This window comes from Trichomycterus rosablanca, chromosome 15 (assembly GCF_030014385.1).
Source record: "Trichomycterus rosablanca isolate fTriRos1 chromosome 15, fTriRos1.hap1, whole genome shotgun sequence".
Classification (NCBI taxonomy): Eukaryota; Metazoa; Chordata; class Actinopteri; order Siluriformes; family Trichomycteridae; genus Trichomycterus; species Trichomycterus rosablanca.
The window spans coordinates 4,829,836-4,950,563 of NC_086002.1; the positions used below are offsets into that span (position 1 = coordinate 4,829,836).

Here is a 120,728-nt window from a genome sequence, read left to right on the forward strand (position 1 = left end):
AAATATAATACACAGAGCAGTATTTTAGCAGTATTTTATAAAGATATCCAGCTAGAATGTTACCGCTAATCTTACTCCTGTAAAAATCTATGTATACCAAAAAATACATGTACTGTACAAGAATTGGCAGCAATATTAGAGAAAAATATTTATATAGAAATAAAATAACACAGTTTTAGATAACACTTTTTAGATTCTTGAAAATATAGTATGTACTATTTATGCATAAAACACTTCCAGACATGTGCTTGTCTTACTGCAAATAAACATACTAAAGTATTGATATTTAAATACCATTATACAGATCAACATTATAATTAATTTACTGTTAACATAATGATTGATTGCAGTACATTTTATTTAATCTTATCCTTCAGTAAGCTGACATTAACATTAATACTTAACTTGCACTTAATATCTTAGTATCAAACGTATTAAAGTAGGCAATCCTGTATTGATTATTACTAAAGATAACTATAATGTTGTGGGTTTTTTATTTCACTGAAATGTCACAATATCTATTGTCTTGTAGGCAACATAAACACAATAGCTTCAAGCTAGCTGACTGGTTACTTAGCGCCTAACTGGCTTAGCTTACACTTGGTATAAGTTAAAAAAGTTAGTCATTATTTAAATAAATCAAGTCTGAGTGATTGGAGTAGCCAATAGTAGCTAAATATTCCTAAATACTCCCTAATATCTCCAGTTTTATGTCAGTAACACTAGCACACAGCTTTTCTGGGGACGGTTGCCAGAAATTGCCATTAACAATAAGCTCTTTGGACTTGTTAGAACATGTTAAGTTCTAATATGAGTCTCTTTTAATATTAATTATTAATTAATTATTAATGTATTAATCTATTTAATAAATACAGCAAAATATTTCTAAAATCTAAACATAGCAAGATTAGCACATATCTAACAGGATAGCTGATGAGGTTTCAAAGTATCTTGATATTATATATATAAAACTGATTAGTCCACAATCCTGGATCCTATTTAGTTTCATTGGCCCTAAAAATGACATTGTACACTTTCCTGATGCGTTTCTGTCGGGGGTATTTTGTGAGTTTTTAATGTTCTTAACAATCCAAGAGGTTTTACTCATATAAAAGTTGAGTTCAGTGGTACATTAAAATCTTTACAATAAATATCATTAAAATGATTTCAAACTTCATATGCCAAATATACAGTTTATAGACAGAAACATTGGTTTATACAAGCTATACATCCTCACTAAGCGCTTTATTAGGTACACGTACCTGCTTGGTAGCTTCACTAATTATTTTATAAGCTACATCAACCATACACATTAACTTTGTGGGTGTACAATTACTGACTGTTGTCCATTTATTGCTGTGTACACTCTGTCACCCCTCTGGTGTCATTTATGTACTTTTTAAATGTACTGACATATTTTTATTGGGAACACACCCTGTTAAAACTCATTTCATATGTAGTTTTTAGACTATTTTTATGCACAATGTGGGTCAATCTTTCTCTAGTCATTAAACAAGTCTGATCACAGGACAAGTGTCAGGACACTTAACATTGCAAAAAAAAAAATCCCAACAACACTGTTGCAACTAATCCATTCATTCCAGCACAACACACACTGCCACGTCATTTCTATGTTAGTGTCACTGCAGTGCTGAGAAAGGTCCACCACTCAGATAACATCTGGTCAATGGGGGTCTTATGGGGGTCCATTTTGATTGATTAATGAGGTGCTGGTGGTGAGAAAAGTGTACATAAACAACAGTTGGGCTACAGTGGGCCACAGTAAGTGTATACCCAGAAAGTTCATCAATTTGGTGATGTAGTTTAATAAATAATCACGTTTTATGTACCTAATAAAGTCTTGGTAATTGTATTTGTACCTACCAGCATATATTTGATTAATAAGCTCACTCCATTTCATTTCATTGACTGATACTACAACAATACAATAAGTTCAGCAACAATGAGTTACTGCATCTGCATTTAAGCATCAACTGTTAACAGTGTATTAAAGTGGAAACTCGAATTTACAGAGAGACAAAGTATTTATATACAAGTCCACATTTAAGATAAGATGATCCGTCCTGGAGTACTCTTAACACCCAAGTGTGTTAGACCAGGACAAATAAAATCACTTTATGCAGTAAAATCCCAAAACCTAAACATAAGACTCCTCAGCAAAGAGCATTTTCTCGAAGTCCTCCAGCTGTGTGTCGCTGCATCTTCTTATCCACTGCCGCTTTCCATGGACAAGAGCCGCAGTTACCTCCTGGCTCTTCTTTAGATTACTCTGGGTATCTCCATCTCCATGCAAGAAGAAGTACTCCCTCACAGCGTTCGTGGCAGACGGGGATATGCAAAACTGGGGTTCATTAGCCTTGTCTTGCTGCTTCACATCAGGGACTTTGTGTACATGAGTGTGGGAGGAAGAATATCGTTCTTGTCGTCTTATGGCCTGTCTGTGGATACGCTCCAGTCTTTCTGTTGACTCTTTGTCCAGCCTGAGACAAGTCTGTCCAGGTTCAGATGCTCTGCGTTCAAAGGTTGGACATTCGTAGGTATTTTCATGAGGGATTAAAGAATCTGTTTTTTCCCTGTACAAGCCCAAGCCTTTAACACCCTGGCCGTAAAATAAAGAATTAGGCAAACTGTTGTTACCTTTTAAAGTGCCGTGTGTGTCTCCTGAAGTTGCGTCACATGCTTGGTTGTGAAGCGCTCTCAGTTCTTTCACTGTTAATGGCTTTTCCAAGCCAAAAGAATATGTTGACCAGCAGTTCTGTGTTTCAAGCAAGGGTTCCTCCAAGCAGATCGGACTGGTAGACGTTTTCCTAGAAGTTGGAATACCAGATTCCTGAGCTCTCCTGTCCTTGTGGCCTGTCTGGGAGGAGACCTCAGGATGGACAAGTGGATTAACAGGTTCCTTTTCATTCACACATTCTTTGTCCCTAGAAAGGGAGAGTCTGTGCTCTTTCTTAAGCCAGGTGTTTGGATGGAGCCCATGAGTGCTTTTCAGGTGGCACCAGTCAAATTTCTCTTTAGAGTAAGACTCCCTGGGAGAAGGAATGGTTGGACCAGGAGACGTTGCAGACACATAGCCCGGGGATCGAGGAGAAGATTTTACTGATGACTTAAAGCTGCCTACAGGATGTGAGCAGGGTTTGGCAAAGTCGACAGAATGCTGAGAGAAAACGCTGTCCAGAGAACTTACTGATGAGCCTACTGGTGAAGCTGGAGGAGAGCAGAAGCTCGTGAAGCTGGTGCCTAGATTCAGAGGTGGAGGTTTGAGGTGCTCCTTCCACTGTCTGAAGACATTCCTCTCACTCTGATTCTTTTTACAAGGACTTCCCTGCTTCTCAAACCTCAGGGTGTTCAAATGCTTAACAAACATCTCATCATCATCGCTTCTGCCCTGGTGAGTCACACAATCATAACTGCCCTGCCGCTTTCCCCTGCGCTCCAGGAATTTGCCTAAGGATGAGGTTGTGTTCCAAATGGCGGGCTCAGAGGAGCGCCTCAGCTGGCAAACACCCTTGGGAAGAGGAGTCGCTGCATGAGGGGAATCTGGGCGAGGAGATGGTGGACTTAACGCTGGGCGAGTTTTTACAGGGTGGGCTAACTGTGGGGGTAAGTGGTGCGTGTTTTGGGTGTTCTCCGGGTCAGTGTCAGTTTGATCCAGATCACAGTCACTTAGGGTCAGAACTGAGTCACAACTGCGACTGTCTGGCTTCCCTCGGGACCTCTGTATCGGCTGGAATGGCGACCCAGACTCATCATGTAGCTCGTTCTCAAGGCTATCATAGGATGAGTCGGTCATTTGATAAGAAGACACATCTAAAAGTAAAAAGAAATAGAGGTAAAAGGGTTTATGCAAGTAAAAGTATCAATGATAATACAGAGGAACCTTGATTTAATGGACCTTCATTTAACAGATTTTGGATTTAACAGACAAAATCTGGAAAAACAAATGTCTGGTCTGAAGCGTACCAAGACCTGCAGTTCAGTAATTGTCCACTAGCCGGCGCACGTCTCTCTGTTTACATGAGTGATGCGCTTTATTTTGTCTGAAGGCTCGTTTTGTTCTCGCCTTTTTCTTAGTGTTTTATGCTTCATTTCTGCAAGTCCTAGTGCTGAGTTCTGCACCAGCAGTGCTTCAGACTCAGAATAATAGGGACTCTGAGACCCCACTATACGATCACGGCAAAAAACATCTCCTCCACCACACAGGGTAAATGAAATTTCTCCCCAGTAGTACAGAACACCAATTTTAATATTTATTTACATGTTATTTACAGGTTAACATTACATATTTACATAACTATGCATGTTATGCACTTTAGTGGACCTTAGTTCTTTGCTTTTGTATTTTCGCACCCCCTGGATAAAATCTTGCTATTTCGGACAATGGCATTTTACTGACCAGTTCCACCACCACACACACACATTTAGTCCGTTAAACCGAGGTTCCACTGTATTTCTACTGGTATCTTGCAATAAGTCATGTTATACTATGAAGATCATTTCATAATCATGTGTAAATTCTACAGGAAGGTTTGTTTACCTGATCCATGATTGTCGGTGCTACATCTTTGAGGAAAACCATCAAATAAAGCGGTCACATCTTCTCCTATAACTGCCACGCAATTTTTAATCATTATGTGTACCAACTTACAGACCTAAGAACAGAGCAATAAAGAATGTAAAAAACCTGATCAGCCTTATTATTTTCATGATACATTACAGGTTTGATGTTACTGTTAGATTAAGATATAATTACACATAATAATACAACTTAAAATAAAATAATATGAATCACAATAGTGTAACGTGGTGGAGGCTGTCTATGAGCTGCTTCACGTTCACGAGTCGTGTTCCTGTGTGTGGCAGAGGTACAGAAGCATGTTGATTTGTCAACCTCTCTTAGTTGACAATCACCTCTGCCTTCTATTCCTCTGCAGTGTCTAGTTTGGACAGCGGATGGGGTGTGGAGGCTTAATTGCATGTGATCTGTCGATCTGTCAGTAATTTCCCTTAGCATAAATAAAGTCTCTATCTATCTATCTATCTATCTATCTATCTATCTATCTATCTATCTATCTATCTATCTATCTATCTATCTATCTATCTATCTATCCATCCATCCATCCATCCATCCATCCATCCATCCATCCATCCATCCATCCATCCATCCATCCATCCATCCATCCATCCATCCATCCATCCATCCATCCATCCATCCATCCATCCATCTAGACCATGGTGCCAGACCGCTCAGTCCAGTCCAGTTTTCTGCCAATAAGTTTGATCAACATTCATTTCTTTTCTGAAACTTCCCAAGGTGTCTCGGCGTGTTTGAAAGAACAGATTGCCCCAGAGGCAGAATGATGTCCCTTTTCCAGTGTTGGATACAGTCATAAATTTACTGGTATGCACAGAGGAGCACTAAGTGGTGTGTTAGGGGTTGCGCTCAAGCACAGTCACTGATGGCTGGAGTAGCCTTTCATATCATGATGATTTGTTCTTATTTTATTTCTGCACTATCCCCTTTCTATCCACTCTCTCTGTTGTGGGTTGCGGATGTTTTCATGTCTTTCATTTGATACTTTGTTTCTAATAATTTTGCCACTTATTAATGTGCAACTGTCCGCTTTTTTGTTGGTGGCATTTTTGATCCACCCTGCAAATAATTTCTATTTCAATTCTTGCAGATATAGCAATGTGTGTTCCAGCCCCTGATACAAATGTGATGTTGGGCTTGTTTTCTTAGTTTTGGGGAAAATAAATCTTAGAGCTACAAACGCTATTCAAAACAAAAGTAAGCTTTTAACTAGGTGGGTGGCAACAGTTTGGGAAAGGCCCTTTTACTATTTCAGCTTGAAACTGGCCCACGCACAAAGTGAGTATTTATAAATAAATACTTTGTGTTCCAGTGATGTTTCAAAATCTAGAAATCTAGTGGGAAATTAGATGTTTAAAAAGCAAACACGGTTGTGACATTATAGCATCCACATACATTTCGTATTCGATTTCTTTTCCCTGACATGTAAATTCTTTAAAATAGACAGCTGTGAAATTAAAACAGAATAATAACACACATCTGTTACACATGTTACAAACAGAAAACCAATCCAAGCAGCCGCTCTGCTGATCCCACAAAATGTGTCTTTAATTTTTGTTTTAATCAAGTGGAATCGGTAAACAAGCACCATGCAAACAAAACTCGCTAACAGAACTTCCCTGCATTTCTACCAAAGACTTTTCTATCCTTTTCAAAACGTTTCTTGCCTGGAGTCACGTGAGCTCTCATGATATAAACATGATGCTAGTGTCAAGTGAGATGCATAATGTAATCACCAACCTTTTTGGTGCCTTTTCCCTCAATCTCGGGGCTGCTGGAGGAGGGAGGAGAGAGCATGCTGGGAGCAATACATACAGCCAGGTTGAAGGCATTCATCTGGTTGTCTTGGGCTCGGAGCTGGATGTTGTAAAGCACTGCCAAAACATGCTTTAGGAGCAGGAGGTTCTCAGGGGGAAGAGAGGCTAACAATCTAAAATGCAAAACATCAGCGAGTCAACATCAGCGCCTCTGTCGTATTAGGTCTGGATTTCTGATCTGAGATGTTAGATTTGTAATAAAGTGTTAAGGTACCCCTGAATGGCCTTCAACTGGTCATCATTTGCTTTGCTGGACCATTCCTCCTCATCTGCTTCGTTGGACAAATCCATGACGGCCATCCACTTCTCGTAGAGATCTGACGACAGCAGGCCGCCGGGAATGCTGCGCAGGAAGTCCTGCATATTGAACACACAGATACACAATGATTCACAGTGCTGGTAGAGTTACAGTTTCATAAACTGGGTTCTACAACAGCAGACGCTTTCTTCCCTTAGTAGCCCTCACTGCTGTGTATGTTCAGTATATGGTCAAAAGTATATGGACACACTGGCAGTTCCTGACGCAGAAAAAATTGGCCATTAGTCTGCTGGATGGAACTAAAACTGGACTAAAAGGGGGGTGGGGTCTTCAACGCACACACACACACACACACATTCACACTTAGGGCAATTTTAAAAGCTCCACTTGGCCTGGCTACATGTGTTTGGACTTGGGGCAGAAAACCGGAGCACCTGGAGGCAATCCACGAAGGCACAGGAAGAACATGCAAACTCCACACAGAGAATCAAATCCATGTTCTTCTTGCTGTGACTTTTTGCACCGTGCTGCCATCTACATCAGTGGTTCCCACCCACTGGGCTGCAGACCGGTACCGGTCCGTGGGTCATTTATTACCGGGCCGCATAGAAAGAATAAATAATTAGAGACGCTACATCAGCAAAGTAAACACTACTTTTATACAGGTGTTATTGTTTCTAATCACCCCTAGGTGGGAGCAGCATCTCGTTGCAGCTAAAAAAGTCTGGTCCGTGAAATTATATCTTATATGAAACCGGTCCGTGGTGCAAAAAGGGTTGGGGGCCGCTGATCTACATGATACAGGCATGATAACCTGACTAAATGAAAGCATTTGCAATTGTAGTTTTATTTCTAGTTTGCTTTATTCACTGTCTATGGAAAAAGAATACGAGGGATCTTCAAAAAGTTTCCGCACTTTTTAAAACTCTATTACGAATTTCAAACAACAATACATTATTCTACATGTTCACCTTTGGATGCATCATACCAACTAATGCCATCAGCAAAAAAATTTTTTAGTTGAGCGCGTAGCCACTGATGCAGCGCTGCTTTCACATCATCATCACATAAAAATCTTCTTCCCCTTAAAGCTTCTTTGAGCGTCCAAAAAGGTGGAAATCAGATAGAGCTAAATCCCGACTATAAGCGTCTCTCAGACACAACCGATTACGACTCCTCCCACCCTCACCGCTTCCAACCAAAATATAACAGTGTGGAAACTTTTTGAAGATCCCTCGTAATAGATTTATTGTTTAACCAAAACATAAATTACATCCTTAAATCCTTTAAATGAAACATTTAAATCAGTTCTGCAAGAGTTTTGTCTTTAAATCCACTGCCAACACAGATATTTAAACAGAACAGGATGAAGAAATCTGCTTTTAATCAGCCATTGGTTTGAAATTTCACAGTCAATTGGACTCAAGCACTCAGCATGTGGAGCGCACCTGATCTGCTCTGCGTCAGACAAGAAACACGAACGGTCTGATTCAAAGACAAAAAATCTTACAGATAAACAATGATTAGCAACAAGCATATACAGATGCTACGTACAAGTATTCAAAAGAGCAAGATTAGCAGCCGCTATTCCAAACAACGTTCGGATTATCTATGTGTTTTGATCATTTTTTGTTTGAAGTTTGGTTCTGTCACGGCACAACACTCACCTTGAACACAGCAGCAATCACAAAGATGGATTGGCGGGTTATTGGAACGACCTGGATTCCCGAGTCGAGTTTGTCTCTCAGTTCTCTGCAGGCCTTGGCCCCAGCTGAGCGACGGAAAATTCCCCTCGTGAACGGCCCTTCTTGGAACAGAAACACCAGCATGTCCTGTACAGAGGAAAATACAGGCAGACACACGTTACAGATGACACTGTTTAATGATCAATCAAAGAAAATCAAAGAAAATCAAAGAAAATCAAAGAAAATCAAAGAAAATCAAAGAAACGTAACTAACAGCTTTTAATCAGGACCGAGAACTGCCGTTCTGTTCTGCCAACTGTAAATCAGATGCTCACATTCACGTTTTCCATAGAGGAACTTAAGATTCAAACACTAAATATAATCAATCATTCAAATCATTCAGGCTGGAAACATAAGTGAATCATTCCATCATTCCAAGAGCTAATTAAGTTCCTATAAATAAGTTGAGTTTGTATGTGTGGGGTGCAGAGATGCACGGTGCCACAGAAACAGCTCAATGTCTGACGTCTCTCTTCTCATGGAAGATGTTCATGTGACCCATGCTATGATCTAATCAGACGTCTGTGTCTGTAGTTAAGACTTTCTTTGTCGAGTCCTAGACAAGTCCAAAACCACAACTGGGCAAGTCTTAGCGGAGACAGTTTTTTTTTTTTACTTTTTTCCCCCAATTTTCTCCCCTAATCTAGTCGTGTCCAATTACCCTTGATTGCATCCTCCACTGATTCAACCCTCCACTGCTGACTGAGGATGCTTCTCAACTGACACACGTCCCCTCCGACACGTGCTCAGTACAGACTGCATTTTTCACCTGCACGAGTCGAGTTCATGTATACCGATCAGCACTGTGCACGGAGAGCCACACCCTGATCAGCATTATTTGTCAGCCCTGTGCAGGCGCCACCAATCAGCCAGCAGGGGTCGTAATTGCACCAGTTATGAGGACCCATGATCCGACTTGCCCCTAACCCTATGAACAACAGGCCGATCGTTGTTCATGCAGCTGCCCAGCCCAGTCGGGTGGCAGAGCTGAGCTTCGATACAATGTATTCGAAAGCCCAGCTCAGGTGTGCTAGTGTATTTTACCGCTGCGCCACCTGAGCGGCTGGATGTACAAACTTAATCTAAAAAACTGGCACAATAGATAAATGAAAATTAAAACTAAAACTACAAAGAAAAGGCACTTAATATTTAGCCATATCATCTATAGTTTTGTTTGTTTATTAGGATTTTACTGTCATGTTTTACACTTTTGGTTACATTCATGACAGGAACGGTAGTTACTCATTACACAAGATTCATCAGTTCACAAGATTATATCGAACACAGTCATGGACAATTTTGTATCTCCAAGTCACCTCACTTGCATGTCTTTGGACTGTGGGAGGAAACCGAAGCTCCCGGAGGATACCCACGCAGACACGGGGAGAACATGCAAACTCCACACAGAAAGGACTTGGACCTTCTTGCTGTGAGGCGACAGTGCTCCCACTTAGCCACTGTGCCGCCCCATATCAGCTATAGATTTTTGTAATTTCATGCCTGCGACACCTTCCCAAAAGGTTGGGACAGTGTCAAATTAAGACCAAGAAGAGCATGAGCATCTTAAATATGATTCCCACACTTACCATAATGGGCTTGGGAAGGCTGTTCTCCATGCACACCAAGCTAAGTGGCAAGCCAAACAGCCTATCAGCTGCCGGTGATGAAGGCTCATCAAGTTGATTGGATGAGCCACGCCAAAAAGCCCAATTAATGAGCGATCGCCGTCTCTTGAATGGCTTCTGGTCTGGATCAACTTAGGATTACAGAAGAAAAAAAAAGACATTTAGTGCCGAGTATGATCTAAACATAGAGATCATAAAAATTTTAAGATGATGATTACCCACAAAGGAGTGGCCCATGGCCACCCGACTGGGCCTCAGAATAAACTGGCACTGACTGTCAGACTGCAACTGTTCGAGGATCAGCTCCATCTGTCTTTCAGGAGCTGTAACTTCAACATTTTTGGTGCCAGTTTCATCCAGTGGATCTCTTATATGGCTCATCTGTATGCTAAAAGGAAACTCATGACCTGTGCAGAGCCAAAATAAAACAAGTTAGTGGATGGTTAAGAAAAGCTATGGCGTCTCATACAGACCAATAAAAAGGGCTACTGTGGCTCAAACTGAAGATATTTCTAATACTGGTAATGAGGACAAAGGGTCACAACAGAGTGCATAAGACCCCTCTTGTGTAGGACAATCTGCCCTGCAATGTACAAAGGTTAAAGATGCTGGTAATGTCCTGGTACCAGATCCAAAAAGACTTCATAAATGTTTAGTTTGCTTCCACATGTATCTAATCATAAAAAGCTCAACTAATTGCAATACATTATTATTTATGAATAAAGTTATTGCTACAGGATTATCTTTGTGTCCACAATAATGTTAAGTTTAAAATAGTTAGGCATTTTGGCCAACTCACCAATCAGAGGGTAGGGAGCATTGTCTTTTCTGGAACTCACCCACAGCTGGAAGTCCTTCGCCGAACCCTGTAAACACATTCCCGGAAATGTTGTGCACCAGGATAAACAACTGACAGCTATGTTAAGAGCTGTATGAGGGCACGGCTTATCCGTGGACAGGTGTTTGGGGTTTGACTATAAATACAAAGTAAAGTAGAGTGTATTGGAATTTAGTCTATCAATAGGGGTGTCCTGCTTTAATCACATTTCTGGGCAGTATCAGATTTGATTGTGGGTTTCATGAAAATATGACAAAATCTGCTAATGCTAATGATCTTTGTTAGTGATCTTGCTAATTGTATATTTTCAACCAAGCAGATTTTGCCATATAATTCAAAAACTTGCAATTAACTCATGAAATGTATTTGAAAATCTGTAGACTTTCAGGAACAACCCTGCATCAATGATCCTAAATGACATAATAATTCTGAACAGGCTTATAATGCAAAGAATCTCACCATAATGCCGAACTGCTGCAGTGCCAGACGAATAACCTCATTGGCGCTGTCAGAATTACTCACAGCAATCGTTTTCTGAACCAACAGAGAGGCAATAAATCAGACGTCCATATTTTAAATCATAAAAGAAAATCGAGTATTGGCTTGAATATTAAGAGCACTTACATATAGCAAGTGCCCCATGTCCTTCGCATGCACTTTGAGGGGGATTGTTTTTGGATTATCTTTCTCCTTCTCCTCTTTTATTTCACTGAAGATTTAGGACACAAATAAAATAAAATTAACACAGAATTGCAACCTCAACCTTACAAAGCATATCATGATAATGAGAAATTCAGCATTGTTGTCTGTTTTTCAGGCAGTTATGTTGACGATACATGACATGATTTAGAACTTTAGAAATTCAGTGTGGTGTTTTTATAAGATCATTTTCTAAGGTACCTTTTTATAAGCGTCAGCCATTTCTCCTTCACTTCAGCTGAGCTGCAGATAAGATCATGAAACATTTTTATCAGTAAAACCATCATGTGAGCTGAACCAATTGCTAAAGTGGCAACATGTGGTTCAGAATGTATCATTTTCATACTAACCACAGTTGGTTATTATTTTAAATAAGTAATTATGTAAGAATAGTAAGTCACAAACCATTTGGAAAAAAAATGTAGCTTAATCTTAGTTATATAAATATACTGTAAATTCAAAAGTAAAAACAATGGATTCATCTTTTAAATGGGTTAAAAACATGATCATTACTGTTTTTTTTTTTAGTTTTGCTTAATAAATATGCAATAATTTCTTTTCAGATACATCAATGTAAATAAGTTCATTCATTAAGAGCACTTGGTTGACACAGCAGTCTGACGATCTCAAGCTCTCAGGTTTGAATCCCAGGTGGTGCTATAGACCTGGCCAGGCAACTGGGTTTTATTGCATCTGTACATTTGCGCCTTTTGCAGTCTGGTCAAGCGATGAATGATTTGCTAAGCATTTGGCGTGGCTCTCTGTACGCGATACAGCTCTCTGTGAAACTCCACCACCGGCGGGTGAAAAGAAGTGGTCGGCTAACGTGTATGCGTGTCATTTGCCTGCAGGAGATGATGCCAAAGGCCAACAATGTAGAGGTCTTTACTGTATCTAATTATGGTTTATCTGAATGTATCTTACACATTATTATTACAGGATCTGTTTAGCTACTTACCCTGTAACATTTTTTACATACGTGGCCGTCTTGCTGACTTAACCACAGTGGTAAGTATGTGAAGCTACTGCAGAGGAGGTTTGCTACTTGCACACATAGAGGAACTATCATTTCTTCACACACATTCTGCAAATTATATCAGCAAACTAAGCCTGTCAGCACAGAAAGACCTGCACACTGACTGGTTACTAATGAAATAATCATTTAGGGCAGTTGTAGCCTCAGAGTTAAGGTACTGGACTAGTTGCCAGGTTGCCACTGTTGGGCCCTTGGGTCCCTAACTTTAAATTGCTTAGACAATATACTGTCACAGCACTGTAAGTCGATTTGGATAAAAGCGTCTGCTAAATGCCGAAAACATACATGTATTATCAAAATGACTTTATGGAAATGATTGAATCTATCATTACAACCAAACAGAAGGTGGAGCACATACTGTACCTGAATGTGGCTACACAGTTACAGGTTGGCCAGCCCATGACAAAGCTTCTGTCGAGACTCGTACTTCCCTCACACACTTCTTCCATACAGTTTGCTGTCCACATTTCACAAACCCGGACCAGAGCCTTCAGCTTAAAGTTTGTTGAAGATCTGTTCACAAAACATATTCATACATACATAACATTCATACAGAGAAGAAAAGGTATTAAAATTGTTATCTAATTTACGTTCAGTTTTTCTGGTTTTATTTTAAAAGATAATGTCACTGGCTGGGAAGGATTTATAAGAAAGAACAACATGAGCACAGGGCAGCAGTCAAAGTCCTGGATTATTAATCAGAAGTTCACTGGTTCAAGCCTTAAGGTTTGTGTTTGTTTGTTTATTATTAGGATTTTAACGTCATGTTTTACACTTTGGTTACATTCGTGACAGGAACAGTAGTTACTCATTACACAAGGTTCATCAGTTCACAAGGTTATATCGAACACAGTCATGGACAATTTGTATGAATCCAGGACCTTCTTGCTGTGAGGCGACAGTGCTACCCACTTAGCCACCGTGCCACCCCCCTAAGGTTTAAGCCCCTGAGCAAGATCTTCAACCCTCAAATGAATGCCCTGTATTCAGTCACAACTGTAAGTCACTTTGACTACAAGCATCTGTTAAATACCCTAAATGTGACGTTCATGTTCACAACTGAGTATGAAGCGACGTGTATAATAATATAGAACTGCTAACATACAATTATCTGACTTGAATCACACATAAAATTGCAAGTATATCAATGGAGCTCTAATAACCTTGAGGCACTGAAGAAAGTTTGCCAAGAGGAAAAGGCCAATGTTTACCCATAATTAGGGCCCAACTAAATTCACGGGAAAATGTGCTTAATTTCACAGACCTTGGATGTTTTTCCAAAATCACAGATTTTACAGATTTTTTTTTTAAAAAAAAGCCACATTTCACGGCAGTCATTAAATTTCACTCATAAATTAAACGACAGAATAAATGGAAGCTACAATACAGCACAGCTACCTTAATAGTGAATGTAAACCTGAAGCACCCCCTCGCTATCCTCAGAATTGGTTGAAAGTTTTCCAAACTCGGTTACCTGAGTCGTGTCATTAGCTGCTTTACACTTTAACATGTCTGACATTTTGACTAAGCGATTGCTAACTGGATTGCTGTAGGATTGCTAGGACGTCTCATAGTGCAGATTAACCAGTAACCAAGAGGCACTTGATTGGGCCTTACTTATTAGAGATGGACCCGATCCGATCCCGGATCTGTATCGGGTCCGATATTGCCGTCATACACAGATCGGATATCTGACGGACGGGTCGGATATCTACTTACCGATCCAAATTCCAGTCCGCATCTTGTGCTGGACTATAAACCCGCCGTAACTTAACATAATGTAACATGAGGCACGTCACCGATCCAAGTTCCATTACACATCTAACCATGAACCCGTGACAACTTCAGTCAGTAACGGGGAAAAAATAACATTAGCTGCTTATTTTACTAAAATGTCCTTTGTATAGAAATATTTTAGTCTGGAAATGCAGAAACGCAAAACAGCTACTTGCAATGTGTGCAAAGCTAGCGTGTCAAGGGGTGGAAGTAAGATTTCGTCGTATAACACAACTGATTTAATCAAGCACCTGCAGAAGTTTAAATTCAATGCATTTGTGTATATTTACTACTACTACTACTAATAATGATAATAATAATAAACAAAATAATAATAATAATTATTATTATTTTTATTTATAGAGCGCTTTTCTAGATACGCCAAAAATGCTTTTGTTGCTCTTTTAATATGATGTTCTGTGTGGTTTCAGCCTCATAATGTAACCCTTCACACAATATCAATCATGATAATATTAAAGTATTGGTATCGGCAGTTGTGTATCGGAATCGGATCGGAATTGAAAAAATGTGGATCGGCCCATCACTATTACTTATAATCCTACAAAAAGCTTTTTACCCTATTGCTTTTTAGCATAAGTTTTTTTAAACTTAGCTTTGTTCGTGCTCATGTATGCATACCTATTGTTCTTATTTATTAGTAATAGTCCATGAGTTGACATGACTTATAAATAAGTGTGCTAAATACTAAAGCAGAAATGCTTGAATACTTCCTTTACTTCACTGTATCAAGACATCTGCACATACTGTATCTAATGCAGGGTAAACAAAACCCACAAGTGCGTTGTTTGGCTGTGGGGACAAACCTTACAGTCACCACAATTTAGCAATGATTGACACCCTGCAGCACATGCACACTCAAGATGCACTTTTAGTTTCCATCAACACTTGATGTTCTCACCCAGTCATTTTAATCTTTATACATGAATCTTAATTCCTCATGCTAACCTTTAGCATTTATCAGTATGAGTTGATTCTTTTAAATTCTTATGAATTTGCAGTTATGAAACAATTTGGGCATGATAGAACATAAGAACAAGAGACATTTAGTGAAAAGCAGAAACAAATACACCAATCAGCCATAACATTAAAACCACCTCCTTGTTTCTACACTCACTGTCCATTTTGTGAGTGTAGTCCATCTGTTTCTCTACATACTGTTTTAACCTGCTTTCACCCTGTTCTTCAATGGTCAGAACCCCCACATGACCACCACAGAGCAGGTATTATTTAGGTGTTGGATCATTCTCTGCACTGCAGTGACACTGACATGGTGGTGGTGTGTTAGTGTGTGTTGTGCTGGTATGAGTGGATCAGACACAGCAGCGTTGCTGGAGTTTTTAAATATCGTGTCCACTCACTGTCCACTCTATTAGACACTACTACCTAGTTGGCCACCTTGAAGATGTAAAGTCAGAGACGATCGCTCATCTATTGCTGTTGTTTGAGTCGGTCATCTTCTAGACCTTCATCAGTGGTCACAGAACGCTGCCCACTGTTGGCTGGATATATTTTGGTTGGTGGACTATTCTCAGTCCAGCAGTAACAGTGAGGTGTTTAAAAACTGATCCACTCATACCAGCACAACAAACACTAACACACCAATACCATGTCAGTGTCACTGCAGTGCTGATTAAATGTTTTGAATATTCTAATTCTAATCACCGTGCTAATATGGTTTTCAGCACAAATTGTACAGGGTCCATAGCGTTCAATACGTCAACAGCTTTACCAAATCTCATCAGACTCTCTATGAGCGCCCCTTTCTTACAACAGCATGTGAAAATGAGACTAAATTATAATCCTACTAAAAACCAAATGCAGGTCAACATCAGCACTGATTTCAGCCCCACCAGACTAATCTGACGAGCATCAACACTGAGAGAATCACTGCCGTCCCTGCGGACTTCACGGTGGCTGCAGAGGCTTTGATCCCAGATGTGGCCTCAGATCAAGTTAATTGTTGTTTTGGGTGGTAATTACTGAGAGGAACATTCTGGTTATGCAAGGCACCCAAGGAACAGCAAGGAGGATGTGGGCCACACCATAATATGGGACTAAATAAAACTAAGTGTGGAGGCAACATCTTTCCCAGGATTAGCACTCATGCGTAGCTCTCAGAGATTTAGCATTTTTCAGCTAATACATTTGTCTTAGTGGTGGGTTTACAAATACACTACATGGTTAAAAGTATGTGGCACCCCTACTAGCCACACCAATTAATAACAAATATATAACATTAATTATATCAAATCAATGCTCTTTTATGTTTTTAATATTGTGGCAACCGTAGGGGGGCTTTTCCACTTCCAGTATGACTCAATAAATATATAGTTTGATAAGTCTGGAGGGGAGTAACTCCAGTAGTCTGCACAGAGCCCTGACCCTAACCCCACTGAACACCTCTGGAATGAAATAAAAGGTCCACTGCAAGCCAGACCTTATCATCCAACATGAGTGTTTGACCTTACAAAAGCTTTTTTTAGCTAGAATTTGATGCCTGCAACACATTAAAAAATAAAACGATAAACCACTGGTCATAGTCTTACTTGGCCTTGCTGATGAGCAGAATGTCGGTAAACAGGAACAGGTGCCTCTCCTGGGTCTGCAGACCCGTCTTCAGCTGGGCATATGCATGAGAAATAAACATCCTCGAGGGATTGAGGTACGACTGCACCAGTAGGCATGTTTCTGGGCTCACTGGTGATGGGCAACTATCCCTGAAAAACAAGAAGAAATAAAAAAAAATCACATTTAAGATTGATTTAAAAAACAATTTAAATCCACAATAATTATGAGATGTTATAATTATAAACAATTTCTGTCTAAACTAGTAAGGAACCTGAACCCATTTGTACATCATTTACAGTAAAGTATGTACACCAAGACATGAAAGTACAGTTAAAGTAAAACATACCACTTAGACCAGTGTAAAGCTCACTTGACTGGGGGCAGTAATACATCTGCTTTTAATTCAAGGCAGATCTGTTTTGATGGTGGTTACAGCAGTATGTGTTAATGTCATTGTATGTGTTAATGAAGTTGTAGAACGAACTGATGTGAAGAACAGATATTAAGATCCTCTCATAGAAAAAGCTTGTGATGTTCCATCAAATAAATACATAGGCAGTCGATTAGGAGTTGGGAGGAGTTTTGTCTGTGTTCTTCTGTTCTCTCAAACTTGAGTTCTTCCACACCTCCATGTGTGACTTGTGTTTATTAATGACAGCTTTATTTCAGTAGTGTTGCTACTTTCCTAGGACAACATCTTGCAACAAGCACAAACAATTTGGACACACCCGATGTCTCCATGCATTTTGTCAACATTTGCTGGCTGCATAACATCCATGCTGGGCATGGTGAGTCAACAGTCTAGCACACGACTCCTTCAGCAGGTGTAAAGCAGCTAGCTGTATCTTTACACCAGCCAGCGGTGGATTCTTACAGAGAACCACAGCATGTAAGAAGGAACACGGTTCTCCCACTGTAATGTATTGAAACTGTCTCTGTTGCAGCTGGAATATGGTGATAATAAATTCAACCTTCAGACTCAGCCAACTGTGTCAGCCAAAATGCACAAATGAATCAACAAACAACTGGTATAAAAAGCACAAAATGTGTCCTTGAGAATGGCAAGTCAAGAACCTAACCCAATAAAGATGCTGTATGTCATACGATATGAACAAACTTCTACCAGTTTGGAAAATAGGCAGCACGGTGGCTCGGTGGGTAGCACTGTCACCTCACAGCAAGCAGGTCCTGGGTTCGGTCCCCAGGCGGGGTGGTCCGGGTCCTTTCTGTGCGGAGTTTGCATGTTCTCCCCGTGTCTGCGTGGGTTTCCTCCGGGAGCTCTGGTTTCCTCCCACAGTCCAAAAACATGCAGTCAGGTTAATCGGAGACAGTGCATTGCCCTATAGATGAATGGGTGTGTGTATGTGTGCGTGTGCGTGTGTGTGTCTGCCCTGCGATGGACAGGCGCCCCGTCCAGGGTATTACTGTGTGCCTTGTGCCCATTGAAAAGCTGGGATAGGCTCCAGCACAAACCCGTGACCCTAACTGGATAAGCGATTAAGAAAGTGAGTGAGTGAGATTGAAAAATATTAAACTTGGCAATACTATTTTCAAAAAAAGCTGTAAATTTGAAAAAGATTGTTTAATAAAGCAAAAAAAAAAAAAAAATACAACTGTATGTTTTTAGTTCAGGCAGAATGTGTTTCCTATCAGTACTAATTAGCTAAAGAACCAGCAACAGTTTATAATTAATGCAGAAATTACATTCAGGTGTAAGATTTAAAAATCAAACAAAACGTTCCTAATAAACGCTCCCAGGAATTGTAAGAGCATGCAGGCTTCAATGAAAAGCATATTTTAAATCACAACAAGCAAGGAAATGTAAATAGGGGCTTTGAAAAAACACGTGGATGCAATCTGCAACTGGTAAACATGATTACAAACCCACAATACAGTCCTGGTTCATTTAGCATTTAGCGTGGCACCTGGGTCATTCTGTCACCAACCTTTGATATGAAAATCTTTCCTGATCTCTAATTCACCACACCTGATCCGGGTTAACTGCCATTACAACATCATTATTAAATGTACTGCATTATGGTTCAATTTAAACAATATCAAAAACAGATCTGGAGTGAGATAGCTAAACTAAAGAATTAATATTAATAAATTCCTTGGAGCAGCACGAGTGCTGATAGTGGCTTATCCAACAATGTTATCCAACTAAATTCCTTTAATCCAATCTCACAAACTGACCTAACTTCACTGATTAAATCATCAAAGTCAACGTCATGTATACTTGACCCTGTTCCAACACGCTTACTTAAAGGTTTACTCCCTGCCATTATAGAGTCCTTGCTTACCATAATAAATACCTCCCTTAGCTTTGGTTATGTACCCAAATCTTTTAAATGTGCTGTTATTACACCCCTGATTCGAAACCTACTCTTGATCCACATGTGCTGTCTAATTATAGGCTGATTTCAAACCTTTTCTGTTGCCAAGATTCTAGAAAAATCCATTTCTCTGCAGTTCTTATTTGAAACGATTTTCTGTGCATATGAAACGTTTTAATCAGGATTGAGACCTGACTGCATTAATCAAGATAATTTATTAATGATTTATTAATTATTAGGGCTTTTGGAATCGCAAGCTATTCTCAGCACAATTGACTCGTTAACTACTATAAATAACTGTTTTCATATTACATTATAAGTACATTAATGTTTTTTGTTCTGACAGGAACCTTTTACCCACCTGAGGCTGAAACCTGCAGGTTTGAAGCTGCCATGCCAACAATGCCACTCCGGTTAGATTTGATGGGAATCTGCCGTGTCTACACTCACAAGAAAATGTATACAACCACGGACTGAACTGATACATGATAAACTCAAAATCCGTTATGCTATTCACGTGTTCTAACTTTTATTAGAAATAATTTGATTTTGGTCTCTCGATCCGAGCTGTTTGGCGACTGAGGAAATATATCTAGCATGTCAAATATCTGGATACGAGTTAGCCGACTGGCAATAGGTGCTATGACGAACAGCCAATGAGAACGCAAGATACGGTGTGAGGGCAAACGCAGGGGAGGAGTGTAAAAAGGTGGGACATGGGCATAATATAGTTTATATCAGAATACATCAGCACATACACAAGTTTTACAGTATTTCTGACCTGATCATTCTCTACAAAACAAAACACCCACGCTGCATTGCAAAAAATATTTATTGACCTCCAACTCACTATAGAAGAATCCCTGCTGTTCGCGTAGCCAAATCCACTCAGATTCATTTATTTTTTCTCCTTGACTTTACGCTGCACATCAGCGCACAAACTTTGATCGCTCGCTACTTGTTGACATGCATTTTTGGACGTGGTATCATTAAACCCCTCGTCACTTCTCACATTTGTTTTCGTGACAAAACCTAGTTTGGGAGACCAGAGAAGCTCGCCTGCGATTCCAGTTGGTGATAGATGGTGTTGTGTGAAACCTCATATCGCCGATCAATCGTGTAGCGCGATTACAAGAGATCCAGTTGTGTAGTGTGAACTGTACAACAACCTGACGACTTGGAAAGTCGTGTAGTGTGAACTTGGCATTAGTGATTAAAATATTGGACTAGTAAGCAGTAAGATGCTGGTTTAAGCCCCCCCACCACCACGTTTCCAACGTTGAGCACCAGAGCAAAGCCCTTAACCCTCATTTGCTGCTAGATGCTGTAAATGTTCCTTTTGTAATATTTGGGGAGTTTTTTTCTTGTCACCGTCGCCCTCGTTTGCTCAACAAGGAGTTTTTGGTCCTGGATTCTGTAAAGTTGATGTCCACTGTAAAAAACTCTATACAAATACTTTTGACTTGACTAGACTAGAATATGTGCATAATAAAGTTTAGACTGATTTATCATATTCCTACTTAAATTATATAAAAAAGAAAAAAATACCCGAATGTAAAGACTTAACAAAGGAACTAATACATCACAAACACTAGCATTAGCAGGTGCTTATGAGTCAACGGGTACATAAGAAACGTAGCCAAACTTCCAGTGCAGCTTTAACAAGGTTATTCCCCCCCAGTGTGTCACGGGCCACAGGACTATATTTAGCCCATATATCCGCCACCATTATCCTTCTGAGAAGCTTAGCTACTGCTGGACATGCTGATTCAGTTCTTCGAGCTCTCTGCAGAACTGGTTCAAGTTCATTGTCAGGATAGAAAAACTTTCATTTTATATAACATATACTGTATAGCATTTATTCTCTTTTAAAACACTGTATACATTTATTATACACTATATGGCCAAAAGTTGTGCACACCCCATCCTAGTTACTGAGTTTTGGTGCTTCAGTCAAACCCATTGACCGTCTGTGGACTATTTCCTGTCCCAGAACAACTGAGCACGAATCAAGGTCCATAAAGACCCAACTACACTGCACTACTGACCTCAATCCCAATGAACACTATTGAAATTAAATAAAACATTGATTGAAACCTGATCCTCCCAACCAAAATCAGTGTCTGACCTCACAAATGACTTGTGAAAAGCTATTCCAGAAGAGTGAAGGCTGTTATAGCTGCAAAAAAGGAGGGGCAGCTCTGAATAATATATATATATATACAGTATATATCCGCTTTATCCAATTAGGGTCACGGGGTGCTGGAGCCTATCCCTGCTTTTCAATGGGCGCAAGGCACACAGTAACACCCTGGATAGGACGCCAGTCCATTGCAGGGCAGACACACACACACACACACACACACAAACACACACACACAAACACACACGTTCACCTATAGGGCAATTCAGCGTCTCCAATTAACCTGACTGCATGTCTTTGGGCTGTGGGAGGAAACCGGAGCTCCCGGAGGAAACTCACGCAGACACGGGGAGAACATGCAAACTCCACACAGAAAGGACCCGGACCGCCCCGCCTGGGGATCAAACCCAGGACCTTCTTGCTGTGAGGCGACAGTGCTACCCACTGAGCCACCGTGCCGCCCATAATAATTTATCATTATAAATAATAATAATAAAATCTAAATAATTCCCATGGCTGGAATTCGATCTCAAGTGACCACATACTTTTATATAAAATTAGACAATTATATTACATTATCCACTAATAAAGAAAACTTGGAACAGTGGGGATCCTTCCAAAGAGGTGGCTATCCAACCAAAGTTCCACCAAGAATGTATCAGTGACTCATCAAGGAGTCCAAAAAAGAACTCAGATGAACATCTGAGGAACTGCAGGCATCACTTACGTCATTACATAACATACATGGTTTCAGAATAAGAACGACACATTGACAACACATAAGCACAGACCTATATGACTCCTGAGGTCAAAGTCGTGCTGTAGAATTTAATAACATCCGTTTGGCCAGAATGTGCTGCTCAGCAAAGATATTTCTGTTATCTCCTCATGGCTTCCTCTGAGAAATCACCATCAAACATCCCAGTGTCTGAAAGACTTCAGTTCGAGTGCCTTAAGGCAAAGGGCAGTGCCACATGCTATCCTGTCTACCACGAATAAACACAACTCACGCTGCATGAAGCAAAAATCTAATTTCATAGAATTTATTCTTATATTAAGTACCAGTGGAGTCAAAGAAGTGATTTCACAACTCATTTATGCTTATTCTTGATCTATAGATTGGTTCTTGGGTCATATATGCTTCACCTAGGGATCAAACCAAGGACCTTCTTGCTGTGAGGCAACAGTGCGAGCCACCGTGCCGCCACTACAATATTGTATGATTTTTTTTCTTTGACTTTTTTTTTTTAATATATAATCTTGTATATAATCTAATATAAATACCCCAGAGAGGAAAAAAGCCATTTTTGTGCAAGAAATTGACTTGACAAAACCTGACTACAGAAGATCAGAGTGCCAGGAATCAGGAAGCTGCCTCTATTTACTGAATCATACTTGTTTGATTTGGTAAACATGGGACTTTAAATAAAAGTATAAAGACTGAGCATAGAATAATGTAGATTAGTGATTCCACGACTTAGTGGTGTCAGGATAAGGAATCAAATAAGGTCTATTGATTGTTCTATAGTTGTACACAAGTATAGAAAGTATATGTTAATGTGAGTTGATTGTATACCTGGATATTGTTCTTGATCGGGTCAGTGCTTTGCTGATGACCAGGGAAGGAGCCGACTGTCTGCGACAGGACAGAGCCTTCGTCCTCTGGAATAACAAATGAAATAAAAGAGAAATAAACAGTTACTCACAATCTCACCCCCAACTAAAATCAATTATGAAATAAAAAATTATATTTAAAAATGAATCTTGACCAGACTGCTGAAAAGCATTCACACAAAAGTAAGCCTTCACCACTATATATAGTATCTGGGCTTCTGTAACCTGTGTAATGTTCCTTCTTTTATCTGATTTATGCCACACGAACCAACTGGAATTCAAACCAAATGTCCCACCTTAGTCTAAACAAACCACAAGACTTTCTGACACATGACTGATGAGTCTTCCATGTTACATTTTGCGAATTCTTTAGTAAAGGCTCCTGTTCAGCTCCTCCATAAAGACAGTGTTGTGTATGTAACCTTGGATTTGGTTGATTCAACAACACAGCCTTCAGTCACAGCCACTGATTTTTGCAACTCAGAGTGACAAATGGTGACATGCATAAATCAGTGCATTGTAGTGCCGGTCCCAAGCCCGGATAAATAGGGAGGGTCGTGTCAGGAAGAGCATCCGACATAGAAACTGTGCCAAATCAATAATGCGGATCACAATCTGCCAGCGACCCCTAACGGGAGCAGCCGAGGACATAGAAAGAGTGACAAATGGTGGCACAGTAGTTGTTCTAAACTGCCCTTTTTGACTCAGTATGTATAGGTTAGAGAGGTGGCTTGACCTAAGTTATGTGGTTTCAATTCATTATAAATGAGCTGAACTGATCTCTAAGGTGTGATCAGTACCTTTGGGATGGTCTTTTATTCTCTACAGACCAGTGATTCTCTATAATTAAACCCTTGATTTGTTTTGAATACTTGTTTATCTATGTAAAGTAATTAAAAATAAAACATCTGACCCAGCAATTTATCACACAGGTTTGGACTACTGACAAATTAAGTGAGCTGGCAATTTGTTGCATGAGATTAAAGTTATTAAAGAGATTAAAGGCACTGTAGGTGCATTGGGTAGAGCTCTTGCCACACAGCAAGAAGGGCCTGGGTTTGATTTCCCAGGGTCCTTTCTGTGTAAACATTGGCAGTGCTTTTATCCAAAGCGACTTACAATTGAAAGTATACAGTACATTGCAAGCAATTGAGGGTTAAGGGCCTTGCTCAAGGGCCCAACAGTGGCAAGCTGGCAGATGTGGGGCTTGAACCAGTGATCTTCTGATTACTAGCCCAGTACCTTAACCACTGAGCTACCCCTGCCCTATGGAGTTTTGTATGTTCTCCCCATGTTTGTATGAGTTTCTTCTGGGTGCTCTTGTTTCCTCCTAAAGTCCAAAGACATGCAGTCGTGCCAAATGTAACTACTAGAAATTGCCCTGCGATGGACTGGCAACCCGTCTGTGGTGTTTCTTGCCTTTCATTCAATAAATCAGACCCTTTGCAACCCTGACCAGAATTAAGTGGTGGTGAAACAGACAGTAAATGAATAAATAAATGAAGGAATGTTCACATCCCACTTTGGGTACAATATCATATCAGATATCGGAGCTCTGAGTATCAACTGATATCTGATAATATCCAACCATCACTCCCCACATCACAGACATTTATGGTGTTGAATTAACAGCCTCATATTTGCTGTAAAGTCTATATAATGGATTTTGCCTTGAATTCAGGCAAACAATCATAAATAAGATTAAACACAGAGGCCGTGCCTGCAGCTGCTGTGATAAGTCATTTCAAGGTTGCTGGATGAGGTTGAGGTCAGGGCTCAGTGCAGGTCAGTTAAATTCTTCCACACCAAACTTAGTAAACTGTTTCTTTACAGACCTGCACATTGTGCCCGGCAGCACTTCTATAGCAAGAGACATTGTTCAGAGTTTCGCCATAAAGAAGAAAGCATCAATTTCCCTAGATTAAAGACCCTTCTTACTGTAATGCTATCGTGTAACAATGGAGTAATAGAATATTTATCACTAATACAGTTATATTCATTTATCACCTTTAAATCAACCATAACACCGACCAGGCATAACATTATGACCACTGACAGGTGGCACTGACACAGTGAATAACACTAATTATCTCTTCATCACGGCACCTGTTAGTGGGGGGGATATATTAGGCAGCAAGTGAACATTTTATCCTCAAAGATGATGTTAGAAGCAGGAAAAATTATCAGGCGTGAGGATTTGCGCAAGTTGGACAAGGGCCAAACTGTGATGTCTAGACGACTAGGTCAGAGCATCTCCAAAACTGCAGCTCTTGTGGGGTGTTCCCGGTCTGCAGTGCTCTAGGAAGGAACAGTGGTAAACTGGTGACAGGGTCATGGGCGGCCAAGGCTCATCGATGCTTGTGTGGTCCGATCCAACAGACGAGCTACTGTAGCTCAGATTGCTGAAGAAGTTAATGCTGGTTCTGATCGAAAGGTTTCAGACTCCATGCCTTGACAGGTCAGGGCTGGCAGCAGAAAATGGACCAACACAATATTAGGAAGGTGGTCATAATGTTATGCCTGATCAGTGTACATAACTTACTAAACTAACTGCAGTGACTAATCCCTAATACACAATCAGACACTAACAGACAATAAATAGTTAATAAATAAAAGACAAATATGGTTACATAAGGGTAAATATAGTTAACTAATAGTGTATACATGAACTAAAAATACCAAAATATTATTTGATGTTAAAATAAAATAAAAACAAGAATAATTTGCCCTGAAAATAATACTAATAAATACTAACAACACAAAACTAAAACACTTTTTCTATTGCAAAATTCATAAATAAAAAATAATAGTTAATATAAAACTGTTACATAAAAACAAACCATGATTCACATCACTCCAGCTGATGGTCACCATTCTACACAATAATAACTTGTATTATTTTGGCTTTATATAAGAATTTAATTAATAAAGCTCCTGACGAGCAGTTGTTGTGCTGACGGTGCTTTTCAGGGGCAGTTTGGAACTTGAAAGGCATTTTTCTTTGCATTAAGCTTCACTCAGTGGTTACATTTGCAAGCTCGCGTGGCCTTTATTTGTTCTGTTGTTCATCCTAGGAGTTTCCGCTGCCCAATAATAGCACTTACAGCTGGGCAGAAATGTATTAAACTGTCTGGTTCAAAAGACAAAGACACACTGTCACTGAGATTTTCAGTATGACCCAATTCTCTGACAATGTTTGTCTATGAGGACCTCCTGACGGTATAATTTTAGCAATTAGTGTGGCTAAAATAACTGAACCCTGTAGTTAGAGATCCGACCAGGCCAGGAAAACTGATTACAGTCTTCATTTTGATTTAAGTGGAAGTGTATAAACGGAGCAGCAATGTGACTCTGTTTACTTTGCAATATTCTGCACACACCTCTTATTGGGTACAAATTTCTGAAACAACCCTTAGTGGTGTCATAAAAAAAGGAACATTTAATGGTTCGACGTACTGGTGAGAAATAGTGTGTTCCTGATTATGAGATGAGAAAACAGCAGCATATGGTAACAGTGGACATTTAATCAGCTTAAGCAATCAAGATAGAGAGCACAGCCTGGCAACCACAACAAAAAAAAGCCAGGATGCAAACGCATGGTAAAAATTTGCTGACTGCAAGACAAATAAGTCATTCACTTCCCTGTTTCAGTTTTGTTGGGTTTAGTTACTGTGTTTATTGTGTAATACAAAGTGAAATTAAACTATATTTAAAAACAGTGAGATTTAAAAAGTATTTATAGTCTTTTATTGCAAGACTAATTTAAATCGTAGGCAACACATCCAGCTCACCCTACTGACTTACTCAGTTTGTCAAGAGTGAACATAAAAAAATGTACAAATGTAAACGCTCTGTCTCATTGTAAGGTAAAGTGGTATGGAAGAGACAGTCCACAAAAATACATAAAATGAAATTAAACAGGGGCGCCCAGGTGGCGCAGCGGGATATTCCGCTAGCACACCAGCGCCAAGATTCTGAACCCCTCAGTTTGTCACCGGTCGGCTGGGCGCCATCTACCGGGCATAATTGGCAGTGCCTGCAGCAGACACGGTTCTGCTAGGTGTGGCAGATAGAGAGGTGCCTGTGCAGAATGCATGGGTGAAAAAGGGTTCCGCAAAGGGCTGTGCGCAGGTCAGAGGAGGCGTGAGCAGCAATATACCCACCTCAACTGCAATCAGGGATCCCCCAACAGCGGAGGACAAACTGACTAGGATAAATTGGGAGAAAATGGGAGAAAATGCATAAATAAAATAGAAAATAAATAAATTAATAAATTAAACAAGTTAAAGATCAAATAAAAACAAAAATAATTAAACATGGACAAGCTGCAGGGCTGAAAAATATAACAGCTTATCCAATCAGGGGTGCTGGAGCCTATCCCAGCGTTTCAATGGGAGCAAGTATTTAAATGGATGAGACTCTGAAACTCTTAAATACACTTAAATTCTTAGGTGTGGTATGTGTGATTTGAATATTGTCTAATCAGCCAGGTAACACCATGCTTACTATATATTATAGTTATATTATTTATAAGAATGGGTTTCAACAGCAGGGACCAAAAATCTGTTAAGAATTGTTTAAGAAAAAGCAAAAAAATTTGCTAATACCAATATTTGACCTGCGTCTTTGTGCCTCTTAAGCAGCAATTTTGCTACAACCATGAAGATGTACGTGAAGAAAAAAGTAGCAGTATTTCATAAACAGAACATTCTGCCAGCTGTTGGGTATGGGGGTAAATCTATTATGATTTGGGGTTGTGTGGCAGCCAGTGGTACAGGACATTTCGCATGTGTAGATAAATAATAGGGCGGCACAGTGGCTCAGTGGGTAGCACTGTCGCCTTACAGCAAGAAGGTCCTGGGTTCGATCTCTAGGCAGGGCGGTCCGGGTTCTTTCTGTGTGGAGTTTGCATGTTCTCCCCGTGTCTGCGTGGGTTTCCTCCGGGAGCTCCGGTTCCCTCCCACAGTCCAAAAACATGCAGTCAGGTTAATTGGAGACAATGAATTGCCCTATGGGTGAATGGGTGTGTGTATGTGTGTGTATATGTGTGTCTGCCCTGCGATGGACTGGCGCTCTGTCCAGGGTGTTACTGTGTGCCTTGCGCCCATTGAAAAGCTGGGATAGGCTCCAGCACCCCCTTGCGACCCTGATTGGATAAGCGGTTAGGACAGTGAGTGAGTGAGTAAGATAAATAATAAATTCTACTAATTATTAGCTAATTCTGGAAGCAAATGATTATAATAAGAAAAAAAAACCTAAGCTCAAAAAAAGCTTCTACAACATGACATGATGATGCTCCATGTACATTTGCAGCACTTATCTAACGCTTTTATCCAAAGCAAATTACAATTTTGTCTAAATACAATTCTAGCAGTTGAGGGTTAAGGACAGGGAACATATTAAAACACCCCTCCAAATCCACCATAAAAAATTAAATAAAAACTGTCTCCTGGAATGTGTGTGTAGATCTCATCTATACTGTGCTTTTATAATAACCTGAAATATTTTAAAGCAATACGCTCTCTACAAGTCAGAAAACAAAACAAAATTCCTAAGACATGAGTAGAAAGACTCCGCTGACTACAAAGAGTGTGTTCAAGCTTTCATAGCAGCCAAAGTTCTTTACTAAGAACTCAGTAGTAGGGTATCTAAACTTTTGCACACGCACGGTTACTATTTATTTTCTTCCATCCCCAGATATTCCCGAGCCAGCTGTGAATTATACCCTGGGTCAGTGGTGCGGTAGGTAGTGTTCCACAAAATATTCTGGCTTCCTGCCACCAACTCGAAACATGCAAAGGCAAACTGGCACTAAATTGCCCCTGAATGTGAATGTGAGCTTACAGTGTTTAATTCTCATGATAGATTGCACCAAGTGTTTCAGGCTGGTTTAAGACGCCACAGAAGTAATCAGGTTTTAAACATAAATGAATAAATGAATTGTTTTAGCTGTTGCTTATAGATGCACCAACACTTAATTAGGTACATATGGCAAATACATTCAGCAGTTATGTAATAAGCTGCACCTACTATACAGATGAACTTTGTGGGTATACAATAACTCCCACCATCACCCCACTTATCAATCAATAAAGACCCCCATGGTGGGTGATGGACCATTCACAGCACTGCAGTGACACTAACATGGTAATGACATGGTAGTGTGTGTCGTTCTGGTATGAGTGAAGCAGGTGCAGCAGTGTTGTTGGGGTTTTTAAATACTTTTGAACATATTCTAGCCTATTTATTAGGAACAGACACCCTGGTAGCACTCATGTACACTCACTCACTCACTTTCTTAACCGCTTATCCTATCAGGGTCGCAAGGGGGTGCTGGAGCCTATCCCAGCTTTTCAATGGGCGTAAGGCACGCAGTGACACCCTGGACGGAGCGCCAGTCCATCGCAGGGCAGACACACACACACACACACACACACACACACACACATTCTCCTATAGGGCAATTCAGTTTCTCCAATTAACCTGACTGCATGTCTTTGGACTGTGGGAGGAAACCGGAGCTCCCGGAGGAAACCCACGCAGACATGGGGAGAACATGCACACTCCACACAGGAAGGACCAGGACCGCCTCACCTGGGGATCGAACCCAGGACCTTCTTGCTGTGAGGCTACAACGCACCTTAAACTTTTCTCACTGGACGCTGTTGGCTTTATATTTTTGGTAGAAGTACTAATCTCCTCTCAGCCCTGACAATGAGGTGTTTAGAAATTATATTAATATTGCTGCTAAATGACATCAATGTAAAAGCTGCACCTGATACACTTGTACCAGTACAACACACTTCATCACCATGTTGGTGTCAGCAGTGCTGAAAATGTCCCACCACCCAAATAACATCCAATCAGTGGGGGTCCTATGGGAGACCCTTTTGATTGATAAATGTAGTACAGCTTGGGGGTTACAAAGTGTACAGCAACAGTTGAGCAGTCAGTAATTGTATACCCATTAGTTAATGTGTATGATAAGTGTACCTGAATGCCATCTAACAGCTCGATTGGGCTACATTTACCTTATATCAGGTCTGACCAACCAATTTAGGAGCTGTGTGGTGTATGTAGAGCTCTGTAGTTTTCTCATGCTGGACAATTTTACTTATTTAAAGACTATTTAAAAAGGACTAATAAGAGATTGAAAGTCCATAGAATTAGTCAGTACAGGTTTTACTGGCTGATTTTGAGAAACAAATCATTTTCAGTTTCCACAGGGAACATGCAGCAGTCAGCGTTTGGATAAGACTCGTGTTACTGTACTTATTAAATGCACTTTTTCAGAAAATGCTGTTATCAAAGGGACGTGCAAGAGACAGCATGCAACTCATGCATCAAGCTGTTAAATAATCTGAGTTATAGAAGTGCTGCAAGACTGTTTACAGCTAACGCCTAAAAACAAATGTGCACTGGTTTTATTCACTGAGTCACTACATGCACTGTCACCCAGACAGAACTACAATTACAGTCTGACAAAGTGGTCATAAAGCAGTCAAATGTAGCAGGATTCAGTCCTGCACACTGAGTAACTTTATGTATGAAAGACACCATGCATCAAGTCTAAAGTCAACATTGAGCACTGGACGTGAACGTGAAGAAAAAGAGGAACAGGTACTACTTCAGACAGACGAACTGAGCCAGCGATCCTGCCTGACCGAGCTGAAAAGCCGCCTTTCTGTGCTGAAACGCATAAACACACATACAGGCTGTACAGACGTGAGCCGTCTCACACAGGGAAATCCAAACACTCAAAACCAGGGATGACAAACATGATGGTCTAACCACTGGCATTCTAGGCCTGAGAAGAATCCCTAAAATAACTCCACATAAACATGGAATTACCACCGAATTCAGCGACGTTCAGACGCCAGCTTTCTGACCAAGGAATGAGACTTTTCCACCTCTGTGTTTGACATTTTAAAACAAGTAAACATAACACTCATATCCAAAATGTTCAGTATTATTATTATTGGAATTTAAAATTTTCTGAAATAACAGTTCCTCACAAGCCAGGTGCTTTATACTGATCTATGATCTAATCTGTGTTACTCATGCATTTATTAATTCATAGAAAAGTGATTTCCTGAAAGAGTCATATCCCTTATGCCAGCCTTAAATATAATTGACCTCTTTGTCCTGGTCAGGGTCGCGGTTGGTCTGATTCATTGAACAAAAAGCAGGAAACATCTTGGACAGGTTGGCAGTCCATCACAGGGCACACACACACACACACACAAACCCGGGGTAGGAAATCAAACTCATGCCCTTCTTGCTTGCAGATGACAGCGCTACCCACTGCCCCACCATGCCACCTGTTTTATCGTTTTACCCATTAGAAATCTATAATTAAAAAACATTAGAAAAAAAGTGTACACAAACAAGGTACCATTTGAAAGCTTTTCAACAATGTAAATAAATGTAGCTTATTTTATTTACAAGTTACTATAAAAACAATAAAAAATATATATATAAAGAGTTTAAAATGTGAAGTATATATATATATATATATATATATATATATATATATATATATATATATATATATACACCGATCATCCATATAATTAAAACCACCTCCTTGTTTCTAATCTCACTGTCCATTTTATCAGCTCCACTTACCATATAGAAGCACTTTGAAGTTCTACAAATACTGACTGTAGTCCATCTGTTTCTCTACATAACTTTTTAGCCTGCTTTCACCCTGTTCTTCAATGGTCAGGACCCCCACAGGACCACCACAGAGCATTGCTCCATCAGCATTGCTGTGTCTGATCCACTCATACCAGCACAACACACACTAACACACCACCACCATGTCAGTGTCACTGCAGTGTTGAGAATGATCCACCACCTAAATAATACCTGCTCTGTGGTGGTCCTGGGAGAGTCCTGACCATTGAAGAACAGCATAAAAGGGGGCTAACAATCTATATGATAAGTAGAGTTGATAAAATGGACAGTGAGTGTCGAAACAAGGAGGTGGTTTTAATGTTATGGCTGATATACAACTACTAATAATCATACACATAGAATCATATATATATATATAAATATAATATTATAAATATAGCTTATACAGTACCTATACAATTCTGCTTTGTTAAAAATAGGAAATTATTTTTATATGTTTATATGTAAACAAAACAGTTTATATTTGGACATAATAAATTAAACCGCGTACATAAGCAAAACAAAATAATAAAACACTAAATAATAATAAAATCAGGCTTCCATACCCGCTTGGTGTCCAGTTGCGCGCACATTTTGGACTCCTTGGTGACTGGTTGGCTCTGGCTGATGTTTATTTGCTGCTGAGGTGACATAGTTTCCATTCAGCCTGTTACAGGTGGTTGGACCGATCCAAACCAAACGAACCCCCCGTGCGCGCAACCTCCAATTTATCCAAACACAAAAGACGCATTCATGTTAATACACCAGCCAAATCTAGAACAGATCTCGGCTTATTTAAAGCAACAAAACTTGAGAGAATAACTGAAATGTGCTGTGATTATATTCCAGATCAGTAAGACACACCGAGACTGAGCATATCATCGCGCTGAGCCGCATCAGTCTGGCTAAAGAGAGAACTTTTATTTGGTTCCTCAAGGCGCATCGGGTCTGTGCAGTTCAACTGCGCCTCTGGGTCCTAAAGACTCAGACTGCCACTGACCTTCAGACTGACATGTACTGCATCACACCATGGCAGATTTACAGGGGTTGGACAAAATAACTGAAACACCTGGTTTTAGACCACAATAATTTATTAGTATGGTGTAGGGCCTCCTTTTGCGGCCAATACAGCGTCAATTCGTCTTGGAAATGACATATACAAGTCCTGCACAGTGGTCAGAGGGATTTTAAGCCATTCTTCTTGCAGGATAGTGGCCAGGTCACTACGTGATGCTGGTGGAGGAAAACGTTTCCTGACTCGCTTCTCCAAAACACCCCAAAGTGGCTCAATAATATTTAGATCTGGTGACTGTGCAGGCCATGGGAGATGTTCAACTTCACTTTCATGTTCATCAAACCAATCTTTCACCAGTCTTGCTGTGTGTATTGGTGCATTGTCATCCTGATACACGGCACCGCCACTGGATGCACATGGTCCTCCAGAATGGTTCGGTAGTCCTTGGCAGTGACGCGCCCATCTAGCACAAGTATTGGGCCAAGGGAATGCCATGATATGGCAGCCCAAACCATCACTGATCCACCCCCATGCTTCACTCTGGGCATGCAACAGTCTGGGTGGTACGCTTCTTTGGGGCTTCTCCACACTGTAACTCTCCTGGATGTGGGGAAAACAGTAAAGGTGGACTCATCAGAGAACAATACATGTTTCACATTGTCCACAGCTCAAGATTTGCGCTCCTTGCACCATTGAAACCGACGTTTGGCATTTAAACGAGTGACCAAAGGTTTGGCTATAGCAGCCCGGCCGTGTATATTGACCCTGTGGAGCTCCCGACGGACAGTTCTGGTGGAAACAGGAGAGTTGAGGTGCACATTTAATTCTGCCGTGATTTGGGCAGCCGTGGTTTTATGTTTTTTGGATACAATCCGGGTTAGCACCCGAACATCCCTTTCAGACAGCTTCCTCTTGCGTCCACAGTTAATCCTGTTGGATGTGGTTTGTCCTTTTTGGTGGTATGCTGACATTACCCTGGATACCGTGGCTCTTGATACATCACAAAGACTTGCTGTTTTGGTCACAGATGTGCCAGCAAGACGTGCACCAACAATTTGTCCTCTTTTGAACTCTGGTATGTCACCCATAATGTTGTGTGCATTGCAATATTTTGAGCAAAACTGTGCTCTTACCCTGCTAATTGAACCTTCACACTCTGCTCTTACTGGTGCAATGTGCAATTAATGAAGATTGGCCACCAGACTGGTCCAATTTAGCCATGAAACCTCCCACACTAAAATGACAGGTGTTTCAGTTATTTTGTCCAACCCCTGTAGAGTAGCCTACCACTGTGGTACATCCCCTTTCCTATCGATCACATTTTTTAATTGTTTAGCAACTAAGGACACTAATCTGTGCAGTTTTGCAGGTGTTTTTTAGCCCATTCGTACCTGATAGAGTGGGGAGCACTGTCGCCTCACAGCAAGAAGGTCCTGTGTTCGATCCCCAGGTGGAGCGGTCCGGGTCCTTTCTGTGTGGAGTTTGCATGTTCTCCCCGTGTCTTTGTGGGTTTCCTCCGTGTGCTCCGGTTTCCTCCAACAGTCCAAAGACGTGCAAGTGAGGTCAATTGGAGATACAGAATTGTCCATGATCGTTTTCCTGATACTATGCTACAGCTACTCATCAGTCCGTGGTTACCATTGACTGACCCTCCTTTTCATGATGTGCCATATATTTTCAAAAGGTGACGGATCTGGACTGCAGGCAGGCCAGTCAAGCACAATCACTCTCTGTGGGTCTGTGGCTGTTGTAGCGCATACAGATAGGGCTTAGTTTTGTCTTGCTGAAAAGGACACCACCTTAAAAGTGTCTTTCTAAAGTCCCAATATACTTTTCCACATCACTGGTACCCTCACGCATATGTAAGTCACTCATGCCATTATAGATGTTCCCTTTTGCACCTTTTGAAGTAAGGCCTGGCTGGACCTTTAGGTCCTTGTCACAAAGAACTTGATGTCTGTTTTTCCTGAACACTTGGACTTCTCTGAAGGGAGAGTGCACATTTCCACTGTCTTTTAGCCTACCAGAAATGAGCAGAGCAAGATAACGCTGCATTTTTGCATAGTATTGATGGCTTTCTGGTTACATTATAGAGTTTTAGCTTTCATTTCTTGATGCAGTGGTGGACTGTGTTAAGCAACAACGTTTTTCCCAATCCCATGTGGTTATATTTATCACAGTAACATGAAGGTTTTACAAGTAATGTCATCTGAGGGCTCAAATGTCACACACATACATACAACATGGTAGGTTATTAAATTATTTGCTATTTTACACTGATAATATTTTTTGAATGTTCTTTTGTACTGATTGACAAATCTCTCACAAAGTTTGTCACAAAGTGGTGAGCTTTCACATGCTTATTAAAGAATGTTTTAAAACGGTGTACGTTTTCACTTTTACTTGCTGCTGCCCAACTTTCCAGGCATTAAAGTTTATATTAACAAATTACTATCTAGTTGATCAGCCATTTACAAATTTTAATTTGCATTTAACAAACCATGGAAAGATGAGCATCAGACAATGAATTATACTGTCCTGATACTTTGGTAACTAACATCCTGTCCAGTGTCTCTCACACCCAGTATTGTTAGAATACACTCAGGACCCATTCTGACCTTGGCTAGGTTCAATCCTAAATTTATAACAGCAAACGTACCATTTAAAAATGTTTTATTGCTGAAAATTAGAGTCATTAAACTGTTTGGATGAAAAGGGGCTACTGAGCGTAAGTGGGATACATGTGGATTTTATTAAAGAAGGGGGAAAGTAGGGCATGAACTGTGCTAAAGCAGTCGGTACTCTCAAAACCTCAAATTAGGAAGATAAAGATAAACTCATGAAACAATTAAGGAAAGATTGTTAAGATGGCAACCGAGTGCCCGGGGCAACAACAACAAGACCATTCTTATTAGTTTAAAAGTAAATGAGAACTAAAAAAAAGTTTGTTCTTCTTCCTTTGGGAGGTCTTAATTATGGAATATCTCTTGAGGATGTACTGACCCATCACTTTTAGATCATAATGAGTAGTAAAACCAGCATGAATATAATCAGTTAATACACCACATGGCTAAAAGTTTGCAGACAGAATGTGAATGTCCTCAGTACTTGGGTTCAATCAACACCCGCCTCTGGTCATTTCAAATACATGTGATTTTTCTTTTTTGAGGGCACTCTGGTTTTGTCCCACCACCCAAAACATGCAGAGGGTGGATTGGTTACTCTAAGTGAGTGAATGGGTGACTCTGTCATGCCCCTTGATATTGGCATCCTATCCATGTTGTTTCTCCCTTCACGTAGTTATTCTGGGTGATGCCAGACCCAACATAAACCAAAATAGTGAAACTGGAGCACCACACCTGACTTTTCAAAGGCATTAGCTTAGAGGCTCAAGCTGTTTTGTCATCCTAAACTATAAATTGAAAATCATTAGAATATATTTTTCTATAACTGTGATAATGCTCTGTAGCCCTGTGGTCACTGTCTGTGTGAAGTTTGGCATGTTACCTCAATGTTTGTGTAGGTTTTCCTCCAGTATTTCACATTCTTCAGGTCCTTCCCGCCTCCGACAACACGTCAGTTCTCAGCCTGTCAACTAAATCGCCATGAAGTGTCAGTAAGTGGATTGGTTTGTTTGTAATGCTGTAGTGTGTGTGTGTGTGTGTGTGTGTGTGTGTGTGTGTGTGTTTCAACCTCACGCTCAGGGTTTAAATGATTTGGTTGGTTTCCACAGCAACCCAGATGAAGCTGTTACTGAAAATTAATGAATGAATTATGCAGGTCAAATCCTGTTAAAAAATAAAGACATTTTATAAGCAGATGCAGATAGAATTCTTGCATAGATCAAAATACACAATACACACAAATATAAATGTTTGGGCATCTGACCATGAGCTTGTCGGACATCACAAATTGTATTAAAATAGAGTGACGTCTGTAATCTTTTCAGTTAGAACAACAGCCGCTCTTTTGGAAAGGCTTCTCACAAGACCTTGAAATATGTCTAGAAATTTGTGCCCTTTTGTTTGTTTTTTTAGGACTTTAATGTCATGTTTCACACTTTGGTTACATTCATAACAGAAGCGGCGGTTATTCGCCACACCAGTTCACAAGTTTAATGTCAAACACAGTCATGGACAATTTTGTATCTCCAATTCACCTCACTTGCATGTTTTTGGACTGTGGGAGGAAACCGGAGATCCCAGAGGAAACCCATGCAGACAGGACCCAGACCGCCCCACTTGGGGATTGAATCCAGGACTTTCTTGCTATGAGGCGACAATGCTACCCACTGAGCCACCCCTCGTGCCCTTTAGTGCAATTGTGTGGTTGGGCACTGATGTTAGTCTAGAAAGCCTCAGTTGATGTTCTGGTTCATTCCAGAGAGTGAGGCTGATGTCAGGGCTCTGTGCAGGACACTGGAGTTTCTTTCACTTTAAACTGAGCTTTTCTTCATGTCTTTATAGAGCACAGTCATGCTGAAACAAAAAAGGGCCTTCCATAAACTGTTGGTGTAAAGTTTAATTTCCTCTATATAACTGTTTAATTATACCTGTTAGCAATGGTTGTGGCTAAAACACATGAATTCAAGCTTTTGTCCAAATAGTGGTCAAAGAGATCAAACTAACCAACATAACAGTAAAATAATGAACACCTTTTTAAACCAAAGGAAAAAGTTGTCAAACTTAGTTGGTTTGGTTTAAGTGAGACTAGATGAGATGGTCTTTTTGCAAAAAATATATTAAAATACACTGATCAGTCATAACATTAAAACCACCTCCTTGTTTCTACACACACTGCCCATTTCATCAGCTCCACGTACCATATAGAAGCACTTTGAAGTTCTACAATTACTGACTGTAGTCCATCTGTTTATCTGCATGCCACATGACCAACACAGAGCAGGTATTATTTAGGTGGTGGATTATTCTCAGCACTGCTGTGACACTGACATGGTGGTGGTGTGTTCGTGTGTGTTGTGCTGGTATGAGTGGATCAGACACAGCAGCGCTGCTGGAGTTTTTAAACACCTCACTGTCACTGCTGGACTGAGAATAGTCTACCAACCAAAAATATCCAGCCAACAGCGCCCAGTGGGCAGTGTCCTGTGACCACTGATGAAGATCTAGAAGATGAGCAACTCAAACAGCAGCAATAGATGAGCGATCGTCTCTGACTTTACATCTACAAGGTGGACCAACTAGGTAGGAGTGTCTAATAGAGTGGACAGTGAGTGGACACGGTATTTAAAAACTTCAGCAGCGCTGCTGTGTCTGATCCACTCATACCAGCACAACACACACTAACACACCACCACCATGTCAGTGTCACTGCAGTGCTGAGAATGATTCAACACCCAAATAATACCTGCTCTGTGGTGGTCCTTTGGAGGTCCTGACCATTGCGGAACAGGGTGAAAGCAGGCTAAAAAAGTATGTAAAGAAACAGATGGACTACAGTCAGTAATTGTAGAACTCCAAACTGCTTCTATATGGTAAGTGGAGCTGATAAAATGGACAGTGAGTGTAGAAACAAGGAGGTGGTTTTAATGTTATGGCTGGTCAGTGTAAATCAAATAGTGTTAAATTATTCCTAAGAACAAACCTTCATCACTGCTTCACCCAAAATATTTTCTCCCTAGAAAAGCCAGTGAGGTTAATAAAAAGAAAAAAAAGGAGAAAAAGTTTCAGGAGCGTGCGAGTCGACCCCGCCCTTTACAACACGCTGGCAGAGTACAGAAATAGACAGAGACAGAGTTGTAACCAGCAGTCTCCGCTTCCCACCACGCGCTCCCCTCTGTAATTTACTGGATTGGTTAATGGAATGGAGCAGAGATTTGGGTTTAGTGGTCAGGGTGCGCTTTGTTTTTGTCCATTTCAGATTTCTCTGTCATTACAGTTTTTCTAGTAAGACCAGCAGACGGGGAAATGTCCTGCCCACATGGGGTTTCACAGCACGACCAATTTATCTCAGGGCCAGATCGAAAACTGGTGATGCTATTTTGGCCAAAAGTTTGGCCACAGCAGCCAATTTAGAACGCACCAGTATGTACTGGTAGAACACTGCACCAGTTTATTCTGGGCACAGATAAAGGCCGGTTTTGAATTACATTGTAGTGTAATGCAGGGAAATAATGCTAACCATGTTCCTGTCTCAACTCTTTCTTTTACTGTTGTTTGTTTATTAGGATTTTAACATCATGTTTTACACTTTGGTTACATTCATGACAGGAACGGTAATTACTCAATACACAAGATTATATCAAGCACAGTCATGGACAATTTAGTATCTCCAATTCACTTCACTTGCACGTCTTTGGACTGTGGAAGAAAACCCACATGGAAACAGGGAGAACATGCAAACCACACAGAAAGGACCCAGTCCGCCCCACCTGGGGATCGAACCCAGGACCTTCTTGCTGTGAGGCGACAGAGCTGCCCACTAAGCCACTGTGCCACCCTATTTTACTGTTGTTAGCACCAAATTTTGGAGGTTAAGTGTTGAATATAGTCTTTGGTCCCATTTTAATTTGAAAGTAAAAACAAATACATATCACTACTTTCTGTTTTATGAACATTTTAAATTCAGTTAGTCTATAATTATATAAATTGTTATGTATTTGAAGCACACATACAAGTACTACAAGTATGATAGGCAACAGAAATTAAACTAAAATGTGAATAAAATGATATAAAATTTAAGACATTATGCTGTTCATTTAGTAGGAATTAAAGTAACTATTTAAAACAAACTATAGGACTTTTAAGACTGATGCTCTGAGTGGGTTCAGCATTTGGATAGCTGAAACGTTTGCATTTTCTCTTTCTCCCAATCTAATTGTATCCAAATACCCTGATTATATCCCTCCTCAACTGCTGCAGACCCCGACCTTAATTGAGGAGGACTGTACCTAATACACGCTCTCTCTGACATGTGTACAGTTGCCAACTTCCACTTCCTTTCATCTGCCCGAGGCAGGATCAAATAGGCATCAGTATATCCAATGGAGAGTCATGCACTGATCTCCATTAACCCCTTCTCGGTACAGCCACCATCGACCATCCAGCAGAGGCTGTAGTTGCATCCATTCAGCGGTGAAGCACACTAGTGCTTTTGGCCAAAATAGCATCACCAGTTTTCAAACTGGCCCAGAGATAAATTGGTCGTGCTGTGAAACCCCATGTGGGCAGCACATTTCCCCGCCTGCTGGATCTACTAGAAAAACTGTAATGACAGAGAAATCTGGGATGGACAAAAACATGGACAGTTGTAGCCTAGTGGTTAAAATACTGGACTAGTAGGCAAAAGGTTGCCAGTTCAAGACCCACCACTGCCACTGTTGGGCCCTTGAGCAAAGCCCTTAACAGTATGTTGCTTGGGCAACATACTGTCAAAGAACTTTGGATAAAAGCGTCTGCTAAATGCTGAAAATGTAAATGTAGTTCACCAGTCCTGACAACTCAAGGTTACACGTTCAAATCTCAGCTCTGCTAATGGCCGGTGGGGCACCTATACGGACAATGATTGGCTCGTCTGATAGCGCCTGCACAGTGACTGAGGATAGTAGAGATCCGAGCATCTCTGTAGCTCAAGTACAAGACATGTGATGCTAATGAAGTGATCAGTTAGTGTAAAGGATACTGAACTGTAAATGATTTATATATGTTAAATACCAACCTATAATCTGAGAGAATGAAAAGGCCACTGTTGTCTGTGGACACTGTTGAAAGGTTAGCCTGGCTGTTGTTAATGTTGCATGACATTCTTTTATACTCCATTTGTCTTCAATAAAAAAGTAACATTTATGAGGGCTGTAAGCCATTTACATTCCATTTGTACAAGCTTTTATGATAATATTCCAGTGCGAGGCAGTGAAGTTTGACAGCTCCTTATATTATTATCCAACAGTCTTGTTCTACATGTATAAGTCAGTGGCTTTGTGTTTCAAATAAAAATATAAAATTATTCACAAAATTTAACACATTAATTTACTATAATGATGATGAAAGATCAGCACAGTGAAACAGCAGTGAATCAGAGTTAATGTCACCTCTGGTTACATTTGTGTGGGGTTTACTATGACTTTCCTGTGGCCATACCTAATAGTTAAGATTAATGAAAGATGAATCTTGTAATGGAAATGTGCAGCATAATGGCACTGCAGGTAGTGCACCATGGTGCTAGTGTCCTGGGTTGAATCCCCACTTCTAGTCACTGCCTGTTAGGAATTTTGGCTTGAAGATATTAATACAGAAAAAGAGAATGAATGGCCCCAGCTAAAAAAGAAGTAAGAACTAATGCTCCACCACCAACCCCACTTATTTCTTCAGGTTTTTCCCTTTATTGGTCTGTTGCTTTAAATGTGGCTGAAGGAGCTTTTATCAGTGCAGCATATTTTCACTGACAAAAGCCATTTGTTGTCATTTTGGCATGTTCTCCCCATGTATTTCATTTTTTTTTTTTAAACTAACCAGTATATGGATTGGCTTCCCTAAGGTGTGCATTAATAAGTGAATGTCCGATGCGTTTGACCAGGGTGTGTTCCTGCCCTGTTAACGAGTTGGGCAAAACCCAGTTACTGTGGGCACCGCACAGCTCTTTGGCTCTGGGTTCTGTGGAGTTTATCCTCTATCCCCTGACAAACCCCCAAATTCCAGTAGGTGGACTTCCAGTAGGCTAGTCCAATTTGCTTCTAGATGTGTGTAGATAAATAAACGTATATGTTACCAATTAGTGTGCTCACTGGTTTCAAAATAGAGTTCATCAGGATTAAATAACTAATTTCAGTTTGTTTTGTTTATAAGGATTTTAACGTCATGTTTTACACTTTGGTTACATTCATGACAGGAATGGTAGTTACTCATTACACAAGTTATATCAAGCAGTCATGGACAACTTACTATCTCCAATTCACCTCACTTGCACGTCTTTGGACTGTGGTAGGAAACCGGAGCACCGGGAGGAAACACCACGCTGACACTGGGAGAACATGCAAACTCCACACAGAAAGGACCCGGACCGCTCCACCTGGGGATCAAACTCAAGACCTTCTTGCTGTGAGGCGACCCCACTGACTTCAGAAACAAAGTCCTGCTGTTATCTGTCTCTTAAGAAAGGAAACAATATTTCTTCACCGATGACATTCTGTGTTTGTTGACGTTCTCAAAAACATTTTAACCCACTTTTTTATTTCCACGGTTTCCTGCAGTCCTACTGATGCTATTTTTTATTAACAATAAAGACAAACTTGTGATGCTGCCTGAAGCGTGTTAAAACTGTTCTTGATGACCGACTTTCTCTATTTGCTCCAAGTTCAATAATAAGGGGAAAAGGGAAAAAGTAGGGCAGAATATTATTAGTATGCAATAAAGTTATTTGTAGTTCAGTTTTCTCCCTCACGCTGACCTAAATTCCTCTCAGAATAATGAAGGATTTGACCAAAAAACACAAATAATAAAGTTTGTATTATAAGTTTGTAATGCTGTTCTGAATAAACAACTTTCACTGTAGTTTTCCACCAAAGCTGCAGCTGTGAACTGAACATTAGGGCCGACCAAACTTAACAATTTGTAGTGACCTGTCTTTGTGGGGTAAAACTTCTTAACTGGTGGTTTGTGGGATACATGAATGTGTGATTCATACTTTCATAATGCAGGTTTAACTCAAATTATTATAATTTATTTTGTAAATGCATTTTCTCCCTTTTTCTTCCGATTTTTAGCATGTCCAATTTTTACCCGATTGCGTTATGCTTCCTCTCTAATGGTGCTGACCCCGTCCCAATTAAGGAGAGCGAACTGACGCACGCCCCCTCCGACACATGCGCAGTAGCCGATTGCATCTTTTCACCTGCACGGGGCGAGTTTATGTGCAGATCAGCTTTGTGCACGAAGAGCCACACCTTGATCAACATTATTCCCTGACTCTGTGAAGACGTCATCAACCAGCCAGCAGAGGTTGTAATTGCATCAGTTATGAGGTCCCTATCCGGCTCCCTCCCTGGATGAACAACAGTCAAACGTTGTTAATATAGCCGCCCAGCCCAGCCGGATGGCAGAGTTGAGATTCGATACGATGTATTCCAAATTCCAGCTCTGGTGTGTTATCATATTGTACCGCTGCGCCACCTGAGCAGCATTTATCTCAAATTATTCATGCTTATGTGTGTCCAGCAACTTACTGTACTGTGCACTGTTGCAGACCAGCTGAAAGAAAAAGGTGAGAACTAGTGATCCACCACCACCCGCCCTCCCCATCTGACAGCACCAGCACACACTGGCCACTCATTTTTTTAGATTTTTATCTTTAATTGGTCTGTTGCTTTAAATGTGTCTGAAGGAGCTTTTATCAGTGCAGCTTGGTTTCAAGAACAGGGCGTTCGTTCTCTTATTCTCTTCTCTATAAATATCTAAAGTGCAGTGGATTTTTCAAATATGAACAGTGTGTCACTTGTGTGTATTTCACCGACACGGAGGCAGTTATAGAGATAAATTTTTCTGTAATTGAAGTGGTGTGTGTGTTACTCATGCATTCCAGCCGGAAAAGGTGGAATTCCAGGAATGTTTGCATATGATAGAAGTAAGTCTGGTTACGTAACAAATAAATGAACCTGAGTTCTTGTGACATTAAAAAGGAAAGAAAGAAAAAAAACAGACTGAAACTTCTCTTTTTCTGTACCTCTGCTTTTATTAAAACATCTGGATTTCAATATGGGCACAGATAGACTGACGAAGCAAAAATGACTTAAAACTTAACAATGAATTTCTGTATTAAAAATAACAGCACTTAAATTCATTTATTCAGTAACAATAATATAATATTAATGTAATAATAATAAACACTAATAATAACATAAATCTCCTTCATCCTTACCAGTTTAATCCTCCTGGTTTTTCCTACAATGGCACCACCTGGTGGGTATTAAATTGGCTAAACGAATTTAAAACAGAACTCACATTCTTCTAAATCTTGTAGAAAAATGTATGCTTTAAATTAAAACTGTAACAAAAAGTGTGATACTACTTACCTGCTTTAATGATTTTGTAATAATCTCCCCATCACACAACACTAACAACCTTAGGGGGGAAAGGTAAGGCTAGCATGTGCTGCTGCTATGACTCATGAGACCAGCCAATCATGGGAAAACACAGCGTGATCTGCCTTCGATACATGAACTTACAGGCACACATGAATTGCCAGTGTTGTGCCGCAGCAGTAAAAAAAGTACCAGTTACCGGCAGGTTGGGTGCCTATACGGACAATGATTGGCTCGTACATTTACATTTTTGGCATTTAGCAGACCCCCTTATCCAAAGCGACTTACAGTACTGTGACAGTAATACAATCTACACAATTGAGGGTTAAGGGCCTTGCTCAAGGGCCCAACAGTGACAACCTGGAAGTGGTGGGGCTTGAACCAGCAACCTTTTGATTACTAGTCCAGCACCTTAACCACCAGGCTACAACTGCCAGGCTTGTATGTAGGGTGCGTGGGTGAGCCTGACGGGATTCCTCATAACTGCTGCAAATGCGACATCTGCTGGTTAATCAAGGGCACCTGCACAAGGTGACGGGTGATAATGGGGTTATGTGCGAGACTCTCTGTATGCAATAAGGATCCCCATATGAACCTGCCTCGTATGGGTGAAAAGAACCGGCCGGCTCCGTGCACATGTTGGACAGGGTGTGTGATAATTGTGGCTCTCCTAAGATCCGGAGTGCAGAATTGCAGCAGTAGAGGCTGAAATATGAATAATGTATATAATGTACACTGATCAGCCATAACATTAAAACCACCTCCTTGTTTCTAATCTCACTGTCCATTTTATCAGCTCCACTTATCATATAGAAGCACTTTGTAGTGCACAGCAGCGCTGATGGAGTTTTTAGACACCTCACTGTCACTGCTGGACTGAGAATAGTCAACCAACCAAAAATATATCCAGCCAACAGCACCCCATAGGCAGCATCCTGTGACCACTGATGAAGGTCTCGAAGATGACCAACTCAAACAGCAGCAATAGATGAGCGATCGTCTCTGACTTTACATCTACAAGGTGGATCAACCAGGTAGGAGTGTCTAATAGAGTGGAAAGTGAGTGGACATGGTATTTAAAAACTCCAGCAGCGCTGCTGTGTCTGATCCACTCATACCAGCACAACACACACTAACACACCACCACCATGTCAGTGTCACTGCAGTGCAGAGAATGATCCACCCCCTAAATAATACCTGCTCTGTGGTGGTCCTGACCATTGAAGAACAGGGTGAAAGCAGGTTAAAAAAGTATGTAGAGAAACAGATGGACTACAGTCAGTAAGTGTAGAACTACAAAGTGCTTCTATATGGTAAGTGGAGCTGATAAAATGGACAGTGAGTGTAGAAACAAGGAGGTGGTTTTATTGTTATGGTTGATCGGTGTATGTATGAATACAATATAGAAAAGAATGTCACTCCAAACATAAGGGATAACAGGAATGCCAAGCGTCTCCCAAAAAAAGAAGGAAACTGAGACTACTGGCGCCTGATTGCAACTGCAGCATCAGAGGGCAAATTTACCTCCCTTATTTTTACTGTGTAAGAAAGGACAGAAAGATTCACCTTGTACGCACCCGTGTTCGATCTTTTCTAATACACAGTGCACACGCCTGCAGGAATCTAGAAAGAGAGAAGAAAAATAATGCTGATCAGTGTACTGCACATCCTAAATAGTTTTTTCCACACATTACAGGTAACGTAAGATAAGATTACAACATCCCTTACAACACAAACTGAACCAGGCAGTAATGAAAAGAAATGTTGGTAAACATTATAAGTATGGTGTTAGCAAGATTTTGCCGCCCCATTTCTGACTAAAACAAAAACACAATTACTAATTTTCCACCCAATTCAGAAGTGGCCGATTAGACCTTAACTCTCTCTCGTGTCGCTAGCACACCCCCAGTGCTGGTCGCTTCTTTTCCCCTGGCAGGGGAGGGGCTCTCAGAGTGCGGTAGTGTCGTCTGTAATCAGCTGCCCACCCCAGTGGCTTGGTTGATTAACAAAGCCTGCACTTACACCAGCAATAAGGAGTACTAATTCAGCTCACAACAGAGCTGAGATTTCAAAGCGTTTGTTTATTAGTTTATTAGGATTTTAACGTCATGTTTTACACAGTTTGGTTCCATTCATGACAGGAACGATAGTTACTGGTTACACAAGATTCATCAGTTCAAGTCTTTAACGTCAAACACAGTCATGGACAATTTTGTATCTCCAATTCACCTCACTTGCACGTCTTGGGACTGTGGGAGGAAACCGGAGCACCCGGAGGAAACCCACACAGACACGGGGAGAACATTCAAACTCCACACAGAAAGGACCCGGACAGCTCCACCTGGGGATCGAACCCAGGATTTTCTTGCTGTGAGGCAGCCGTGCCTCCCTAGTGTTGCAATAAACTTTTAAAAATGTAAAGAGAGAAGGTATCAATTACTTTACGGCAATTTTATATCAGCTTTTTAATAAGAGAAAATCAATGTTGTCATGTTTGACAAATAAAAACAAAGCAAAATGCTTTTTATTTTAAAACTGATTAAATCTAACCATTTATTCATTCATTGTATGTTTCACCACCGCTTTTATCCTATTCAGCATCACGGTGGGTCCGATTCACTGGACGAAAGGTAGGAAACACCCCAGACAAGTAGCCAGTCCATCACAGGGCAAACACACACATGCATTCAAAATGCACACCCTCGAACCTTGGGGAATTCAGGACCTTCCTGCTGTGAGGCGACAGTGCTACCCACTGAGCCACCCTAAAATCTAATCAGAATCTAATAAAATATACATATTTTTTGGATCTAGATTTTTTTTCTTCCAACCTGGACATTTACAGTTTCTTATTGCAGAAGTATTGCCTCATCCATCACTTGTGCAGTACGGCGTCAGTATGCTTGAGGCCTCCAGCTTTACAGTACAGTTTTATTTCACTGGGTACAGATTTTTTTTTTTTTTTTTTTTTTTTTTTTTTTTTTAATTAAAGCTACTGACTTGGATTTTACACGTTACTACTGTTAGTTCTGGGAATTGTTAAATACAATCTGCTTTATTATTTATAAATGGAACACACCTAGGTGACAAACATTCATTCATATTTCTCATTCTTCATTAAAATTCTTTAGAGACATTAGAAATGATAAATCAAGTTGTACTAGTAAATTACTTACCATATTTCATGTAAGCTGGCTGATAAAACCTCAAGTATTGCGTCAACACTTCAATAATCAGTTAAAAGATCACATTTGTAGTGTATAAGTAGCCAGACGTCATGATCAAGTAGAAAGTGGCTCATAACAAATATGATTATATTTATTCACAGAAGCACACATGTACACACTTCAACAAAATAATTTAAATAAAAATCAAACGATCACGTTCCTTATTCTGCTTTGTTCTCTGTAGCTATGAATGATGTTGAAACAGTAGTAAACCATCTTTAATCTTGTTCGTCAGATGTACAGAAGTCACACATATAAACAAGATGTAATAATACGCTTTGTATATGACTTAAGATCAGTGACGCCCAGTGCTCACTACGTGATTTCTCTAGTCACTACTAGGTCTTGACTCTTCACAATTAATTACTGTGATCAGCACAAACTGAAAACTAGTATTTATTTATTTATTTATTGGGAGTTTAACATCATGTTTTACACTTTTGGTTACTGGTTACACAGGATTACTCAGTTCAAGTCTTTAATGTCTGGACTGTGGGAGGAAACCGAAGCCCCCGGAGGAAACACACAGACACGGGGAGAACATGCAAACTTTACAAAAAAACAAACCCGGGAAACTAGAATATGAATAACAAGATTGAAGGTGCAGTTTGATACACAGTCTTTCAACTCACAGACAAGGCCTCTTCTCTGCTGTCCTTCCAATGGATATAACCAGTGTTGTTTATAATAGATGTTCTTTGCTTAATTACTGCACACACCCAGTAAAATTGTTTTACTTTATAAGAAACTGATAGACATCCTGGTGGTGACTGTGTGGTGTCATTGGTTGATAATGTAATGGCCATTACTCTGTAGAGCTGGATAGTGATCACTAGGCCTAGTGTAATTCATATTTCTCTTAACAAATATAATGTCCCATAGACTTACTTTATCTACAAAAAGGCATTGACAAAGCAATGTCAGATTGCCACAAACACATTAGACCACGGTAGTGTTCCCCCAAATGCCCGTCATTAAAAAAAAGCACTTTTCTAGAAACTTTTTTTCTCAAATTTGTGATTGCTCAATATTACCTGAATTTCAACCCTGAATACTATAAAATGTGGTCTGATTCTAATCAGTTCATTATTCCAAATATATTCTCTTACAGTCTAATAAAATATGTGAATATTTAACCAGTGACACAAATAACTACACAGGCGCAACTGCCGTGGTGGCTCAGTGTTCGGGGATCTGTGCCTAAGAAAAGCACTTAACCCTCTCTGTTCCAAGGATGCAGTAACATGTCTGACCCCGTCTTATGACGCTTCCTAACAACAGGACATTCAAGTCAGACCTGGAAAAAGCATGTGCACCTCAGTGCTTAAGAGGCAGTGTAATCGGATGGTTGTAAAGCTGCCCTGTGCTAATAAAGTCATTAAATGTTTAAGACATGAAAAGAAAAATTTTATGTGCTCCGGTGCTCATCAATGAGAATAGAAAAAAATCTGGTACTGTGGCAACTAGCAGTGAGCATCATGCAGATAGATCACAAAAGAGGAGAAGAAAAACAGGAAAAAACCTTTTGAAATGTTCAGGTGTTTAATTCTCTACCTAAATCCACTAAACTGGTAAAAATGATAGAAGAAAACCTGAAAATGTGAAAATGTAAAAAAAAAAAAAAAAAAAAAAAAAAAAAGTTGGCAAGCATTATGACCCCAAATTTTTACTTTTTATCCACAATTTTTTTGGGGTTTACTGCCTAACAATAGAACGGTGGAATTAAAAGATTTATTATATTGTTTGGTTGTTTATTAGGATTTTAACGTCATGTTTTATACTTTGGTTACATTCATGACAGGAACGGTAGTTACTCATTACACAAGATTCATCAGATCACAAGTTTAATATCAAACACAGTCATGAAAAATTGTCATGAGGTGTCGCCAATTCACCTCACTTGCACGTCTTTGGACTGTGGGAGGAAACCGGAGCATCCGGATGAAACAAATGTGGACACGGGGAGAACATGCAAACTCCACACAGAAAGGACCCGGACCACCCCACCTGGGGAACGAACCCAGGACCTTCTTGCTGTGAGGCGACAGTGCTACCCACTTAGTCACCATGCCGCCCCAATTGGGAATGGCTTTACTGCCTAGGGGCCTGGGAATAACAAGTAAACCAACAACAGAATGGTGGAATTATAAGATTTATTATAAGAGTTTCTGTTTTCCAGACTTTCTCCCAACTGGGATGCTGAAGAAATCAAAACTGGTCTAATTTCTTTTGTTCTCTATTGTGCTTTTTCTGTTTGGTTTAACATGAAGCACTTCTGCTGTTAATGAAACTTCTACCAGTAATCATAAACAAGGGTTCACATACTTTTCCAAAGTAGGCAGGATCAGAATATATTTAGAGAAATTAATGCATTTACTCTGATTATTCCAAAAGATTAATTAACTTTTTTTTTCTTTGCAACTTAACAATGTTAAGTTTGTCTTAAAACACTGGAGCATTTGGAAATATGCATAGCAACAAAAACCCAAATGCGGCCCCATCCCTAAAATGAGAAATTCTGATAAGTTCAGTCCTGATTAAGTAAGATTATTGTTTGCTCTGTATAAAATCATTATAACTGTATATAAAATGACAGCAGGCAAATATCAAATCCACTGCTGGGCCACTGAGCAAGGTTCTTAACGCTCACTGCTCCAGGGGCGCCATACAATGGCTGAGCGTGCTCTTTAACCCCAGCTTCCAGAGAATCTGGGATATGTGGAAAAAGCATTTTAATGTACAGTGCATGTGTATGTAGGACAAATAAAGGTGTTCCATTTGCCCAAGATAATCGTTTGAGTATTTACTAGCACTCTACCTCCATAGCTGTCAGCATTAATGAGATTCAGAAGAAGCTTTTATCCAAAGCACCTTGCTGAATACAGTGCTGGCCTAGCTCAGGGGCCCAACAGTGGAAACCTGGAAGTGACAGCGCTTGAACCAGCAACATTTGTAGTTGTATTTCCAGTCGTATATATAAAGATCCAGTAATAAAAAGCAATTGTATCAGTCAGATATTTTTCAAATGGCCAAAAATAAGCCAAGAAGAAAATCCGTAGCTTATTATCAGTTTACTACAAACAGAATGATCATTATAAGTAAGAAAGACGTTGTCCTTTACTGCAGTCAGCAGTTACACCAGCAGTTAAGGCAGGTTACGGTGACTCTCCTCTGAATAAGCAACAAAATGCAACCGGTGGTTGTCAGTTTTAAACATCCGTCTGAAATCGCAGACTGTTCATGAGCAGGTCTGGTGCACGGTTACGTCGTATAATAATAAAAGTAAAAAAGAGAAGTGATCAGAAGAATATCGGAGAACAGACTACACACAGACAAAAATTCAAATGCCCTCCTGTTACACTCCATTTCACATGGACAATTTGGATTAGTACTTAAGATAAGATTCCTTTATTGATCCCCATGGGGGAAATTCAAGTGTTACAGCAGCTCCAGTACATTAGTAAATAGAGTAAATAAAATAAAAATAAGAAAATTATAAAAAAGCTATGAGATGCAATTACTATTAAACATTTATATAATAAAAGGTAGGTTTTTAGCTGAGTTAAAAAAAAAAAGAAAATGTTTGTTTGTTAGGATTTTAACGTCATGTTTTACACTTTTGGTTACATTCATGACAGGAACGGTAGTTACTCATTACACAAGATTCATCAGTTCACAAGTTTATATCGAACACAGTCATGGACAATTTAGTATCTCCAATTCACCTCAACTGCATGTCTTTGGACTGTGGGAGGAAACCGGAGCTCCCGGAGGAAACCCAGGCAGACACGAGGAGAACATGCAAACTCCACACAGAAAGGACCCGGACCGCCCCACCTGGGGATCGAACCCAGGACCTTCTTGCTGTGAGGCGACAGTGCTACCCACCGAGCCACCCAAAAGAAGAAAATGAAGAGCAGAGGCGGGGGAGTTGTATGAATATGGGTTGCTATAAAATCATTAAATTACATTAGCAGCACTATCAGTCTGATTTATCAGCACTCACTTAACCCTAATACCCAGAGATATTTATATATTAGTCAGGCCCTAAACCTTACACCATTGTGTGCTGGTATAATACAAAAATAAGTAACTGCTGAATATCACAAAGCTGCACAGTATTAAATTGATAGATTTTGCATTTAAAGGTACAAACGCACAATGTGTTTTTTATATTTTTAATATTTTATTTAAGGAACTGCCATTTCTGATAAAGTGAAACAACTTAGGACATTCTAAATATTTACTGTAACAAAAATGACTGCAAGAAGACATGCATATTCCACATCACATACACAGGGATTTCAAATACTACAGGGTGTAGTAAACTAAAAACAGTTACTGCAGAAGCGAATGATGTGCACATAAAACTGCAGAAGAAATGTGATAGAGAAAAGATTCACAACATAATCACCCATTTCAGTAAACGTTATCATGTAAAAGTATCTTTAGTCTTCAATCTTCACTAGATAAAATGTACAAACTGGATTTTGTTTCCTTGGAACTTCTTGACTGAGCTTGTTTTGTGTATAGTACGCCAGGTATGATACATAATTAATATGTAACTTACGCTTCTACAGAGAAAAAAGAGACCATGATTTCATCTTTCATTCTTTTCTTTCATGTCGGGCTGTATAAAGGGGTATTCATGTTTAATCTGTCATTTATATCTTCTTCACAGTTTGGAAAACAACTGCCAGCAAACCATTACCAAAGAAAAAAACTAAAGTGTGAATAAAGAATTAAAGACTGAGATCTTTAATAAGCAGTACATGGCCTATAACCATTAGCTCAATTAAATTATTTTCCCCATGTTTTTTTCCCCCAACCAGAAACAATTCCCATATTTTATGAAGAAGAGAAGTGTTAGTTGCAGGAAACACTACATCAACCCTGTGGCCTTTCAGAAAGTTCCTATGAAAAGAGGCTTCCATCCCTAGATCCCTTAGTAATCCTGGCTCATGCTATGCCACAGACTTTTGGGATGAAAGCAGAGTCACCGAGAAAGATGTCAAATCTGATATCAATAATCAAGAGGTCAGATGCTTTGCATCAAAAATCAGTATGCATTGTGATAAAATGACTAATATCTACGACGCTTGTTGCTGGGCCCATCGAAGGCACCCCCAACAGGGTTTCCACGACCGAAGCCACCAGGACCAGCCATAGGAGGCACGGGTCCTGCACCACCAATCACAGGTGACTGTTGCTGCTGGGGGGAATCAGCACCAGGTCGAGCACCCATAGAAGAACTCATCTGACCAGACGCTCCCTGAGCAAACCTTTCATTACGCTACAATACGACCGGAGTAAGACGTATGGTCGCGAGTGCACAGAGTCCAAAAAAATCCATTTGTGTTTGAATTATTGGTGTTGCAGTGCAGAGATCCAAAATAGTCAGAAAATGAATGTGAGAGTTTTGAATGCCACAATGCGAAGTCCCGAGTTCACAAGACGAAATGCAGCCGAGTTCCGGTACCAACAAAGAAGAGATAAATACAAATTAGTGAGCAGGAAAACAAAACGCCAGAGGTAAAATAGCAGTTTCACATCTGACTAATAAAAAAACAAAACAAATAATAATTTACACAGAGACTGAAAGACTTTTCTGGAATGACCACTGAACTGAAAGTCTGTATACACTGTTAGAAAAATGGCATAAGCAAGACACATATCCATGTAGAAATAAAGTTGACTTAATTTTACTACATAAAAATCATTTCTTGCAATCACACACTTGGAGGATATAATAAACCATTCTTACTGGTGAATCCTTAAGGCTTGAATCACACGTACTGTCAGTTATACATTCCAGTATGGCTGCAGCATATTTTCTGGATTAATTAATTGTATGTAAAATCATCTAAAATTATTTAGAAACTAATTAAACTTGCCTACAGAAACTTTTATAATAGTTGGCATTTGAACCAAGATCCATTCATGCAGAAACCCCAAAGAACCTTCACTTTACACTTGACTAATCTTCTAATTAGTACACAATTAGTACACAGTACACACTACAAAGTAAAAGATAAGTAATTTTATGACAGCTACAGCCTCAAATAAAAAAAAAATAAAAAAAAAAACTTTAAATCTTTTCAAGAATCTAGGGGCAGTAAAGTTAAGTATACGGTTTTTTTTTTTGGTTTTTTTCCCCAAACTTATTTAAGGTTAAAGCTCATGTTACTAGGTAATGCTGGAAAAAACATGCCTAAAAATTTTCTAAAAGTGTATAACATGACTTTTCACAAACAATTACAGCAAACAATAAAAAGAATGACTACTTTCCTTTTTTTAATGCATTTTCTCCCCATTTTCCTCCCGATTTAGCGCACTCAATTTGTCTTCCGCTGCTGAGAGATACCCGATTGCATCCGAGGAGAGCACGTCGCTGTACACGCCTCTTCCGACACGTGAACAGCCCTCCTCTTCTCGCCCCTGAATTCTGCACAGGTGTCTTTTCTGCCAATCAGGGTCCTTACACAGCGTATGAAGACCCACCCACCCATACAGTCCAGTCGTCCCCCCTGCAGATTGGCAGCCACTGCCAATTATGCCCGCCAGATGGTGCCCAGCCGACCGGTGGCAACACCGAGTTCTGAACCTCAGCGCTGGTGTGCTAGAGGAAACTCCTGCTGCGCCACCTGGGCACGCCCTACTCCTTTCCCTTTAACCCAGTTTCTGTTGCACCATAAAACACTAATATAGATAATCACAAGAATAAGAGAAAGTAAAAAAAACAATGCAGGTCAATATCTGTAACAGTAAAGAGTAAATAGAGAGAGTCTGTGTAGGTTCTCAGTCATCCAGGTCATGGTAGTCTTGAGTGCTCAAGTTGAAGACGACTGGACTTCTTTAAGACGTTACACCTCTCATCCGTTCTAAATACCTGGGACCCCATCAGCCTTCAGAAGAGGTGAAACATCTCCCAGTCCAGTCCAGTCGCCTTCAACTAAAACACTCAATTGTAACGGAGTTTTAAGCTGTTCAATAAAAAAATTAATATTTGCCAACCACAAACTTACTACGGCTATAATGCTATGAGACACAGTTATTATTTTAGCTGCAGTCAGGACCAGCTCCTTGTATACGTGACAGGAAGCAGCTAAATGTTTTATTACTTTAACCAGTACCCAAGTGTCCTATTAAATCTTTTGCTGGAGTCAGCCTTTACACAGAACAGAACTCTGGATTTATGTGGAAAATGTGCGACGCGCAGGTGAACTGGATGCTCTTACGCACGTATCCAGAGCTGGTTTGTCACTAGTTAAAATAAGTAAAATAAAAAAGAAAGAAAAACTATGCAGATAAGACACTGGAGATCCTGGAGCTGGCACTGACTGCAGCTGACGCATCCTTAATGTAACAGGTCCTATAAGTCATCGGAGCTAGAAGGATAAAAATCACTAGAACTCTTTAAAGAAAAATAAATAAAAAAACAAACATATTAAGCAGTTAGGTAGCAATTAATAACACTGATACATTACCATAGCTCCATTATCTGGCATGAGGGGTGCCCCCATATTGGACGATCCCTCTGGCCCCATGGCTCCACCCCGGCCTGACATGGCCATGCCCATCATTTGAGCAGGGCCCTGGTTACCGCTAACAGCAGCGGCAGGATTAAACGAATCTACACAAGACAACGCATGACCAATATTAACTAAGACAAGTCTCTGGTGACTTTTGTGCTTATTTGTACTGGATTTTATCTAAAAGTGTAGAGGCCCTAAAGAGTGAGCTGTTTTTTGTAAGTCAAATTGATGTTTTTAACAGATTTGTAAAACAGAAAATAAACAACATGCAACAATTTGACTTTACAATATCAGTGCACCAAACACACCCACCCCCTTCCCCCACTGTTAACAGGACCTGGTGAGAACTAAGTGCATCAACTATGTTGTGGTTGAGCCAGAAAATGAAATTGGCACCTTACTTACTACTGAAGCGCAAAACACACAAATGCGCAACAATGTAAATGCTGCTTTCATGTCAAAATCATTAACCTTTATCATGAAAACCATCCAACACTACACTGATCAGAATAGTTGTATACTTAACACACTAATTCTTACTATAACACAACAGGCTGAATGTTTATGATCATATAAGGTCATGAATCAGTTTACTTGATTCATTTCATTTATGAATGATATACTGAACCTTCACAGGTGATATTTACTTCACTGGGTGTTAAAGCTCTAATATAACACACTGTACCTGCTGTTTAATTTCCGTCATGCTTTATTTCAGTGTACAGGGAACTTGTAAAAGGGACCTTTTAAAGGCATCTTATTCCAGCTTGTGCAGATCATAAAAAGCTCTATAAAACACTGTGTGTGTTGATCTTACTGTTATGCCAAATGTATCAAATAATGCATTAAAATGAATTCCATATCTGGCAAACAACATTACTGGTTAAAGAGTAAAACTAAAACTAAACATATTTACCAACAATAAAATAATCATAATAATACAAACATGGTTTCCACTATGAAGTTTTAAGTATTTGTGGTTTCGTACAGACAACACTGATGGCAGTGTCACTTATAAACCCACAATATTAATTCTCTTACATTTTTCCCCCAATCACACAGTTACATTGCTTGTTACTACTAGGTAAAAAAAATGATATAATCCTGTTTTGTTCTACTAATCAGCTAAACTGCTTTCGGGATTACAAAAACAGATCACATGTACTTTTAAGGTGGAGAAGGTTTGACAGCTATTAAACAAAATATTTTGGGTCCTAAAAGAATCCTAAATAAAATCTGAAAGTAAATAAAACAGTAGTTGCAGAGAACTGATGGTGTAACGGAGAATCCTCTCTTAGTCCACAGAAAGCTTCTGGTATTTACAAAGTACTGAAGGTGTAAATGATATGTGCGTCTATGCAAACTGTTTATAATTTTCACTCGCACTGTAATCCACTCACGCACTAAACACTCACAGTATTACTGGAAATACATCAAGGGTTACAGAACTATGTTTCAACAGAAAGAGACTATAAGCAAAGGCCTTACACATGCAGTTGAAGCTTAGACTGAGACCGTACCTCCCATATTAATGGCTCCACGGGCACCCATTTCACCCATTCTCATTTCCTGTTCTCTCTGGAAGTGAAGAAAATTATAGAACTGTAAGCCACAAACAAAATAAAACGAGGAGGGGGTGTTTCTTTTCAGAAAATTGGAAAGTTTTACTACAGCAAGTTGGACTGCACTGGAAAAACAAATGGAAATGTACTTTAGTTGTAAAAAAGTAAATAAAAACAAATAAATCAACCATAGAGAAGGCAAAAAATACTCTAACATACATGGGATATTTAGTTTTTAAATACGTAAGACGTGTGTAATGTCAGTATAAATTGAAATAATTTTTATAAACACAAAATTAAAGCCTAAATGATCTGTTGATAAATGAAAAAAAAAAAACCATCCTAAACTAAATGGGCTTCAATAGAGTGACCTCTGTGTGATAAGCCAATCTTCTAAGAAGAGCATTTGTATGGCTGGTCACTGATGTTGGTCTAGAAAGCCTTAGTTGATGTTCTGGTTCATTCCAGAGTTGTTGAGTGGGACTGAGGTCAGGGCTCTGTGTTCTTTATGTCTTTATAAAGTTTGTACAGTCATGCTGGAACAGGAAAAGGCCTTCCCTAAACTGTAGCTGAAAAGTTGGAAGCTTTTTTCTTTATATGATTGATTTATTACAGCTCTTAGCAACTGTTGTTGCTGAAACACATGAATTCTATAATTCGAAGGCCATAGTGTCCATATAGTGTACTAGGCTCCTATATAAACATGCTTTTAATTGAAGATGCTCTATTACTTGGACTTTGTCAAACTAAGTCTGCCAGGTAAAAGAAATTCAAATTGTTGTGGGTGTGTGTTTGTCACAGTAAATATTAGCCATTGATTATGCATAAATAAAAAAGTCAGGAATGGCATTTAATACACAAACATCTTAATATTTTAAGATTTTATCCTTAAATCATTTTAAAAGTGAAATGATTACTGCTGGTTGTTGTAGCATCTATATGCAGTTTAACATCTGAAATGCTAAAACAATAAACAATGTCTAACCAAATAAAGGAAAAAACATGGATTACTTAATTAAATTAATTAATGAAATATAATAAATAAAAAATAAAAGTGCTTTGTAGTTCATGGTTCTTTATCAACCGGTGCTAACAATACACAAAATAATGTATTACTGAATTATATGAAAGAAAATAATGTTTGTTTATTAAACATTTAAAGAGGTAAAAAAGCACGGTATGCACATTTAAATACCTTTTCTTTAACATCCTCAAATAGTTATTAATGCTATTTTAATAACTATGTGAAGATACATTTAAGAAAATGAACTAAAAATTTACTTAAATTTCCAATTTTTAATATACACAGGTGACGTTATTTTAGCACAGAAAACACAGAACACAGGACATAATAGGCTACATTCATACAGTCAGAATGTGTGAAGAACAACAAATGTGGTAATTAGGTCGGCGTACAGATTGTGTTAAAAAAAGAGCTTTGCTCTCATGGAAAAGTAACCTAATACAATTCCCTCTTTAATCTCACTATAAAACTCTGTTAACGTCCAAAATCTTGCTGGCAGCATGTTGTGGAACAGGGTTGTAACTTTCTTCTTAGTACTCCGATTGTAATTGATAATTGTATGCAACAGCTGTATGAACATAGCCATAAACACACACACAAGCACACACACACACAAGCACGCACGCACGCACACACACAGAGCCAAAAGGCTACTGTAAAAACCCTTAGTCATTAGAAGTTAATAACAAAACTTACCTTTTGCAAAGATATATAAACACACACTTAACTAAATCTTATGGGTGACCTAAGCCACATGAGGCAGACAAACTGAGGTGTTTTGAACTGGGACTAGGACTGTTGGAACATTTTAAAAGTTTCAGGTCCATGGTTGTCTAGAACTTATACAGCCAAAAATGTATGGCCATAAAAATAATTCAGTGATTTGGGAGCTTTTGGCTGTTTAGATAAAAAAATTACACAGTGAAGTAATTTTAAATTGTAAATCAATCATTCACCATTAAATTGCTTCAAGAATTTACTAGCAAAATGACCACAAGTATTAAATGTGTATAAAATGTAAATCCTGATTTAAAGTAGTCTAACTGGTAAACATGCTTGGGGATCAGACATGCAATTAGGGAAGATTTGCACAACTTGGCAACCAACCGACAGTTTTAGGATCAGCAGGCGTTTCATAAGAGCTTTGAAATATTTAAGATCTATAAAATGATAAATAGATCTTGAGGACTTTAACATAAGCTACAAATATGAAGTAAACAACAACAAAACTCTTGACCTTTTGAGCATGGAATCTGTTTACTGTTCACTGTGATTCTATTCCATAGTTTGAAGCCTGGATTCATGTTTTCTTTAACCTTCTTTGTTGCCCTGATAGATCTTTGCTACAACTGCCTGAATTAGGGCTGGTTTCAAGTAAATAAAGAAGAATTGAAGAGTGTCAGACAAATTATATTACATGAAATGAACAAGTGCATCAAACACATTTGAAGTGTGCTTAAATCATCACACTGTGCCACTGTGTGTAAGCATCAGGGGAAAAACTTTACTGGTAAAGATTTACTGGAAATGTTTACAGGTTCTTTGTTCACGTTTTTTTACCCAGATACCATGGAAGCTCATGTCTGACATGAAAAAGAAAATAAATGTTTAGTAAAAAAGGGACAGTTTGTTAAAAATACTGCAATGTTTCACTGCAGGTGCTACAATCTATTACTGACAAGACATGTTTTAATAATCCTAAACAATATGGCAGCATTCACACAAGTGCAAATTTATGTATTACACTATATTCGTTATCAATAATTTATGAACACATCAAAAGATTCTTACAAAACGTTTTTTAACTGAAGTGCCATGGATTTATCCTGTCACTAGTCAAGTGTTGCTATAGTAGGAAGCAAGATAAAACAAACTGTGTACAAACTCAAAATGTGTAATCAGCTAAGATGAAGCAACTGCCAGCCAATCACATTGCGAAAGGATAATTTCCTAAGATGCACCTCAAGCAATTATTTCAAGTACTTTTCCCCAAAAATCCCAATCCCAAAAACCATGACAGGTCTAGTTGTAGTTCTGGTTTTCATCAGAATGTGAGTATGAAAGGATAAGTGGACAGCTACAGTATATGACCGCACACAATCTCTCTCATGAACACACATCACACTCACTTTGCATATGTCACATCCACATCTATACATTCTCACTCACACAAAGGTTTAAGGAAAGGCAGAGAGAGAGGGAGAGAGGGAGGAGAGAGAGAGATAGCCAGACCGAGAGAGAGAGAGAGAGAGAGTGATGCCCCTGCTGGTCTTCTGCCTTTTGGAAATGTTGTAGAAAAGAAGAAGGCATTGTATTATTTATTATCATTTTAAACATAGCATAATAAAAATCAAATATTATAGACAGGTGATATTCAAACTTCCTTTGGCCAAACCAATAAAAGATCTGGTCAAATTCTATGTGCCTCAAATCATTAAATAAGTCTTAATTACTTTAATTATTTGTCTATTACTAAATGAAATCAGTTAAAATGCACTAATTTGCTGCTGCTGCTGCTTATTCCTTGACTGCTGCCCTGCATTCATGTATCTAATGGCCTGTTACACAGTTTGAATATCACACAGTTTTTCATATTAAAACTCTTGGGGTTTCAAAATTTAGATCATAATGAAAAAATGTTTGTCGCTTTTCATCATTCAGTCATCACTGAAAGTGTCGTATATCAGCCCGGTCTCAAACTGTTTCATTAGAAGAAGCACATGTGTAAGGTGAAAGGTTTATAAAACTGCTGAGAAATAGCAAAAAAGATAACAGAAAAAATATAAACGCCAGCGTGAAGAATAAAGTTATGTTACGAAGAGCAAGTTGTTAATAAATAAACTCATTTTAAATGACGACACTGGTATGAAAACAAGTAAAGAAATGTGGAGATCCTGATACACTAACAGACAGTTAAATTCAGGCAGGTATTCCGTATACAGAGACGTTATTACAAAAATACAAATTTTGTGCACAAAAAAGTGTATAAAAATACAGGCATGTGTTTAAATTTTTTTTATAAAAGTAACCCTTCAGCTGTTTACTTTCGCTGGTATGACCAGGGTTGCCAGATATAATTTGTATGATTTGGGTTGCCAGTTATAAATAACAAACTTAACCTTAAAAAAAACAAAAACAATGTAATCTCTAAGTTCTAAAAGTATCTCATCAAATTTAATCCAACAAATTCTCTATGGGAATAAGTAAACTAATTTACAGACAAATGTAAAATCCATACAAAACTGAATACACTGTAATAGGCCACACTGAATGGCTGCTAGTTCTTGTGTTGACATAAGTGGTGTTATTAGTTATAAAATGCCCCAACCATAACCAAACTAAAATAGGAACTAAATGAACATGAAATGAACTAAATGAACTTACTTTAGCAGTTACAGAAAAAAATAGGGCACAAAACTATACACGCGTATTTCTGTGCATGTTTGTGTATATTTTGTGTAAATGAAATGTTTATGGTTATACGTTTCATGCTTAACAGTGTTCTTGTGCAAAATGTGTTTGAATTAAATTCAGAAAATCTCTGCCAACATCCTTTCTGAAAGTGAAGTTAACAACAAATCTGAGGAAAACAGATTTTAGAAAACATGACAATTAAATGTAGGCCAGATGAAACATTCGGTCTGAATATTCAGTCAAACAAAAGGGTTTACAAAGTATTTATATCCGCAAAGTTTTGCTGGTCCATGACATACGTCATTTGCTTAAAAAGGCAAATTCAAAAATACAAATAAATGCTTTCATAAGCCAAATAATTACTTGGTTAAGAGCATGAAATTTGCAAAAGGGAGACAAACCATGTGTAAAAAAGAAGAAATTGAAGTTGCCAGTTTTAAAAGCATTTCCCTTAGGGCTGGGCGATACGGCTAAAAAAGTCATATCTCGATATGCTTTTGAGAAGTGGCGATATATGATGTAATGTAAATTTTAAGTACAATGGCAGGCCACTGCCCGTATTTTACCTTATATTGTTTATAAGTTATCTTAAAAACACAAATCATTGTAGTTCTGATAAATTCTGACCAAGTACAGTGTTTATATTTTGTATTATTACAGGCTGTATTTGTATTCATATTGACAACATTTATATTAAACAAAGCAGCAGAATCTCACAATCACATTTATGCTCCGTTTTACTTCAAATAAATGAGCATCGAAAAAATCCTGAAAATGTTTAATATTTGATAATGCTTTGCTATCATTGCAAAATAAAAAGCGCACGGAATACAGCAGCACTGCGACCCAGATCAACCACACAGCAACATAAAATCATAACCGCAGCTTACCTTGGAGGTCATCTTGTATATTTCCAGAATATAAAAATCCATATTTAACTGTGTTTATCCACCTAACTAATGAAAACCATCTTAGATCATTTAACTTAATTTATTCTCTCGGCTGTCGCAATTGAAAGCTGAAACTGGTAATTCGTTCACTTATCTGTCTATTATACGACAACCAATGAAGAGAGAGCTTGAAATTCCACCCAGAAGCTCTGATTGGTTTATACATCTGAATCTCTTGAACCGGAGTTCGTCTAATGCCAAGTTCACACTACACGACTTTCCAAGTCGTCAGGTCGCTGTACAGTTCACACTACACGACTGAATCTCTTGCACCCGGGAGTCTTTCAGTCGGTGTACAGGGTGGGCCATTTATATGGATACACCTAAATAAAATGGGAATGGTTGGTGACATTCACCAGACATCAACACAATTTCTATCCGCTCTTCACGTGTTAACCTCTGCGACATGTCAATGGCTGTAAACAAAGTGAAGCTTGTAAATAACTCATGAAAGAATAAAGTTAAGTTAAAACCAAGCACACCATTATTTTTCTTGTGAAATTCTCAATAAGTTTGATGTGTCACATGACCCTCTTCCCATTGAAAAAACTAAAGTTGGATCCAAAATGGCCGACTTCAAAATGGCCGCCATGGTCACCACCCATCTTGAAAAGTTTCCCCCCTCCCATATACTAATGTGCCACAAACAGGAAGTCAATATCACCAACCATTCCCATTTTATTTAGGTGTATCCATATAAATGGCCCACCCTGTATATTTCACACTACACGACTGATCGGCGATAGGGGGTTTCACACTACACCATCCATCACCAACTGGAATCACAGGCGAGCTTCTCTTGTCTCCTTTTTTTTCTTCTTTACAAAAACACACGTGAGAAGTGACGAGGGTTTTAATGATACCACGTCCAAAAATGCACGTCAACAAGTAGCGAGTGATCAAAGTGTTTGTGGTCTGATGTGCAGTGTAAAATCAAAGAGGAAAAATAAATGAATCTGGATTTGGCAACACGAACAGTATATGGCTTGTTCTGCAGTAAAGTGGATGTTAATTAATAATTTTGTAATGCAGCGTGGGTGTTATGTTTTGTAGAGGACGATCAAATCAGAAATACTACGTGTGTGTGCCGGTGTATCCTGATATAAACTATATCCTCTTCTGCATTTCCCTTCACGCTGTATCCTGCGTTCTCATTGGCTGTTCGACATGTCACTCATTCCCAGTTGCCCATCTGAGATCAGATATCTGACGTGCTAGAAAACTCGATCCGGTCGCCGGTCGGGTCGAGTTGTTGGATAGTTCACACTTAGCGACCGAGAGCCGAGTTTTGATCGCCGAGTGAACGCTGAGTTGCTCCCGACCCGGAAAATCAATCGCCGACCAGTCGCCGAGCGAAAATCAGGGCAAAGATCATGTAGTGTGAACTACGCATAAAAAGAGTCGTTTCTGACTCTGATTCAGTTTCCATGCTCATACGCGAAGGAAAGTGTTCCACTAAGCGCTTTTGTGTTTTAAACGTTCTCAAATGGTAACCTGTGTATTTTATGCATACTCGATATATCGAATATGGTCATTTTCAACATCGTGTAAAAAGTAATATCAAATATATCGATATTTATGATATACCACCCAGCCCTAATGTCTCTATAGTTTTAAAGGAACAACTGCCATCTGTCAACATTGCAAACCTGAAATAAAGTTTTATAAAAATAAAGTTTGCTCAAAACAATGTAGGTTCTTACAGCTTTTAAATAAGGATATACTTAAGTAAGAAGAGGGAGTGTGTTATCGCCAATAACATCACAGCATAAGCCATAATCACAGATGTGATGTTATTTGCAATATTGTATGTTTTATTTTCTTTATGCAACATTTTTTTTTACAAAATAAACAAACAAAACAAATCAAAGCTGCCCTGGATTTCATACTGAGAATGATTCAATACTTATGTAAGCATGTCCACCAAAAAGTTGTTCTACAACACCAGTTGGTGCTAAGGAACTACAAAATGCATCTGGTTTCTATAGAACACTACCAAGTAACGTTAGTTTAACATACAAAGTGCAAATAAGCAAAGATCAAATGAAAACAGACAAAAAAAATAAACAAATTTATTAAGAATAAAAACTGAATTTAGTTATTAATTAGGGTTATTGAGTTTTGTATGTGTTTTTATACAGTTTTTATGGTAAAGGCAGATTCAGAATCTGATGTGGGTCTGCAGTCCTCAGAGTCAGATAAGCTACAACGAAGGCTTTTGTGCATAAAACTGTCATGTCAGTTATTAGTTGCTAACACATCAGCAGAGTGATCCAGTTTTGGGATGATAAAGCTTCGCTGAGATTTGTGATGACACTTCAGGAGCCAATCAGATTGTAAGGTCAGAACTAACTGTTGTATAAAAACTTAAGTTTTGGGTTGGAAACTTAGAGATAAGTGGAGTCAAGATGATGCCAAAATGTTGGAAGCTATGAAATGACTATTTGATGTAACTGAAGAGACATTGTGAGGTAAGAGATAAAATAAGAAGTAAGAGAAAACATTACTGCGAGCACTAATGTTGTTCCAGGCCTTCCGTGCATGCTTTAGTCTGAGGGTTTTCAGGCAAAACGATCGTCAAGTTCTCTGTGCCCAAACTGTTATTAGTAAAAGGTGCAAAAGCAAACAAAAGCCATGGCCTGAGTGACCTGTGTGTGTGTAAAAGTAAGTAGAATGTATGCAGAGGCACATATTGGGATTTTAGAGAGACAAACATATACATATGCCATCAAGATTATGTTTTTACACTGTGTGGCTTTGTAGACACAGAATACATGTGCTTGGCTGACCCGCCTGCAGTCCAGACGTCTCCTACTAAAAATGTATGGCACATAATGCAGAGGAGAGTCAGACAACAGTTACCACAGACTTTTGATAAGCTGAGGTCTCAAGCAAACATTATCACAATTTCAAAACTGTAGCAATTAGTGTCCACAGTTAACAAACCATAATTACTAAGAAAGGAATGTAATACAGGGGTACACGTTCCTCTGTCCCAACTTTTTAGGTTGTTGGTGTTGCTGCCATTGAATTCTGCATATATAAATAAATTATTGATCTCAGCACTGTATGCGTAATAACTGAACAGCTTTTAAGGGGAATGAAGCTGCTTGTTTTAAATGACTGTATTTGTTTATTATGTGATACATATTGCTATAGCTCTGTATTTCTTTTAATAAAGACAAAAAACAGCTTAACGATGTAAGGAATACCAATAAAAAGAAGACTTTTGCTTTATAAAATATAGATATATAATAAAATTAAACAAAAAAGTATTACAAGAAAAGATGTATAGAATCCTGATGCATCAATATGTGGTGACAATCGTGATAACTGCATAACGGCACCCAGAATTAGAGCTAATCATGAGGTGCCTTTAAGATGCCCAACCTTAGTAATATAAAATGATCTCAGTCTCCAGTGGCCAGTACATGCAAAGTTGCATAAACCACTAGAATAATACTGTAAGTGAACTCTGTGAACTACTGTCTGATGAGGACAGAACAGCATAGAATTAAAAAACTTACTTGCTCAAAAATATCTAAATCAGACCAGTCACAGACCAGCAACAAAACACAGCATTGTTTTTTAACTTGCCTTAAAAAGTGGATCATGAAAAACAGTTATTTAATGTTTAGTCTTGCTGAACAGATCCAAATCATTTACTGTATATGCCTTTTAACATTGTATGTAAATTCAATACAGCATTCATGAGTGATAGCAGCTTAGTTATAACGGACTATTGGGCCACCATTGAGCCACTTGCCTAAAAATGAATACGGCACCTTTCTATAACATGTAGTGTTTGTGTTTCTACAACTTATTGTATTTGCATTGCATTTTTGGAAGATAAAATAGGAAAGGAGAAGAAGATACAAGTGCAATATGCTTAAGCAAGTAGTGTTTGGACCTTTAATAAATATCCAAACAATGTGAGAGGATTCCAAACATTTATTCAACCAAAAACTCGCAGAGTCAAACAAATTTAAATGTAAAACTTCCGTTACATTATTTTATCTAAATAATTCCAGATAGTGGACAAAGATTCATGAAAACCATTTTGAGGGTCTAGTTTCTGACCCTTTAAGAAATTGAGAAATATCTTGTACTCACGGCATCCATGAAGCCAGGTTTAAAGGCCTCGGCCTGACGCCTCATGTCGTCCGGGTCTCTGTGGCGCATCATCTCCTCCTCACGTCTCCGTCTTTCTTCCTCATGTCTAACATTTGTAAAGCAAATTTATTATATAATACACACTCTAATATGGGTGTCAGACTAAGTTTTATTTTTTAGTTTTACCTCAGTGGTACGATTCAGCATACTAAATAACATGTTACAATACTAAAGACACCATTGAGACTTTTTTTTTAGTTTATGCCATTTTAAACACATGTAATTTGAGAGCGTTTGCTGCTCTGGGTAATAAAATTTGTTGTTTAATAGGATTTTAACAACTTGTTTTTACACTTTGGTTACATTCATGACAGGAACGGTAGTTACTCATTACACAAGATCAGAAGGTTATATCAAACACGGTCCTGGACAATTTAGTGACTTGCACATCTTTGGACTGTGGGAGGAAACAAGAGCTCCCGGAGGAAACCCACGCAGACATGGGGAGAACATGCAAATTCCACACAGAAAGGACCCGGACCGCCCCGCCTAGGGATCGAACCCAGGACCTTCTTGCTGTGAGGCGACAGTGCTACCCACTGAGCCACCGTGATGCCCCTGGGTAATAAAAGGGTCAAGACTGATACAAAAAAAAAAGTAAAGAAAATTCAATAATAATTTAAACACTTTAAAAAAAAAGTTTCTTAGTTTTCTTTCTGAGCACATTTAATCTGTCATTTTTTTAGTATTTTCATGGCAAATGAACTTAAAAAAATGATATGAATAGATAGATACTTTATTTATCCCGAAAGAAATTATTGAATTGTAATGATTATAAAGTAAACATCTGCAGCTTAATTCCAATTCATTAAATGTGAATGATTAAACTAGATTATCTTCATATTAATTCTTGTTTACCTCATTTCCATCTGTTTGCGCTTCTGCAGCTCTTGGTTTCTCAGTTCCTCCAGGCGCCGCAGCTCTTCTTGACGCCGCATAAGATCTGGCGTTTAAAAAAAAAAAAAAAACACATCAGCTGCATTATCTTACATCTTAAAGGACAAACACATGCAAGTTTCACTAGACACCACTACGGGTGCACTGTGTTACCTTGTCTCATCATCATGAGCTGGTGTTCATGTTTTGCTGTCTCCATCTCAGCCTCCAGTTTCTCTTTGGCCTCTTGGATGTTTCTGTTAACTTGATCTCGCTGCTGTTTCTCCATCTCATCCAGAGCCTTCCAACGTGATGAGTACTCAAACTCGAAGGTGCCTGGCTGGGCGAAACGTGGAGGCTGCTCCCTTTCCCTAGAGGTTCAGGTTGAGGGTGGTGAGCATTATTATGTTTTAAATAATAACGTTAATTGAATAATGAGCATTGAAGATGAACAAGGTTCTAGCAACATACTTGTGATATTGTGGAGTTTTTTGCAATAGCTTTTCTGGAAGGCCATCTTCATCATCAAACTGCTCTGTTGGTTCAACGATAACTGGTCGGGGGGATCTGTTATTAAAAAAAAAAAAAAAGTAGAAATCCAACAATCTGCATTCAAAAAATACTCAAATTAAAATCAGATCATAACCAGACTTACGTCGTAAGTAAAAGAGCTCCATCAGAACAACGGTCAAGAGCCTTTCGTGCAGTGGGCTTGTTAGCAAACTCCACAATTCCTTTTCCTGAGGGTCTTCCACGATCATCTACCACCACGATTGCTCGCTCCACCGGTCCAAACTGTGAGAAAGCCTGTTCCAGGAGCTCATTGGTGACGACTGGTGAGAGGTTTCGGACTGTAAGGGCAGCACCATGGGTGGCGAAACGAATGCGAATTGGCCTGTTCCTCAGGACTGTGCCATCCAACTCTGCCTTGGCAATCTCTGCTAATGTCCTTGTTTCCTTTAGAAAGGATAAAAGAACAGATTTAATCTTTACACATGCTTGACCAGTGCTATTACAGACACTGCTTAAAACACTTAATCATCACAGTATAAAACCAAGTCAATAATTGTGAATAAAATTCACCCAATTAGGTGCAAATGAGAGAACAACAGCATGGCAACCACTAAAAAGTGAAGGTTTTGCATGTGGTGGCCACAGACAATTACTCTCTCCTTATCCTTTATGACTGATTATTCCCTAGTTTTGCCTTTTGCTAGTGTCCCTGTCACTTCTGGTAGCATGAGGCGATACCTGTAGCCCATTGAGGGTGCAACGGCAGTCCAGCTACTCAATCACAAGAAGATTTGCTGTGTCTCCCAGCACAGTCTCAAGAACACAGAGGAGATCGGGCCATGGGCCGTTACACAAGGAGAGCTGGACAGGGCTGTAGAAGGGCATAACCCAGCAGAAGGACTGGTATCTTATGCTGGTGAAATGCCCAAACTTACATGGTCAAAGTGTCTAGACAGTTCCTGGATGATTAAAGCACCGATGTTATTGACTGGCCCCAACATTACCCTGACCTGCACCCAATTGAGAACCTTTGGGACATTATGTATTAGTGCATCCAACGAGGCCAGGTAACGTGACCAATGTTGGGTCCATTTTCATTAACAAAAAGCAAAAAAGGGGAGAAAGGAAAAACATAATGGACACGATTATTAGATTGTGTATTTTTAATTAATTTAAACTATTAGATCACAAGCATCGAGTTTGTCTCTGTGACCAATCTTGCTGTTTTCCTGTTGATTTGATTATGTTTTTTAATCAATTTAAACCATTAGATCACAAGCTTCAAATGTGTGTCTGTCTGAACAATCACAGCACATCCTGGCACTCTTGATGTCTTCCAAACACAGTAAGGCAGCAGATTACCAATATTAAAGACTTTACTTTTTTATTGCTAAGTAGTACTAGCAACGTGCTGAGCAGTGGCATCAGTGCTAAAAGCTACCTCCAAAAGCGTTTTTATTTATTTGGGTTTTTTACGCCATGTTAAACATGTTTGTCATTTAATGGCAGAACTGAGTATTATATATCTGTCTTTTTTAATCTTGTATTTATCTTTTGGTCCATTTTATATTTTCATTTTTATGGCTGCGAGGTAGGTTAGTACTGTTCTTGTGTTGTTGTGTGTAAGGATTTCTTTTATGGTTTCAGGCATGTGCACTTGTTGTCTTTCCTTTGTGTATTTAGGGAATTCTATCAAAATGTGTTTTATTGTTTCAAGTGTTTGGCAGGTTTCACAGGTTGGTGGGTTTTCTCCTTTTACCAGGTATTGGTGCCAAAAACATTTAACCACGTTAAAACCAGCACTTCTTCTTCTTCCTCGGGGTCGGCTCTCGGCGGATCGTGATCCGCATTGATTTGGCACAATTTTTACGCCAGACGACCCTCCCTATTTTATCCGGGCTTGGGACCGGCACTACAGTGCACTGGTTTGTGCATCTAGCGGCTAGGTACCTATAGGACAATTCAGTGTTTCCAATTAGCCTGTTGGCATGTTTTTGGACTGTGGGAGGAAACCGGAGCCCCCGGAGGAAACCCACGCGGACACGGGGAGAACATGCAAACTCCACACAGAAAGGACCCAGACCGCTCCACCTGGGGATCAAACCCAGGACCTTCTTGCTGTGAGGCGACAGTGCTACCCACCGAGCCACATTGCCGCCCCATTCAAGTATAACCCAAAGGTTGAAAACAGTCACTGCACTTTAACCTTATATTTGGGGAAACAGTGAAGCTAAAATTCATTTAAAATTTTCATCTGGGAAACTCATATGTACAAAATATTAAAGATCATTTATTATGATGTCTAAGCTGCTGCTTTCAAATCAGCCCGTTAGTTATTTTAAACTGTAAAGTGGTCTATTTTATAAAAAATAGTTAGTTAGTTAATTAGTTAGTTGGTTAACAGGCCATTTATTGTTTATATTATAAAAACTAGCAGTAATTAAACCTTAAACCACCTAAATATAGATTAATGTTGTGATAACCGTCGACGGTAAATTTGTCTGCTAAGGTAATGACCAGCTAGCATAACCGTTTTCAAAAGATAGTAGCTATAGCTAAGCAAACGGACTAAATAGGTTAACTAGCCGTTTATTCTAATACACCAAGCCCGTACATGCAGATTTATTAGAGTAGAAAACGTGTTGAACATAAATCCTAGTAGTAATATCATTATGTATTATTTACAATGTTATATTCTAAATACAATGATGAGTTTCGGTAAATGAAGCGATACAGTATTTGTGAGCTTCATAAGTTATTGTTGTCGATTCTCAGCATATTATGATTTAAACGGTTTGTTTTGCTCGTTGAATTTTGCTGTCTAGGTTATTTAGACTGTCTGGTGTGTCTTATTGTGGCATTTATATTAGGGATGCACCGATATGGGAATTTTGGGCCGATGCCGATATCCGATATTATACACGTACTTATCTACAGATGCCGATGCCGATATACACATTTATAACTTACAGAGAGATCAGACACCCCCGATTTACATTATAAACAAATGTACCATTTATTTGCATAACTTTTTAGCTTTCAACCAACTGTATGCAAACAATAAAATAAAAGGTGTCTCCTGAGAAAATTATTAGGCACATTTAGTTAGCTAACTGGTTCAACACAGACTGGTCACCACTTTTAAATAAAATAGATCTATTCAAACTAATAATATATAAAAAACATTTTAAAAAGTGATCTTATATCAAAGGATTTTAAATTAACAACTTAAATAAAATAATATCTACTCAAATTAATAAAAAATAAATAGATTTAAGTAAAATTAAAACAAAGAAATGCCTTTTAGCAGTGTAACTAATCAACGATACAGTAACAGAGAAATAAGAATCCTTCAGCACTGACTTTGTGCTTCTCCACACTGTTAGAGGTGGAAGAATCTGAGCCAAATTATTTTTTTCTACAAGTTCATAAGTCTATTTTTAATTCAAAATGAATAATTTTAATTCAAAACTGTTGTCTACCCACTGCGCGGTTAAACTCAGAATACTCACTGGACTCACATCAGATGTCCAGATGTCCGTGGTAAGGCTAATGGAGGACACATTATCGTCAATGAGCTTGTGAATGTGAGTCGCTACCAAGTTGTGTAGCTCCGGTAGGGCTACGTCGGAAAAGTAACGACGGCTAGGTATGGTGTAACGTGGCTCAAGATGCTCGAGCAGCCGGCGAAATCCAATATCCTCCACAACAGAGAACGGCTGATCATCGAGAGCGATGAATTCCATCACCTTTGCTGTAATAGCTGTAGCTTTTGGGCTGTTTTTGTCAAATTTCTTAAATTTCTGAAGGAGTTGGTCAACCGGCTGAGTAGCTGCAGATTTTGCTGGCGTGCGCGGTGCTGTGCGAGTCTCCTCTTCCACCGTGAGGAACTCTGTATATTTGTCAGGATGGTGTGCCTTCAGATGTATAATTAAATTTGTGGTGTTGAAATTTCTTACTTTGCTCCCTCCACGCAAGACGTTAGTTGAGCAAGTGTTGCAAACTGCATGCTTTATGTCATGCTCGCTCACTTTGAAAAACTTCCATACCACAGACATTTTTGCTGCACTGCTGTAGCGCGGCCTGCGTCACCCCGTCTTCTTCCGGCAAATAATAAATGCGTCGGCAAATATCGGTTTGAAACATCGGCCAAATCTAAGCATCTGCCCGATGCCGATTGTTCTTAAAAAATATATTATCGGCAGATACAGATAGAATTCTGATATCATCGTGCATCCCTAATTTATATATACTATATTCCTTAAAGTTTAGTTAATGAGAGTATAAGGGGCAGTTGTAGCCTAGCGGTTTAGGTACTAGACTAGTAATCGAATAGTCGCTGGTTCAAGCCGACCACTGCCAGACTGCCACTGTTGGACCCTTGAGCAAGGCCCTTAACCATCAATTGCTTAGAAAATATACTCTCAAAGTACTGTAAGTCGCTTTGGATAAAAGTGTCTGCCAAATGCTGAAAATTAGAATGTAAGATTCGATAGATTAATTATTCACAATGACTAAATGGGGGCTGATGCACCTCCACACCTCCAAATGCTTGTTGTTTTTATGATAAAATAACTATAGTGCTAAAAGAATACACTATTCGTAATTTGACAGAACAACTCTGATCAATCTTGATTCCAATAACAACCAAACAATAATAGTGATCATTAAGCCCAAACATTGCAGCCATAGTATTCTACATTTACATTTACAGCATTTAGCAGACGCCTTTATCCAAAGCCACTTACAGTTCAGTTACAGTATACTATCTGAGCAATTGTGGGTTAAGGGCCTTGCTCAAGGGCCCCAACAGCAGCAACCTGGTAGTGGTGAGGCTTGAACCAGCAACCTTTTGATTACTAGTCCAGCACCCTAACTAGGGCTGAAACGATTCCTCGAGAAACTCGAGTAATTCGATTACTAAAAATCATCGATTCAAAATTTTTGCATCGATGCATCATTTAATCCATACAACTATATACAGCTCACGGTGTTTCGCACTGACGCCTTTCACTTTTGCACAACGCGTTCACGCTGTGGGCAGGTGACGTGAAGAAGCAGAGGGCTGCGATCGAAATCACATACTTAAACAGTGCTTGAACCAGGTACTCTTCACACACAGGTCGTATTTGGACTCGCCGCTCCTGCTGTTTATACTGTTCAGTATAAAAGTATGTGATTTCAAAAACATAGAGAGAAAATAGCGAACAGACGAGACAGGACAGAGAAAACGACAGAAAGTTTGAGATCATTTTAACCCTTATTAATCAATTAATTCCAACCCTAACCCTAGAGATTGTCTTGTTGATACATTTACTTTTCTTCATTGCAACCACCACAGGCTTTTTTGAAGGCTAAAGCAAACACACATGCCAGATCTACCTCATCTAGGAGATACAATCCTGACAGAACTTTTTTTGCCTCCCAACAAAATATTAAAGCTTTATGTTCTGCGTGCGCTGTAGCTGAAACTTACTTCTGAAAGTTGCACAAATTAGAGGCTAATGTTTATGTATTATTGTTTATGTATTATTTATTCCTTACTTTCAGGTTGTCTGTATACATTTTAAAAGTAATTTGATTTATTTTTGAGGTATGTGTTTTTGCATTTCAAAAAAGTTCTCTTTAAACTGTCGTGTATGCAAAGAATAAAAATGTGCAGTTTGTTTTAAGAGACCAGTGTTAATTTTGACAGCAAATTTTTATTTAGTTTTAGTCATAATTTAGTCAACTGAATTGTTTTCGTTTTAGTCGACTAATTATCGTAAGAATATAGTCGACAGGGCAAGCCGTAGCCTAGTGGTTAAGGTACTGGACTAGTAATCAGAAGGTCGCTGGTTCGAGCCCCACCACTGCCAGGTTGCTGCTGTTGGGCTCTTGAGCAAGGCCCTTAACCCTCAATTGCTCAGACTGTATACTGTAAGTCGCTTTGGATAAAGGCGTCTGCTAAATGCCAGAAATGTAATGCAAATGTAAATGACTAAATCTATAGTCGATTCAGTCGACTAAAATATAAAGGGTGTAAAATGTAAATGCTTTTTCATCAGTTCCCTTGAATTATTTAAGTCATTATATACACTTACACAGGGCAAGCCGTAGCCTAGTGGTTAATCCAAAGTGGTTAATCCAAAGTGGTTAATCCAAAGTAATCCAAAGGTTGCTGGTTCAAGCCCCACCACTGCTAGGTTGCTGCTGTTGGGCCCTTGAGCAAGGCCCTTAACCCTCAGTTGCTCAGACTATATACTGTAACTGTGCTGTAAGTCGCTTTGGATAAAGGCGTCTGCTAAATGCTGAAAATGTGAAATGTGAATGTGAACTTACACAAAATGAAACATTTTTAAACCAGTTATGGAATATTATTAATGCTTGAAAGTGTCAATTCATTTCGTCACAGTTTTTATCCTTTTATGTAGTTTTTATTTAGTTATCGTCTCGTTTTTGTCATGAAAAAAAGGTTCGTTGACGAAATTAACACTGTAAGAGACACGTCTCATTTAATTTTATATGTATTTATTTTTGCTCTTTATTAAAGCAAAAGTATTTCGTATCCGATTGCTCGATTAATCGCTGGAATAATCGATAGAATACTCGATTACAAAAATAATCGATAGTTGCAGCCCTAACCCTAACCACTAGGCTACGGCTTGCCCACATTCTAGTATTGTTGTATAGCTTAAGCTCGATCATATTAAACACTAAATAGTATTCAGTACTTGTTTATAAGTAAGTAAAGAATTAAACACACGAATAAACAGTAGTAGGTAGTAAGTGCTGCTGGTGTATTTACCAGTCGGATAAAACCGAATCCTCTGTCCCGGTTGATGAACACCTCGTTAGCCTCGCCGTACTTGGAGAACATCTTCCTGAAGTCTTCCTCCGTGATATCGGTCGGCAGATTTCCCACAAACAACCTGCACCTCTGTGTGAAGGTTTTCTCGCCCGGTTTCCTGAAGCTCTTCAGGTCGATGGTCATCTCCCGGGGCTCGGTGCTGCTCTCGGCCTCTGGGACCGGGCTGCTGAGCTGAGGAGACGGCGCTGCTCCCTCCATCTTTGACTGCGTGCGCTCCGTGGACGGAGATTCCGAGCTGCGCTTCGGGTTGTGCGGTTTCGGACACGGGGAGTTGTTCTGGATATTCACCTGCTTCAGGTTTCGGTTTGCCATGTTTTAAATGTTCAGAATGTGGAACGTTTAACCACAGTAAACAATAGCCACCGTCTTAGGCTGCGTAGAAACTGCGTGCTACTCAGAGCGCATGCGCAGTCTTTCGAACGAAACCCGTGCTTCCGGTTTTAAAAGCTATCGCCATCTACAGGAATAACATTAAAACCACCTCCTTGTTTCTACACTCACTGTCCATGTTATCAGCTCCACTTACCATATAGAAGCACTTTGTAGTTCTACACTTACTGACTGTAGTCCATCTATTTCTCTGCATGCTTTTTTAGCCTGCTTTAATGCTGTTCTTCAATGGTCAGGACCACCACAGAGCAGGTATTATTTAGGTGGTGGATCATTCTCAGCACTGCAGTCCCAGCTAACAAAATTACGTTCTGAGAACGTTCCCCAAACGTTCCATTTTGGTTGTGGGAACGTTGCACTGGAATGTTCCCTCAACGTTATTTTGTCCAGTTTTCTTGATGTTCTCAGAACGTTTTTCTAAAGTTATGAAAACGTTCATAGAACGTTACCTAAACCTCATTTGCAACCATAATTTATCATTCTGAGAACGTTGTCTTGGAATGTTCTAAGAACATTTTAAATAAGGTCCTCTGAACACTCCCTTAATGTTCCATTTTGGTTGTATGAATGTTTTATTTAAGCAGTAGAACACTTGAGGTGTTATCGCGAATGCCGAAGGCGAGTGCCGTAGATCATCACAGCCGTGATGTTATTCGTGATAACACACGACCTTAAGTGTTCTATTGCTTTTATACAACAATTTTTACAAAATAAAGAAAGAAAATAAATCAAAGAAGCCCTGAATTTCATAATAAATATGCTTTAATATTGACAATACCTTCCGCCAAAAAGTAGTTCCACAACCAGGGATGGACTGGCCATCGGGAGGGTCGGGAGTTTTCCCGGTGGGCCGCTCTGTTTGTGGGCCGCTGAGAGAGTGAAAACTAAATTCTGTTTTAAATATTCCTGAATAATAATCCTGAAGTGTGCATTGGCCCACCACAGTATCCTCACTGCATATCCATTGGCCAATCACAGAAATGTCCCTCCCCCAGGATAAACCGTAATCACAACCACCAGAATGAGTGCGAGATGGAGAAAGGGTCGAAAAAGCGTAAACAGAAAAAGCTGCAAGCAGATGCAGAAAAGTGCAGGAAACTGGACAACCTGTTTGGCAGTGAGGAACTACAGCACAGCCAAAGAGCAGAAAAGGAAAAGTTAGACTTCAGTGACTCGGCTTCGTTAGTAACGCCGTTTAAGAAGAGACTGTGGGCCCATCTCAAATGTCGCCTATGCCCTACTTAGGGTACTTCCTAACAGTACAAAACATTTCTAACAGTACAAAACATTTCTTTTACAAGTCACTGAATGATTAATAAGTAGTTATCTAAGCTACTGTTGGATATCAGGGGCTTTAAAGCAGCCGTTTTAAGGACGATTTTTGTAAAAGTTATATGATGTCATGTCCAAGTGCACTACATAGGGCGGTGGATATAATTTGAGACGGTACCATTAGTCTCTGCTCTTCAGAAAAAGTAAACACTATCTTGTCCTCTATAATACAGAAAGGAAAATGCAGCTGTTCAGGACGTTTTTTTGAGTGATTATGTGCATAGCTCACATGGTTAATTTCCCTTGTCAACATGTAAAGTATTTACACATGCGATTTATTTCTTTGCTCATCGGAGCAATGCACTAATTTGGAACAAACGTGAATCACGTGTGAATAAAAGTGCGAAAAAAGCATATTTACCAGTCTTAAAGTTTAAATGAAAGCAAGGTTTAATTTTATTTCTTGCGGTTTAATGAAACAGGATGGGGAAATCCAATAGAACCATTTAAGAAATTGTAAATTTTATGTGTGTGATAGATGGATAGAACTATTAATCCCAAAGGAAAGTTGGAAATATATATAATTGTTTGTAGTTATGTTTTTATTATTTTAATTTTTATTATAGTGAGTTAATAACTTTAGTGGTAAGATAGATGAAAACTATTAATATCAATCATCTAACATTTGAGTAGGGGGTGATATGTGTGGCGCGATGTGCTTGTAGTGGGCTGGTGAAGAAAAAAGTCCAGGGCTGAATTTTGTTCCCAGTCCAGCCCTGTCCACAACTAATATATAGTTTAACAATACAAAGCAAACATCCCCAGTTGCAAAAACTCATTTCAGGGAATTAAGAAGAACAAGAAGAAAAAGGCAAGAACCTCTGAAGGGAAAAAAAAGAAATAAAAAACCTCTTGCACACACCAAAGGATTATGGGTGATAACAGAACTCTTAGGAGCTGCTAACTGGGCTATTAAGCTAACTGTTTGCGTTACAAACACATTAATGTTCCCTACATAGTGCACTATATTGTGTATCAGATCACGGATTTATGTTCCCTACATAGTGCACTATATTGTGTATCAGATCACGGATTTATGTTCCCTACATAGTGCACTAGATAGTGAATTAGACAATTGGTTATGTTCCCCACACAGTGCACTAGATTGTATATCAGATAACGCATTCATGTTTACTACATGGTGCACGACAATATATTAGACAATTGATTTATGTTCCCTACACAGTGCGCTAGATTGTATATCAGATAACGGATTTAAAACGAGATCGGGGAAAAAAAGTCTGTGTCGCCTGCGTGCGCGTTTGTGTACATGAAGCTTGTCGTTACTGGCAACGCGTCAGCGGAGTAATACGGTTGTGGTGTGAAAAGGCCGTGATGTTATCACAAATATCAGCACGTTTAGAACGCTTCTCAACCAATCAGATTGTAAGGTCGGAACTAACTGTTGTATAATAGTAAAAGAACATACCCCAAAACATTTTTAAATGTTTTAAATGTTACTTTAACATACTTTTAACATAACTACAGATAATGTTAATCCAAGACAATGTTAATCCCTCTGTCTCTGTGATATATTGGATGAAGGAGATTGCAGGCAGAGAGAGAATCAATTTAACTCTGCACATTTATTTGCAACATACACACACACACACACACACATTCATGCACACACAATTCTACCGTCATTATCTTATATAGTCATTAAGTATTTACTGCCACCTTCTAACCGTTAACTAACTTACAGTTATATACAAATACAATTCTAATATACTACAGTCTTGAACCCCCCAACCCTCTCAGACCCCCTCATTTAAATGAATCAATGGACAATGGAAAAAATATATATAAATTCTAATGTAAATGAATAAATGGAAAATGGGGAAAAAAACAAATAAAGTTAGGTAGTAATTCAGCACGTCTCTGCATTCTCCACCTGCAAAGTAAACAAAGAGGTTTTTTAAGTATTTCTGCATATTTATCAGTACATGTAAAACATTTTACACTGTAACCAAGTCATTCTGGGCAGGTAAAATACAACGCTTCCTTGAAGTTATGTTGCAGTCTTTAATTTAAATTAAGTCTTTAATGTGGAAGAGGTGTCTGTGGCTCTTTTTTAATGGTTGAATTATGTGTGATTTTACAGTGAATATCATGAAACAGCATTATTTCATGAGGTACATGGCGGTATTTAATATGCCATAAAATAATGAAACAGCCAGCTTGATTAAAAAAAATTATGAAGGGGAATCATACTAGTGTTGTGGATGTTTTAAATGTATTTAAATATTGGTTTTTTTTTTGTAAATATTGTTTCTGTTTTTGTATTTTAAATAATCCAACTAAGCAATTAATTAAAAACATAATCACCAGATTGATTAGGAAAATAATCGATAGTTGCAACCCTACATGTGAAGTGAAGCATTTTTGTTTTGTGCATACACGTTAGTTTAGGATTATAAACTGTTCAGACAAATGTAGGATACATGTCACATTAAATAGCTAGGGGAAAAAAAAGACTAATTTGGTGTTTATCTTTTTATCTAATTAATCTCCTTTTTACTGAGAACAGTACACCAGGTAAAAGTGTCAGTATAAGAGTTGTAGTATGTAATGTGGGTTACACTTGATAAAATACAACTTGTTTTGGAGCAATTTGATGAATATTTTAAAAGCTATTGAAGTTATTAATATGCTGAATACTTTAAATGCTATTGAAATTATAAATAAAAATCTGTTTTTTATTATGTAATAAAGGGTAAAAGTGTCAGTATAAGAGTTGTAGTATGTACTTTAACTTCTTTATTTTATGTTGCAGTACATCTATTTTGCAAAGTAGCTCAGGTGAACACACCCAACAAAATTTGATAACAGTCAGGGCTTTAAGCATACAGAGGTGGGCGAGTGGGCACAGAGATGGATGAATGAATAGATATTGTCAGCACGCACCAGAACTGAAAAAAAAGCGAGTTGTTCCACAATATATTTTTATACAAATATATTTTTAACACAATATATTTTAATAAAAAAGTCAACTAGCGCTTACTTCAACTGATTTAGGATATGGGCTACAAAAACATTGACGTTCTGTAAATCTGGTTGTGGAGCAGTGTACTAAGTGTCAAACGTGTTGCCACTATTATAAACTTGAATATGGGCGACCCATCCTTTTGTGCTGATGTGAATGAAGGCAAATACACTGAGACTCTCTCTACCTCAGCAGCCCTCCTTGACATGTGGCCATTTTCCTGGAATAAAAAAAATCTGTTTTTAATTTCATATTTTAAAATTTTTGTTAACAGAATGCTACAATAACTAAACACAATGGCACAAATGCAGGGTTTTACCTGGGTTGTTGGTGGGCTTAGGTGGTTTAAAGCACACATATAACCTTTTATTTGAAAGAAAATTTTAGACCTCCAGTATTTTAAGTGTAACATGCAGGTTAACGTCCACATTTCATTCATGTGTACAGATATGTGTATAGATCTGTCATCAAAAGTGAATTGTCTCGTAAGAGATGTTAAAAGCATTTACAAACTTCTCTATGTTCATTTCTAAGTAATATTATCTGTAAACCTAAAATCATTAAATAGCATAAGTTTATTATAGTGCAGTTCAGCACAATAACAGCACTATAAACTAACCAATTGCACCAGTCTTAACAAGCATTACTAAGTATTTAAAATGCACAGTGAGAAGGCTAATGTTAACGTTTAGCTAACGTCCCAAGTTACTCATTTGAAAACATTTCATGCTGATACCTGGGTTGTTTTCGACTTTCTACAATGACCACTTACTTTTAATAACATTTCAGAGATAATATAGTTTTTCATGTTTATTATTATTATAAACTGTTTAAGTTTAGCAGGGCGCCGCTTGACGAACGTCTTTGTTTTCATTTCTCACTGTAAGTTGACGACAACAGTTTAGCCGTCGATGAGATCTTGTCAGATTCTTTTGACCTTTAATAAGCACCGACTCAGTAACACATGAGGCAGGAATTTCATCTTCACAGAAGTACACAAGCACGTACTTTGGCAGACTCGTGTTTCAGAGTAAAAGAACTGAAAACACGACATTTGTATTTCGCTTAAAGTTCTGTGTATAAAAAAAAAAAAATATATATATATATATATATAAAATATATATATATATACAGTATATATATTTTTTTCCTAATATTCGTCTAAAGAATATCACACACATACTCCTGTAAAATTTTGTTTAAAAGAAAACGTTAAAAGAACGTTCATATAACATTACACATTGAACAGAATATTCATCAAGGTCACGTAACGTTTATAGAACTTTGTATTAACGTTATTGTGAGAACGTTTGCACATAACATTAGGAGAACTTTCATGTAACGTTAGTGAAAGTTGTGGGAAGGTTCCCTGTTAGCTGGGGTGACACTGACATGGTGGTGGTGTGTTAGTGTGTGTTGTGCTGGTATGAGTGGATCAGACAGAGGATGAGGACGGCCAGCATTAATATATGAATGGAGTACCCACCTTCACAACACCTGAACGGTTGTCATATCAAAAGTTTCCAATGGATGGCAGCATAAACACACTGATATGAATGTTATACATGATAGGGTTAAGATTGAACACGTTTAATGAAGTTAACACATATCTACTCTGCAAAATTAAAAATTGGGTGCTCAGTTTTTTAATACAAGTTTACAGACTTTATCTTCAACTTTGTTTCACGTTTTATCGCCATGCATAAAATGCTGTGAACATTTATATACGATCAAATTCTCCTCACAGTAGCATACTGCTAGCATGTACAGGAAAAGCCCAAATAAACAACAACAAAAAACTATATAAACAAATGATACAAACTACATTCGACAGAGAAACAAACATAGTTTACTCAGCACCATATTAATAATACTTATGATAATTAGATACATAGCCAACATCGATCAAAGCTTCTCTCAAGTGTGACTGATTTGTGATTTGTGGATCCACTTTGACTTACAGCACAATGACAAAATATTTAACCGTTTACTTGATCAACTTATTTTTTTACATCCACCTTCAACACAATGAATTGGGATGTATGCAAAAACTAGACCTTTACTAAGAATATACAGTGTATCACAAAAGTGAGTACACCCCTCACATTTCTGCAGATATTTAAGTATATCTTTTCATGGGACAACACTGACAAAATGACACTTTGACACAATGAAAAGTAGTCTGTGTGCAGCTTATATAACAGTGTAAATTTATTCTTCCCTCAAAATAACTCGATATACAGCCATTAATGTCTAAACCACCGGCAACAAAAGTGAGTACACCCCTAAGAGACTACACCCCTAAATGTCCAAATTGAGCACTGCTTGTCATTTTCCCTCCAAAATGTCATGTGATTTGTTAGTGTTACTAGGTCTCAGGTGTGCATAGGGAGCAGGTGTGTTCAATTTAGTAGTACAGCTCTCACACTCTCTCATACTGGTCACTGAAAGTTCCAACATGGCACCTCATGGCAAAGAACTCTCTGAGGATCTTAAAAGACGAATTGTTGCGCTACATGAAGATGGCCAAGGCTACAAGAAGATTGCCAACACCCTGAAACTGAGCTGCAGCACAGTGGCGAAGATCATCCAGCGTTTTAAAAGAGCAGGGTCCACTCAGAACAGACCTCGCGTTGGTCGTCCAAAGAAGCTGAGTGCACGTGCTCAGCGTCACATCCAACTGCTGTCTTTGAAAGATAGGCGCAGGAGTGCTGTCAGCATTGCTGCAGAGATTGAAAAGGTGGGGGGTCAGCCTGTCAGTGCTCAGACCATACGCCGCACACTACATCAAATTGGTCTGCATGGCTGTCACCCCAGAAGGAAGCCTCCTCTGAAGTCTCTACACAAGAAAGCCCGCAAACAGTTTGCTGAAGACATGTCAACAAAGGACATGGATTACTGGAACCATGTCCTATGGTCTGATGAGACCAAGATTAATTTGTTTGGTTCAGATGGTCTCAAGCATGTGTGGCGGCAATCAGGTGAGGAGTACAAAGATAAGTGTGTCATGCCTACAGTCAAGCATGGTGGTGGGAATGCCATGGTCTGGGGCTGCATGAGTGCAGCAGGTGTTGGGGAGTTACATTTCATTGAGGGACACATGAACTCCAATATGTACTGTGAAATACTGAAGCAGAGCATGATCCCCTCCCTCCGGAAACTGGGTCACAGGGAAGTGTTCCAGCATGATAATGACCCAAAACACACCTCTAAGACGACCACTGCTTTATTGAAGAGGCTGAGGGTAAAGGTGATGGACTGGCCAAGCATGTCTCCAGACCTAAACCCAATAGAACATCTTTGGGGCATCCTCAAGCGGAAGGTGGAGGAGCGCAAAGTCTCGAATATCCGCCAGCTCCGTGATGTCGTCATGGAGGAGTGGAAAAGCATTCCAGTGGCAACCTGTGAAGCTCTGGTAAACTCCATGCCCAGGAGAGTTAAGGCAGTTCTGGGAAATAATGGTGGCCACACAAAATATTGACACTTCAGGAACTTTCACTAAGGGGTGTACTCACTTTTGTTGCCGGTGGTTTAGACATTAATGGCTGTATATTGAGTTATTTTGAGGGAAGAATAAATTTACACTGTTATATAAGCTGCACACAGACTACTTTTCATTGTGTCAAAGTGTCATTTTGTCAGTGTTGTCCCATGAAAAGATATACTTAAATATCTGCAGAAATGTGAGGGGTGTACTCACTTTTGTGATACACTGTAAATAACTGAATAAAAATTGTATAGTTAAATGTGTACAAGTGGTTAAGGTACTAGACTAGTAACCAGAAGGTTGCTGGTTCAAGCCCCACCACTGCCAGGTTGCTGCTGTTGGGCCCTTGAGCAAGGCCCTTAACCCTCAGTTGCTCAGACTGTATACTGTAACGTAAGTCGCTTTGGATAAAGGCATCTGCGAAATGCCGAAAATGTAAAAATATATATGTAAATGTAAAAAATATATATAATATATATAATTATATTATATATAATTAAAAATATATATAATATATATAATTTTATATAATTTTAAAATAGATGCATAGATGCATTAATTTCTTGTTATATATATATAAACAAGAAATGAATGCATCTATTTTAAAATAATCACACATTGTTCAAAACATCTAAATAAATGCTTCCTAACAAGCTCCAGAGCACTTTACAAAGATTTTCCACTTAGGCACACATATCTCCCAGGTGACAGTCTTTTCCATTTGTCAGTATGCAGAGGCGACTCCCATCTTTGTCAGTTTGTTCATGCTGTGTCCCTATCTGCCTGACACTGGCACATAATTGGCAGTGTGTGTAATTACAATGTACGGCCGTGGGGGAGGCAGAAAACTAGATGTGGTATAAGTCCTGATGAGGGAGTGAGAGAAAGACAGAGCTACAGAGCTTTCGGTCTGGAACGATTCTGCATTATGGTTATGAATATTTTAAAAAAGCATTTAAAGGATTAATCCTAAACACGGTCTTAAGTGTGGATTAAGGAGTGAAAAATAGGAAATGTGTTTTGATAATTGATAATTAACAACATCCATGTATGTACAGTAACAGCTTTATTCAGACTTGGAACCTTCCAGGATACTCTTGGCACAAGAGAGAAATATACCAGTCCATTGCAGGGCACCAAACATTCACTTTCACACATTCACTCATAACTTGCAGCATTTGGCTCAGAGGCTTTTGTTTTTCAGGTGGGAGGACAAGAGCAAACCCAGAGGAAACCTAAATGGATATGGAAGGAACAACATCTTACTGGTATTTACTGTAGGCAAGGTTGAAACCCGGGACTCTGGTGCTGTGTAGCACCCACACCACCTGCTGCTTTACAATGCCACATGTGGATTCAGATTCCTTGACTGTGGATTTGATTTTAAAAGGAAATAATTGGCATTTTTATGCATCAATCAGCAATTTTTCTCTTATTCACAAATTTATTTAGACCCTTTATTCCATAATTTGTAAAAGTCCAATGCAATTACAGCGGCAAGTCTTCTTGCTTACATCTAAAACTTTGAACATCTGGATGGGACAGTTCATCTTACCATTTCTGAGTAGAAACTATAAATTCTTCTCATAGTGATAATGTCAGGTCATCAGTCTGCGATCTAGAGCAAATAAATAATGCAACAAGTCAACAATGCGACAGGCTTTTGGGTGGCACAGCAGTGAAGTAATTGCAAGCCCATTAATCTGGGGATCCAGGCTTCAAATTTCATCAGTGCTACTGGCTGGTCGAGCGTCTGCACGGACATCTGTGACTAATGTCAGGATGTGGCCAAAACAGCCTAGCCACTGGGAGTTGCGCTTAGTCTGTGAGCTCATTACCGCTCATAAGTAGTCATTACCAGTTTATCTTGAATTTATCTTTTGAAATGACCTTATTAGTGACAGTGGTGGCTTAACGGTTAAGGTACTGGATTAATAGTCCCACTACAGCCAGGTCACTGCCTTTGGCCTCAGTAAATTTCCTTGTGGTTTTGTGAGTGATGTATTACAGAAACTTAGAAAATGTAATAATTGTAATCATTTAAATTTGAAAGACTATTATTTTATATTTGAATGAAAATTATTTATTAAATTAGTCATTCATATAAAGACCTCTACCTTCACAGACTCGCCTACCTCACTATTATATCTGACAAGTTCACATTAATGTGAACTTTTAATGACATGGCCATTGTTCTGAAATGGTCTTTCAAGCTAATTAGTGAATACATTTGAGTGGAGCTGGCAGATGCTTAGTTCTTCAGGTAGGCTGGTTGGGTCTGGCCTTTGTGTGCAGTGAAATGATGGATGTCAGGCACTGACCTTTAGCTTTAAAAACCCTGCCTTGCTAATTAGGTTCACGAACCTAACTTTGAAACTCTGGCCCATGCTTTGTGGTATAAAACAACATGTTTCTTTAGATGCTGGACTTGATAGGACAGTTTAATCTTCTGTGTGTTTAATCTTCTCTGTGTGCATACTGTCATAAGCCTGTCTACTACACTATGGTCTAAATAAACAATCTGCAGTGCATCTGTTAACTGAGCACTGATCCTTTGCATTGACGCTGACACCTAAATTAGGAGCCGATGATTCGGTGGGAAAGATCAAATGAGGTTGGAAGAAAAAAATTAGGGTGGTGAGTGTAAAATAACCCAGCTAAAATCAATATTTCTTTGTATTAGTTGCCTATTTGGGGCAACCCTTTCACAAGCTGTTGGCCCCATTAACCCTTTTTAAGTATATGAGTCAAATCCTTTTGGTCTGTTACCATTTTACTTACAAAATATTGCAAAAGGGAAGTAAATCTGAGAAAAATCTCAGAAACCACAATGAGAAATATAGCAACATGGATTTAAACGTACTTCAGAAAACCATTTACACCTAACACAGTCCACTGCTGCATCAACAAATGCAATCTAAAACTGTGATATGCAATGAAAGAGCCATACATTCATTCTCTGCAGAAACTCCAGTGAGTTTTCTTGGCCCGAACTGACAGATGCAAAAGCCAACATCATTGCCCATGGCATGGGTGACCTGCATATGTGTTAAAGTTACAGTGATACAGAGCTATTTATTAGGATTTTTTAGAGCTATACAGTATTCTGCCACCAAAGGCTCAGAGACAGTGCCATCAGTCTGGTTGGATGTGCTACAGAGAGTTTGTTTATTAGGATTTTAACGTCATGTTTTACACTTTGGTTACATTCATGATAGGAACGGTAGTTACTCATTACACAAGATTCATCAGTTCACAAGTTTAATGTCAAACACAGTCGTGGACTACGACATTCATGACAATTTAGTGTCTCCAATTCACCTCACTTGGTGAGTTTTTGGACTGTGGGAGGAAACCAGAGCTCCCGGAGGAAACTCATGCAGACACGGGGAGAACATGCAAACTCCACACAGAAAGGACCTGGACCTACCCACCTGGGGATAGAACCCAGGACCTTCTTGCTGTGAGGTGACAGTGCTAACCACTTAGCCACCATAATTAAATAAAAAGCCAGATAAAATCCTGTTTGGCGTTTGCCAGACAAATGCATATTAATGACTCAAACATGAGCAAACAGGTGGAAAATGGTTCTCTGGTCTAATGAGGGGAAAAAATTACATTTCCGCCTTGTTACAAAGCGCTACATTTGGCAGAAACCCAACACCACTCATCACCCTGAGAAGACTGCTCCACAATAATGAATGGCTGCATCATGTTGTTTGGATGTTTTTTTATCAGCAGGTACAAAAGGCAGATTGGATGTACTGTAGGTTAATCTAACAAGTCAAGGACATTAAACATACTGCAGAAGCTAAACCTTGAACCTCAACGTGTTAGAATGGCCAAGTCAAAGCCAAAACTTCAACCCGATTAAGAATCTGTTGGGAAATTTGCTGTTCACCAACGGGTTTATATTGGTGGCTCTATATTCTGCTTACTCATCTGTAGTACAGATTGGATTTCTAAACCATGAAGAGGACAGTGTGTCAGAGGACAGTTTTTTTATTAAAAAAAACAGGACAGTGTGTCTGTTTCCCAGAGGTGCAATCAAAGAAACTGTTGGTACCAAGCCAAGGTTGTTTAAACATCTTAAATAAAGCTATAAAGAATTTTTATTGCCATTGTATGTGGTAGATGGCCATAAGCAAGTGTTCTAGGGGCATAGAAACCAGGGGCACTTTAATTGGCATTATGTGCACTAAAATAAATAAAATGACGATGAATGAGTGAATAAATGTATATAGGAACAGAATACATGATTTTACTTTTGTCTGTTCTGTCCCAACCTAATGTTTGAGCGTTAGACACCAGAAGGAAAAGAGCAGCAGAGAATGAGGTTGAGTGGGGATAAAGATGGAACAAAGAAAAAGGTAAATGGCTTGTTCTGGCCTTTTCAATATCTGTCCGTCATTCTTTTACCTTTGTCCTTCTTGCACAGTTCACTTCCTGCTGTTTTCTGAATGGAGCACTCGTACACTCCCACACTCACATGAATAGGTGAATGTGAGAAACAAAGCAAAAATTTCTTTTCCATAATAGAATTTCTTCAAGCTCACCTGCTGCCATAAATGTCATTAAATGTCATCTGTCTATATGATTTGGCATTGGGGGCTCAGCCATCTCACTGGAAAAGTCAGGGCTAATCAACAGGTTAATACAACACAGACCGACCACTTTCTGACAATAGGGTAAACTAACAGAGGGAATTATTATGGTACAAAATGGACCTGGCATTGAAATGCATATGTAATACAGCATTGACAATCTTTTTTTTTTATGCATTTCCCCCCCTTTTTCTCCCCCTTTTAGCGCGTCCAATTGCCCGATTGCATCATGCCTGTGCCGATCCCTGCTCTGACCGAGGAGAACGAAGCTAACCCACGCCCCCTCCGACACGTGGGCAGCAAGCCGTATGCATCTTATCACCCACACATTGACGAGTGTTGTGCCACCTAGCGTTGTGTGCGCAGAGACACACCCTAAGAGCACTCTTTCCTCATCTCTGTGTAGGCGCCTCTAATCAGCCAGCAGAGGTCGTAATTGCACCAGTCTCACAGAGAGAGAGACCCCATCCGGCTTAGTCCTGCCCATCTGAACAACAGGCCAATCGTTGTTCATGTGGCCGCTCATCCTCAGCCGGCAAGGCAGAGCTGAGATTCGACACGATGTATTCGAGATCCCAGCTCTGGTTGCAGTGTGTGTTTTTACCGCTGCGCCACCTGAGTGGTCGGTGACAATCTTTGACATTGTATCTACATGGTATGTTAAGCAAGTATCGATAATCATAACAAATACTGAAAAGCCTTTGAGACAGTTGGGGTACCAGGTGCTGAACAGCCTCATCCCTATCGCTGGTTAGTGCCTGCTGTACACATAAGGCTACTGTACAGTACACTGTAAGCCCGGACTTTATATTTAATCAAACATTTTTAGTACAACATACATAAATTATTTAAGTTTTTTTGCTCTACTATAAAATGCAGAGTACATTGTACTAATTTGAGTACACATTTAAATGTGCTAAAAGATTTAAGTTTACTAAACAAAAAAAATGACTTTTCTATCAGATTAACTTAAAAAAGTTAAGTTAAGGTAATAAAACAGAAAAACACCCACCATTTACATGTAAGTCCGCCTTTTTCAGCTTGCTGTTGGTGAATCAGGCAGCCATCTGTTTTAACTTTTGAAACAAAAGTTGTTGTTGCAAATTACTTTTTACTTTTCATTGAAGGCTTTATGCAAAAGTAAACTTGTCTTCCTGAAATGTCTTTTGTGAAGTGGAACCTTTGTTAAACTAAGTGGACAAACATTTTCTTCCTCATTATGCTATTTTTGAGTAGCATGTACACCAGTCTGATGGGGCTTTTTCATCTTCCGTCTAATTTTGGTAAGTGTTGTACTTAACTTAACAATTTTGTTTAAAATAAATGATCTTAATGTTGACACTAAATAAATAATCAAACAGCGCTGCTTTATTTGCCATGTTTAGGCTACATGCTAGCATGTTAGCATGCTAGCCTTCATACGAAGCAAAACCTACAGCATGTCAAAGCTGGCTTGCTTTATTTTAATCCTTAATTAATGCTATTAATGTTGATTTTAATACTTCTGTTTCTTGTTTCTTTTTGTTGTTTTACAGGTTCATGGTTACTGTGAGGAGCTGTTTGTGTTTCATCAGAACTTTATATACAGTTTGTACAGTTTTAAAGATGTTTTCTTGACATGTTGTATTTTAAGTAAATACTTCTGAAGTGAAATAAAGAAAAATAATTTTATAATTGTGTCTGTTTCTCTATAAACATTTGTAATTCATATTTAAAATGTAATTAACATGAAAACTAAGAAAAAAATCAATAGTTTTTTCCATTGAGCTCAAGATAATAAGTAGAATTATTGGGAAAAGCAGTTGGTATAACAAAAAAAAGAAAGTTTAATCAACTTGCCTTTCAGGTGTAATAACTTAATGTTTTAAGTTATGTTAACTCAAGTTTTCATTATACATTACTTAACTTTTTTAAGGCAACCGGTTTCCTCAAATTTTTTAAGTAGATTGAACTTATCCGGGCTTACAGTGTATAAGCATGTTGCATAGATAGTACTTGGAGGTTTTAATCTGAAAAATACTGGTATAGTAAATTAGAATGGCATATGTGGTGTTGTTACAATGTTGACCCTTTGTGTCTTGTAAATGGGGGCATTGTCATCCTGGGAATGACCACTCTTACCAGATAGATACTGTGGATTGTCATTTTTACTGATCAATCTACAAATTTATCACCCACAATCACATTAAAAAAAAAAAAACATCTCTACAAGTTTTGCACAGCTCAATTTGGGCAGTTTATCCCATTGTCTGGCAGAAACTCAGTCAGATCGGATGGTGAGCATCTGCGACCAGACATCATCAGGTCTTTTCACAGGTGTTCGAGAGGGTTTAAATTTGGGCTTAAATTGGATCAGGTTTTGTCAATGTGACTGGAAATTTTATATTTTAATAATTATTTACATTAAACTCATAAGTTTCTGCTTTCTTAGTACAATTAACAGAGGCAGAAGAGACTTTTTGAAGGTCTGTCCAAAGATACTGTCCTTGACACACATCCACAAATACCACCTAACACGTAAGCGTAAAAATATTCATCTGCTGCCAAATTGACTACACTGTAGTACTCATCCTACATGTTGTGCACTTTACTGTTTTTTAATATTTCAGATGCTGCTAAATTACATATCTGTATATTGTGTGTATATAATCTTAAAGTTTGGATAATTTTGTGATTTTGTGTTTAATGTTTAATGTGTACGTTGCTTGTACACTGTATCGTACCATTACTAGAGAGATACCATCAGCCTGAAACAAATTCCTTGTGTGTATCCACATACCTGGCCAATAAATCTGATTCTGATTCTGATTCTGATTCATACACACAGCCATAGTCTTAACAAACTGACCATTGTTGTAGAACATTTAACGATAAATGTTAACGTTTGGTGTGGGAAGTTGGCCTTGAGCTGGGTTGCAGAGCAGAGTTAGCCTATAAATAATGTGATAGGGCGGACGGTATCCACCCTTCTCTCCTGTAAAGGCCTGTGTGTTTGCATTATGAGATGGGTCCTCAGCTGAGTAATAGATTGATTTTTTTGCTTTTACTATTAATCTGGTTGTCTGTGTGAATCTTTAAGGGTTATTTTGAATTCCCACAACATCAACGATGTTCCTGTACTTGGATACATTAATCTGTTCTATAGTTTTTACTAGTCTTCACGTCACTTTACATCCCTGCACCTGAAAAGCATGTCCATAGCATGATGTAGCCACCACCATGTTTCACCATAGGAATGGTTCATGCTTCAACAATAAACCAATAACAAAGAGGGTTTTTAAAGTTGTCCTTATGTTCCGTACCTGGATCTATTTGGACCCTGAGTTCAGTAGGTTTGTGTGTGTATTAAAGCAGTTTGTAAACCTGTGCGCAATTCTCTGTACTTACTTCTGATCCTCACATAAATGACGGTTTTGTTTTAGCTAAAATGCTAAAATTTCCATGAGCAGCCATGACTGTCTAAAAATGCAGCTCCTAGTGCGGCTTTACTGCATATATTTCCACTTATGCTCAGGTAACGAGCACTGGCAAAGAAAAGGCCATAGCATTTAACATGACTGACTACATTTTTACCTGCTCTCAGCTTTGGACAACTGGAGCTCATTATGGGACATGACTGTCACCGCGTGTCTTCTAGCCTTTTCTTACAGCCACAGAAATACATTGAAGCAAAAACGGCCTTTAGAAACCTGCTCAAGACCACAAAGCACAGAGAAGTGCTCGAGTGTGGGAATAACAAACTAACAATATACACCGATTAGGCATAACATTATGACCACCTTCCTGATATTGTATTGGTCCTCCTTTTGCTCCCAAAACAGCCCTGCAACTGTGATGCACTGTGTATTCTGACACCTTTCTATCAGAACCAGCATTAACTTCTTTAGCAATCTGAGCTACAGTAGTTCGTCTGTTGGATTGGACCACACGGGCCAGCCTTCGTTCCCCACGTGCATCAATGAGCCTTGGCTGCCCATGACCCTGTCGCCAGTTTACCACTGTTCCTTCCTTGGACCACTTTTGATAGATACTGACCACTGCAGACCGGGAACACCCCACAAGAGCTGCAGTTTTGGAGTAGCTCTGACCGAGTCGTCTAGCCATCATAATTCGGCCTTTGTTAATCCTCACGCTCGCCCATTTTTCCTGCTTCTATAAATATGTTCACCTGCTGCCTAATATATCCCACTCACTAACAGGTGCCGTGATGAAGAGATAACCAGTGTTATTCACTTCGTCAGTGGTCATAATGATATGCCTAGTCAGTGTATTTAAGTTAGTCACTAAACAGTGACTAGAAATCACTGTGGGATGAGTTCAAGATAAATCTTATATATGGTGAAAATAATTCAACTAAGATCCTGACTCAGGGGAGGCAGCATGATTTATCCCTGCCTGATATTAGTCATGGCGAGGTTGTCACCTGGCTCTAGATGAAAGATGTCCTGTTTATACAAGGTTTTTTTTTTAATGTATTTGTTAGGTATCATATTAGATCTGATATGCAACTAGGAGATGTGTAAATATTTCATTAATGTTGATGGATTTCACTATGAGTGGAAGTCACACATGCGGTGCTGCAGCGAGGACCACATAGTCACTTGCATAAACAAATAATTACTAGATGACTTGGGGTGAGATGATAAATGAGATGGAATAAAGCAGCGTGCATGCTTGCTAACCCCATGTAATGAAATTTGCATCCAGTTCTACCGAGAAATACCAGAGGTTTTATTTTTAAGGAGATATTTTTTGGATCATTTTGGAGTAAACTTGATGTACACCTAGTCGGATGATAGCTCTGCTGAGATTCGAACCCTGTGCTGTGCTACCTGAGCATTTAATTTTGTGTGAGATCCTTTAACCTCCAGACTTACTTGTGATACTGATACTAAATTATTAAGATGCTAAAGTGAATGAATGCATTTTCCTATTAGCGGTTATTTGCCCCTTTTTATAGCTGTGATAACATTACCTATTATATCAAAATTACTATGGTACATTTGGCAGCTGTCTGAAATCTTACTCGTTACTAATTATGGTGTATTTTGTCATGTCTGGCAACTGCTAGTTAAATCTGCCAATATACACCGATCAGCCATAACATTAAAACCACCTCCTTATTTCTACACTCACTGTCCATTTTATCAGCTCCACTTACCATATAGAAGCACTTTGTAGTTCTACAATTACTGACTGAACTCCATCTATTTCTCTGCATGCTTTTTTAGCCTGCTTTCCCCCTGTTCTTTAATGGTCAGGACCCCCACAGGACCACCACAGAGTAGGTATTATTTGGGTGTTGGATTATTCTCAGCACTGCAGTAACACTGACATGGTGGTGGTGTGTTAGTGTGTGTTGTGCTGTGAGTTTTTAAACACCTCACTGTCACTGCTGGACTGAGAATAGTCCACCAACCAAAAATATCCAGCCAACAGCGCCCCTTGGGCAGCATCCTGTGACCATTGATGAAGGTCTAGAAGATGACCAACTCAAACAGCAGCAATAGATGAGCGATCGTCTCTGAATTTACATCTACAAGGTGGACCAGCTAGGTAGGAGTGTCTAAAAGAGTGGACAGTGCGTGGACACGGTATTTAAAAACTCCAGCAGCATTGCTGTGTCTGATCCACTCATACCAGCACAACACACACTAACACACCACCACCATGTCATTGTCACTGCAGTGCTGAGAATGATCCACCACCTAAATAATACCTGCTCTGTAGTGGTCCTGTGGGGGTCCTGACCATTGAAGAACAGGGTGAAAGCAGGTTAAAAGGTATGTAGAAAAACAGATGGACTACAGTCGGTAATTGTATAACTACAAAGTGCTTCTATATGGTAAGTGGAGCTGATAAAATGGACAGTGAGTGTAGAAACAAGGAGGTGGTTTTAATGTTATGGCTGATCGGTGTATAATGTGCACCAACCCACAGCAGGGCAACAATAACAAGTTATTAAAAAGTAATTGGCGCCCAGGTGGCGCAGCGGGATATTCCGCTAGCACACCAGCACTGAGATTCTGAACTCCTCGGTTCGAAATTCGGCTTTGCCACCGGTCGGCAGGGCGCCATCTAGCGGGCATAATTGGCAGTGCCTGCAGCAGACACGTTTCTGCTAGGACGGGATGACCGGACTATGTGGGTGGGGTCTTCAAACGCTGTGTAAGGACCCTGATTAGCAGATCGAGAGGCACCTGTGCAGAGTGCATAGGTGAAAAAGGGTTCCACTAACAGCTGCGGGTGGGTCGGAGGAGGCGTGAGCAGCAATACACCCACCTCGACTGCAATCAGGGATCCACCAGCAGCGGAAGACAAACTGACAACGATAAATTGGGAGAAAATAGGAGAAAATGCATAAATAAAATAGAAATTTTTTTATTAATAAGATTCAATACAGACACATTCTGTACTTTGCTTTTTTATTATAGCCTTTAAAATACACTTTATGTTTCTTTATCTCAAGACCTTTATGGTCACAAGGTCTCCATTATCACATTATTCCATTATTCTACTCCATTATCACATTATTAAAACTAAAAAGCCTCACATTTGCATATTAGCTAACGTCTGAAGATGCTTATCAGTGGAGCTCAGTTCTGTTATTAAGAAGGACACAGGAGTGTCAGACAGATGAATTATCACTCCTGACAGGTGTCCAGCTTCTCCAAATGAATCCTGGAGGCCGGTGCTAATGCACTTCACACTTGGGCTGCCTGACATGCGAAGAGCAGAGGAAATTCAGTGAAAGTGAACCAAGTGACCCATGCTCCAACTAGAGTTATGACATAAAAGAGCACAAGTCTACAAAAAATACAATGACATTTACATTTTCGGCATTTAGCAGATGCTTTTATCCAAAGCGACTTACAGTATAAATTATAAGCAATTTAGGGTTAAGGGCCTTGCCCAAGGGCCCAACAATAGCAACCTGGCAGTGGTGGGGTTTGAACCAGCAACCTTCTGATTTCTAGTCCATTACCTTAATCATTAGGCTACAGCTGCCCCAAATGACAAACTGACAAATGACAAACTACACAAATGGCCACTGGGAAAACTATTACTATAATGACACTAACTAACTAACTTATGCCAGCACACCAGAGCTGGGATTTCGAACACATCGTTTCGAATCTCAGCTCTGCCAACCGGCTGGGCTGGGCGGCTACATGAACAATGATTGGCTGTTGTTCACACAGGGTGGGATGAGCCAGACCAGGGTTCCTCATAACTAATGCAGCTACGACCTCTGCTAATGTTGCCTGTGCAAAGTCGAGGAATAATGCTGATCAGGGTGTGGCTCTCCGTACACAAAGCTGATCCGCATATGAACTCGCCCCGAGGGAAAGTGTGACAGTTGCGGCACTCCTCAGTCAGCAGTGGAAGGTTGTATCTGTACAGAGGAAGCGTATCCCAGCTTTTCAATGGGCGCAAGGCACACAGTAACACCCTGGGCGGGGTGCCAGTCCATCGCAGGGCAGACACACACACATACACATGCACACACCCATTCACCCATTCACCTATACGGCAATTCAGTGTCTCAAATTCATGTTTTTGGACTGTGGGAGGAAACCGGAGCTCCCGAAGGAAACCCACGCAGACACGAGGAGAACATGCAAACTCCGCACAGAAAGGACTCGGACCACCCTGCATGGGGATCGAACCCAGGACCTTCTTGCTGTGAGGCGACAGTGCTACCCACCGAGCCACCGTGCCGCCTTTGTTAGTAGATACCTCTGGTAATGAATAAGCCCATTTTAATTCTGATTTACCCAGCATCCTGAGTATTATGATTAAAAACAGAGCGATGGCTTGTGAGGTTGGCGACAACTTAGCAAAGTATATTAAGATTGTATGACTGACATGTGGGAGGCAAGTAAGGGGCACTGCTTAATACACAGCCAGGGATAAAACCACCCACACAGAACACACATACACACACAGTCGCACACTACCAACACACTTCCCCACACTGTGTCTAGGAAAGATGACAACTCTACACAGCTGAAGAAATTGCTGTGATTTCATCTAGTGAAACAAGAAGCAAAATGTATTTCACCCTACTAACTACTGGGTTCAGTCATTTTAAACACACCTACTGCTAACAGGTGTATTACATCAATTCTTGTAATACATCTTGGCAACAGTTTTGGGAAGAGTCTTTCCTGTTCTAGCACGACTGTGGTACTTGTGCACAAAGTAAGATCCATAAAGACATGGTTCAGCAAGTTTGGAGTGAAGAAACCCCACTGAGCACCTTTGGTATGGATTGTAATGTTAGTTGTGAGCCAGGCCTTTCTGTTCATCGTCAGTTCCAGTTGGCTAAATGGCACAAATTCCCACAGCCACAATTGTGTGGAAAGTTTTTTATTTATTTATTTATTTATTTATTTATTTATTTATTTATTTATTTATTTATTTATTTATTTATTTATTTATTTATTTATTATGATTATAACGTCATGTTTTACACACTTTGGTTACATTCATGACAGGACAAGTAATTACTAGTTACCCATAATTCTTCAGTTCAAGTTTAATATCAGACACAGTCATGGACAATTTTGTATCTCTAATTCACCTCACTTGCACGTCTTTGGACTGTGGGAGGAAACCGGAGCACCGGGAGGAAACCCACACGAACACTGGGAGAACATGCAAACTCAACACATAAAGGACCTGGACCGCCTCACCTGGGAATTGAACCCAGGACCTTCTTGCTGTAAGGCGACAGTGCTACCCACCGTGGGAAAGCCTTTTAAGAAAGGCTGATATGTTTAAGTTTACTTGAATATGTATAAAAGGTGCTCAGGTGGCGCAGAAGTGTTTCCAGTGAAACCAGACCTACTGCGACCCTGACCAGCATAAAGGGCTAGCTACTGTATGCTGTGTATATGTCCAAGTAAATTTAGTGCATTACAAATTGTTCTATACATTGGTGCAACATTAAAAGTGACGGAGCAGTTAGCAAAAAAAGCAAAGCACACAGTTACCAGGGGGTATCAATACTTCTAAACTCTTAGTTCTTTTAAATAAATAAATAGTGTTTTATCATATGGTTGTAATTGTCATACTGCTGTATAATAGTAATTGCATTTCATTGTTAATATTGTTATAATTTTTTACAATTGTATTTTTCTTTTCTTTATTTACTGTGCTTACACTGTACTGGAGCTGCTGTAACACTCGAATTTACTCCATGGGGATCAATAAAGGAATCTTATCTTAAGTTTTGTAAAATGTTAGAAGGCTTTGGCCTTTTTCATTTGATTTTCCAAGATTCACAGTTCAATTCTCGACTGTAATGCGTTTTCTTTTTAACAGTTGTTGCAAAGCTATTGCAGAACTGCCTGGTGTAAAACACTTTCTACAGCAAACAACCTTCATTTTTTGTTTTGTTTGCTTCAACATTTATATAACAGTAGAGATGTCGTTGCATAATCCTGACAAAAATATCAGCCACTGGTCCTGGACCTTTCTGTGCCACAATGCACCGCGCACATTCCAGGAATAAGCTTTTACAGCAGCCTTGCTAGGTGCGTTTTTAATTGGATGAGTAATCGCGATGACCCATATGTCATTCCATTTTCCCAAAAGTGAGAGACAACCGGTGTGTGCACTGCTCTCTGCAGGCATTCACCGCCTGCCAAATCCTCTCATTCAATTAAGTCGAATATAATGAAGACTGTAAATTCCATTTTAAAATTGCGAGTGCTGTTTGTCGGGTCAGACCGAGAAATAAAAAAAATGATTATCCAGTTTCTCAAGCTTGAGAATGAATTTGTGTTGAATAAATGCTAATCAGGTACGGAAAATGAAAAACAACAATGGGTACGATCAAGTTTAATGTAAACGGCAGTAAATGCCAGCACAAGATGCAATAAGAAACAGGCAAAGTGGGTGAAACTTGCAATGCAAACAGACAGAGACTGTAGTGAGTAGTGTGATCAAAATGCCAAAAACATTTCAGTCAACTGAAAAACCTCCTCTGGTTTTAGGCAAAGAGAACTGTTACCACGGCAACCGCTGCCACACTCGCTGCCTGGCGTGTTGATGTGTATGATGTGCATACATACACCGATCAGCCATAACATTAAAACCACCTCCTTGTTTCTACACTCACTGTCCATTTTATCAGCTCCACTTACCATATAGAAGCACTTTGTAGTTCTACAATTACTGACTGTAGTCCATCTGTTTCTCTACATGCTTACTTAGCCTGCTTTTACCCTGTTCTTCAGTGGTCAAGACTGCAGTGACACTGACATGGTGGTGGTGTGTTAGTGTGTGTTGTGCTGGTATAAATGGATCAGACACAGCAGCGCTGCTGAAGTTTATAAATACTGCGTCCACTCACTGTCCACTCTATTAGACACTCCTCTATGAGTTGGTCATCTTCTAGACCTTCATCAGTGGTCACAGGACGCTGCCCACGGGGCGCTGTTGGCTGGATATTTTTGGTTGGTGGACGATTCTCAGTCCAACAGTGACAGTGAGGTGTTTAAAAACTCCAGCAGCGCTGCTGTGTCTGATCCACTCATACCAGCACAACACACACTAACACACCACCACCATGTCCATGTCACTGCAGTGCTGAGAATGATCCACCACCTAAATAATACCTGCTCTGTAGTGGACCTGTAAGGGTCCTGACCATTTTAGAACAGCATGAAAGGGGGCTAACAAAGTATACAGAGAAATAAATGGACTACAGTTAGTAATTGTAGAACTACAAAGTGCTTCTATATGGTAAGTGGAGCTGATAAAATGAACAGTGAGTGTAGAAACAAGGAGGTGGTTTTAATGTTATGGCTGATCAGTGTATGTCTGAGAGTTGGATAATCACACCTCTTGATATGAAGGAAAACACCGCACACGTCCTGCACAAAGCAAAACATTTATCACAGCAAGTCCTTCATTTCACATTCATGCTCGTTAAATGGCCACAAAAGGCCCACAGCTCTTATATAATGCAAACATAATGAAACGTGGACGGTCTAATGCGCTATAAATTTGCCAGTGCTTGTCTGCCAGGAGGAAACTCTAATAATGAAGACTAATGTCTTTCCGGTTTTACAGCCCAGTGTTTCCCAGCCGTGTTGTGGCTCTGCTGCCACAGAGTGGGTCAAGGAGCCGGTGACTGATGAGGCAAGATAAATCAGAGATTCTGTGGGGGGTTTTAGCCTGAGATTCCATCTGTCTGTATAGAAGTACGAGGAGCAAAACCATTTTCCACACATAATTTTAGTCAAACCTTCAGATTTGTAGCCGTTTTACTTCAAAAACCTACTTCAATAATGCCACTCGGCAGCTACAACCCCTGGCAAAAATGATGGAATTAAGACACTTGTTTACCAAGCTTCTTTACTATGTAGCAAACAAACGAATTATGGATATGACTCAAATTTCAAACAAATTGTTAGGTGCCTCCTACACTCACTACACAGATGTCTCTTCTATAGACATAGATCAGGAGAGGAAGAACTCCTGTAAATGCCTTTCTCAAACAAGAGACGAGGTCAGAGTTTGAGATGCTTTTATTCATTCTGAGTACTACTAGAGCTTATGTAGACACTTGTTTAGATCTCTAGAATAGGATAAACATTTAGTTAGAGGAAATGAGATAAAAAGGGTGTTCAAAACAGGAACAGAGGCGCTCAGGTGGCACAGCGGTAAAACACTCGTCGGTTCGAAGCTCGGCTCTTCCATCTGGCAGGCTGGACAACGACTGGATGTTGTTCAAGTGGGGTGCCATAGGGGACCTCATAACTGATGTAATTATGACCTCTGCTGGCTGATTGACAGCACCTGCACAGAGACAGGAAATAATGGGATCAGGTATCTCAGTACACAAAGTTGATCCACATATGAACTCGCCTTATGCAGGTGAACAGATGCAGTGCACACGTGTCGGAGGGGGCGTGTGTTAGTCACGGCTCTCCTCAGTCAGAGTGGAGGTCAGCATTAGTATAGAGGAAGCGTAATGCTATCGGGTAACTGTATACAACTAGGTTGACAGGAAAATTAGGGGAAAAATGCAAAAGAAAGAATAAAAACAGGAACAGAACCAGGTGGTAACGACTCTGTGGGTAGCGTTTTCTGTGGGAACAGATTGTAAAATGGTACGCTCTGCTCAACGGTCAAAAAGTCAAGCATCGTAAGTATGTGGACACTTAAAATATCTAAAGCAGAAGAATTAAAATATTTTAATTGCATATTTTTATGGAATGTGGAACCACCTTGTATTTGCATTTCTAAAACAAATACTGGCACAAGTCTACAGCTGAACGTGTTTACACACCCCAACCAGCTGCTGGACTCCCCATGGCCTTAATTTAAGCAATCATGTACACTAACTAATTAATCCTGGTCTGGGTTGCAGTGGTTTTGCATCAGCAAGAGATCCTGGAAACAAGGTAGGAGTACACCTGTGACAGGGCACCAATACTAATCTCAGAGAATCACCCATTCACTTCCTAGACTTAATCACATCCAGACAAATGATCTGAGACACAATAAGAACAGTTGACGTTGCTTAATGTAAAACGTGACTAGAATTAATTACTCGCTGTTAAACAACCAGAAATGAACCAGTATGTAGATCAAAAGCGGTGCAGATCAATGTAGTGTCACCTCATTCTTTTTCATTTGTCTTTAAAAAAAAAAAAGACTCCCTGATCTGTAAAAAGAGCTGGATCAGGATTAAAACCCTATAACAGAGCAGAAGCACAAGCAAAAAAAGGAACAAACTTTTCACACCGACCTCTCTAACCGTAATTAGAGGCTAATCAATGTAATGCTTGCTAAGTGCCACCTGCTCCACTTCTGCTCTCCTGCTAATGCTTGGTCAAGTATTCAGCTCCGCTAATGCATGCGTAGGTGTGTATACGCTCACAGACTCGCTCACAGTTCAAACAGTCATTTTAAAGTCTGGCTGCTGTAGAGAGGTATTTATTCATTTATGTTCACTAAACTTCGAGTAAACTGATAAGCCTTGCAGGGGGTCCAGACCTTACCTGAGACAGGGCAAAAACCTTAATCTTAAAGAGTGCACCAGTGCATCACAGAGCATCACTCACTTATATTATTATATATATATTTAAACAACAAGGGCTGGATAGTTCAAAAGAATTTATGCAAAAAAAAAAAAGAAAACCAATAATGTGATTGCGTCTGTATAAAAAATAGCTTAAATAGCTTAACTACAGTATATTCCCTAGACTTTGCTCCCTCTTTTTGGCACCTTCTAGTGTATGATGTTACATTGATTCTTGGAAGTTTAATGCTTGTATTATGGCTTTTTCTTGCAATTTTTGCCAACCATATGGAATTATTTATTTACTTATTTATTAGGATTTTACATTAATGACATGACAGGTAATTACTGATTACACAAGATTCATCACTTCAAGTATTTTTAATATCAAACACAGTCAAGGGCAATTTTGTCTAACCTTTAACTAACCTGACTGCATGTCTTTGGATTGTGGGACTGTGGGGGGAAACTCACACGGACACGGGGAGAACATGCAAACTCCACACAGAAAGGACCTGGACCACTCCACCTGAGAATCAAAACCAGGACCTTCCTGCTGTGAGGTGACATTGCTACCCACTTAGCCACCGTGCCACCCTATTTATTCATTTATGTTCACTAATCTTCAAGTAAACTGATAAGTCTTGCAGGGGGTCCAGACCTGACCTAAAACCAGTCCATCACAGAGCATCTCTCACTCACACATCCTCTCAAATAATTACAAATATTTAAAGGGAAACAGTTATGATTGGATATTTTAATCAACAACAAGGGCTTCCAGAAGAATTCCAGATATTTAAAAAGAAATCCAATGATTTTTTTCAAAAGCATTTATAAGAATAAAAAATGGACCAATAATGTGGCTGCGTCTGTATAAAAAAATAACTAACTTAACTATGTTCCCTAGACTTTGCTCCCTCTTTTTGGCACCTTGTAGTATGCTACATTGATTCTTGGAAGTTATTTGCTTGTATTATGGCTTTTTCTTGCAATTCCATATGGAATTAGTTATTCATAATGTCATGTTTTACACTTTGGTTACATTCATGACAGGAACGGTAGTTACTGGTTACACAAGATTCATCAGTTCACAAGTTTATATCAAACACAGTCATGGACAATTTTGTATCTCCAATTCACCTCACGTGCATGTCTTTGGACTGTGGGAGGAAACCCACGCAGACACGGGGAGAACATGCAAACTCCACACAGAAAGGACCCGGACCACCCCACACTTAGCCACCATGCCGCCTCCGACAGGACAGGTAGTTACTGGTTAAGTCTTTAATGTCAAACACAGTAATGGACAATTTTGTCTCTCCAATTTACCTCACTTGCACGTCTTTGAAACTCCCAGAGGAAACCCACACGGACACGGGGAGAACATGCAAACTCCACAAAGAAAGGACCCGGATTGCTCCACCTGGGAATCAAACCCAGGACCTTCTTGCTGTGAAGCTACAGTGTTTCCCCATATGGAATTAAACACGACTTAATGCTTTTGAAAACAGCTTAATGTATTTGCCCCCCTTGTAGATCAGCCAGTATACTTACTTGTATTAAGGGCAAGAACTAACCCAGGTCCCTAGGGCTCATGTCGCTTGGTGGCAGTCGCTCTACCAGCTACGTCACCATGCTTGAAAGCAAAGTAAGAAATTGACACCTATTTGCTGAATCACAATTGCTGGATGACCTGAGGTAACCTCATGAATGATTTTCCATGATTTTCCACTGAGGCGCTCAGCAGGGTCACTAAGTCTACATGTTTGTATTCATTGAGCTAGACAAACCTCAATTCTCCCTCGTCTGCGTGTGTGAATGTGTGTATTAAAGGTTTTCCAATCTCACCTGTCGTAATCTAAGCACATAGCTGCTCCTGAAATTAGGTTTCAAAGAGAAAGATGTTCCCATAGAGCCAATTTACATAACATTCAGGTCAAGATTGAAAAGACAGGCTCACACTGAGATGGGTGAAATAGGCACTAAAACTCTTTGATCTTTATGAAAATGAGGAATAAGATGTATTAAAGTAATAACTTTTTAATACAAAGCAGAGCGAGTTGCACATACAACCAAACATAACTATTCTGCATCTAATTTGCAGATTAATTTTGGGCAAGAGTGTTTTTTGCTCCACTGTACAAAGCAGCTCATACCACAATCCCTCAAATGACAAACCATGAACAAAAGATAAAATATATGTTGACGTACACTTGAGATTCAAAGGATTTTAATGATTTCTGCAACCAATTTTCTATGATTAATTTAGTGGAACACTTGGAAGTCTTGGAGCTATTTCTAAGCAACGTCAGGTCCAAAGATCATCATCATCTGTACAAACAATTGTACAACTATACACTGATCAGCCATAACATTAAAACCACCTCCTTGTTTCTACACTCACTGTCCATTTTATCAGCTCCACTTACCATATAGAAGCACTTTGTAGTTCTACAATTACTGACAGTACTCCATCTGTTTCTCTACATATTTTTTAACCTGCTTTTACCCTGTTCTTCAATGGTCAGGACCCCCACAGGACCACTACAGAGCAGGTATTATTTAGGTGGTGGATCATTCTCAGCACTGCAGTGACACTGACATGGTGGTGGTGTGTTAGTGTGTGTTGTGCTGGTATGAGTGGATAAAACACAGCAGCGCTGCTGGAGTTTTTAAACACCTCACTGTCACTGCTGGACTGTGTATGTGTGAGTGTATGTGTTTCTCCCCTGCAATGGACTGGTGCCCCATCCAGGGTGTTACTGTGTGCCTCCAGCACCGCACCGGATGCTCTTTTGACCTCATTTTGATTTGTCAGTGGACTGTCTCAAACAGGCTGACAGACCTCACAACACCTACAGAGTAAATACATATTTACATTTACATGTCACACTGTTTTATAGATTAAGAAATATTTTTTATTATACTCAAATATATATCAATTATCCTGAGTGGCAATAAAGAGAGCTTATTACTTTTTGTTTATTCTTTTGCAAACCTTAAATGTACACTGCTGGACTGAGAATAGTTTACCAACCAAAAATACATCCAGCCAACAGCGCCCTGTGGGCAGCGTACTGTGACCACTGATAAAGGTCTAGAAGATGACCAACTCAAACAGCAGCAATAGATGAGCGATCGTCTCTGACTTTACATCTACAAGGTGGACCAACTAAGTAGGAGTGTCTAATAGAGTGGACAGTGAGTGGACACAGTGAGTGGACACAGCAGCGCTGCTGTGTCTGATCCACTCATACCAGCACAACACACACTAACACACCCCCACCATGTCAGTGTCACTGCAGTGCTGAGAATGATCCACCACCCAAATAATACCTGCTCTGTGGTGGTCCTGTGGGGGTCCTGACCATTGAAGAACAGCATAAAAGGGGGCTAACAAAGCATGTAGAAAAACGAATGGACTACAGTCAGTAATTGTAGAACTACAAAGTGCTTCTATATGGTAAGTGGAGCTGATAAAATGGACAGTGAGTGTAGAAACAAGAAGGTGGTTTTAATGTTATGGCTGATCAGTGTATTTACCTAGAAACATGAATCAACAGTTTCTTTGCCAAGATAAACCTGAAACCACAAAAACATGTCTGATATGAATCTATAATATAAGCTGCTGTGTTACAAACATCGCTGTTAATGTAAAAAAAGCTTCACATTACCGTGGTCATGGAGGCTGCTGAGCTAAAAAGAATTCCTTGCTCTATAACTGGCACCTTTCCTGATCACACAGAGCAAGGAGAGTTGAAGGAGAGTGTTGTGGTCAGATAAAACAAATAATAATGTTTGTGAGTATGTTTGGAGAAGAAAAGGGGAAGCATCAGACAAACACTCTACCTGCAGTCGAGCATAGTGGTGCTGTTCTTATGTTCTGGGGCTGTTTTGCTGCAAGTCGATATGGTGTATTGCAGAAAGTCAACAGAAGAATGAAGATAAACTCAAAAACTGATTAATCTTGGATGCAAATTGTTGATCCTGCAGGACAATGACCAGAAAATCAGACTAAAATCAAGCTTTCAGAATCATTTTCTTGAAGTCCTTACCTCAGTCATTTTGAGAATGAACTATACTGAAGTTAAGTCTGCGCCAAAGAACCAACATAATTATTTGAACTCTACTAACATTGCCAAAGTACTCGACCAGTACAGTGGCCAAAGATTTACCAGGAGTTACTTGGTTAAATGGCTTTCATTAAGAGAGGTGAAAAAGCTAACGGTCAGATACACCTTACAATAAAAGCTGACAATTTTTAGACTTTCTTCATTGATGGGTGTTTTATGTTTTCAGATTACTTGTGAGCAAACAATCAAGTTTGAGCTTCTTCCTTGGAATTCTTTAATACAGGTCTTTCGATGGGGCGGCACGGTGGCTCGGTGGGAAGCACTGTCGCTTCACAGCAATAAATCCTGGGTTCGATCCCCAGGCTGGACGGTCCAGGTCCTTTCTGTGTGGAGTTTGCATGTTCTCCCCGTGTCTGCATGGGTTTCCTCCCACAGTCCAAAAACATGCAGTTAGGTTAACTGGAGACACTGAATTGCCCTATAGGTGAGTGGATGTGTGAATGTGTGTTGCCCTGCAATGGACTGGCGCCCCATCCAGGGTATTACTGTGTGCCTCCAGCACCCCCCAGCCCCCCACGACTCTTATTGGATACGTGGTTGAGAAAGTGAGTGAGTGAGGTAAGTGAGTGATAGATGCTCAGTGAACTTTGGCTGATACTGACTTCTGCAGTCATGCTTCAAAAGGTAAACTGATCTAGTCAGTGTGGCTGTAGTTTTGTCAGCCTTTTTTACATAGCTTTGAAAAAAAAATGCAATATTCTTGTGTTTTTCTCTAGGCCTTTATTGGATCCCATTCTTGATTTAAATGCTCTTTTGACCTCATTTTGATTTGTCAGTGGACTGTCTCAAACAGGCTGACAGACCTCACAACACCTACAGAGTAAATACATGTTTACATTTACATAAGTCACACTGTTTTATAGATTAAGAAATATTTTTTTATTATACTCAAATACAGTATATATCAATTATCCTGAGTGGCAATAAAGAGAGCTTATTACTTTTTGTTTATTCTTTTGCAACCTTAAATGCACACATCCACCCTACCCAGCAACATTGATTTTATAATAGAAGCACTTCTATTAAAGACCTTAACTAGATGTACTGTGTGAGGCACCAATCCGACAAGCACAAGGTGGTTAATCCCCCCCCCAACCCCGTCAAACAAATAGGTTTTATTTAACTTACACTAACATACACAACCAAAAAGATGAACGCATAAGAGAATTAATATAATAAAATGAAACTCAGTAAACCAAACTATAAACACCAAATTGAGCTAATTCACTCCTCCTAAACTTCACACTACTTCTCACCTGAGCACAGAGGAGCACATATGTGGTGGCTGATCAGACCACTTACACAGAGAGGGTGAACACTAAGACACGATGCTGTTATCTACTTTACAAACAACAACACAGATCAGTCAGAGACTCAACGGCTGGACTCATTTACAAATTAACATTAAAAATATCAAAATCTAAAACATTTTAGAAAGAAATAATCTCTATTTCCAGCTACAAACATCACCCCTCCTTCATCACATGGCAGGAGACATGGTAGAGTCCAATTAAGCACTTCCTGGAATCAGCAGGTCTGGTTCCTGGGGTTCATCTTTTGCGTCACCCTTGCAAGGTGTCTTCAGCAGCAGCAACCAGAAATCAGCAGATTCATCTCAGCACCAGAAACTCATTACAATAGTTAGCTAAAGGTGTAAGCTACATATGTGCTGTCAACTATTAAATAAAGTAATATTAATTTATAAAAATGTGTATGTGTTTAAAATAATATAAAAATATGAGCTCTAAATAACTGAACTAAAATATGAGCACTGAAGGTTTACTGGTGTATATACACCGATCAGCCATAACATTAAAACCACCTCCTTGTTTCTACACTCACTGTCCATTTTATCAGCTCCACTAACCATATAGAAGAACTTTGTAGTTCTACAATTACTGACTGTGGTTAATCTGTTTCTCTGCATGCTTTTTTAAGCCTGCTTTCATGTTGTTCTTCAATGGCCAGGACCCCCACAGGACCACCACAGAGCAGGTATTATTTAGGTGGTGGATCATTCTCAGCACTGCAGTGACACTGACATGGTGGTGGTGTGTTAGTGTGTGTTGTAGTGCTGCTGGAGTTTTTAAATACCGTGTCCACTCACTGTCCACTATATTAGACACTCCTACCTAGTTGCTTCACCTGTAGATGTAAAGTCAGAGACGATCGCTCATCCATTGCTGCTGTTTGAGTTGGTCATCTTCTAGACCTTCATCAGTGGTCACAGGACGCTGCCCACGGGGCGCTGTTGGCTGGATGTATTTTTGGTTGGTGGACTATTTTTAGTCCAGCAGTGACAGTGATGTGTTTAAAAACCCCAGCACAACACAGACTAACACACCACCACTGAGACTGATCCACCACCCAAATAATACCTACTCTGTGTGGGTCCTGAGCATTGAAGAACAACATGAAAGCAGGCTAAAAAGCATGCAGAGAAACAGATGGACTACAGTCAGTAATTGTAGAACTACAACGTGCTTTTATATGGTAAGTGGAGCTGATAAAATGAACAGTGAGTGTAGAAACAAGCAGGTGGTTTTAATGTTATGGCTGATCAGTATATATTGCTTTGCTGCTCAGTTGCCATCACATGTGCAAATCATTGAATGCAGTGAAGCTCCAGGTCAGAACCACTGCTGCATTTCCGCTCTAGGCTAACAGAAATAAAATTATGATGCCATTTTTGTCTGTGCTTGAAATCTCATTTCCTTAATGTACTTAATTACACTGAACATTACTGACTATTACAGAACATTACTGTTGATTATGTAGAAAAAAATGTTTGGTAGAAATGGTCTGACCTGTTAAATCAATCATGGTCCAATTTGGTGTCTTCTGCAAGGAGAGAAATGATAGGAATCATTATTATCATTACAGACAGAAATATATTAGATAAAGTATATTCGAACTGACTTTTGTAACAGGTTAACCTGGGATCACCGCTTCCACCAGCATGATAAAGCGCTGGTCGGCACCAACAGTTCCAGGTGAACTAAATATCAGAGATGTTCACAAGTCACAAAATATGAGTCTGAGTCGAGTCACGAGTCTTTAGGCTAGAGTCCGAGTCAAGTCATGAGTCTTTAGGCTAGAGTCCGAGTCAAGTCTTTAGGCTAGAGTCCGAGTCAAGTCATGAGTCTTTATGCTAGAGTCCGAGTCAAGTCACAAGTCAATATAATCTACACAAAACATATATTGGAAATGTAGCATAGAAATAAACAAATAATCTGTAAGTTCAAACAAAATACAACAACAGATTAGCAACTGTATTTTGCCGATTTACGTAGTGCCTTTACTTTCCTAGGTACCAGTTAAAAGCTGACGTTTTGTTTTTATTGCAAATCACGACACAGCGGCCAAACACAGCAAAAAATCCATAATACTGCTTACCTTAGCTTATGTTGTTCCAGATGCTATTAAATTTATAACTGTGTGTCCCATTAGGAATATAATCCGTTATAACTTTTCCCGGTTGTGAAGTAAAACACAAACTCATTAGAAAGCCAATCAATCGTCTGTGTGATGCTGCAAACTAAATACATGCAAATAACAGCATTTCTTACTAACAATTACAATCAGAAGGTCTGATTGGTTCAGAAAGCGGTTCTTACAATCATTAGCGCCAATTTTGTAGGCACATTCCGTTCACATGTGAAGTGCACTACGTAGGGTATTCCACCATTTTAAGTAGGGAGCGACGCTTCATCACTACGCCGGAAGCTGGCTGGAACATTTACCCATTGAGTGCGTTGCGGTTAAAAATGGCCGAAGTGTTATTAGAGAGCAGAAAATGACACGATCAGAATGATGTCGGATCATATATATATATATATATATATATATATATATATATATACAGTGTATCACAAAAGTGAGTACACCCCTCACATTTCTGCAGATATTTAAGTATATCTTTTCATGGGACAACACTGACAAAATGACACTTTGACACAATGAAAAGTAGTCTGTGTGCAGCTTATATAACAGTGTAAATTTATTCTTCCCTCAAAATAACTCAATATACAGCCATTAATGTCTAAACCACCGGCAACAAAAGTGAGTACACCCCTTAGTGAAAGTTCCTGAAGTGTCAATATTTTGTGTGGCCACCATTATTTCCCAGAACTGCCTTAACTCTCCTGGGCATGGAGTTTACCAGAGCTTCACAGGTTGCCACTGGAATGCTTTTCCACTCCTCCATGACGACATCATGGAGCTGGCGGATATTCGAGACTTTGCACTCCTCCACCTTCCGCTTGAGGATGCCCCAAAGATGTTCTATTGGGTTTAGGTCTGGAGACATGCTTGGCCAGTTCATCACCTTTACCCTCAGCCTCTTCAATAAAGCAGTGGTCGTCTTAGAGGTGTGTTTGGGGTCATTATCATGCTGGAACACTGCCCTGCGACCCAGTTTCCGGAGGGAGGGGATCATGCTCTGCTTCAGTATTTCACAGTACATATTGGAGTTCATGTGTCCCTCAATGAAATGTAACTCCCCAACACCTGCTGCACTCATGCAGCCCCAGACCATGGCATTCCCACCACCATGCTTGACTGTAGGCATGACACACTTATCTTTGTACTCCTCACCTGATTGCCGCCACACATGCTTGAGACCATCTGAACCAAACAAATTAATCTTGGTCTCATCAGACCATAGGACATGGTTCCAGTAATCCATGTCCTTTGTTGACATGTCTTCAGCAAACTGTTTGGGGGCTTTCTTGTGTAGAGACTTCAGAAGAGGCTTCCTTCTGGGGTGACAGCCATGCAGACCGGAGTCTGATGTAGTGATGTAGTGTGCGGCGTATGGTCTGAGCACTGACAGGCTGACCCCCCACCTTTTCAATCTCTGCAGCAATGCTGACAGCACTCCTGCGCCTATCTTTCAAAGACAGCAGTTGGATATGACGCTGAACACGTGCACTCAGCTTCTTTGGACGACCAACGTGAGGTCTGTTCTGAGTGGACCCTGCTCTTTTAAAACGCTGGATGATCTTGGCCACTGTGCTGCAGCTCAGTTTCAGGGTGTTGGCAATCTTCTTGTAGCCTTGGCCATCTTCATGTAGCGCAACAATTCGTCTTTTAAGATCCTCAGAGAGTTCTTTGCCATGAGGTGCCATGTTGGAACTTTCAGTGACCAGTATGAGAGAGTGTGAGAGCTGTACTACTAAATTGAACACACCTGCTCCCTATGCACACCTGAGACCTAGTAACACTAACAAATCACATGACATTTTGGAGGGAAAATGACAAGCAGTGCTCAATTTGGACATTTAGGGGTGTAGTCTCTTAGGGGTGTACTCACTTTTGTTGCCGGTGGTTTAGACATTAATGGCTGTATATTGAGTTACTTTGAGGGAAGAATAAATTTACACTGTTATATAAGCTGCACACAGACTACTTTTCATTGTGTCAAAGTGTCATTTTGTCAGTGTTGTCCCATGAAAAGATATACTTAAATATCTGCAGAAATGTGAGGGGTGTACTCACTTTTGTGATACACTGTATATATATATACAGTGTATCACAAAAGTGAGTACACCCCTCACATTTCTGCAAATATTTCATTATATCTTTTCATGGGACAACACTATAGACATGAAACTTGGATATAACTTAGAGTAGTCAGTGTACAGCTTGTAGCAGTGTAGATTTACTGTCTTCTGAAAATAACTCAACACACAGCCATTAATGTCTAAATAGCTGGCAACATAAGTGAGTACACCCCACAGTGAACATGTCCAAATTGTGCCCAAATGTGTCGTTGTACCTCCCTGGTGTCATGTGTCAAGGTCCCAGGTGTAAATGGGGAGCAGGGCTGTTAAATTTGGTGTTTTGGGTACAATTCTCTCATACTGGCCACTGGATATTCAACATGGCACCTCATGGCAAAGAACTTTCTGAGGATGTGAGAAATAGAATTGTTGCTCTCCACAAAGATGGCCTGGGCTATAAGAAGATTGCTAACACCCTGAAACTGAGCTACAGCATGGTGGCCAAGGTCATACAGCGGTTTTCCAGGACAGGTTCCACTCGGAACAGGCTTCGCCAGGGTCGACCAAAGAAGTTGAGTCCACGTGTTCGGCATCATATCCAGAGGTTGGCTTTAAAAAATAGACACATGAGTGCTGCCAGCATTGCTGCAGAGGTTGAAGACGTGGGAGGTCAGCCTGTCAGTGCTCAGACCATACGCCGCTCACTGCATCAACTCGGTCTGAATGGTCGTCATCCCAGAAGGAAGCTGACGCACAAGAAAGCCCGCAAACAGTTTGCTGAAGACAAGCAGTCCAAGAACATGGATTACTGGAATGCCCTGTGGTCTGACGAGACCAAGATAAACTTGTTTGGCTCAGATGGTGTCCAGCATGTGTTGCGGCGCCCTGGTGAGAAGTACCAAGACAACTGTATCTTGCCTACAGTCATGCATGGTGGTGGTAGCATCATGGTCTTGGGCTGCATGAGTGTTGCTGGCACTGGGGAGCTGCAGTTCATTGAGGGAAACATGAATTCCAACATGTACTGTGACATTCTGAAACAGAGCATGATCCCCTCCCTTCGAAAACTGGGCCTCATGGCAGTTTTCCAACAAGATAACGACCCAAAACACAACCTCCAAGATGACAACTGCCTTGCTGAGGAAGCTGAAGGTAAAGGTGATGGACTAAACCCAATTGAGCACGTGTGGCGCATCCTCAAGTGAAAGGTGGAGGAGTTCAAGGTGTCTAACATCCACCAGCTCCGTGATGTCATCATGGAGGAGTGGAAGAGGATTCCAGTAGCAACCTGTGCAGCTCTGGTGAATTCCATGCCCAGGAGGGTTAAGGCAGTGCTGGATAATAATGGTGGTCACACAAAATATTGACACTTTGGGCACAATTTGGACATGTTCACTGTGGGGTGTACTCACTTATGTTGCCAGCTATTTAGACATTAATGGCTGTGTGTTGAGTTATTTTCAGAAGACAGTAAATCTACACTGCTATACAAGCTGTACACTGACTACTCTAAGTTATATCCAAGTTTCATGTCTATAGTGTTGTCCCATGAAAAGATATAATGAAATATTTGCAGAAATGTGAGGGGTGTACTCACTTTTGTGATACACTGTATATATACAATTCACGAGTCATGAGTCGAGTCTGAGTCATTTGAAACGAGTCCAAGTCGAGTCTGAAGTCGCTGTGTTTGTGACTTACATGCGAGTCCCCATCTCTGCTAAATATCCAAGGGGCTACTGCACTCATTAGCGCTAAGACTTTTAGTTCAGTCTTTGCAATGTGATTGACCAAACCGGGTATATGTTGCATTTACCTTAAAAAAATGTTTAAGGCATTGCATATGAAGCTGGTCATCAAAATAAAATCTCAACAATAATAACAGAATGTCAGTAAAATAAATACACAAAAGTTAGACAACATAAATGCCACAGAATCTATAAAAAAACCTATAAAAAATAGAGTTCCAAAGAGGCTTTATAGTGGGTGCCTGAATGGCATGTGAGTCACTAAGAAAAATTGGAAAAGTACTAATACATGTACTTTAGCTTTAAAAAATACAGCCATAAAAATGAGCAGAGAACTAACCAAGCATCATGGGCTTTGTAAGATTCATAAAGCTGATATTCAACTTGCCAAAAAAAAAAAAAAAAGACAAATACTGTCTGAATGTCACCATTTGCAATAAAAAGGACTAATCTGAGAACTTGTTTTGACAGTACGGGTATCAGCAGCTTTAGGGAGGTGTATTTGTTTTTATGCTGTTCAGACAGCACAGGCCCAAACAGGGACAAGTCCCACTGTGTTTATAACTTGTGGGTGGATAATTAATCCTGTCTGAGAAACAGCTCAGGCCGGCCTGCACTGTTTGTGTGAAGGCTAATTGCACAGTTACTCTTCGGTTAAGATTCTAGGCAAGGCTGCAATTTTTCAATTTCATCTGTGAATCGGCACCCTCATTTTCTTAAAGTAAAATAAACCCAGTGTGACACTGTGCAGTTGCTGCGAGGTTGTCCAGAACACAGCCGAACATTTTATTTGGACATTTGACGGTTGGAAGTAATTTAGTCATAGGCTTCATTGCACAAGTGCAAACACGTGACACCAGATTATGTACAAATAACTGTAAAATGACAGTAAGATTGGTTGATTACTTTCATTTTCCCAAATATTGATATAATTCATATCTGTAATATTTTTATTCGAATCTCTTTCCACCTGTATTAAAAAGCTTAGTCTTCCTGGTAAACTAAAGGTTTTGCATTGATATTTTAAAAGTAATAAGTGCATATTTTATGCACAGACATATTTACAAATACTGAAATCCAAAGGTATGTATAAAATAACTAGCAAAAAGATCAATAATATGTAGACAGAGATATTATTATATATTGCTATATAAAACTGGGGTGTATACCAGGCACAGTTTTACACAGAATGCCCTTCCTGACGCAACCCTTCTATTTCTTTCCGGGCTTGTGACCAGCACTGAGGACGCACTGACAAGCCATCCCCTTTTTGGACATGGCCAATCATGTCCATGCATACGCCCGGCCGGCCGATAGCCTGATAGCACAGCTGAGATTTAAACCCTGGATCCCTGGATCTCAGCAGTAGTTGGCTCGCATAATTTAGTGTTGCCCTTTTTGGGACAGCATGGAAAATGCAAATAATAATGAAAAAAACATTACATTTTTTTTATAGTGTGTATTTGATGTATAATGCTACTGGGACTATCTATCTATCTATCTATCTATCTATCTATCTATCTATCTATCTATCTATCTATCTATCTATCTATCTATCTATCTATCTATCTATCTATCTATCTATCTATCTATCTATCTATCAATCTATCTATCTATCTATCTATCTATCTATCTATCTATCTATCTATCTATCTATCTATCTATCTATCATCTATCCATCCATCCATCCATATCAATGTCCATTGTTTTTGAAATGTGATGTACTGTAATAATCACATCACATCTTATGGCCAAGTGTTTGCACATTAATGCATCTAAAGTAATTTCAGCCATGTGAGCACTATGATCAACCCCTTTTATAAGCACAAATACATTCTGCACAGTTCCATAACTCTGTATAAATCTCTAACTGAACCCAGCACGTCCTGTCTGTTCGTATGTGCTCGTGTGGTTGTGTGAGGTTTTCATGACCTGCTCATTGATGAAGAGTGTAAGTAGGATGTCGATAACACGGCTTGGATCTTTACGACAGCCTGTGATTTCTACTCTCCGTGCGTCATGCACCATCACCATGGCAGCCGAAAGCTTCAGTCGCTTTGTGAATAAAGGAATAAAGCCTGACGTGAAAAAAATCTGTCCTTCACAGCATATACGTAGACTGAAATCATCCAAGAATGTTGTTTTTCTGTCTTTGGATGAGGAGCATTGTTTTGGATTCAAAGCCAAGAAATTGCTAAACCAATTCAACATTAAAATATTCAGGCATTTTAATTATATTCTACAGGAACGAGTACTTCTTAATTATATTATTATTTTTTTTGCATGACACATTTGGACAAGATGTTAAACAGCTAATAAGGATTAAACCTTAAACCTACAGAGTTGCCGTCACAAGCTTGTGTGCTAATATTCTCATAAATGAATAAATAAAGCTTTTCTGTTAATGAATGATGAATCATTTTTCCTTGAAATACCTTCAGAATTACATAACGGGCTCAGTTTGAAGTCCAGAAGGTGACCAACTCAAACAGCAGCAATAGATGAGCGATCGTCTCTGACTTTACATCTACAAGGTGGACCAATTAACTAGGTAGGAGTGTCTAATAGAGTGGACAGTGAGTGGACATGGTATTTAAAAACTCCAGCAGCGCTGCTGTGTCTGATCCACTCAAACCAGCACAACACACACTAACACACCACCACCATGTCAGTGTCACTGCAGTGCTGAGAATGATCCACCACCCAAATAATACCTGCTCTGTGGTGGTCCTGTGGGGGTCCTGACCATTGAAGAACATGGTGAAAGCAGGTTAAAAAGGTATGTAGAGAAATAAATAGACTACAGTCAGTAATTGTGGAAAAACAGCTTCTATATGGTAAGTGGAGCTGATAAAATGGACAGTGAGTAGAAACAAGGAGGTGGTTTTCATGTTATGGCTGATCAGTGTACCTGCTAGCAATGGCTGTGGCTAAAATTCATCTTGGCACTGAAAAGTCATCCTAAAAAAACATACGTATTTAAAAAGCTTTCACTAGCGTATGTTGCAGGAGTTTATTGAATCATTCTTCTGTTTTAGAATCCAGACTGTTTTTAAACTCAGTTTCTTAAAACATTTTTCCACATTAGCCTTCAGACTTTGCCTAAATTGTGTCTATATTAAGTGCAATGATGTGATGCAGTTTCTTTGCTGTAATGTGGGAGTTTTGCTTCACCATTCTAGCTATTATATGAACAGTCTGTTATAAAAGTTCTCTGATTTTTCAGACTTTGTCCTGGTTTCCAGAGTTCCACTAAACTTCCATTTCTGATAGTACAGGACATGGAAATTACAAGCTGGATTATTTAATAGCTCTTTAATGGCCCACTTATCAAATTATGTTCTGAGACTTTACAACTGTAAAAGTGTCCAAACTAATATTTTATTTTACTTTATTGTATTTGGGCTAATTAAATAAAAACTGTGCACTATGATGAGCAAGAAAATCTTGTTTTTTAAAATGTGTTGCGTTAAATTCAGTAGTAAAATCCCCTGTATTGTTCGTCTTTCGTTCATGTGTAAGAGGAAATTATGAGGGTGGAATGATGGTTCATTTTCCGCATGACAGGTTTTCACTGGGGTAGTTGAAGCAAGAAAAATGATTGAAGTGCTCCTTATCCAGAACAAAAGGCACATTTAAACAAATGCATCCTCCTTTTGTTGAAATGTGACGGATTTTACTTTAATATATAAGCAAGGTCATGATTTCTCAGTTAAAGTGACGACCGACTCAATCCTGAGGACCTGTGGTAGTCATGACGTTTGAATGAGCTATAAGCTGAAGTAGTTATGTATATAATTACCCCCATATATACTGTATATATATATATTTAACTATATATCATGGACAATTTAGTGTCTCCAATTCACCTCACTTGAATATCTTTGTACTGTGGGAGGAAACCGGAGTACATGAAGGAAACACACAGACACAGGGAGAACATGCAAAGGACCTGAACCACCCCACCAGGTGAGATCAAACCCCGGACCTTCTTTCCGTGAGGCTACAGGACTACTCACTTGGCCACTGTGCCGCCCTTTATATATATATATATATATATATATATAGCGGGTAACAAAAATCTTGACATTTATATTGAGTTTCATTTATATTGTATCATGTGCACTCTATAGTCAAAAGTATGCGGACACCCCTGTCTAATTATTGAGTGTCTGTGTTTTAACCACACCTATTAATAACAATAATGAATGTAAAATCAGTTCTATAAAACACATGCTTTCCGGATTGTGGCAACAGTTTGAGGAAGGCCCTTGATGGCTCCAGTGTGACTATATGCACAAAAAGAAATACATGGTCAGCTCAAAAAACTGATGTCTATAGCATTGTTATTATTATACTACTCTAACCGTGTAATATAACAAACTGAATAAAAATAGTTTTGTTTTTTTTTAATAACAGATTATTAATTAAACAGCAATTTACTGTTCAAATGATAATAAAAACAGAAAACGCACTCACTTTCTTAACCCCTTATCCAATCATATCCAGCTTTTCAATGGGCGCAAAGCACACAGTAACACCCTGGACGGGGCGCCAGTCCATCGTAGGGCAGACACACATGCACACACACACACATACACACACCCATTCACCTATAGGGCAATTCAGTGTCTCCAATTAACTTGACTGCATGTTTTTAGACTGTGGGAGGAAACCGGAGCTCCCGCAAGAAACCCACGCAGACAGTGGGAGAACATGCAAACTCCACACAGAAAGGACCTGGACCGCCCCACCTGGAGATCGAACCCAGGACCTTCTTGCTGTGACGTGACAGTGCTACCCATCATGCCACCGTGCCTACAAAACAGGTAACTGAAAAGAAAAAAAAAAACACCTCTTTACCTCTTTAGATTAGGAATTACACTTACTAAATCTTCTGTGTATGTCTCTTCCCTTTTAAACCAGTACAGGCTTGGTCTGAAATGACTGGAAATAAGTGCCTGATGCTCAGCCTGTACTCATAATCTCTGATTAAAAACATTATCAGTAAAAGTTCTTCAACAACAATTGTGTGTCTTTATATAAACGTTTAATTCAATACGTTTTTTCTGTGTATACAACAGACTGACAAACTGTACACTGCAGACTCGTTTTGCATATATGTCCTGTATGTAAAGTTTAGCGGTACATACCAACATCATGTTTAATCACTTAGTTGTTTTGATATACAGCCTACAACATGCAGGTCTCCAGCCTTTTGCCTTTATTACCATGCAACAGGTGAAACATGTAGACGAACTAAGAAGGGAAACCAGAGAAGGGAAGAGATCGAGCGAGGACACAGACATCATCCTGTCGTAAATATTCTTAAGCATAGAAAAGGCAGAGATAAAGAAAAGTCCTTTTTAGGAAAGTCAATGTGGAATGAACATTCACGGCAACAAGTAAATGTACAAGTAGGTTACAGAGTAACGAAATACATGAGATAGAGCAGGGAAAGAACTCTGACGCTTCACAATAAAGGAAAACAAGTATTTAAGCACATTTCTTTTTGTCGGTTATCATACAGTCAGTGCATGTCCACCTAAAATGACTCACATTATGTCCTTTCACTATGGAATAAACAAAAATATGTAAAAAAATAATAAAACAAACTTAGACAGGGAAAAGTATTTAGTAATTTTTCATTCATTGTCTGTTTTACCACCACTTCATCCTGGTCAAGGTCTCGGTGGGTCAAATTCACTGGGCGAAAAGTAGGAAACACCCCAGACAGGGCAAACACACTCACACCTAAGGTGAGTTTGTATCTCCAATTGATCTGACTGCATGTCTTTGGACTGTGGGAGGAAACCGGAGTACCCAGAGTACCCACACAGACACATAGAGAACATGCAAACTCCACACAGAAAGGACCTGGGAATCGGACCCAGGACCTTCTTGCTGTGAGGCCACAGTGCTACCTACCAAACCACCGTATTAAGTTTGTAGATTTAAAAATTGTATATTTAAAGGTTATATAAAATAAGGTTTTAGATATTAATGCTGCAACATTTACATATACAAATAAATGTTATTGTGCAAACTGCTCCTGTGTTAATATTAAAAGACGTAGCCACAATATAAAAATGTTTGACATGTTCCAGGCAGGTAGGAAATGATTGTAAAGAAAAAAGCTTTAAAAAAAACAACATTTAAATGGAAAATGCTACAGTGACAGCAAACACCTTAACCGTCCCCATCAGTACAAGTGCTCGCAGGATCACCTAAAAACAGCAGTTACACAGTAAACGCTAAGCAACCCGACTGCACCACTATCATTTATTCCTACACCTGTCATGAAACGAAGCACACAGATACACGTTTCAAACTGTACACAAAAAAAAGGTTCAAAATAAACAAAAGTAAAACTTTTCGGTAATAATTTATGTTTGGAGAGAGAACGATTGCACATACGATCCCAAGTACACCATACACACAGTAGAGAATGAGGGTGGGAGCATCATGACATGGAACAGCTTCTCTGGGGCATTACAGTACTGGAGAATCAACAAGAAACAAACATCTCATTGTTTATGCTTACAAATACTTCTTTCGTTCAGATTACAAAGTCGAGACACATCGTTAAACGCTTGTTTTCCCTTACTTCATATTAAAAACAAAGAACAAGCATAAACAAACTGCTCATTTTACAAAAATAAGTTCAGTTCTCTGTAGAACTGGTCATAAGGGCTGAATGTACAGTATTAGAGCCCGAACGTGTGCACACTTTCAATGAGCTTACAGATAAATAAGGTTCAAATGAAAACCAAACAAAACAACACAAGTTTCAGTCTTTTTTTGAGATTGAGAAAATATTTGAGTGTTTTAGACACTTTAATAAGAGATCTCACTGCAGTTGAGACTGTTGCGAAAACATACGATTCACACGTCACATAACATAACATTCATAATGGATTTAGAAATGTATGAAAATGAGTTGTAATGATTTATATTAGAAAGGCAGCCTAACTGATCTGATGAGTATAAACTCAGTAAACCACCGGACAGCACTGTGTTGTGGACACACACGTGTATGATGAGGAACGGAATACGGCAGAGCGAGATAATACTATGTTTGCTTCTAGAATGAAGAAATATTTTGTATATGGCAAAGTACAACATATTAGTGAAATGCATTCAAGGTAATTTAACCTTTAATTCCTTGACCTGGTGCACAGTGATATTTTAATACCCTTTTTAAGATTAAGATAGTTCAGATTCTAACAGAAACCTCATACGTGGACAGACAGAAAACCAAATCGAACAAACATTCAAACAAATGTGGATCTGATTCTCTATCTTGAACACTAGCTGACCATCCTCTTATATCCTGAATAATTATCAACTAATAAGATACAACCGCTAGAAATGTTCTGCCATCCTTGGCGTTTAGCTGGATTTCTGCTTTATTACTCATAAAGGTGGTTTCATCTTTCTAAATCTGGTCTTAAGTCAGACTTATTAAACAAACACATTCTGTATAAAGTAACAACAAACAAACTATTAAACCTTTAACTTTTAAATACATTATTAGAGTCTTCTTCTACTGCACGGTGGCTCGGTGGGTAGCACTGTCGCCTCACAGCAAGAAGGTCCTGGGTTTGATCCCTAGGCGGTGCGGTCCGGGTCCTTTCTGTGTGGAGTTTGCATGTGTCTGCGTGGGTTTTCTCCGGGAGCTCCGGTTTCCTCCCACAGTCCAAAAACATGCAGTCAGGTTAATTGGTTAATTGGTCCGGGTCCTTTCTGTGTGGAGTTTCCTTGTGTCTGCGTGGGTTTTCTCCGGGAGCTCCGGTTTCCTCCCACAGTCCAAAAACATGCAGTCAGGTTAATTGGAGACACTGAATTGCCCTATAGGTGAATGAGTGTGTGTATGTGAGTGTCTGCCCTGCAATGGACCCCGTCCAGGGTGTTACTGTGTGCCTTGCGCCCATTGAAAAGCTGGGATAGGCTCCAGCACCCCCAGATTGGATAAGCGGTTTAGAAAGCGAGTTAGTGAGTGAGATTAGCCGGAAATTGACTGTCTAGATCAGCAAGAGAAGACAAGAGAAGCCCAACTGCTGGTGTTATTATTTTATGCAGAATGTGTTTGTTATTATTATGTGGTTAATGACAAAATCAATTTAAAGGGGGTTCACAAACTTTTTTTCTTTAACTGTATGTGTGTAGTCTGACCAGCACTTTTCTGGTTTTCTCCAGTCTACATTAAAATTGCATCCTAACACAGTATTTCATCCAGTATATCAACTTGTGTACTGAAGTCCTGTCGTTATACTTTCTCGTGAGGTCTCTCATCGTGTTTGCTACAATAACAGAGACAAATACTACATCTTACAAAATGTGTAATAGCTTATGTGGCAGCTTTAATCCCCGTCACTGGTGGGGTGCTGTACTAAGTAATGACACCAATGCCAGATGGACACTGTATGACTGAATCCCATTTTTAACCCCGTTTTTGTCAAGGCAGTAATGTGAATTGCAAATTTTAATTCATTGCATTACTGGTTTTTCAATGAAACCACCAGCCAGCCTGTCAAGAATTTGACAGTCTGGTCTAAAAATTTAAGTCGATTGTTAGTCAATGTCATTTAAAAAAAAAAAAATTTTTTTTATGCATTTTCTCCCCTTTTTCTCCCAACTTTTAGCGCGTCCAATTGCCCAATTGTGTCACGCTTCCTCTCCACCAATGCCGGCCCCGGCTCTGATTTGAGGAGAACTAAGCTAAACCACGCCACCTCCGACACGTGGGCAGCCGCCGTATGCATCTTTTCACCCACAATAGACGAGATCAGCTGCGGATCAGCTCTGTGTATGGAGAGACACGCCCTGATCCGCACTCTTTTCCCCGCCTCTGTGCAGGAGCCATCAACCACCCATCATTAGATTTTTTCTACCCTCATGGCATGGGCAGATTTTAGAATAACAATGCCAAGATTAATTGTGCTCAAATTGTGACCACAGAGTCTGAGTGGTTTGACTCTGCTGTTTTCAGTACAAGATCTTCGACACAAATGTAGGCAACTCTAGACACAAATAAATGTTGTAAACTTGCATAAGGTTGTTGAAACAATGCCATGTCGAATGTGCATCGTAATCAATGTAAGGCCAGTTCAACTGTAAGGAAATAGTCACTGCCTTGTAAGGTTTTTTGTGATGTCCTACAAGTCATGTGATTTGTGTGGCTATATTGTTTTTATTTATTTAAGGTAGGTACCGATGTCATTCAGACAGCAATGTAAGCATAACAAATGTGAGAGCTGAAATATAACACAGTGTCAGCTTAAAAAGAACTTTTCATTTTGTATCTGTCAACTTTCGATGCCTGAATAATGTTAAAAAAAAAAAATCTTTAAGCATCTAATGTGTATGCCGAGGCATTTCGAGGGCTGTGATATGTATACTGTACCTCTGTGGAGTGTTTCAACCCTGAATGCCTAGAGGCAGGATTATCGATGCCAAGTCTCTCACCAGTCCTCATGAGGTTTCATCTAGTGCAACTTATGCTACTCTGACAGACATTCATGTGGGAGAAATGACCCAAAGCAGCGGTTCTGTAA

General features: G+C 39.4%; 2 protein-coding genes across 5 annotated transcripts; both read right to left on the reverse strand.

Annotated features, from left to right (window-relative positions):
- Positions 1–2,069: 2,069 nt before the first annotated feature.
- Positions 2,070–34,222, reverse strand: arhgap20 (Rho GTPase activating protein 20). The gene is made up of 16 exons (XM_063010507.1): positions 34,178–34,222; positions 32,338–32,492; positions 23,055–23,140; positions 16,978–17,148; positions 12,998–13,147; positions 11,800–11,841; positions 11,524–11,608; positions 11,359–11,433; positions 10,861–10,927; positions 10,280–10,468; positions 10,023–10,192; positions 8,359–8,523; positions 6,647–6,789; positions 6,356–6,545; positions 4,559–4,673; positions 2,070–3,831 (listed from the first exon to the last, which is right to left on the reverse strand). Exons 2-16 carry the CDS (start codon positions 32,431–32,433, stop codon positions 2,159–2,161), a joined length of 3,417 nt encoding a protein of 1,138 aa, XP_062866577.1. The 5' UTR covers positions 32,434–32,492; positions 34,178–34,222; the 3' UTR covers positions 2,070–2,158.
- Positions 34,223–43,469: 9,247 nt separating this feature from the next.
- pspc1 (paraspeckle component 1) lies at positions 43,470–74,340 on the reverse strand. Of its 4 annotated transcripts, XM_063010528.1 has the most exons (9): positions 73,883–74,340; positions 67,238–67,539; positions 67,054–67,149; positions 66,757–66,953; positions 66,565–66,649; positions 65,647–65,752; positions 56,104–56,161; positions 54,536–54,681; positions 51,258–52,341 (listed from the first exon to the last, which is right to left on the reverse strand). In XM_063010528.1, exons 1-9 carry the CDS (start codon positions 74,255–74,257, stop codon positions 52,132–52,134), a joined length of 1,575 nt encoding a protein of 524 aa, XP_062866598.1. In that variant the 5' UTR covers positions 74,258–74,340; the 3' UTR covers positions 51,258–52,131. The 4 variants fall into 4 exon arrangements, with proteins under 4 accessions (XP_062866601.1, XP_062866600.1, XP_062866599.1 ...); XM_063010531.1 differs by lacking the exons at positions 51,258–52,341; positions 54,536–54,681; positions 56,104–56,161 and adding exons at positions 43,470–44,526; positions 45,399–45,444; XM_063010530.1 differs by lacking the exons at positions 51,258–52,341; positions 54,536–54,681; positions 56,104–56,161 and adding exons at positions 43,470–44,526; positions 45,388–45,444.
- Positions 74,341–120,728: the final 46,388 nt, after the last annotated feature.

Excerpts from the sequence above, each read along its gene's own strand:
- arhgap20 (XM_063010507.1), bottom strand. The coding sequence starts at position 32,433 with ATGGAAACTATGTCACCTCAGCAGCAAATAAACATCAGCCAGAGCCAA. Across the intron at positions 10,193-10,279 it reads CATGGGCCACTCCTTTGTGG|TTGATCCAGACCAGAAGCCA; the intron begins GTAATCATCATC and ends TGTAATCCTAAG. Across the intron at positions 3,832-4,558 it reads CACCGACAATCATGGATCAG|ATGTGTCTTCTTATCAAATG; the intron begins GTAAACAAACCT and ends TTTTACTTTTAG.
- pspc1 (XM_063010528.1), bottom strand. The coding sequence starts at position 74,257 with ATGGCAAACCGAAACCTGAAGCAGGTGAATATCCAGAACAACTCCCCG. Across the intron at positions 66,954-67,053 it reads AAAACTCCACAATATCACAA|GGAAAGGGAGCAGCCTCCAC; the intron begins GTATGTTGCTAG and ends CTGAACCTCTAG. Across the intron at positions 54,682-56,103 it reads TGGAGCCATTAATATGGGAG|ATTCGTTTAATCCTGCCGCT; the intron begins GTACGGTCTCAG and ends TGTCTTGTGTAG.